Source organism: Oenanthe melanoleuca, chromosome 20 (assembly GCF_029582105.1).
Source record: "Oenanthe melanoleuca isolate GR-GAL-2019-014 chromosome 20, OMel1.0, whole genome shotgun sequence".
Taxonomy (NCBI): Eukaryota; Metazoa; Chordata; class Aves; order Passeriformes; family Muscicapidae; genus Oenanthe; species Oenanthe melanoleuca.
In genome coordinates this window covers 942640-1083969 of record NC_079353.1, presented here as the reverse complement: position 1 = coordinate 1083969, position 141330 = coordinate 942640, and the positions used below count along the sequence as shown (strand labels likewise).

Below are 141330 nucleotides of genomic sequence, written 5' to 3'. Positions count from 1 at the left end.
CAGCCCCTTTAAAACAAACAAAAAGCCCTCCCTGAGCCCTGTGGATGAGCTGGCTTTTCACCAAGCAGCTCTGACTGAAAATGAAAGGCAGATGTGAGGGCAGAGCAGCAGCTCCAGCTCTCCCAGCAGTGCCTGTGCCTGGCAGGCTCCCAAAATCTCCCAGCACATGGCACAGGCAGAGCCCTCCTCAAACACAGCCCCAGGCAGCACTGGGGCACAGGAACTGCTGGCAAAGCTGAGTTTCTCCTCCTGAGGGGTCTGTGTGTGCCTCAGTGGAGCAGCTCAGGTTCATCCTCATCCTTGAGCGTGGGGAGAGTTTTCCTGCAGGGAGCAGAGGGGCTGCAGCAGCCCAGAGTGCAGCCAGCACCAGAGACCTGCACACTGAGCAGATTTAGACCCCTCTGAGCAGCTTTAAACCCCTCTGAGCAGCTTTAGACCCCTCCAGAAGGGAGCTGAAGAAGAGAGTGTGGTGATAAAAGAGGTTTTGTGCTGTGCTGGCAGAGGAGCAGAATGGAAGTGATGAGTCAGTTCCCTCCCAGCATTATACCCCCAACATCCCTCTCCCAACAGCAGCCTCTGTTCGAGGTCCCTGGCTCCAGCACCATCCTTGGGACAAGGATCTGTCTTCTCTCAAACTTTGAGTCAAGTCTCAACCTTGACTCTGATTTTAGAGAAGGACAAAACCACCACAGCCCCCCAAGCAATGGTTCCAGGGCTGGGGGCTGCCTGAGAGCTGCCTGGCCTCTGGGCAGGAGAGAACATTTGGTGTCAAAACACATCCCATGTGAATGATCCTATTTATAATTCCAGCCCATTCCAGCTTGCCCTACCCAGAAATATTTGGAGAGCTGAACTTGAAAATTGAAAATCAGATCTACTTCCACATGCAGAATTGAACTTTGCAGAATTTTCTTTTGTTTTTTTTGGAAGTTCTTCCCACTGGGAACACTCCCCTGCACTCCCAAACACTCCCTGCTGCAGGATGCCTGCAGTGCCCATCCCACACCAATGACACTTTGTCTCTTGGCTAAAGATGTGCAAGATGAGACCTGGCTCAGAGACCTGCTCACCAACAGCAGTAAAAATTCCTCTTGGAGTGTCCCACAAAAGCAGAGTGAGGAGGGAACCCCCTCTCTCAGTTAGTTCTCTCTGGATAGTGAGAACTTGGAATATCTCTGCAATACTGGGCAGCAGTGTGTGAGCCTGGGATTACAGAGAGCCCCAGGAGCATTGCTTTCACTCATTTTGTCCTTTGTGACAAAATAATCTGAGAATGGCAATGCCATTAAAAGAGAGAAGGTGGAAATCAGACTCTTGCTAAGAAACCATTCACCAGCACGGCCACAGATAAAGGATCAGCTCTGCCTCATGACTCATCTGAATCTACAATGATTTAAATACTCCAGAACTTTGCCACAATAAATAGCAACAGGCAGTCGAACTGACATCCTCAGTGTGCAACACCTGCTGAAGGGGAGCTCTCCACTTCAATCTGCTCTCTTCCTCCTTTCTCTCATTCCTGCAGCATCCTGGATTTCTACCTCCTCTTTCTCCCAAGAGAGCACAGAACCCTGGGGCACTCCCAGCACTGCAGAAGCACCTTGGAAGAAATGGGGGACCAGCCCAGGAGTCCTTGCAGGAGCAGCTTTGACACTCCTTGCCCCCTGTCACTGCAGACTGGGGGCACTGGGGCAGGAGCTCAGTGCAGACTCTTCTTCCAGCAAGGAAACACACTGGCTCCACTCAACCACAGCAATAAATAATAACAAATCAATAAATAACGGCAACAACTGGTGTACACTGCACAGTGAGAACAATCCCTGCTGGAAGTGCAGCCCCTGTGTTTGTCCCTCTGCTCTGCACAAGGGCTCCCATTCTGCTCCAGCCCTTCCCTGGACACAGAGCTGGACTGGCTCCAGCCCTCCTGGGAAGCAGCTGCTCATGGGCAGCTGGGCTGGGGATGCCCTTGGACACACAGTTCATTAATGGCAGCTAATTAACCAGCACATCCCAAAACCTGGGCAAGGCAGCTCTCCCAGCCCGGGCTGCTGGCCACTGAAACACGACTGCAGTGGCCAGAACGTGAGCAGAGCTCTGCAGAGCTGGGTTCAGCCTTTCTCCTGCTGCCAGGAAGGGTTTAGTGCTGAGCCCAAACCCTCCCAGCTCCTCTGCTGTGCAGCCCTGTCTGCACTGGGCAGGCTGGGCCCACACCCAGGACTCTGAGTCCCTTTCTCAGCAGCCAGCAGCTCTCACCTGTTTCCTTGAGGTCTCTGAGTGCCCATCCCACCCAGCAGCTCCCCCGTTCCTGCCCCACGTTTAAAGCTGGAAGCACCTGCAGCTCCAGTGCGAGGTCCCTGTGGGAGGATCTGTGGGAATTGGGGTCAGCAGGGGCTGTTTCTGCACCACTGCCAGTCACAGGCACTGGGGGTCCCAGTGGGAGGATGTGTGTGGGAATTGGGGTCAGCAGGGGCTGTTTCTGCACCACTGCCAGTCACAGGCACTGGGCTCCATCCCCACCTCGGACAGGGACACAACGTGCGTCTGCTCCCTGGGCTGTTCTCCGAGGGGTTTGGGACATCTGCACTGCATTACAGCCTGCTCAGAGAAATGCTGTCTACATTAAGTACAAGTATTTAATTAGCACTTCATTTAGAGCATGTGGTACAGCTCACAGCTCCAGTTCGGGCCAGAGATGATTTTCGGGGTGGGTGGAAGCAGGGGGTGATGCCAGGAGAGCAGAGCAGCTCCCAGGAGCTGCCCCGGGTGGAACTGGAGAGCAAGCACAGCTCGAGGAGCCACTGCCACAAGTGTCCTGTGGCACCTGCCATCCCTTCCCTGCTGTCACTGTGGGCACTCCCGGGCCCAGGGCAGGGAGGCTGTTCTGTTCCTGAGCTGTGGGGAGCTGGAAGCTGATCCTGCCCCTCCCTGGACACGCAGCACGGCCCGAGCCCAGCCCTGCCTCGCCCCGGGGAAGCCCCAATGATTCAGAGAGCCCTGTGAGTCACCCTCCCTCCTCCCTCCCTCCTTTCTCCCTCCTCTCTCCATCCTCTCTCCCTCCTCTCTTCATCCTCTCTCCATCCATCCATCCATCATCCATCCATCATCCATCCATCCATCCATCATCCATCCATCCATCATCCATCCATCATCCATCATCCATCCATCCATCATTCATCCATCATCCATCATCCATCCATCCATCATCCATCCATCATCCATCCATCCATCCATCCATCCATCATCCATCCATCCATCCATCATCCATCCATCCATCATCCATCCATCCATCCATCCATCATCCATCCATCATCCATCCATCCATCCATCATCCATCCATCCATCCATCCATCATCCATCCATCCATCCATCCATCCATCATCCATCCATCATCCATCCATCCATCCATCATCCATCCATCCATCCATCCATCCATCCATCATCCATCCATCATCCATCCATCATCCATCCATCCATCCATCCATCATCCATCCATCATCCATCCATCATCCATCCATCATCCATCCATCCATCCATCCATCATCCATCCATCCATCCATCCATCCATCATCCATCCATCCATCCATCCATCATCCATCCATCATCCATCCATCCATCCATCATCCATCCATCCATCCATCATCCATCCATCCATCCATCCATCCATCATCCATCCATCATCCATCCATCCATCCATCATCCATCCATCCATCCATCCATCCATCCATCCATCCATCATCCATCCATCATCCATCCATCCATCCATCCATCATCCATCCATCATCCATCCATCCATCCATCCATCCATCCATCCATCCATCATCCATCCATCCATCCATCATCCATCCATCCATCCATCCATCCATCCATCCATCCATCCATCATCCATCCATCATCCATCCATCATCCATCCATCATCCATCCATCCATCCATCCATCATCCATCCATCATCCATCCATCCATCATCCATCCATCCATCATCCATCCATCATCCATCCATCCATCATCCATCCATCATCCATCCATCCATCCATCCATCCATCCATCCATCCATCCATCATCCATCCATCATCCATCCATCCATCCATCATCCATCCATCATCCATCATCCATCCATCCATCCATCCATCCATCCATCCATCCATCCATCCATCCATCCATCATCCATCCATCCATCCATCCATCCATCATCCATCCATCCCTCCCTCCTCCCTCCCCAGGGAGAGGCAGATGAGCTGCCCAAGCCCAGCACCATTTGGGCTCTGCAGAGTCCCCAGCCCAGCAGGAGCTGTCCCCTCCCCACCCCAAGCCCCACCTGCCCTAAATCATTTCCACAACGACCTCTCCAGTGGCACCCAGTGGAACTTGCCCATGATTCTCTTGGTTCCTCAGGTGTCTGTACTGACCTAAATATTCCCCTCTGGAAGGAAGGAGAGCCAAAGGCTCAAATGTGAGTTTCTTGCCAAGGCTGAGATGGGTGAAAAGGCAGCTCAGGGGCAGAGGAGCAGAATCCCTGCAGGGATCCAGCTCTGAACTCCACACCTCTCAAGCTGAACTCTTGATCTGGCCAAACTCAGATTTTTGCATCTGCTTGAATCCTCAAATCCAGCTACTTTTGTAGCACCTACAAAAAGCACAAACAAATAAAATCCCTTGGAACATGCAGCAAATGCACTGTGATTTTATCAGAATAAATCTCCAGCAGGCAGACCAAGCAGCTGTGGGTTTGTGGGGTTTTATACACAGATGCACACACATCCATCTGCTCATGCACGAGGAGATCTATAAATACAGCTATTTGTGTAAATATGATAGAAATTCTTCATTGACAGCACCTAAAACTGCCATTAAAGTCACCATGACTGTGGGAATACACACATAAAACCCCTGATTGTCACTTCTCTGCTTTATGAGCAGTGTCTCCACACTTTCCATCCTGCAGCCATACCCTGAGCTATCTCTGCAGAGCTCTCCCTGCTGCAAGGGGCACCAGTAATCTATTTCTCACCTTTAATTCTGTTAGAGTATTTCTCTCAAGTGTCACACTCCACCACAATATGGCCATTAGCATCCAGTTATCACTGGGGACAGAAAATGACAATTCAGGGACAAACAGCAGCTGCTGCTTGATGTGAGACACACACAAAATTTAAATGTCAAAGGGATGGAAGGCAGCACATCCCTGGAACAGATTTCTGAGCTCCAAAATACTGTCCTGTCACTCCAGGCCCTTGGAAACAGTCTCTGTCCATCTTTTTTGTGGTCACAACTGGGTCACCCAGATTGTTCTGGAGGCTGAACAATCCCAGTTCTCCAGGACAGCTCTCCCAGGGTTTTGTTGAAAATTCAAAGGTTGGTCCTGGTGTGACAAAGTGCCAAAGCAGCAGGTGCTTGTCCTGCTCTCTGCAGTGACTGTGGCACGTGTCTGCACAGCAAGAGCAGCTGGGAAAGGCTGAATTTGCTTTCAGCATGAGCTAATTCCCACTGTGCCCAGCCCAGGGCTGCAGCTCAGTCAGGGGCTGGGGCTGGGGCTGGGCAGATGCAGCAGCAGCACTGGAGCTCTGAGCTCCTCTGGTGCTCCCCTGCACTCAGGACACGGGGCAGGGGCAGCACCTGGAGCCTCTTTTGGGAAGCAAAGATGAGGAGAGTGAGCAGCAGGACCAGGGATCTCCTGGGGGAGAAACTCTGACTTACATTGTCCAGAGGAACAGGAACAGCACATAAGGAGGAGACAGGAAAGATGCTGGGCTGTGATTCTGCTGGCTCCCCTTCTCCTCTCTGCATATTCCCTGGAAGTTTTCCTTGTGGCACAAACTGCTTCATGTGCATCTTGTTTACTTTTGGCCTGGATCACTTCCTTTGGAGCCAGCCCAGCCCCTGTTGGGAACATCAGATAAATCTGGATTCATTTGAAACTCCCTTTTGGAAGAGGCAGGGCTGTCCTTGTCAACATGTCAGATTAGGAATGCTCCATTTGCTTTAATGGGGCTGGCTTTTGGTGTAATCCAAAAGACTCCATAAACTTCCATTGTAATTTATGCTCCAAAGTTACAGTCTTCAGAACTCAGATCCCCCCCTCCTTTCCTTTCTGTGGTTTTTTGGAGGTAGTGCCTTCCTTTCTCAGTTGTGTTCCATCAGATCAATTGTATCCACCAGAGAGGCTCCCCTTATTCTGTTTTTATCAATCTGAAAATAATGCCATTTTTATGATCTGCAATGTTTAAAAATGCATCAAAGAATGAAAAGAAACTGAGCAACATTACAGAATATCACAGAAGGGTACCTGCAATCACCACAGGGTGGAGTGGGACCAGATTTATTTCTCCTAACAAAGAATTCCCAGCTGTTCACTGAAATCACTGGCAAGTGATTTCAGACACAATGGAACTGCAACTTCTGAAAAGTCTCTGTAGTTGTTATTTTGCTTTTCTCTTACCTCATAGATGGATGAACTCCTCCATTCCTAAAGAAGATGCAAAAAGCATCTTTTACATCAGTAACTTGTAGAGTTCTCTGAGGTATCTCCATGACAGGCAAAATGTTCCAAATACTGAATGATCCAGAAAAGTTCTTGGATTTTTGGGAGGATGGATAGCCACGAACTGAGTGCTGAGCTGGCACTCAGGACATCTGGGTTTCAATCCCTTCTCTGGCATCTGCAGCATCTGGCAGCCACACACCCATTGTGTGATTCTGAATGAAGTGCCTGCCACTGTCAGCCCCTGGGACAGGATAATGACACTTCCTCACGCTCCCCTTTGCTCTGTCTGATCCACTTAGGTGAAGAATTCATCAGCTCAGAGCCTGCCCTTCCCTGGAGCCAGCTTGGGGCTCGGAGGCAGCAGGTTTGGCCAACACAAAATGGTTTTTAGAGATGGTTCAACCCTTTTGAGGAGCTCCAAGGCTGGAAGGGACCTCATTCCCACCCCCTGCCATGCCCAGACCCACCAGATCAGGCTGCTCCAAGCCCTGTCCAGGCTGGCTTGGACACTTCCAGGGGCTGAAGTGATGCTGGCAAAGCTCAGCACCTTGAGCAGAACATTCCCCACAACCCTCAGAGCTGGCACAAATAAAGCTGTCAGACATTTTCAATATTTCTCAGCTATTTAAAATGTGAATATTCATCATTCCTGCAAACCAGAGCCTAATTAGAATCATAAATTATTGCTTCGATGTAGAGCAGAGCAGCAGTTTGTGCTCTGCAGCTCATTTCACCCCGAGCAGCTCCAGTTCCACCTCCTGTGTCCCTGGGCACAGTAATGAGGCACCAGGCACAGGTTTTACCTTTTAAAACCCAAATTTCCAAACTGAACTACTCAAATGCATCTTGTACTCCCAGAAAGGCTTGTGAAGGGGATGCTGAGCAGCAGGAGGGGGTGGGCAGGGTGGCAGCAGGGAAGAACAGCCCTCTCCCACCTCTCCCATCCCAAAGGCTGCTGGGCTCCCCTTCCAGTGAGGACCTGAGTGGTTTCTTAAATAAATAAAGCTCCCAGAATCCCAGAAATCCCAGGAAATGCCCTCCCAGCCCATCCAGTCCCCCATCCCCACCCTGTCCCCAGCTCTGAGTGCCCCTGCCAAGCCCTGAGCACATTTTCCATGGGGAAATTCCTGCTGGAATCCTGGCCAGGTGGCAGGCTGAGCACAGGAGCTCCCCAGCCCTCCGTGGCCCCTCCCTGGGCTGGCTGCAGGAGCCTCTCTGGATGTTTGTGCAGAGAACAAACCCTGCCTGGGCTTGGGGCTGCTCCTGGGAGCCCCAGGGAGCTCAGGATGTGCCCAAGGCCCGTGGAATAAACACAACAAACACATCTGGAGAGATCCCAGCTCCAAAAGCTGCAGATTTTCCTGCTGGGTGAATAAAGAGGAGCACTGCCCTGGGAGGGTCCCTCAGCCCCATAAAAATCAAACTGGTGTTGGTGGGACCAAGTGCAGGACAAGGCCAGGACCCCAGAGCACAGAAAATCCAGATTCTCATCAGCTCTGACACAAGTTTGGGGATTGCTCTGCTCCTGCTCTGTCTCTGAGATAATTCCACCTCCATCCCATTCTCAGCTCTTTTAAATGGATCTGCTCAACATAAGGAAAAATGACAGACAGGGTTTAGTTCCACGAGTAATAATTAAAAATGAACAGTTCTATTGTGTGTGTCAAAGCCTTGGGTCTATTACATCCCATTTTAAATAATAGTAGTAATAGTAATAATAATTACTTTGATGATTTTAATAATTTGAAAATCATACATTTTCCTCAATAGAAAAATCAAAAAGACATTGTTTATATTTGGATTTTCATTAGATAAAATACTTCCCCTTTTTAGTCTGTTTTTAGTATAAAAATAGCACCAAAATTTAAATCTGTTCTATTTGTGTTAACAACGGTTCTAATTTCAGGCTGCCTCTTTCCTGCACTACATTTTTCTGTATTTCCTTTTGAGAGTTGTCCAAGATCATAGCCTTGAATCCAAAACTTTTACAATTCCCTTGTAGGTACAGCATCAAATCCCAAGGATCAAATTATTTCCTGCAATTTAAGTGTCTCTGCAATACATTAAAAATATATTTAAGAAAAAACCCTTCAGATTACTTAATATGTGTGTTTTAAGAAGATGCAAATTTAAAGAGGAAATATGAAATAATAACAGCTTAGACTGAGGCATAAATTAAACATCAGCTATTTTAAATTTTACATAAACTATTTATATATTCTCAAATAGTGCATCACTGCTGTGATATTGTAGAGGAAGTCAAGGGAGTAATTCTGCTGGAAGCTGGACAGTTAAATGAGCTTTACTTGGAGTAGGAACAGGAGGAAATTCAGTGTATTTGAGTTTCAGTGCATCTGTGCTCAATGAGAGCTCCTTCAACACTGAGAAACCAAAAAGGAGCTGAAAAAGCAAGAAAACTTCTTTTCCTCTTGCCATTTCTCCACAGGAATGAGGTGTGAGAGGCTGAGTCCTGTGAGCTCTGACAGGCAGTGATGAGAAACAAGCACTTGGGTTTACTGGCTTTGGGAAACTCCCCTTGCTCCAGAAAAGTCTAATTTTAATTGTAATTCATGGCTTCTCTTCCTGATGCATCCAAAGTATTTCAAGACAGCTTTTAAGAAATCATTTTAAGCTGCTGTTTTTAAAGCTTTTAAATTGAATTTCAGGTTTTATCCAAAAGCAGTTTCACACCAACTGGAAGTGAAACCAGGTGTTCTGTAAATAACAAGATGCTTTTAGCATTTCTAACCCAATAAAAACAGAAAAGCTGCCCGTCTGAGTGATGCCTCCTGATTTCCAGAATGGATTGAACATTTATCCATCAGGTCTCCTCTCCAAGAGCAGACTTTATAGAGCAAAATAAATCCAACACATAAAAGTCAACATTTACTAAGGAAGCTTTTTAAAAGAGCAAATGCAGAACAGCTTTAAATCCCTTCTTCACCTCTAATGCTTCTGACTGTTGATATAGATCATGACTTTTAGTTGTCATTTAAATAACTTCAGTCAACTCCCTTCAAATATTTCCCTTTCCCTGAGGCAAACAGGGCAGAGGCTGCTGCAGCACAGCTCAGTGCTGGGGGGGAGGATGCTACAACAGGAGTTACAATTCTATAACTTATTTATGTGTCTGCACAGCTCAGAGAATAAAAGAAATGCCATTTTCCCTCGCAGCCACGAGAGGGGAGCCTTTTCCTTCTTGGAAACTCGGGGAAAGCCTCAAACTGCCCAGCACATGGGAAGCTCCTTGGGGTCAGCAGGGAAGTTTGGCAGCATTTTCAAAGTCACTAAATACATACATGCAGTCAATTAAAACAACCCAGCCAGCTCATAGCCACAGGGATTATTTATGTGTGTGTGCTGAAGACTCTTTGTTCCAGGGCTTTGACATGAATTGTGGATTTCTATGGGAGCTCCCAGTGCTTCTCCTCCCTCACAGGAGCCCTGGGATGAGTCCCTGGGGAATCCAGGGGACTCTGCTGAAAGGCCACGGGGTCCCGAGTGGGGCTGAGTGACAAAGGACAGGCTCAGCTGGAGGCTGGCAGCTCATTCATTAACTGGGCTCAGGAGCCAGCCTGCTGCTAAAGCTCAGAGTTCATTGGGCACCTTCTCACTCCCACGGCCAGGTTCGTTATTTGGAGGTGGGATTTGCACCTGCAGGATGAGCAGGACGGGGATTTTCTCCTGCTGGGGTTACAGGGTCAGGGACCTGCAGCCCCAGGTGGGACCAAGCCCTGTGGTGGCTCAGGGAGGCTGGAGCAGAGCAGGAGCACTGGGAGAGCCCAGAGCCAAACCCAGCAGCACTGGGAGAGCCCAGAGCAGCCCCAGCAGCACTGGGAGAGCTCAGAGCCAAACCCAGCAGCACTGGGAGAGCTCAGAGCCAAACCCAGCAGCACTGGGAGAGCCCAGAGCCAAACCCAGCAGCACTGGGAGAGCCCAGAGCTAAACCCAGCAGCACTGGTAGAGCTCAGAGCCAAACCCAGCAGCACTGGGAGAGCCCAGAGCTAAACCCAGCAGCACTGGTAGAGCTCAGAGCCAAACCCAGCAGCACTGGGAGAGCCCAGAGCTAAACCCAGCAGCACTGGGAGAGCCCAGAGCCAAACCCAGCAGCACTGGGAGAGCCCAGAGCCAAACCCAGCAGCACTGGGAGAGCTCAGAGCCAAACCCAGCAGCACTGGGAGAGCCCAGAGCCAAACCCAGCAGCACTGGGAGAGCCCAGAGCCAAACCCAGCAGCACTGGGGCTGTTCCTGGGGGCATCCCCAGCAATTCCCTGTCCTGGGGCCAGGAGGGAGCTGGGCTGGTCTCAGGACAGGAGCTGGGGGCAGAGGGGGCTGATGTCCCACCCAAGCAGCAGGCTGGCTCCCTGTGCTCCCCTCCTCCTGAGCTGTGCACCCTGCAGTGCTGTCCCCAGTGTTTGATCAGCTCAGGAATCACAGATCCCACAGTCCCAGAAGGGCAGAGTGGGATGTTCCCCCTGGCTCTGCCCTGTTGCCCCAGATCAGCAGCAGAGTGTCCAGCAGGGTGTCCAGCAGGTGTCCAGCAGAATGTCCAGCAGGTGTCCAGCAGGGTGTCTGTCCAGCAGGTGTCCAGCAGGGTGTCTGTCCAGCAGGTGTCCAGCAGGGTGTCCAGCAGAGTGTCCAGCAGGGTGTCTGTCCAGCAGATGTCCAGCAGGGTGTCCAGCAGAGTGTCCAGCAGGGTGTCTGTCCAGCAGATGTCCAGCAGAGTGTCCAGCAGGGTGTCCAGCAGGGTGTCCAGCAGAGTGTCCAGCAGAGTGTCTGTCCAGCAGGGTGTCCAGCAGAATGTCCAGCAGAGTGTCCAGCAGGGTGTCCAGCAGAATGTCCAGCAGAGTGTCCAGCAGAGTGTCCAGCAGAGTGTCCAGCAAGTGTCCAGCAGGGTGTCCAGCAGGGTGTCCAGCAGGTGTCCAGCAGGGTGTCCAGCAGGGTGTCCAGCAGAGTGTCCAGCAGGGTGTCCAGCAGAGTGTCTGTCCAGCAGGGTGTCCAGCAGAATGTCCAGCAGGGTGTCCAGCAGGTGTCCATCAGGGTGTCTGTCCAGCAGGTGTCCAGCAGGTGTCCAGCAGAGCTCAGGTGATGCTGGCAGGGCTGTCTGACCCCGAGCCCATCCCCTGCTGCAGAGCCCCAGGCTCGGCTGCTGCTGCAGAAACTGCAGAGATTTGGGGTTTTCACTGAGAACTGGGGAGCAGAAATCCTGGGGATGGCTCAGCTGCTCCTCCAGCTGTCCCAGCCCTCGCTAGGACTCGTTATCCCCTCTCCAAACTTCATTTTCATCCTGGCTGCCCCTGCACATGCACAGCCCTCTCTGGGTCCAAGCCCTGGCCGGGTCCTGCCTCCCCAGAATTCAGGGATTAAAGCTCACCCGAGGGAAGGAGCAGCTTCACTCCTCACTGCCAACAGGTTTTGTTTTCAGAGAAGAAACTGCGTGTAATAAAAAAAATCTTCACTTGAAACAGGTCCTTGTAAGAGCAAAATAATTGAGATGATGCTCTTTATTTATCACCAGAAAGGGATGAGGTTTTAAAGCTGTTTTGTTCTTCTTTACAGTTGCTGTCAATTCTGACCTTTCCCTGTAACTTGTCAGCAGTCTCTCATTTCTCCTTCTTTAAATAAAGGGAAAGAAGCAATGAATCCTAACAAAGACTTCTTTTGCCTCAGTGATTCTCAGAAGTCTGAGTTAAAGTAGCACTAAGGAAATCCAAAGAGCTTCAAACTGTTTGAAAGGAGTTCTCACCCTCACCATTGATCAGCCCTGATTTTCACAATATTTCTCACCTCATTACTCACAGGTTCTCCATTTGTCTTGGTAGAAAGGACTCGATATAAAACAGAAAATGAAATAATTCAATAAGTTCAAATGTTTGAGGCTTCTTTAAACAAGTATCATGAAGCACTAATGACATGAAAATGGTCCCACACTTTTCAAAGCTTGCAGAGTTTCTCTCATCAAGAGAAAATTTTTGCTGGGAAGGACTGAACTTCTCTCTGCAGTCCCACCTTTCTCCCTGGGCAGAGCTCAGGCAGGCTGAGGGGGGCTGTGCTGGGATTTATCCCTGTTTCACCTTGGGGAAGGCAGGGAGGGAGGGTTCATGGAGCACAATATATATATTATATATATATTTATTTTTTTTCCAGAATAAGTTAGGTAGATACTGAAAATTTAATGTTTGTCTCTCCTACCAAGCAAAGCAATCTCAGAATTTCACTTTGTATAAAAACCAACAAACAAATCACCTTTTCTCTGGTCACCTCCAGAAAGAAAATCCCCATTCATGCAATTGGTTTGTCACACAGAAATCCCTGTTCCTGACAATATTTCACTGCATTTACCAGTTTCTGCCTGCAGCTCTAACTGGAACCAGGCACAAAATTCACAAAACACTTTGGCACTTGCAGAGATTTGTGGGGTGGGAGAAACTGCCCACCCTGGGAGAGAAACAAAGGAAATCTCATTAATATCCATGTCTGCAGGGAGGCAGAGGGTTTTTTCTTTGGATTTAGCCATTAATCTGTTTTTATTACTTTCATTAGTATTGTCATCCATGCTTCTGCTACTTTATACTTTACCAAGTTAATTAATGCTAAAGATTAAAATGCAGCTGCCTAAAACATCCTACAAGGATTCACGCTGGAAAAAAACCTCAGGAATTCTAGAAATAAACTTTTATGAAAGAACCAGCTCTGAAAATACTGGTTAAGCAACTTTCTTGGCTTTTAAGAGCTGATCTTCAGCAAGGTTTAAGATCTCATTCTGAGGCAGATTAGGAAAAACAAGGAAAAAATGGATTTTTTTTTTTTTTTTTTCCTGTTTAAAAAATCCCCGAAAGTGTTACATCCATACTTGGACATTTTACCAAGGAACATGAAAAAACAAAGGACCTCAGACCACTATGAACCCATGGATTCCCACCTGGGAAGAGCTGGATGAGGATTTCTGAGGCTGCTCTGGAAGAGCTCACCAGGCATTTGAGCTGCTACTGAAACACAACAATCCTGAGCTGCCCAGGGGGATGGGGGAAAGAAGAAGAAGAGAAAAATAAAAAATGCTGGGGGGGGAGAGCTAAATGCATAAATTGGCATATATGTGCCTATTTCCATTCTTTTCATATTGCTGAATTAATTTGGCCTTCATAAAAAATGCAATGGCAGCCTCAGAGGGAGCTGCAGAGCATTTCAGGCCATGGCACAGAGCAGAATCTCTTGGTTTGTGGGGGGCACATTGAGCATCACCCCTGCCATGGCTCTCCACCATCCCCCATGTCCAGCCCTGGGCACTGCCAGGGATCAGGGGCAGCCACAGCTCTCTGGGAATCCCATTCCAGGGTGTCCCCACCCTCCCAGGGAACAATTCCTTCCTCATCTCTGCCCTGGTTGGTGGTTCCAGGCAGGCTGGAGGGGCTGGACTCAGAGCTCTCCAGCAGGAGAGGGATGGCAAACGTCTCAGAGTGCTTAACTCCAATTAACTGATTAGCTGGAGGTAAAACCCGAGCAAACACGAGGCTGTTTGATGTCTGGAAGTCAAAGACTGCCAGCTGTCTGTGTGTGGAGCCCAGAGACCGTCTGGGCTTCCACTGTGGTGCTGGATTTGGGATGGCAGAGAGGAGCTCCAGTGCTCAGCCTGGCCAGGGCAGCTCCTGCAGAGCCCCCCAGATCTGTGCTGAAAATCCTCCCCTGGTGCCCTGGGCCATGAGGGGGCACAGGACAGGACCAGGTGGGGCTGTGGGTGAGAGCTGGAGGAAAGGGATCACTCTGGCAGGAAACTGTTAATGACAAACAGCAGCTCCCTGCTCAGAGATGAGGATTTTCCTCCACAGCTCCAACAGCTCCAACAGCTCCATGCACTGCCCCCAGTTACTGGGGACATTTTCAAGGAGTAGGAACCAGGGACTGTCCCCTCCTCACAGCCAGGGCAGGATGGCAGTGCCAGGCACAGGGACTGTCCCCTCCTTACAGCTCAGGGCAGGATGGCAGTGCCAGGCACAGGGACTGTCCCCTCCTGCTCAGGGCCAGGGCAGGATGGCAGTGCCAGGCACAGGGACTGTCCCCTCCTTACAGCCCAGGGCAGATGGCAGTGCCAGGCACAGAGACTGTCCCCTCCTCACAGCCAGGGCAGGATGGCAGTGCCAGGCACAGGGACTGTCCCCTCCTGCTCAGGGCAGGATGGCAGTGCCAGGCACAGGAGCTGTTCTCACACCTGAGCAATGTTCTGAGCAGACAGAGCACTCAGAGCTCTCCAGGGCTCAGGAGCTGCAGATTTCCCTCCCTCAATGCCTCCTCTCAGACCCTGCTGGGATCTCTGTCCTGCAGCTTTTCAGCTCTTCTGGTGAAATTCTCCAACTCTCCATGTCTGCAGCAGAACCCAGGCCTTGGCTGGGACTGTCAATTCTCATTCCTACATTTTCCTATTAAATTTACAGTCTGGTTTCACTGCTTTACCTCATATGACGTTTGTGCTTTTCCTTCCCACTATTGATTCAAATGGATGCAATAAATCGTTTTCAAGGAACATGTTTCTGTTTAAGATCAAATCAGAACACTCAGCCAAGTTAATTGTCTTAAAAGGTGTGCTTAGGATCAGTGGAGAAAAGTTTCCTTATTGGATCAGATTCTGATCACAGATTTAATGAGTCTTGCATGGACAAATCTGGCCTTTAATATTTACAGTTCTCCAATAAATCTTAGCCATTAGTTTTTAAATAGCAGCAGCAATATGCACACTATTACTTACTGTGAAAGCTTCAAACATTTAGCATAGGATAGTTTTCCTATAAAAATCACTTTTAAACTTTGATTGACAAAGACATTAATAAAATCCTATAGAGAACATAAATGTTATTTATCCCAAACCACACCATGTCCATGTGCTTCAGAGTCAGACATTTCCCATATAGATTTCAAATTTATATACAGGCTGCATTAGATTGCTGGGATAACAGGGATCCAAGATGAGCCTGATGTGGAAAAAAGAGCAGAAGAGAGCCTGTCCTGCCTCCAGCCTGATAATTCCCACCAGGCAGCACCCTCTGCAGCAAACACTGCTGGCAGGGAGAGGGACACAGTCCCAGGGACATAAACAATGTCCAGCACATCCTGCTCAGCTGGGAAGCAAACCCATTCAGAGCTCAGCAGCCTGTGAAACAGGCACTGCAAACTCAGAGTGCTGCAGAGTTCAGTGCAGAGCCCCAGGACAGCTCCTCCTGCTCCCTCCCAGCCCCAGGGGAAAGGCTCTGAACAGGCCACGCCAGGGCTCAGAAAAACTGCTTTTGAGAACATTCCTGCTGCCCATCAAAGCCCCAGACCCTGCCAGGAGGGTCTCTGCCCCACGGCACTCCCTGCAGTGAATCCCTCTCCCAGCACAAACAATTGCTGTGCCACCCCTCTGGGGCCACAGCAGGGGCTGGCTGCAGAACTGCAGAATTGCAGAATTAGGAGCTGAGCTGCTCTCAGCTCTGCACACCTGGCAGGTGTGTCAGGGCTGTGAGGCACATTCTGTGTGTGCTGATGCTGCTGCAGTCCCTCAGCACTGCCAGCACAAGGACACAGAGCTCTGTCTGCCACCTGCCTCCCAAACCACCAGAGCTGGGGAAAGCTCACTCCCAAAAAACTGCTGCTCCTCGAAGATTCCAGAGGCTGCAAGGTGCCCAGGAGGTCAGGAGGAATTTGATTTCCTAACTCAAAGAAAAAGCTCCTTAACAATTTCACTGCAGCAGGGCAGAAGCCACTGCTAACCTGCCCAGGTGGATTCCTTTGGAGTTACCCCTGCAGGGAGCAGAACGTGCTGAGCTAGGGCTGGAAACAGAAACACCTTTCCTCTTTACCTGGGGGAGAGAGGGGGTAAAGGGTGTTCTGAGAAAACCTCCCTGGGGTGGGAGGGGATGCAGGGACAGCATCCTCCCTCCCAGCCTGCTGCACGCCCACCCCAGGGAGGCTGAGTTACCAAACCTCCCATTTGTTATGAATTTCTACCTCCTGCTTCCCCTGTGCCTCTCTGTAGTGCACAGGAGCTTTTTAATGTGTGCAATCCTTAAATGTCAGTGTAATGGGAAGCAGATGAGTCTTTGATGGCAGCAATTTTTCTTTGGTTTTTGCTGCTAAAACTATGCAGCGGGAATGTAAAGAAAAAAAATAAGATTTGGATGGTGAAAAGTGTGGTTTAGATCAGACATGACATAATCCTGCTTTAGCCACATCAGGGCAATGAGGCAGCTCCTTCCAAGGGCTCTGATGCAAACTGAGCCCATGGAGCTGAAGGAGAGCTGAGAACTCCTCGTTAGTGCTGCCCAGCCCTTCTGCTAATCAGGCTTTGTTCTGGACTCAGCTTTGGGCTGCTGGAGCTGCCTCAGCTCTCCTGGGCCCTGAATTAGGGAGCTGATCCCAACTCAGAGCTCCAGAGCTGGGGGACAGTGCCCAGGCTGCAGCAGTGGGGAGCAAAAGCCATTTTTATCCTGCTCCTCCTGCCTCGCTCCCAGAACTTTGCACGTGGCACTTGCAGAGCCTGCAGAAGGAGCCTGGGATTTAATGAGCATGTGAAAGTTAAATAATTTGTAGATGTGACTGTTCTGAAGCCTCTGTTTGCACAGAGCCAAAAAAAGCAAAGTCTCTGTACGCAGAGGAAGTTGAAACTCTCAACACTTCCCAAAAATCTCTTCAGAAAATCCTGGAAACGCCAATTGAGCCAGACAGGCACCAGTTTGGGAAGGCCACAGGCCCAGGACATGTTCTTGTTACAGCTGCTAGAGGATGGAGATATCTGAAACCAGCTGATAGCAGCTCCCTCCTGCACAAGTAGATGAAAGAGATTTTCTTTGCACCCTTTGAAAACAACTTTTCCAACATTTATCACACTGTTATTCAGCTGAATCACAGCAAAGCCCTGAGGTGCTTCTCCTGCCAGGCTGAGGCAGCACAGAGCTCACACTTTAAAGCAAAATTGTAATAGCATTAAAAGGAAAAAACACACACCAGTAGTAGGGGGTAAAAAGGCAACATTTCAGCAGGTTGGATCTGACTTGTGAGATCACCTGGGATATTTTCTTCTGCCTGGACAAGGGATCCACCCCTGTGGTGGACTGGGGAAAGCTCCCTGTGCTGAGGCCCCTTGGGGAGCCCCAGCTGTGCCTTTCCCCTCTGGAAACCTTTCTGCCCCCCCAGCAGAAGGCAGAGCTGGCACCATTTCAGCATCTCAGCTCACACCCCCTTGCAAGAGTTCATGGAATACACCCTGAATAACAACATTCCCTACAGGGAAAGGGGGAATGGCTCCTGGATCCTCAGCAGCCTTTCCAAATTCAGCTCTCAGGCTAAGCCAGGTCTGTGCCCTGCTGGTGCCTCAGTGATTCCCCAGGGTCTGGGCTGGCCCAGAGCACGAGCTCAGGCTGGATCTGAGCCTGGGCTGGGTGAGCATCTGGCAGACCCCAGCTGGCAATGAGCTGCTCAGGCCCTCTGGAGCTCCCCTGGCTCCCAGGATCCCAGACTGTGCAGGGCGGGTCTGACATGAACCAAGTCAGCTCCTTCTGACCAGAGTGAGCCCCCAAATCTGCCAAGGGAGGAGCATGTCCCCAGCACTCCCAGGGACAGCTGGCAGTCCCCAGCCAGGCTGGCCAGCTCTTCTGGCTCAGGCCACATCCACCACTGCTCTCTGGGCAAGAAACCACCCCAAAGGGCTTCTCCTCCAGAATTCACCCCTGCCACACCAACACTGTGCAGACAGACCCACAAACACCTAGGAAATATCATCTTCAGGTTTCCAACAGCAGCTGGGTCAGGATTTGATCCCAAGTGTCCGTCCTGACCTTTCCCCCAGCTCAGCTGAGGTTTTGCCATACAGATCAGTTCTATTTCCAAGGTGATTCTGACCCAGTAATTACCTTTAGCTTCTCCACGTGCCCAGAAAGAAACTTGCCATGAAATGACAACTTTGGGAAGGAGCAGACAGGAGCTGCTCTGCCCATGCCCTGCACGAGGAGCAGCTGCTCCCAGCAGGAACTCACCTGCTCCTCTGCAGTGTCTGCTCAGGAGAGCTCACCAGCCCTTGAGGAGCTTGGGTTAACCCCTCAGGTAATCTCTGTAATTAAAAATCAGCCTGGAACTGAGCAAACCAGCAGAAACCCTTCAGACTCAGGGAGAACAGGATTCCTCTATGGCCTGATAATCTGAGGGCGGCTGATAAAGAAAAGCCATGAGGTTGAATAGCTGATCTGTTCAACACAGAGTATTTTTAATTTCCCCTGCCTTGTTTGTGACTAAGATCTTTACCATGCTGAGCCACCTAACTGCAGCATCATTCACATGCACAATTGGAACAAAGCAGCAAGCTGCTCAAATTAATTCCCTATAAAGGCAGAACAAATTGTCTCATTTGCAATGCAAATGGCATTTCAGGCTTCATTAACATCTTCTTTAGGGCCTGGTGCCTCAGTAGCAGGACAGGGATGCTTCCCCAGCTCCCAGCCCTGTGCCAAGCACCCCTGAGCTCTTCTGCCAGGGAAGGAGGCAGGAACACAACAAGCAACAAAAGCCACCAGCAAAAGCAGAAACAAAACTTGCTTTGCTCCAGTTTGAAAGTTTAACTTTAGTTTTAGTGGAGTGAATTCCTGGTGCACCCAAACATTGTCATTTCTTCTGCCTTTGCTTAAATAACTTCAGATCAGGGCAGTGAATGGGGATGAAAATGGGAATTAATTTCCTCAAAAACAACCCCTGTGAGCTTCCTTTTACTCTCAGGACTGAAAATTAAATCAGATTGTGAGATAAAACCTCTGTACAAATGGAGATGTGAGATAAGAGCTGCAGGATTTGTTGCTCTGGTTCCTCCTGGTGTTTCCAGCAGAACCCAAACCCTGCTCCACCCTGGGGAGCAGCAGTGAGCAGGGGGGTGTGGAACACCCAATTTGAGGGCAGGAGCAGCTGTGCCCATGGCAGGGTCACCAGGACAGCTCCAGCCCTCCCAGAGCTCTCATGGGAGGACCCTGCTGGCTGTGGAATGTTTAATAGCAAGGAATTTAAAAAATTAAATTAATTAAAATTAAATGTAATAATTAATTAAGTTAATTAATTTTAAAATTTAATGGAAGATGGGGGAACAAACACTAATGGACAGTTTGGAAGGACAGCATTAGAGGGAACTCTTGCAGAGGAAACTCTACTGGTTGAGTTGGTTTGTGCATTGCTGATGCAATTACACCAGAGCAGCATCTCCTGAGGGTAACTGAGGTATGAACTGTGTCATTGGGATATTTTCATGCACTTTTAAAACTTGGTTGGCATAACTGGAGAAGTCTTCCCTTGCAAGCAAACCCCAAGGGAGGCTGAGTGGGTTTGGGATGCCAGGTTTGATGGAGTGGCCACGAGGGGTCCTGCTCACCCCAACATGTTCTGCACCTCCCTCAGCTACATGTGACAAAATGCAAATGGGAACATGCACACAGAGCTGCACAGGCTAAATTTAGGGAATGCAAATATTCCTCTGATTCATCTGCCCAAGTGCCAGTGCAGGGAGAAATCAGTGAGCTGGCTCAGGCCACAGCAGCTCCGGGGTAGCCCAAACAGTGAGTGAGCCCAGCCACAGCAGCTGTGAGCAGCCTGCAGCAGGCACTGACACCTGCATGGGGACACCTGCACTGACACCTGCACTGACACCTGCATGGGGACACCTGAACTGACACCTGAACTGACACCTGCATGGGGACACCTGAACTGGGGACACCTGAACTGAGGACACCTGCATTGACACCTGCATGGGGACACCTGTACTGGGGACACCTGCACTGACACCTGAACTGACACCTGCATGGGGACACCTGCACTGACACCTGAACTGACACCTGCATGGGGACACCTGAACTGGGGACACCTGCATTGACACCTGCATGGGGACACCTGCACTGACACCTGAACTGGGTACCTGCATGGGGACACCTGCATTGACACCTGCATGGGGACACCTGAACTGACACCTGAACTGGGGTACCTGCACTGACACCTGCATGGGGACACCTGAACTGACACCTGCATGGGGACACCTGAACTGGGGACACCTGCACTGACACCTGCATGGGGACACCTGAACTGACACCTGCACTGACACCTGCATGGGGACACCTGAACTGACACCTGCATGGGGACACCTGAACTGGGGACACCTGCACTGACACCTGCATGGGGACACCTGAACTGACACCTGCACTGACACCTGCATGGGGACACCTGAACTGACACCTGCACTGACACCTGCATGGGGACACCTGAACTGGGGACACCTGCACTGACACCTGCATGGGGACACCTGCACTGACACCTGAACTGACACCTGCATGGGGACACCTGCACTGACACCTGAACTGGGTACCTGCATGGGGACACCTGCACTGACACCTGAACTGACACCTGCATGGGGACACCTGCACTGACACCTGTATTCATACCTGCACTGACACACCTGCACTGACACCTGCATGGGGACAACAAAACTGGGGTACTTGCACTGACACCTGCACTGACACCTGCACTGACACCTGCACTGGGGACACCTGTATTGACACCTGTATTGACACCTGCACTGGGAACACCTGCACTGACACACCTGACTGACACACCTGACTGACACACCTGACTGACACACCTGACTGACACACCTGCACTGACACCTGGAGCTCTTCTGGTGGAACAAAATTGTGACTGGGGAGATAAAAGCCAGCTTACATGCACAGATAAACATTTGTTTTTTCCTGTGTGGGACCTGCAGCAGCATGGTTGGGGTCCAGCACCTTGGGAGCTGATGTGCTCCTTAAACCCCCGCTGTCCAAACAGTGCCCCGTGGCTGTTTTCTCGTGGAGGAAGCTGGAAAGCCGAGCAGTTCTGGTGTGAGCAGCAGGCACTCAGGGCTCTGGCAGGTACAGCTCAGCAGCCTCACCCAGCTCCTGCTCGCACCAAGAGTCACCTCTCCTTATCTTCCTGACAAAAGCAGATTTTCACCTTCTCAGCACTGCAGAACCAGCCTGGGGAGCAGATTCCCAGGATTTCGGGGCTGAAATTCCCAGAATTGTGGGGCTGAAATTCCCATATTTAAGGGCTGAAATTCCCAAGATTTCGGGGCTGAAATTCCCATGATTTAGGACCTGAAATTCCCATGATTTAGGGGCTGAAATTCCCATATTTAGGGGCTGAAATTCCCAAGATTTCGGGCTTGAAATTCCCATATTCTGGGGCTGAAATTCCCAAGATTTCATGGCTGAAATTCTCATATTCTGGGGCTGAAATTCCCAAGATTTCGGGGCTGAAATTCCCAGGATTTTGGGGCTGCCTCTCCCCAGGGGGCGGAGCCTCCTCCCCTGGGGGACGGGGCTGCTGATTATGGTCCCTATATAGAATATAAACTGAGGGATTTTGGAGCCAGAATTCCTGGGGTTTGAGTCATAAAATTCCCAGGATTTGGGGGCTGAAATTCCCAGGATTTTGGGGCTGAAATTCCCAAGATTTTGGGGCTGAAATTCCCGGGGTTTAGGGCTGGGTATTCCAGGATTTTGAGGCCAAATTTTCCAGGTTTTTGGGCCCAGAATTCCCAGAGTTTTGGGACTGAGATTCCTTTGATCTTGGGACAGAAATTCCTAGAGTTTTCAGGCTGAAATTCTGAGAGTTCTAAGCTTGGAATTCTCAGGTTTTTGGGGCAAGACTTCCAATGGTTCAGGCCATAAAATTCCCAGGATTTTGGGGCTGAAATTCCCAGAATTTTGGGGTTGGAATTCTAAGACTTCAATCTTGAAAGATCCCCTGCATGCAACACAGCATCACTGCCAGCAGCTCCTTCTGAAGAATGGCAGATGCAGCCAAATAAAAAAAAAACCAAGTCCTCATGTCTCATCTCGATCTCTACCTTCTCCCTTTAAATCTACACAAGCCCTTCCCAAATACAGACATGCCATTGCTCTAAAAACTTCTATAATCACATCTTGTGAACAAAACATGAGTCATGAACAAAATTCTGAAAGCAAAGAAGGCTTCAAAATTAATCTATGTAATCATCACATTACCCTCAGCGCTGTCTAAAACCTTCCTGCAGCTCACTTTGGCATTTTACTGGTGGAGATAAGGCACACCAAGAGTCCAAGTGGCCAAGCTGCCTCAGGCTGTGGGGAGATTCTGGAAGGAGAAAAACAAACCTTTACTGAGGGTCAGCTGAAAATGATCCAGTGACCTGCAGGCAGGGAGAGGTGGAGAAAGCAGGAAAGCTGAATCTCTTTTTTTCCCCCCAAAAATAATGTTTGAAGCTGAAGCATCCAGACAGGGGATGCAGGAGGTGAGGCTGTGAGGAACCCAAATTCTGCCCCTGCATTTTCCTGCCATTTGTCTGTCTAAGCAAAGCCCAGGGTGTGCAGGGAGGGATGGGGAGGTGCCAGTGCTGGAACCACAGCCCCAGAGCTGCAGGGAAAAAGGGAGAAATCTGAATTCAGGAGCTGCTGCTGCAGCACAGACACCTTGCAGTGCTGCTGTGGTGGAGAACACAGCCCCTCATCCATCACTCCTGACTTCCAGAAAGTGTCAATGTGAGCACTCTCCCATCTCTACCAGGTCCCATGGAAACAGGTCACCACTTTTTTGTCTGATCATGCCTAAAAGGCATTATACATATATTTATTTCCATCTGTTTTATAGCCTTCATCACCATAGTAACTTATCCTCCTGTCAGTGCTGCACCCAGGAGAGGTAAAATCCACTTTCCCTTAGCAGCACTCAAGGTGACTGCACCATTTCCACAGGTGACTCAGGAGCACGTCCTGCCCTGCCAAATTCTGTGCTGCTGCTGCTCACCTGGGCTGGGGCAGGGAGAGGAAACTCCCCCAGCAGGGACCAGAAATGAGGCTGCACTGGAGCACAGAAAAGAGCATTATTAATCCTTGCATTCAGTCCCATCTCATGCCAAATCAACTGCTCTGAATATTGGACTCTTTTCTGATGCTTAAACTTAAATAAAATAAAACAAAAAAAAAAAAGGCAAGATATAGAATATGAGTCCAAAAAGAGGCTGCAGGCACCAGTTGCTGCATATAATCACTGAAAGCTGTAGCACTGTGAATATATTTCTGATTGTGTCTCAGTTTTTCATTATTAAAAATGGGCTGCAGTTGATTCATAGTTTTGCTGCAATCAGCTGAAACCCAATTACCATCACAGCACAAACCACTTCTGAGGCAGCCTGAGAGGCTGCCAGGGAGAAGCAGCCCTGAATTCCCAGAGCACTCCTCCTCCCCAGGGCAAGCAGCTCATCTGGGAATTTTCTACACAACTTTGTGCAGAGGAGATCCTGCATTGCCTGGCTGCTGCAGGCAGCTGGGTTTGTCCTTGCTGCCTGAGCATGGCCCTGCACCCCAGCACCAGCACTGACCCTCCCAGCAGGAGCAGCTTCTGCTGGGCCCCTGCAGAGCCACCCACACCCCCAGGGCCAAACCTCCCCTCCTGCTTTCCTCTCCTCTCCCAGGCAAACCTGCTCTCAAAGCTCCCCAATTTCCATTAGAAACACCACGGGGTAGCAGCAGGGTGGGGAGCAGGGTTTGTATTTTTGCCAGACGTGCAGCAGGAGCAGCAGGAGCAATAATGACTTGTCACTCTGCCCATCCCTCTTCCCTCCCCTCCCTCCGGCCTCTCACTTTGCTTTGGGATTGCCCACGCAAAGAGCCAGGAAATTACTGCCATTTCCCTGAGTATTAGACAATTCATCCCTGCTTGTACCTTTGGTGGATTCTTCCTACACAATTACAGCCCAAAGGGTGTTGGTAAAGTTGTAAAAAGAGTGTGGCAAGAATCCACAGATCATTACACCAGTCCTGTGTTCTACCTCTAATTAGAGGCAATTTGCATCTGCTACATGCACATATTGATGCCAAAACACAGCTCAGCTGAGAAAGAAGATAGATGTGAGCATCACTTCAGGTTCAAGATGCAGCAGGGGGAAGAGGGAAGAGAAGGGGAGAGCAGGGATGGGGCAGGAGAGAAGCAGAGCCCCACTTGATGGTCCTGTCCTTCTTGGGAGCTTGTCAGTGAAGTCACATCTCCATTGGCAACATCACAATCGTCTCCACAGCAACAAATGTGATGCTGCAGATCGCTGAGATATCTATTTTTGAAAAGGTAGGAGGAAAACACAAATGTGGAGCATGTAGGGGTTGAACAGCCACACAAGCCTAATGACTATAATGGGAGGTGCACAAAAATACTGAGAGAGGAGCTGAGCAAAATCACCCTCTGAAAATTTCTTCCTGGAGCCCTCTAAAAGGGCAAGGATGGCAAAGGTGTCCCAGAGGCAGCCAAATTCCCTGTGAGCCCACAGTATCCCAGAGTCTCTGCTGGATGCTGCCAGTGCCACAAAGCCAGAGGCAGGAGAGGAGTGGGAATGGGATCCCTGTGACCCCCTGGGACAGGGACCAGCTGAGCAAAGGACAGCCAGGGCTCTGCACCAGGTTAAAGAGCAATTACTGCTGAAAAAGGGACTAAAAGGGATTTGCACTCATGAACCATAAAGGGATTAAAGTGGAGGGAATTTTGTTTTCCAAGTCTAATCTAGATGTAGCCAAAGGCTGTGAGCAGCACTGCCCTCAGGCTCCTTCAGCTGCTGCTAAAACTTCTAGGAAGTTTCTGCTGTGATTTGTGCCATCCAAGGTTAAAAAACGCCTTCAGGTGAACAGTTCTTGGAAATGTTTCTGACATTTTGGACAGAATTTTGAAGAGCTCCTCAAATGCAAGGGGGTGTGAATGCAGAATCTCTTTGACAGGCCTTGTGCCAAAGCTTCCTGCTCAGGGCAGGGCTCTGAGATCCCATCAGCTGCTCAGCAGGGACAGCATGGCAGGGACAGGAGCCCCTCTGCCCAGCCTGGGGGAAAGGCCCAGCTTGGGAGAGAATTAACTCTTCATTGCTGAGCCAGCTTCCTGAAAAGCCATTTCCCCCCAGCTGCAGGAGGGGGAGGTGGGTGCAGCCTCTGCTGCCCTCTGCCATCCCTGGGCTCGGAATTCTGCAGCTCCAGGAGGGTTTGGACAACACCCCAGGGACAGGGGGGATTGCTGGGGTCTGGATCAACGACCCTGTGGGTCCCGTGCAGCCAGGAGATTCTGTGAGTCTGGGTAATTACCAAAGTGTGGGGTAAGAACAGACAAATGAACAGAGCAGTGATGCCTCCAGCCCCTTCCTGCACATTCCAGCCATCACTGCTGTTCCCTGCCTTTGGGAACTGCAAACTGCAATCAAATCTATGCAAAACAGAGCCCTGAGAAGATGAAAAAGCTGGGTTTAGACTTCCTATAGGAAGTACAGAGCAGTAAATATTTTTAATTGGTGCTGTGAGTTATGGTTTATGCTGCTTTGGCTGTGCCCTGCTATGGTTTGAGATCCACAGTTTATCACTGGAGCTGCCTGATGGTTTCCACTGAATGCACACTAACAAGGAGCAGGATATGAGAGCACCATAAATAGTGGAGAATAAATGGGAATACTCTTCTCTCCACAAATAATATATCTTTCTTCAAAATGAGTCTCTCTGCTCTGGCATGACAACAGAATTTGATTGCCTTTGGTCTATTTGGGGAAAAAACCCCAACCCTTAGAAAATGCCAATTTCTCCAAAAACAGAGTAATGGATCAGTTTGTGAAAAGGGATCACCTGGAAACATTTTAGAGCCCAGGAGGACTCTCAGAGAGCTCAGGGATTGTCCATGTCTGCTCTGGGGTGTCTGGACACACACCCAGACCCTTTTCTCCCTGGATCACCCCACACCTGGGAAGGTTCCTTTGCACAGCAGCTGCTTCTCCCCCAAAGCTTTGCCAGGCTCCAGCCTCACCTCCAGCACAGCTCAAACATTTTTTATGCCATGACAAAAATATTTTTTTGGGGATGGGAAATCAATTTCCTTCCCAGCTCCATTTTTAAACAGCAAGTCAGAACAAACCCACCTACTGTTTCCTTCGTGCTCTTAAGGGCTTCTCTTCCTCTGCACCTTGGAAAGGCTGCAATTCAGAGATGAACAAAATGAGATGCAGCAAGGACTGCTCTGCTCTCTCAGCTGTGCCTGCATGGGGAGAGCAGAACCGGCCCTGTGCCCATCCCAGAGCCCCCAGCAGCTTTTACCCCTCCAGGGGTGCCTGGCACTGCCCATGAGCCCTGCAGGGCTGATCTCTGCCCCCAGAGCTGGGCAGCACACCTTGGAAAACCTGCAAACACAAAGGTGGGGTCACCCCCTCAGTCAGCCCAGGGTGCAAAGGGATTCTCCCTTCCTGACAACAGATTTTCAGAGATCTCCATCCCTGCTGGAGCCATTATTTTATCTCTGATTTTTATATTGATCACAGAACATTAGCATGCACAAGTGCAGTTAATATTTTATTATTCTCCTATCTCATAAAATATAGAAACTTAAATCACCAAGGAATTAAGGAGTGAAAGAAGCATTATGTTTAAGCAGCTACATAATGTGGTTTGCATCATGTAATGTAGTGTTTAATGCAGTTTTACACAGCAGCCTTTCATCATTTACATTTGCCTCTGGCTTAACAAACTGTGCCATTCTCTTTAGGTTTGTTCCAGTTGGATGTGAACATTTCCCAATCACACCTGGAAGATGGAAATTGGCAATCTGCATTTTCATACATCACTTCCACCCTTCTGCCTCTCAGCCTTCATGTTTAGGATTTGATTTAGGAGTGCCAAGGGCTTCAGTGAGAATGCCAGGCAGGACAGCAGAGTGGGACTGCTGGGAGGGTCCAGCCTGGCTCTGGGGCCAGGAGTCATCGTGCTGGGGATGCCCCAGGGGCTCTGACACCCTTCTGCTGTCACTAAAACACCCAAATGCTCTTCTCCAAAACAAGGAGGTGAAAGGCTGCAGCAGAGCTGGGGCAGGGCAGAGCAGAGCTGCTGGAGATGCAGAGCTGGAGATCACAGTCCCAGGGAACCCTTCCCTCTGGCAGGACCTGCAGGGCTGAGCAAACCCCAGAGAGCCCCTCTGGGATGTCCAGCAGAGCAGCAGAGCTCACCCACGCTCAGCTCTGCTGACTCAATGTGTATTTTTAAGCCTCCAACCACGGGGAGATTGCACAGGACAGGAATTAGGGAATTGGGATGGCAGCAGTGCCAGGGCTGGGAGCAGGGAAGGGGGAAACGCTGGGTATGGCCCCTTCCTGCCCATTCCTGACCTTTCCCAACCATGCCAGGGCCTGGCTCTGCCCAGCAGTGAGGAACAGGGACAGGGACAGGGACAGGGACAGGGACAGGGACAGCCAGGAAAGGGGCAGGAGCCTGGAGCTCCCCGGCCTCCAGACCTGGAAGGGAGTGTCAGGAAAATTAACCCACAAACATCAGAGGTTTGTGTCCAAAAGGAGACAGAGGAGTCCTTTTTGCTTTATTGGAATAAAAGGAGAGGCCATGGGGCATTCCCCTGGGATCTCTCGAATTATTGGAGGACACAGCCTCCTTTTATCCCATTTTCCCATCTGCTTTTCCCTCTCTCTTTCCCCATTGCTGAGGTACTTTAAGAGGCACAGACTGCCCAAACACCTGATACCTGAGATTCCCCTCTAATGTACAACCCTCCCTTTTAATTTTTAATCCTTATAGAATTCATAGTTTTCCCCATCGCTTCTTTCATCTTCCAATATCCGATTTCATTTACCAGCAAACCTACAGTTTGTTTGTAAAGCCAAATCTCTTTCCCATTCACCAATCAGTTGAATCAATCCCATTGTTTCTTTTATCTCTCAGTGCTGGTTTTATCTACCAGCAGATCCCCAGCTCGTTTGTAAAGACAAATCCCACATTCCTGTCGGGAGGTGTTGGGATGATCCCTGAGGAACAGGCAGGGCAGAGCTCTCCCAGGAGCATCACTAAACACCACTGAAGGGGCAGAGAGGACAAACACACACAGCTCCTCCCATCCTCCAAGTGAGGAAAATTTACCTGTACACATTTCTCTGCTGCTCCAGACCCCGAGGGGTTTAAAGGAACAGCTTTGGGACACCTGGAGCCTGGGCAGCCCCTGAGTGCTCAGACCCAAATCCCAGCAGGGAGCAGGACACTGACAGGCAGTGCCACCAGAAATGTGACACACCCTTGGAACACTCTGCTCTGCAGTGGAAACAAGAAGCCAAGAGCATACAGGGAGTATTAGGTTTAGCATCCAATAAAACACGAATAAACTTTATGGGGATTTCTTTAAGAATCACCTTTCACAGGCATTTTTATGCAGGCAGAGTTTCTGATGTACAGAGGTTCCCTTTAGGAGATTGCAAGTACAGAGATCTCTGATCTCTTTCATCTTTTTTCATTAAAAATCTGCGGTTCTGCAGGGTTAAAAGTTCTCCAAGACTTTATTAAATTGGGCAATGCCAGAGGAGAAATAACAAATAATGTGCACAAGGATAAAGTTGTGCTCTCATTATAAACTTCACACTCCCCTCTCAATGCTGGGTTCTCATTCTGCCCCTCTGGCACTTTCTGGCTCCTGTTCAATTTGATGTTCTTAATTTAAATCTAGATGCAGTGTAATCTTTGTTTTGCCATATCACATACAAATCTTGTTTGGGAGTTGCTTTTTTTTTTTTTTTAATAGGCATTCTAGGGCATGGCTTTCATAAAATTCTACCTAAAATGTTCTTCATACTTAAATAACAGAGCTACAAAGTCAGATTAACAGTGGGGAAAGAGGGTGGGGGGGGGGAAGAAAAAAAAGGAAATTAAACAGGTAATAAAAGAGATTTTCAGATGAGATTTGGAATCAAAAGCTGTGCCAGGAAGGCATTTCCATGGAAGGGAGCTGCCCCCTGTGCTAGACACTGCAGAGGAGAGGCTCTGGTATAAATCTGGTATAACAAAGAGTTGATGAAATCAAGAAATATTGCCTAAATAACTCTTGAGCAACTCACAGGCTTGGAGATTTTTGCAGTGCTATTAAAAATTATATGCAAATCCTGATCAGCTTCTAATAATATCAGGTGTAATGACCCCACATGGTTTTAGCCCTGACAAAAGACAACTTTTCAGCACTTGTAGGATTAAATATTTCCTACAATGGAAGAAGAAAATGGGTGCTGGCCCTACACAGAGCAGAATTCTCCTGGGAACAAACTTTCTTACAGGGTTTTGTGGATTTTCTGCTCCCAGATGTATTGGTTACAAAGGTTTTACTATGGCAAGAGAATCTCCACTTCCAGCCTGGGTAGGAATCAGGACTTACAAAGAAATGTGGAAATAATTAAAGTAGGGGGGAAAGCTACTCATGTTTTAATTTCATGCTTAGGTTCATTCAGAGTTGAAGATGAAGGGATGAGTCACCAGTTCTTATTTTATTCAAACCCAACCCCTGGAGAGTGTTTGATTTCAGAGTTACAGCCTGTGCTCTGGCAGGAACCACTCTGAGACCTTGGCTGCCATTTTTCTGATCCCTTTTCTTGGAGATTTAGCCCAAAATGCAGCAGCCCCAAGCAGAGGTTGTGCCACACTCAGCCCCTGCCAGTCCCAGAAAGGGGCTCCAGAGGCTCCCAGCTCTTTTTGGGACACACAGGGCTGCTCACACAGCTCAGCCTTCAGGGTTTTTGGTTGTGACACCCTGCAGGAAGCACTTCAGCAGCACCTGATGGGAGAAGAAAGAGCTGCTGGTGAGCTCAGTGCCCCAGGGGAAAGAGAAAACTGCTTGGAACAGGATTAAGCACAACTCCTGAAGCTCAGCAGTGACCTTTGCTGAAATCCATGATTTTCTGACAAAAGCACATGTAAATGAGTCAGGCTTGGCTGTGTTTGGAGGGTTTGGTCAGGGGCATTTTTCCCTCAGCTGCATCAGAGACAGTTCCAGTGCTGGGCACAGCACTTCCCCTTCACTGAGAGCCTTTAAGTTGTTTAATTCTCCAGTGCTGGGCACAGCTTTACCCTTAAACAGCAGAGTATTTTCTGCTCAGCTTGAAAGGAGAGTTTGAACTGATTAACTCAGACATGCTCCAGAAAGAAGGTTTTTTAATTCAATTTTTACATGAACATTGTGTTCACATTAGAAGCATCAATAACAGGGGGGAAAGGATGATTTCTCAATAATTTTTAAAAAGACCAGAATTTCAATTAAATTCATGGCCAGTAACAGGAAGGGTAAGAGAATCCAATTACAGCAACTCTTGCTTCCATCAGATGCTCCATGGGGATAAAAATGACCTCGTGTGTGAGTAGAAATTGCAATCTGAGATCCCACGTTAGGATGTTGGCTCTGAATGCAGATTTGATTTCCTGCACCTTTGCAAGGTGCTCCCCCCTGATTCACACAAAATCAGAATTTACCAACAAGGAATCTTTTGGGTTAAGAGTTACCAAGAACCCATTACAAGCATTTTGTTCTCCCTCCTCTCAGCTTGCTTTCCAGACCTGTGAATTTGCCATCAGCTCAGCTAGATCGTGAGAAGTGGCAGCAGAATTGTGCCAGCCACTCTATAAATGGAATATTCAAGACAGGAGGAAAAAAAAAATGACATTAAATGAGCCAAACCCAAACAACAACTAAATCTGTGCTGTTTAATAGGATGAGAGAGGGGGAAATTCTCAATTGTCAGAACAACTCTTGTCATTGTGGGGAGAAAAAGGATGGCTGTGCCCAGTGCCCCTTGGGCCCAAAACAAAGAAGGAAATAAATATTTCCCTTTTGTATCCATCTCATTGCAGGGAAACCATCTCAGTGGCACAATTTGGGAGTGACATCTGAGCTGGGAGCTGAGGGGAGCACACACAGCAATCCTGGCTGGGCAGTGATATTTTCTTTAATACCTCAGCCAGGCAAGCAGGAAAGGCCAAACTCAGAGAACTCCTGCAGAAGGAAAGGGGTGGAGCTGGGGAGGTTGCACTTGAGGATCAGCTGCACTCTGAGTTTCTGAGGCCAGTTTTCTGCAGTGTGCACCTTCGTGCTGGCACCTGTGCTCCTCTGCCTTGGGAGGGACACTGCAACCCTGAAAACACAACAGCACCTGGAAAAACCCTTCAGGGCTCAAATACCTGAGCTGGGACCCAGCACCACCCAGCTGGGACCCAGCATCACCCGGATGGGACCCAGCACCACCCAACTGGGACCCAGCATCACCCAACTGGGACCCAGCATCACCCACCTGGGGCCCAGCATCACCAGGATGGGACCCAGCATCACCCAGATGGGACCCAGCATCACCAGGATGGGACCCAGCACCACCCGGATGGGGCCCAGCATCACCCGGATGGGGCCCAGCATCACCCGGATGGGGCCCAGCATCACCCGGATGGGGCCCAGCATCACCCGGATGGGACCCAGCACCACCCGGATGGGACCCAGCATCACCCGGATGGGACCCAGCATCACCCGGATGGGACCCAGCATCACCCAGATGGGACCCAGCATCACTCACCTGGGACCCAGCATCACCCAGATGGGACCCAGCATCACCAGGATGGGACCCAGCACCACCCAGATGGGACCCAGCACCACCCAGATGGGACCCAGCATCACCAGGATGGGACCCAGCATCACCCGGATGGGACCCAGCACCACCCAGCAGGGACCCAGCATCACCAGGATGGGACCCAGCATCACCAGGATGGGACCCAGCATCACCCACCTGGGACCCAGCATCACTCACCTGGGACCCAGCATCACCCGGATGGGACCCAGCATCACCCGGATGGGACCCAGCACCACCCAGCTGGGACCCAGCATCACCAGGATGGGACCCAGCACCACCCAGATGGGACCCAGCACCACCCAGATGGGCTACTGGACTTCCTCTGCTGGTGGTCCCCACACCAAGACCTGGAGGAGAAGGGTGGCTTGGACTGGAGATGCTGCCATGAGCAGCTCAGGGCAGTTTGTCCCAGGTCCCGTCCTCTGTGAGGTCCAGGTGACCCAGATTTCAGCCCAGACCTCACTCCAGGGCAGCTGGAGCCCCCAGCACCCCAAACATCAGCCAGGGACAGAGAGAAGCAGGGCTGGTGCTGCTGCTCTGCAGGATCTGGGAGGTGCCACATGAGGTGGCAGCCAGGACTGATCCCATTTTCTGAGGTATTTCAAGTCCCACTGTTCCATTCCCAGGTGCTAAAATAGCATCACTATTAAAGTCTAAATGCTGGAACACCGAGAATATCCTTTTTCTGCAGGGAAACATAGAGGAATATTAACTAGACAGAATTGGTTCACTCTGGAATTTTCCCACGAGCAGATTGATGCCCTGAGCACAAACAGCCACCCCTCCCCTGGCAGAGGTTTCACCTGGATTCCCTCTGCAGAGATAATGGACACACTCTTGGAGTGGCACCTTCTGAATGTTGCATTTCCAGTAGGACAAAAACTTTAATTCACCCTTTATTCACAAATCCAGAACTTTCTGAGAATGCAGCTGCAATCATGGTGCCATTATGCTCATATTTAATTGATGGTGAAAGCCAAAAAAGCCACTTTTACTCCTTGAATTCCCTTCTGTGACTTGCTCAGAGCCAGGTCACAGTGACAGGGATTGTTTTTCTCTGTTTCAGAAGGTGACATGACCCACCAACTCAGCTCCAGGATGGAATCTCAGCCAGCCTGTGGCAGCAGCCACACATCTCAGCACTGACTGGACAAGAAAAGCCACTGACCACAAAATACAAAGGACAGGGTTGGTTTGTGGGGGTTTTTAGCTTTTTTTTGGGTTTTTTTGTTTGTTTGTTTTGGTTTTTTGGGTTTTTTTGGGTTTTTTTATGAGTTATTTGTTTCTTAATATAAAAGAATTTTATATAAAAGAATAGGAGAAAATTATTAATTTGGTTTGACCCCAAATGACCCCATGCAGCTGCAACAAGACCCCAGTGGGATTTAAAGCATCAGGCAGAGCCTTTTACCTCCAGCCCAGTGGAAGTAACTGAGCATAAGCAACACAAATAGAGATGCTCAGATGTCCCTGTCCTCACTTTAACTCAGCACATGCTGGCAGAGGGAGAAAATGCTTTTGGAAATGTTGGGGGTTTCCCAAGGACAAACACACTTCAAAGGAAAATATCTAGTGCCACTTTTTTCTGAAAGTATTAAAATGGATTTTTACACAAATAATGGCACTACACAATCACTGTCCTCATTCTCTCCTAGAGGTTCTCCCACTGATGCTGGGGCTCAGAAAATAAATAGCTGGAGAAGCGAGTCACAAATCGGCAGTGGAAGGAAATGGAGATAGCAGAAAACGATTACCTGACAGCAGATAGCCACAGAGCTCAGCATTTTTATCAGTGTTCGAGAAATGGAACTTCCAAAGGGAGGGAAGCAGGTCAAGGCCAAGCTGTGACACTGAAAAGGATTCTGTGACAAACCACAGAGCTGCCAGACCCCCCTGGGGGCCCCCAGAAATCCTGGCTGAGCTCTGCTGCTCTCAGTGGCACACTGCACCCAGGGCCTGGCCAAAACCCCCAGGAACCAAACCAAACCTCACACTGTGCTTTGGTGTACAAAACACAGCCCCAGGTTTAACCTCTCCTCCAAAATCCACTGCTGGTTATTCAGTGTCTGCTTGGTTTTGTGCAGCACCTCCACCCTGGCCAGGGCTGGCAGAGATGGGCCAGCTCCCCAGGAGCCTGGCTACCACAGCTTTGGGCCAGGAGGGCAAGTCTGGCATGTGAGAAACAGCATTTTCTATTCTTGAACCAGATCAATGCAAGTGCTGGGCTAACACTGCTAAATAACCTCTTACCCAGCACTGATCCCCTCCTGGGATCTCCATCCCTAAATTGGTACAGCTGGGGAGTTTAGGATGCTTCTGAAATGCTTTGATTGTCTTTAGTTTTCCATTTTCTTCCCTCATGCAGCTCTTCTCTCTTACTGAGTCAATAGAATAATGAGGATGCTGTTCTTAGGTTTAAAGCTGAGTAAGTGACATTTCTATCCATTATTTATTTGCCTGGAAAGTCTCATGAATACCACCAGTGATAATCACCTAATTCCTACCAATTTATTTCTAGATCACCATCACACACAAAGTGTGCTGCAGGTAGCAGCTCAATCCAATATTTATGAAGTGATTTTTCTGTCAATGAATGCAGAGAGCCTCAGCGTGGTTACAGCCACAGCTGTTCTTTGAAATTCCAGGCTGGGGACGCAGTGAATAGAAACATCTCAGTTTGCTGGTACCAGCAATGCTGGGAGACAGCAGAGTCCTGCAGGAGAGCTGCAGTGCAGGAACTCACTGTGTGCTGCAGGGAGAGCACAGTTACACAGGTTATTCTACAGAGGTTACTCACATTGTGTTACACAGGGTTAACTCTATAGAGAGGTTGTGTTACACAGGGTTAGCACAGAGTTACACAGGGTTACTCTACAGAGATGTTACTCACATTGTGTTACACAGGGTTAGCACAGTTACACAGGGTTACACTACAGAGAGGTTACTCATGTTACACAGGGTTAGCACAGTTACACAGGGTTACACTACAGAGAGGTTACTCATGTTACACAGGGTTAGCACAGTTACACAGGGTTACACTACAGAGAGGTTACTCATGTTGTGTTACACAGGGTTACACTACAGAGAGGTTACTCACTTGTGTTACACAGGGTTAGCTCTACAGAGAGGTTGTGTTACACAGGGTTAGTACAGAGTTACTCTACAGAGAAGTTACTCACTTGTGTTACACAGGGTTACTCTACAGAGAGGTTATTCACATTGTATTACACAGGGTTAGCACAGTTACACAGGGTTAACTCTATAGAGAGGTTGTGTTACACAGGGTTAGCACAGAGTTACACAGGTTACTCTACAGAGGTTACTCACACTGTGTTACACAGGGTTAGCACAGAGTTACACAGGGTTACACTACAGAGAGGTTACTCATGTTGTGTTACACAGGGTTACACTACAGAGAGGTTACTCACTTGTGTTACACAGGGTTAGCTCTACAGAGAGGTTGTGTTACACAGGGTTAGTACAGAGTTACTCTACAGAGAAGTTACACACATTGTGTTACACAGGGTTACTCTACAGAGAGGTTATTCACATTGTATTACACAGGGTTAGCACAGTTACACAGGGTTAGCTCTACAGAGTTTACTCATGTTGTATTACACAGAGTTACTCTACAGAAAGGTTACTCATGCTGTGCTACTCCAAGTTGGCACAGTTGCACAGAATTACTCTACAGAAATGTTACTCATGTCCTGTTACACACAGTTAGCTCTACAGAGAGGTTACTCACGTTATGTCACACAGAGTTATTCTACAGAGAGATTACTCACGTTGTATTACACAGAGTCAGCTCTACAGAGAGGTGGCAGAGTTAGGTTGTGCTACTCAGAGTTAGCACAAAGTTACACAGAGTTACTCTACAGAAATGTTACCTTGTGTTATACTGAGTTACTCTACAGAAATGTTTCTCATGTCCTGTTACACAGTTATCTCTACACAAAGGTTACTCATGTTGTCTTAAACAGTTACTCTACAGAAAGGTTACTCATGCTGTGTTACTCAGAGTTAGTTTCTCTACACAAAGGTTACTCATGCTGTGCTGCTCAGAGTTAGTTTCTCTGCACAAAGGTTACTCATGCTGTGTTACTCAGTTTCCCTACACAAAGGTTACTCATGCTGTGTTACTCAGAGTTAGTTTCTCTACACAAAGGTTACTCATGCTGTGCTGCTCAGAGTTAGTTTCTCTGCACAAAGGCTACTCATGCTGTGTTACTCAGTTTCCCTACACAAAGGCTACTCATGCTGTGTTACTCAGTTTCCCTACACAAAGGTTACTCATGCTGTGTTACTCAGAGTTAGTTTCCCTACACAAAGGTTACTCCCCCTCTGAGCAGCCCCAGGCCTTGCTGGGGGCTCTGTGCCCTCCCTGACAGCCCCAGGGATATTTTGGGGGTGACCAGGTGCTGGAGCAGCCTCTGGTGGGTCAGACCTGCCCTGGGCACCATGGGGCACCTCCCCTGCTGCTCCCAAAACTCCCAAAACTCCCAAAAGTGCAGGCACAGGGGCTCATGCACAGCACTCTCAACTGAAGCCTGAGCACCTCCTGCAATTCAGGGCTTTAAAGCTTCCAGGAAAAATTAAGAAGACAGGGCTGGATTTTGCTAGGTATCCTGGATAACTCCATCACATTCAGCAAGTTTTAACAATAGAACTTCATGGCTTTTGTGCTGTGTTCTTTTACAGCACTTTGTTATAGGTCACTGAACAGCCACACATAATTTGGGATGTCTTGGTATAATAAAGGGCAGTAACCACAACTGACATTTTAGACTGCAGTTACTGATAAAGAATGATAATGAATGAATAAAATACAACTCTGGGGAAAAAATGGGGCAAAGCCAAAAGACAAGCAGCATTTAATGACTGCCATGACAAGCTATACATTTTGCTCAAATCAAAGACAAGCAATTGCATGTGAGTGCAGATTGAAAACTAAATTATATTTCTCACTACAGCCTCTGCCAATTCCATGGGTCTGCACAAGCCACAATTATTTTCATATTTTAAGAACCATCACAGATCTCCTGTAGAAGGTTGGAGGTCACTTCCCCATCCTGGCTCCTGTAGGACAGAAACCTCAAAGCCTTGCAGTTCCAAAGGGGCCAGAGCCAAGCCCTTCACAATCTGCCACATTTCTCAGGATGTTTTGACTTGCAGCCTCTGATACCAACATCACTCACGATCTAACACCACCATCCCTCCAAACCCCACGACTTTCATCTTCTCAATCTGCACAGCCAAAAGAATCTGGTTCAGACAGGTGGCTGAGAGATTCCAGGGCAGCTCATGCTGAAATTGTGGGAGAGGCTTTAGGAGGTCTCAGTGCCATCTGGTTTGAACTCAGAGGTGAAGCAAAGGCTGATGTACACCTGAGTGCCAGCAGCTCTCCCTCCCAAATATCTGCTCTGCCCCATCCCAGCCCTTCCCTGAGCCAGCAGCAGCCCAGGCAGTTGTGAGTTATTTTCCTCACAATCTGACAAACTTCACTCTGACTCAGCCTGATCTCCATTCCAAAATAGGGAAGAGGAAAGCAGCCAAGCTGAGGAGAGGAGGAGTAGGAAAGGGAGGAGCAGGCAGCTGATCTGTTTTTAGAAAGAGGAGCAAAAGGAAGCTCGGATGTCCCTGAATCCCAAGCACAAGCAGCATTCCATTGTGGATCTTTTCTTCCCCATCCAATTCAAGACTCACAGGGGCCTTGGGATCAGGTGAAGCAGAAAGAATGGGCACAGCATTCCATTGGCACATGCAGAAGTAGTGGGTAATTACACTAAAGATGTTTTTGGCACACACAGCCACCACCCATGAAGGGGAGGATGAGAAATCCTGGCAAATGGCACAGGAAAAGATCAAAAGGGGAAAATTTCACACTAAGGATGCCCCAGCCTGTGTCAGGATCAAATGCAAGAAACTTTCAGTCCTTATTTGATCATTTGCTCTTTTCTCTCCCCCTCTGAGCACATCACAAGAGTAAATCCTCCCTCCCTCAGAGTCATTTGTGGAAGAAAATCTCCGTGCCCAGCTCTGAGCCCCTCAGCATCAAAACCTGGGACTGCTGTGAGCTGGCTCTCAGACTGGAACCTGGGGAACTATCAGCAGGACAAATGAACTGGAAAATATCTGTAATAAGCACATGACCAAAAATAACACCTAAAACTGAGACTGCATCAGTGCATCCCCACAGGATGGGCAAACCCCCAGCAGGACAGGGCCAGTCCTGGAGTTCTGCAGGGAGGGGATGTCAGGAGAGCACAGCAGGGCCTTGGGGCTTGGCCCTCGTGGGCTAAACTTCAAAATAACACTCTGCATTTCCTACCAGCATTAAATGTAATTAATAGCTGCAATTAGTCAGCCAAAGATTAAATCCTCTGGCAGAAAGTCCATAGCAATGTAAATTTTAGTCTGTTTTTCTGGAAGTATTTTATTTACTTGGCACCTTTGGCTTTGTTTTTCATTCATCATAATCCTTTTATCCCCTGAAATCTATACTGATTCCATTTCAAACTCTGCTCTTAATCTCATTTAATACATGTAGATGTTAGACATTTCACATTCTAGTTGCTTGGGAAGTTGACAAAACCAGCTTTTCATAATCTCATTTTTCACTTACATTTTTTTCAAATTCTGTTTTCAGCACCATCACTCATCTGATTTTCTTTATTCTGAGCCTAAATAAACCTGTATCATGACAAACATCACAGGGCAGTGAATACCCAAATTCCACCTGCAAAGAGCAGATTCCCAGATTTGTGTGTCTGATTTGGGACCTCTCAGGCCTCCACATGAGGGGACAATATTGTCCCATGATGAGGCTCCTCATTTGTGTGCCCTGCATGCTGCAAATTCTTTTTATGTTTTACCCACAGCAACACCACTTGTGCATTCAGTGCCATTAACTCCTGCTGTCCATTAGGCAGGGAATTATGTGAGTGTTTTACTGAAAAATGGCAGGGAAAAATCAGAGTGCAGGCAAGTGAGCAAGGAAGATCTAAAAAAGATCTAAAAAACCTGAACCCTCATTTCTCCAGCAGCTGCAACTTTCATTCATGCTTGAAGCCAACTGAAGTCAAGCATGTGAAGCAACAGCAAAATCATTTCTCTATATATTCAAGAGATTTTCATCCCAAGGGTTGCTGAAGAGCTTTTCCAAGATACATAATGAGATAAATCAATGGATCTCAAAAGAGAGAATATTTCTGGGCTGGAATTTGATACATTTCTGAGAGAGAAACTTAGAATGGATGGGCAGAAAATGTTGTGCATTAAAATTGAAATGAAATACAGTGCTGGGACATAGGGCTGATACCACAGGACTTTGAAAAGACTCTTGCATTGCCACAGGATCCTGGGAAGGTCTGGATAAAATAAAATAAGGGCTTTAAACAGCTAAAGGAGTTCATTAGCAGAGACCCACATTCTCTGGGCACAGCCTCCACCCCTGCTCACCTCACTACAGAAATTCTCACCTGGGGCATGGGGGAGGGAAAAACCTGAGCTGGAACTCCTGGGTGGGAAATTGGTAAATAATGGGCAGCAGCATCATCCTCACCCCTCTCTGGCAGTGACATTTTTGGTACTGGATGATCCTCCCACTCTTCAAAATGGAATTTGGCCCTTGGGGCTGAAGCAGCTCCCCTGGGACACCCTCTGAGCACACCAGGACCTCTTTGGCCACATGAACTTCCCCCCATCCTCTCATAAGGAATAAGGAGATTTGTGAAGAGCTCCTCAAAACTCACAGTCCAAACTTGCAGTTGCTGTGCTGCCACAAAGCTCTCCTCCCACACTGCAGGAATGAGCTGCAGCATCAATCCTCCTCCTCCTCCTCCTCCTCCCCAGGCTCACCTGAGAGCTCCCACCTGGGTCCATGGCAATCCATGGGGAGGAAAAGCAAAATTCAACCAGCTACTCAAGGCTATTATACACACCAAGTGTTTCAAACAATGTATTTATCAGCAAACATTCATGTAGAGAAAGGCAAAAATCATGGTCCAATGTTGTTGTAATTGTGGGCTACGTTTTCCCTGAATAATAATAATTATAGATTGGTGCACTGAATGTGGTGTGGAGCAGAAAGAGCTCAGAAACTTCCCCAGATCAATATCAGCAACCACTAAAACCCATGTCAGGTTTTGATTTTGCAAAGCCACTGGTAACCAGACCTAGAGTTCTTCTCATCTCACACCTCAAAGTTCAAAGGAATATTCTAATATTGATTTGGCTCTAAACATTTCCCTTGTAATAGAAAACCCACAGAAGAAAGCCAGGCACATGAAATCATGAAAATAAAGGGAAATCTTCCAAGAGAAAGTTTTCATTCTTACTAAAAAGAGAGAAATCCAACCAACCAACGAAATAAACCCAAAAATCCTCAACAAACCAACTCAACCCAACTCAGCTTTTACATCCCTTTCCAAATTCTCTCTGCATCTCTACTTTGAATATATTTTTGCCTTGAAAGAAATAATTTTAATGTAAAATTATTCCATAGCATTTGCAGTGGAAATCTGCCTCTGCAAGGACTACTCCACAGATCATCTTGAGAGAGAGAATAAAATGCAAAGGAAATGTTTATTTCTGTAACATCAAAAGTCAGCTGTAATTTAATTAGCAGCTATGGCAGATTACAAGATTTGTGATTCCTCCAATAAAGACAGATATTTTTTATTTTTTTTTTTTAGGGGCAATTAACACAAGACCAGATGTGAAGCCTTGAAATTCAGAGAGAAAAAAAGTGGGAGGTGGAGTTGACAATAAAAACGCAGGAAGTGGAAACAAATAAGTTGTTTTCTAATTTTTATCACAGTTGTCCTTGCCTGGGGGAGACAGGTTACTGTTACAGGCAGACCCAGTAACTAAAATTGGTGCAGAGCTTCCTCATGTGCAGAATGAAATTGCTGCTCTCCATGCCCCTCCATTCACAGCAAAGTTATTTATTCATGAAAAAAAAATAAATTACTTGTAGTGGTATTTTGGGGGTTCATGAACTTTTATTATTTGTTGCATTTAATAAGCACAGGGAAAGAAAAAGGTCATGTCTTGACTGGAATAGCTTGTAAGTGAATTTATCAGCAAAACACAGAAGTTTTATCAGCAAAACACTTGAACTGAAGTGAAAGACAATCCACCTTTAGTTGCTGTATTTGATTGTTTTCCTTGTGGTTTAATAGTGTAAATTAAAAGAGAGCTTAAATGTTAGCACCACTGACAAGATGGCACATCCAAAATTACAAGGAAGCAAATAAAATGATTCATGTGGAATTTTGAAATATCTCAAAATATGTCAGCCACCAGATGTCACAAAACCTGCAGGGGATGATGCACTGCACCAAGAGAAGGGCAAGGCTCTGGCAAAGCACAGCCTGGCAGGAAATTATCTCCCAGTCCCCAGAAATCTGAGACCTGAGGGAAGGAATAAAACACACCAAAGACAAAACAAACTGAGATTTTCTCTGCCACCATCTACCTCAAAGGAATGAAGTGTTTGAGACCAGCATCTTGAGCCTGGCAGAAAATGAGACTGCTATAAAATAAAAAGGAGCATCCAGAAATCTCTAGGGGCTGAGTGTGCCAAGGTCAGTGTGCTCAGCATCACCTACAGACAGGCAGCTCCTTGGACTGCCAACAGAGCAAATTCCCAAATATTGCTTTTTATTCACACACAAAATGCAACAAATCCCTTGTGAAAGGCACCATTCAGAACAACTGGGAAGTACTTTCCCCACTGGCCCTGAAAATGCATTTCCATGTACTTATGGAAACACAGGAAATGTGTATGAATTCATTTCATCCAGCTTGATGCTGACAGCAGAACCCTCAGCCTAAGAAGTGATGCTCAGGAAAGAACTGGGCAAAACCTGACCCAGTCTGGCAGAACTAAGGCAGCAAAGGGTGCAAACAACATTTATCCTGTGCAGGGAAGAGCCCCAGCAAATAATCTGTGTTAAAACCCTTGAACATTCTAGAGGCCCTGCAAGAGCATTATTGCTCCTGATTCTAGGTTTATTCACCTGGATCAGTGAGCAGAGCTCTGGGAAAAGCATCACCACAACCCAGGGCACCAGGTAGGGATGCAGAGCCTTTGGGGTGCAGCAGAGGGACTGCAGAATGAGACCCCAGGGGAGGGGTTGTGTGCTCAAATTAATTAATCCAATTAAATAGCAGCAGTAAGAAAGGTTAACAAAGACATTTCCAACCTCTTTGGGCTGGAGTTGTTAATGCAGTGCAAACCCTCCCTAGAGCTGTGGTTGCTGGTGGGAGCAGGACAGTGTGCAGGAGAGCCTGCAGAGCTGCACAGCATCCTGTTCATCCCCTGTGCCCAGGGGCTCCGTGCTGAGGCAGCCTGTGACATGCAGAAAGGAAACAGAAGTGGTTTATCAGTCAGAGCACCCACTACATCCAAAATAACAATCCACCCTATCCACTCTGACAAAATAACACATAATAGAACTAAAACTGTGCTGACAAAAATAGGCTGTTAGCTTGCCATTCCTCTGAGGCCTGCAGTCTATTTTTGCTGCTGGAGCTGAAGTTACACACGCCCCACCAAAGCTGCCTCAGCCACTTGAAAGCAGCAGCCTGCAAAGCATTAATAATTCATCTGGTTGGGTTTAGCTGGCACATGCAGCAACCAAACTGCACCAAACTCTGCTGAGGGAGAGAGGAGCTGCTGCAGGAGGAGATCTGTTTACAGCACACTCCTTTTTTCTCCTCTCTGTGTTTATTGGTGATGAAAAGCTGCCCAAGAGAAAAAGATGCTCGTGGAGCACCAGGTGGAAAAAGAGGAGACATCAGGAGGGTGAGATTTTCCATGCCAACCATGACCCACCAGTCCAATTTACTCCTGGTAACTCTGTCTTTGGCAGTCCTTTTGAGAAGTTATCCCTGGCACAGGAAGAGCAGCCAAGACCTCTGGTGCCATCCCTCCTTTTTACACTCAGCCTTAAAATAAAACAATCAAAGCTGAGATGCAGCTCACACCTGGAACATCCCATCACTTCTGTGCTGATACAAGGCACAGACAGCCCCAACAGGAGAGTCCCTGCTGCCACACCAGCACATCATTAACTTTGCCCCACATTCAGGTCCATTCATGCCACTTTCAAAATATTTTCTAGAAAATGGGACTGAATTAAACCTCTGGCAGCCTCCAGGTTTATTCACTCTATCGATTGCTCTGGAGATGAGTGGGAGTAATTATTTTGAAAAGGTTCATTCTCCAGAGTGAAGATGGAGAATGTTAAATGCATTCAGACTGGGGAATAACAGGCAGCTGAAAGTGAGGGAGGATGGAGCTGTGAATGGCTGAAACAGAAATGCACAAAGGACTGGGTTCTGCAGTTCTGGATGGGCACCATGGCAAAGGGGATGCTGAGTATGCCCCAAAACAGGGATTCCTTCTGAGGTGGAAAGCTTCATTCCATGACAGACCTGTTCCCTGACATGTGGGACTGGAGGAGCTGCAGTTTTTATTTTCACCAAGTGCCCTGGACACCAAACCTTGCCTGTTTGAGCAGAGCTGGCGCTACAGCAGGCAGCACAGCCAGGGCAGCCTCCCACAGGAGAGGGGCAGCAGCTTCAGGGCCCCTGTGCTGAGGCAGGAAAATGAGTTGTTAGCTAAAAGGATTTGTCCCAGTTTAGTTACAATATTGGGTTTCAGTGTTTTCAGGTCCTGTGAGGCCCACCATTACCTTTGATATTACAGTTAAAAGTGCAGGTGTCAGGATCTGAGAAAGGGGATAATCCCTGGGCATTAATCATCCCATACCCAGGGACACAAAGTCTGGCAAAACACATCCAAGAGAAAATCCATGAGCTGAGGTTTCATCAAGATGAACTGCACCTCACAAATAACTTTTTGCTTCCAGCTCTCTGCTTATGTATAATCATAGATATATTTATATAGATATATATAAACTATATCTTAACAGATGGGGAAAATCCATAAATTAGGCCTCTCTGGCATTAATTTGTTGGTGATTTTTCATTTGCATGAAACCAACCTTAATTAATTTGTATTTAGGAGGGAAAAAAGCAAGACCTTTCCCCATATTGAACTTTACCATCTCATGGAACAGGTCGTTCATTGAATCATTATTGGATTATCTTCCAGTGATTAAGTCTCTCCAGTATAGCAGTTATTCATCTGAGTAGGTCTTAAAATACCACAGCAAGAGAGCATTAGCAACCACTTTTAGAAAAGTAATTCAGTCTAAAGAAGATGGAATATCATTTGTCCTTCCCAGGGTGTTATTCTGGCCCCCAAAGCCTCAGGTCCTGCTGGACCAGCCAGAATGGCTCAGAAACACTTGCTCAGCACACAGGAGATCTTCTCTTCTCCCAAAAAAATTCAGGATTTGAGCAGGGTGCTCATTTTCCTGGTTTTTACAACTGTTTGTGCCATGCCATTAGAAAATGAGCAGCCAGATCTGTCCCACCCAGGCTGGTCACTGCTTTGATATCTCATGAGAAAATAAAGCACACAATTGAATTTTCCAAAGTTTTCTTCCAGAACGTGTGGAACAAGCCATTTTTCTTGAGGCATCCAATACATTTTGACAGATTTACTCTCTTTCAACTGAAAAATGTGTCCATGCAGGAAGAGAGGAATCTGATAGTTTGTCTGAGGATTTCCAGGCCTCCAATGCTGCAAATCCCAGGGCTGCAACCATCAGACAAATTGCCACTGAGTTTGCTGCTCATTTTATCCAGCAGCACAGGATGTACTTGGTAAGATAAAGACAAAACCCAGTAAAGCCATGAGCAGAGCCCCACCAGCACTCCTGTTTTCTGTCCCTGTGGCCACATCCAGCCTCTGCTCCTGGCTGCAGCAGCCCCCAGAGCCCAGCACTGGGGTGCCCATGGCCACTCTGGGGGTTTGGTGACACAGGGGAGGGAGCAGCTCATTGTTCAACAGCAGATGAGGAAACTGCTCTTGTATGCAAACCAAGGATTCCAGCCCAGAAAACAAAATTCTGCAGCCAGAGCAGAAATTCCACCCGTGGAAAGAAGAATGTCAGAAAGGCTGGGAGCTGCTGTGGGCTGAGCTCTGGGCAGCCTGAATGGGCTGGGGCTTCCTGCAGAGGTACAGCCAGTCCTCAGCAGGCTCTGACTGACTGGGAGGAGAAGCCAAATAAAGAAGTAAAAATTGCCCACTGACCCCCACAGAATCCCTGAGATAAGCACAGGAACAAACAAGGTTCTGATGGATCTGTGTGCTCCTGCCCTCCTGGCTCTCAGCAGACACTGATGTGTTCCACACTGGTGCCAGGGAACTCTCATGCCTGGGCAGAAGGTGTTTATGAGGAGGAGAAAGTCACAGTTCACACTCAGGGACTTCTTTTGCTTTGCTCTTTGTAATGCAGGCTGCCTGGTTCTGCAATTCCACATCTCTATGGGCTTGTATTAAGGAGTTGCCTGGCACACAGCCAGCATCATTTGCCTCCTCTCTGATGCCAAATGCTCTTGCTTTTTACATCTTGCAGGATCTCAGGCACAGCCATCTGCAGAGCTCTCCCCTCCTCCCCCCCAATTTCAATTATTTTGCCATCTAAGCAGCATTTCTCAATTCCCAGGGGACTGCAGCTCTCCTGCAATCTGACTGGAGTTCTGGCCAACTTCTTTCCCATTTTCTGGTGTTATTCTAATCAGGTGGACACTGGTGCCATGTACCCTCACAATTCCTGGACAAAGCTGTTTGGAGTCCTGCAGCTTCTTTCCTTCATGACTTACAAATAAATTATAGCTCTGAGCACCAAAAGAACTGATTAAACTGATAAACACCCAAACAATTGGAGTATTTTCAACAGCTCTTTCCATCCCAAGAGAGAGGGACTGCACTGGGAGCTGGCAGAGCTCTCCAGGGTGGCCTCCCCTGTCCTTTATTTTCCTTCTAATTTATCCTCCAGTTTTGATGTCTCCAGTCTCCTGCTCACACCTGCCCAGCAGAAGGGGTGGTGTGGAGGTGTGGAGAGCAAAACCAACCTCATTATTGTGATAAGCAAAAAGTATTTTTGAGGACGAGGAATTCTGCATTTCTGTGCTTATTTCAGTTATGTTTGTTTTCTGGTCTGGCAGCAGCTGAAGTTAAAACCTGAAGTTCTGACCTATCAACACTGCAGAAAGTCATTACTACAGAAATCAATCACCAGTTCAACATTGTGCCCACCCACATGGAGCTGTGCAGGCATGGACAGATTTTTGGGAACATTTTAATCACCTTAACAAGGAAAAAAAAGTTGCCAACCTCTGCTGCACCTTGGCTGGTGATGGCACAGGCACTCAGCTGTGACCCTGCCAGCTCTGTGTGCAGAAATGCCAAAGCTTCAGCCACAAAAAAGCCAAGCTTGTGAAAATAGAGCAGCCAAAGCAGTGCCACTAAAAACCCAATCCAAAACTAAACCAAGTTTCTCATGATTCTCTGGGGACTTAAATTTTAAGTGCCCAATAAAGTGGGCAGCTGACCATGGAAGAGCAGATCTCTTCAGGGCTTTAATTAAATGTGACTCAGATGAGTCACAGCTGTCTCAGAAACTTCAGGTTCTCTTCTCAAGGGGAAGAGTCCAGGTTATACAAGAGGAACAAAGCTGGAAGTTCACACTTTGGAGGTCAAATGTGCAGAGAAAGGATGACAAGGAGCAGACAGAAGCTGCAGGCTGTGCCATGCAGTGGGCATCTGCTTTTCCTGCCTAGGGGAGGGTTACAGGAAAAAGCAGTTTTTCAAGGGAATTGGAAATTACAATGTACACAAATGTACCCTGAACTCCAGCCCCCTCAGGAAAGAGCAATCTATTCCCCATTCCAGAGGAGCAGGAGTTTTTTAATTTACAGAAACTGGGGGTGGATCTCTCAGCCTCAGCAGATGTTCTTTACTGAGCTCTCACTTGCAGGTGGGCAGAGAAATGTCCTGGCTCCTGCCCTCTGCAAACCAGAGGGTTTGGGGGGATGGTCCAGATGTGACAGTGCTTTCATAGGAAATCAGGACATTTTGGAGCACCAAGTTTGCTGCTTATGCAGAGTTGTTTATTGCAGGTTATATTCTAATCCCTCCAGGGCTGTCTGTAGCAGAGGCAAGGGGCTGAACACTGGATTTACCAACCCCAGGACAAACAACAGTGATAATCAAATAGCTGCAGTTTTAAGCAGGAATTTAGGTGTGAACTCAAGCTTTTAATGACAGCTAAACTGTCCCCAGGCTGGTGAAGGTGAGTCCTCAAACAGCACAGAAGTGATGCAATAACCAACCTGCAATCTCAACATCTCCAAACTGCCCACTTCTCTTGGATCCTGTTTTCAACCACCCATCCACGTTCTGCACAGCTCCCTTTCCCTGCCAGAGCCTTTATGGGATTTTAGACAAGGTAGGCAGCAACACTAAACAGGATTTGTGCCCTGACACAGCCCAGGGGTCGTTCTGCCCCTGACTGAAGCACAGACTGTTCTTGCTGCAGGGTAAATCTGCACAGAACAGTCCCTGAGCAGCTGGGGCTGCAGGAAAAGATCCATTTCACTCTGGGACATTAAACCACACTTGAACTTTCAAAAACCTAATTTTCTTGGGGATCAATATAGCCAATACAGGCATTAAGGGGAAAACAGTAACATTTGCTGCACTTGTGCACCCCCAGAGCAGCTCTGCTCTTTCCTGGATCCAGAGGAGATTCTGGTGATGCACAGCTAGAGGGAAAAACCTCTGCCAGTGGGCACAGCCTCACAGGTGTCACAAGCTGTAATTATTCCCTCCAGTGACTTCAGTCACACTGCTCTCACCTTGAGATTCAGAGTCAGGTGCTCTCCCCTCCCCACCTCTGCCTGTATTTAACAATTAATTTTCTGGCATATTAAACCAATGATTATTAATGGTGCCACAGCTGTCCATGTCAGTGATTGTGATCAGCTCGAGTTCTCTTCAGCAGATAAATATTTTTCTATGAACCTAGCAACACTGGATTTATGGAGAAAACTGTCAGCTTCTCAGTGAAGAAACTATATCTTCTCAAACATTTGTGCAGTGTGTAGTAAAACACAACCTTGATCCAAATATAAAAAGTGTTTAGGTAGGAGATGAAAGGGGTGGTTTCTTGAATTAGAAATAATATCCTAGCCAGGAGTTATTCGTGGAAGTGGAGTCTTAATATTTACTTGGGCTTTCAGCAGCACTGATTTGCACTAAAATTTATTAACTTTTCAAATATTGCCCAATGTACCTGGGCACTGAAATGTTCCCCACTAGAGGCTCAGCAGAAGCAGGGTCTGGCAGAACAGTGTCTATTTTAAGCATTCAGCTGGTCTTGATCCTGCTTCACCTGGAATCAAGGTTTCAAATGCTCCTTTCCAGGATAAAAGGTTTGGTTTGCTCACAGACAAGAGGTGCAGGAGAGGCTCTCACAGAACCCCCTGCCTGCTGTGGGTGCCTGTGGCAGGGACAGACCCAGCAGCAGCTCAGGGGTCCCAGGGGTTTTCTGCAGTGCCAGGACCCCCCCAAAAATCCCAGGAACCCAAAACTGCCAAACCCAGGAGCTGAGAAACCCTCAGTGAGCCAAGGCCAGGTGCAGCTTCACACACACACAAACCACACCAGAAATCACCTGCTGGCACTTTCCTGCATGTCCAGCAGCTGTGTGGATAGCACCCAATTCCAGCTGTTCAGAACCCAGAACTCCTCCCTGCCTTGCACTATGTGCACACACTCTACTTTACATCACAGTGACTGAAGCCCTGACAGGACAAAACTCAAACTCATGGCACAGCACTAAGAACTTTGCTACAATCCTTCTCTCTGCTCAGTTGGTGTGCAGAATGTCTGTTTTAATAAATTTGGTTCTGAAAACATGTATCTAGCTGAAAATTTCCTTAAAAATAAATCAGATGTTATTTACACAACAGAAGCTGCCCATTTTTTAGTGGCATCTCAAACACACTTGGAGAATTTGCAGTTGAAGGGTGAAAGGGCAAAAAGCACCAGAGAAGTGGAACTCTGTCAGATGGGAGCAGGTGTTCCAGAAACACCAAGTTCTGCCTCAGAGCCACCAAGCTCATCAATAATGGATTCCTCAGAACTGCTTTTCTCCCCCATTTAAGGTTTGATACAGCTTGTTCATTTTCAGGAGGTATTTTTTTCCCCCGAGGAGCCCCAACACTTTGTTGTCACAGTTCCTAGAACTTCTCTGCTGGCATTTGGCCCAGACAAGTTGTTACTGAGCACACGCCTTTGTTACTGCTGAAAGACAGGAGATGTGACAATTCTGATCATCAGCAAGGGCTGGGTGCCCCAAGGGACACTGACTGCTCCCAGGGCTCCAAGTGCTTCACATGATGCCTTGAACACCCACTGACCTCCAAGCTGAACTTGCCACGATGAGAAGGTCAAGGCAGGAAGTTCTCCCTCATCTTTGGCAGGGTCTGTGACACTCTCAGACTCACTCTGAGTGTGGCAGGGCTGCAGAAAGGCCAGGAATTCATGGGAAATGGTCACTGCTGAGGCACTGGGGTTAGTCTGGGGTGACAGGGGCTAATCCCAGGCTTGGGCTCGTGCCTGGCCCCTGTCACAGCCCTGAGCTGCTTTCAGAGCTGTTGTTAAGTTGTGCTGTGAATTTCTGCAGCTTTTCCCCACTCAGAGTCCCACAGAGCCTCTCTCTGCTGTCACTTGGCTCAGTCCCACTGAGGTGTAACACCCCAGGATGACAGATCTCATTGCAAGCTTCCAGATAGCCCAAATCCTCCTCATTGGACTCGTCTGTGCCAGAGGATTTTGCCAACCTAAAACCATATGGTTGTGCCTCTCATGCCTGCAGACCCCACTCTTTCCCTGTCAGAGCACTGCAAACAGCAGATGGGGCTGCAATGGATCCCCTGCCCACAGGTCACAGCATCCAGCCTTGCCAGATGCCCCCAGAACCTCCTGCCACTGCTGGCAGCTCAGGCTCTGGGGCACCATCACCAAAGTCTTGCAAGCAGCCACCTGCAGTGGCACTGATCAAACTCAGCCAGGTTCAGACACGAGCCCAAACACAACACCCAGATCTTTGCAGGTCAGGTGGGAGCTGCTGATGCAAAAGGAAAATGGGAATTTAAATTTGCTGTGTCTTTATGTCCACCTTGAAAACTGCAGGCCAGCACTGTGAGCTCCCAGGCAGATCCCACCTGAGGTTCATTAATTCTGGTTTACAGCCAGGAGAACATTGAGAGTCAGAGGGGTTCAGCACAGAGCTGCACCCCAAATCCACATCTGCTCCATGCTGGAGATGCCAGAGAAATCCTCCTCTGCCAGAGGCACTGGCAGCACGTTGAGCTGCATGTCTGTAACACCTGAGAGGTTTCATGTCCAGGTTCAGCTTGTAGGAAGGGCTCAAGGACCCTGAAAGGATGGGAGGCTCTGACACAGTGACAGAACCTTCAGCAGATGGATTGGGATTTGTATTTCCAATACAAATGCTGCTGGAAGAGCTGGTGGTGCCCTGGAACACAGCATTTATTCTGTGCTTGCAAATACACTCTGTGCTGAGGACAAACTTTTACTCATGTTATTGGTTTTGAGGTTTGTAAGTGGTTTTCAGCCAGAATTCTCTGTGGGAATGGTTTGATCTCTTCAGTGCTACTGAATTCCCAGAATCAAGTCAGATGCAATGACACAGTGCAGCTTGAAAACAGAATATTTGTTTCTAACCCATTTCTGAATGATTTTCATTATTACTATTGAAGATGTGAGGATCAGACAGTCATTGTACCAAGGACTTCAGGGGAGCTCTGTAAAGCTTACACAGAGAACAAGAACTTCACACTGCCAGTCTGAGCTCAGATCTGGAGTGTGTAACATGCAATAATATCAGCTTTTGCAGGGGGTGGAAGGCAGAACTGAGTGCTGGGCAGGCTCACAAACTCAGTGTTCTGTAGGCAGAGGTGCTGGGGGAGTTAATGAGCAGCTCCACAAGTGCCAAGCCAGCCCCTTATAACCAAGGCAGCCATTGAACCTGTCAGAGGTGAGGAACATTCATTTGTGCCCAAAACCCCCACAGCAATGTGTGAGAGCCTCTCCTCAGAGCCCCTTGTGCCAGGCTCTGCCCTTTCCATCCTCCTGCAGGCCCAGGGTGGGAGCAGAGCTGGAGTTTCTCCTGCCTGGCAGCTCCCTGCAGGTTTGGCTGCCCTGTAGAACATTTCCCTGGAGCAGCTCCTGCCCAGGGCACAGCCCCAGGTCCCAGGGCTGTGACAGCTCAGGAACCAGAGCCCAGCCAGGATCTCCTGAGCTCAGCCTTGCTGGCAGGGGACAGGAGGAAGGAAAACATCCCTGGAGGTGCAAGGAGCACAGGAAGCCTCTGACACATAATTCTGATTTAAAGCCACCTGCAGAACACAAAACTAAGCCTGTGCTTTGGACCAGCCTCACCCACAGCTGATCCTGCCCTAACAGGAACTACATGGGAAGTTAAATTAACCTGAGAGCGAGGTGTGGTAAAGCCAGGCCAAAAGCTCCAACATCAGTCTTTAACTCTTAGCCCAGAGGAATGAGCTCTGGACCATCTTCACCCAAACTGAAGCTCAGCATCTGCTTCATCAGAGGTTATTAAATGATAATTTGGTACAAATTGAAAAGGTGCTCTTGAGAATGCTCAAGTGGCCTCCCAACTTTAATAAAGCATTTGAGGATGGAAGTTCTTAATTGTCATGAAATCCATCTTCTAATACAACCAAGCTCTTGTCTAGACAGATCAAAATGAATAATTTTATAGCCAGTGCTGACAAACTGGTTTTCCTCTGCCATGACAGATGTGTGGTTAGCAGATGTTTTCCAAACACCTTCATGTAAACATTATTTTAAAAAAATCATGTGGTACAGTCACCTCCTCCTACCAGAGGGAAAAAAGCTCAGAACCTCTTCATCATCAGGGAAATTATTTCCCTGTGCCCCACATGCACCAGACCTTATCCTTTCCACAGTTAACTTCCCAATCAAGGAATCACAAACAGCATTAATGATTGCCATGGCTTATTAATTAGTGGTAAGTACAGGTGAATCAGTCAGACCAGCCAACTCAGTGCAACTTCTGGTGCTCACAGCATGTTAATACATTGCTAATTAAGACCATCAGCATTCCCTTTAATTAATATATTGGCTTTCTTAAGATTTAATTGAAATGTTACCATCTCTCATTTTTCCAATTAAGAACGTGCACCAGGCACAGACTAAACAAAAGGAAAATGGATCTGTTCCCTTCCTGTTTGTGGAGATAATTCTGTATTTCAGCTCCCAGCTCATTCCCTCCAGGCTGAGATGGGAATGAGATACCCAAAGGGAACATTTGTGAGTGTGTGCAGACATTCAGCACAGAGCTCTCCTGGGACAGGGCAGGAGCTGCTGCTGCCTCTGGGGGGACACCTGGACCCCAGAACCAGCAGAACAAAGATTGCTGGTCACTGGTGCCTCTGAACCCAGAGCCTGAGATTCACCAACATCCACAGGGCTTTGTGTCCAGAATCACAGATTAGGAGAACAAATCCCTTCAGCCTCTGTCCCATGAAGTGGAAAATCCCAGACTGAACCAGTGAATCACTGGCTGAAATATCTGTCTCCAAAGGCAAAAGGAGAACTATTTCTACTATACCACTGCATTTTTAAAAAACAAAAAGCACTCAGTGTATCCTCCCATCTGCTTTCTGTGCTTGAATCACTTCAAGCCTAACAGAGCTTCTGAACAAGTTGTGTGTTTAACACAAATACCCTGAAGAGCTGTTGAATTGAGATTCAGAAAGTGTCAGATAGAACCTCCAGAGAATTTACCTGCAGGCAGAAGAGGGAGATGAGAAACAAAACTATTTCCATTTTCCCTTGCTAGAAACATTTCAAAACATTGGAAAGAGATCTAAGTGGTTGGCATATATTAAAACTGAACAGGGAAATGCCTTTAAATTGCAGAGAAACTTCAGTTTCACAAAGTTACAGAGCAGTTTAGCAATCCTTAAATGATATTTCCATTCCCACTTTAATTCCCTCTCCACAACCCTGGTTTCCCTTGGGGCTGAGCATTTCCAGGAAACAGGAGATTTCCAGGGAGCAGAGGAGAGCTGCATCTGAGAACTTCTGCCAGGAGTTTGCAGTGAGTCCTTCCCATGGCCCAAATGGAAACACAAAATCCCCAATTCCCTGGGATCAGCCCAGGGCCTCTGTCTGTCCCAAAAAGTGCTGGAGGCTGAGCCACTCCACACAAATAAATACACAAATAAATACACAAATAAATCATCTACTGCCTTTTCTTCCACTGAGGATGGAGCTCAGCACAACCCACAGCAGCCCAGCTGCTCTTTGCCATTTGCTCAGGAACATCTTAGAACTGCATTAAATTGTCTCAAAACCAGCACACAGAGTTCATTTCCCCCAGCAGTGAGGATGGGAGGGAATTGCTCTGGGTGGCTGCTCAAGGGCTCTGGGGTTTGTACCAGAGCTGCACCCACACAGATCCATCCCAGGACCCCTTCCCAAAACAATTCTCCTCCTGCCACATTCCCAGAGAAAGAGAAATTCTCCCCAAAGAGCAAAGGCTCTCTAGAATCTGTCCCACTTAATCTTCTAGAAAGAAAACTGTAAAAACTCTCCAGCAGTGACTTTTTTCCCAGGGGAATTCTGCAGTGATGGAGACACCCCAGGCCTGCAATCCCTCCCAGTGTGGTGTTCCTTGAAGGGCTGAAATCCAAGTAAGTGTGCCTGGGAGGGAGAATGGAGGGGGAAGATAGAAATAGAGGCTTTCAGAAGGACAAATATTCTGTTGGTAGGCAGGCTCATGATGGAAGGGGGATTATGATTAAAGAAACCTCCAGAAGGGAACTTTAAAACAAAGAGAAGAACTGCCCAAGCTACAAGACCCAAACCCAAACAGAGCTGTCCTGGCAGAGGAGGCTGCATCTGCAGGGGCCCCTTACATGGCAAATCCCTGAGGAATCCCAGCCTGTGTTTGGATTTCGTGTTGCCTGTCAGGGCAGCACAAGTGCTCTGTGCATCTTTGCTCACATCCCCCGTTTATCTTGGAGCTCCATGTTGATTTTTAAGGCCTTTTTTGGGGCAGGAGGCACAGCCTGGCTCATGTCCCCGTGGCTTTGCCAGGCACTGGCAGCACCAGCAGAGCCCCAGGGATCCCTGTGGAGCAGCAGGTCCAGGTGGGCACTGAACAGAAACATCATTTGGGGTAAAACCTCTGCCCTGCTGTCAGTGTGGTGCTGCTGCCTCAGCCCAGCTTTGCTGTCCCACCTTCAGCAGGGCACTGTGGGATTGTGCAAACAGCACCACAAAACCATCTGAGCTGTGACACCTCAAATTGTGCTGATAAATCAGATTGCTGCTGTTAACACTGCTTGGAACAGAAATGTTTTGCTTCACCCTCTGATGGGCACCTCTCAAGGCAGCCTCTGCTCTCCTCCATCACAATTCCAGCACCAGCACAATGTTTGGCATGGAATTACTGGGCAGCAGTCAAAAAGCATCACTCCCAGGTCCCCATCTGCAGATCAGCTATTTAACCAGTCACCTATTTTCAGCTCTGCCAGGAAATCAGGATGCTGCTCACAAAACACTTCACCTCAAAATAAAATTGCTTTCCTCAAATGACATTGTCAGGTTCTGTTCTTTGCACATTTAATGTGAAACTTCAAATAAAAGATAGGTAGCTTACTGAGAAAGGAAAGACTTGTTAATGGGAGAGAAAAGTGAATGTGTAACAGGCTAAATTTCAGTGATTATGGCTGGGAAAAGATGTTGAGATATCTTGGACATGGGAGTGAGGGAAGGAGCAGCACTGCCTGTCACAGGAACAGGATCAGGTCTCTCTGAAGGAACCTTTCCATGGGCACAGCCTCAAACCCTGAGAGCCCTGAGGGGTTTAGAGGGGATTTCTTCAGAGCCTGCACAGCTCCCAAGGGTTCTGCTGCCCTCCAAGGACTGCCCACAGCCTGCAGAGTCTCACACCCAGCCCCAGCCTCAACCTCCAACACCAAAAACCACGTGTCTCCTCTGCCAGCTTCTCACCTTTCCCTTCTCTCTCCTCTCCTGACCCCTCAGATCCCACACACAAATGCACTCTCACTTTTCCACGCTCTAAAAGCCTTTTCCAAAACACAAGTTTTTCTCCAGTTGTTCACTCTCTCTAATCCCCACAAGTCCTGGCACTCTCATCTTCTCAGGCTGAAGATGAATGAGACAATCTGAGGTTTCAGGAGATTTGCAGCCAAGTCCTGCTCTGGTCTCTGGGTGTTTATGTGAGTCCAGAGAAATGTCCTTTACAGCAGAGTCATGGGTGCTACAGAGCATCCCCAGGATGCCAGAGAGAGCCAGAATCAGAGAGCAGAGCAGGACAGACCCCACACAGCTGGATCCTGGGTGATCAGTGTCTCAGACACCAGTGAAGAATGGAGCCACATTTGTGCTACCAAAGCCCAGAATGGGCACAATTAACCTTGCAAAGTGACAAGAGGATTCTTTGCTGTATCACAAATCACCTTCATGCTCAGCAGTTTTTGACTTTCCCACAGTCCCATTTGCAGGAGGGATTCATCTTTATCTGAAGCTGTAATTGAATGCCAGTAGTTACCTTGGTGACATTTAAAAATCTATCCCTGTGCTTTGCTGTCAACACTTTATAACACAATAAAGTGCCTCATGGAAAAAGTCAGAATGCAGCTGAGGGAATAGTTCCTATGACAACTCCATGAATCAAGGGGATGGCAGAGATCCCCAAATGCCAAATGGACAGCAGCACACAGGTAGAGAGTGCCCAGGCTGAAGTCAGTGCAGCTCCCAGCCCAGCTCCAGCCACTTCTCTAATTAAACAAAGCCTCCAAATCTCCAGGTACTCCCATTTTCACCGAATGCCAAGAGCCCTGAAATGTATTGTGCAGTCAGCCCAGCTGATTTCAGCAGGCCTCTGCTGGGATGATCATTTCCAGGGAGGGAGGAAGAACCACACTGCTGTGACTGCTGTTTGCTGCACTCCAGGTGTTAAATGCAAGTGGGGAATTGAATTATTGGTCAAAATACAAGATTCCCATTCTGCTTGTGGCACCACATCATTTGAGCTGCTGGGACAGAGGACACTGGGCTCCCATTGCCCCTGGCATTCCCAGGTTTGTTTTCCACCAGAGGCAGATTTGTGTCACTGCCCCACAGCTCCAGCTCTCCACGAGGAGCTGGGAGAGGAGCTTGGCTGAGGAAAGGCCCCACTGCCCAACTCCACCTCTTCCTCCTGTGTTCTTGCCTTTCCCTTGCTCTTCCTTCAAGTTTTCCTGCCTTTCCAGACTCATCCAGGCTCTCCTGCTCCCTCCCAAGCAGGGGTGTCCTCCCCAGTGCCCTGGGCATCCCATCACTGCCCCTCCAGGTCACAGCACAGAAACATCTGGAGCACAGAATTAATTCCATTTTATTGTAAAGCTAAACCTGAGCACCAGTTTTTGGAAAAGGCTCCAAACCCAGCTGTGCATGGCCTCTCTATCACAGCAAAGCTGTGCAAGGTTTCTGCAGCTGCCCCATATCTACACTCCAAATCCCCAATCCATTTCCAGGAGACAAAATCCAGCCTGGCATGGCCTGGAGATAAGGCTGAGCTTTTCAGCTGCCTTTGCACTCTCAGCAGAAGGGTGCATCAGAAACCCAGGTTATTCATTTTATTCAAGAGAGTTTTCTACTCACACAAAATTGATGGGCCCTGCTAAACACACTGGGGCAGATAGCTGAAAAGTGAAAAGGGCACATCTCAGTCAGCAAATGCAACAAAAACTCCCTAAAGATGGGAGAAGTTTTGCCATTTTCATTGGAATTTCAAACAGAGGGAACAAAACATGAGCAGACCGATAACAGTCTGGGAAAGACAAACCAGGTAAATGAAGAGATTATAATCTTGCCCTTCAGTAAAGTTCTTTTCACCTTAAATCCACTCAGTGTGGAGATAATCTTGCCACTGGAGACCACAAAAGAAAAAGTTATTTGCATACAGAATAGGCTCACAGAAAATTAAACTGCTGTGCAAAACTAGAGCTTATTATGCAAGAAATGTGATAAGCTAAAACATACAAAAAAATCCTCCTCAAGATCTGAGCAACATGAGCTAAAAATACCTCTATTGCATGTCATTTACAAATTCAAAGAGTTGTTTAGGCTGTGTTTAGATTGTGATCAAACAACACTCGATACATTTTTTTTTTCCACTTATGATTAAAGATAGTGCTGGATTTTAGGTGTTCTGATTGCTTTCCTCACTTCATTTTTGTTGCTGTTTTTAATTTGTGCTTGACGTTCCCTGCACCTTTCCTGAGAGCAGGCAGCAGTGCTGGGAGAGCACCAGAGTGCTGCTCAGGTTCTTCCTGGCAGGACAGCAGGGATGGGCTGGGAGCTGCCCTGAGTCACACAGCAGGGCTGGAGAGTCAGGAATGGAGCTGCCAGCCCTGCCCAGGCTCTCACAGCTGCCCTGCAGGGCCTGGCACACACACAGGATGTGCCCAGCAGTGTGGATTTATCACCATCTTTAAACCAGCTGGGCAATCATCTTTATCTTCCCACAGCCCATCCTCCCTCCAGGAGATATCTCCTGTTCATGGCCAGTGAGTCCCAGGGCATGACTGATAAAATTCCATCATCCCACTGGGAGATGCTCCAGCCAGGGGAGGAGCCAAGCCTTTCCTACCCAGAGAAAAACTGAGATTTGGGACACCAAGGGACCTTCTTTCCACTGGATTCCAGAGGAAAGCCAGACCTTTCCACATCATCCCTGGAGCTTCAGAGGAAACTGCACCTTCTCCAGGAGCACTGCTCCAGCTGAACCACATCTGCCCCTGCAGGAGGATGCAGCCACCATTGAATGGGACTGTGCCAACACCCTGACTGACTGACGGGTGTCAGCTTGGATTCTGACTCTGGCAGGGCTGGGATTGTTCTGTGTAATACTGCATTGCTATTTGAATTTTCCTAGTAAAGAACTGTTATTCCTAATTCCCATCTCTTTGCCTGAGAGCTCCTTAATTTCAAAATTATAATAATTTGGAGGGAGGAGGTTTACATTCTCCATTTCAAGAGAGGCTCCCGCCTTCCTTAGCAGACACCTGCCCTTCAAACCAAGGCAGTCACATCTTGCAGTGCTCCCACCTCTGTGAAATGTCACAGATCTCTTGTCCCAAAGGTCTCTCCATCCCAAACTCCCCAAGGCTCCAGGTGTTCAGAGCTGCCCTGGTGTCACACCTCGGGTGGCATCATCCCCTGCATGGCCCAGCACAGGGCAGGAATCCTGGATCAGAAATGCTGTGCAGGTGAATTAAGAGTCTCAGCACAACTCCTCAAACTTTTCATTCTTTCCAACTGCAAGGAACAGAGCTCAGCTGTGTGATGAAAAATTCTTGAACATAAATTACCATCATTTTTCTGTTACATAACATGATTTATCCAAAGCATGCACTGCACTCATTCCACTTTCCACTGAAGTCAATAGAATTATAAGTGTTCAGCACCTCTGAAAAACCAGGACATGCCTATTCATGGGTATAATTTATGGCACCCAAATTAGAATATTCTGCCCTTAAGTTCCCAGTGCAGAACTCCTTCCCCTTCTGAGTGGACATTAATGGAGAAACACTGAAATTTACCCCCAGATCTTCAGTGGGATGCCCAGGACTGCTCACACTCTAAACAAGCACCACAAAGACCTGAACTCCTGACTCTGGAGATCTCTGCTGCCCACCCACAAGGCCAAACTGGCTCCAAGCAATCTCTTTACATGAGCCTTGCATCCAAGAGGTGCCAAAAAGCAGCAACTGCCAGAGATGCTCAAGTCCAGCTCAGGTCATGCATGAAGAGCAGCCATCATCTGGAAGGACATGAGCAAAGACAAAGCAAAGGAGTGGGAAACCTGCTGTACTGCTCATCCTCATGGCCACTTTCTCAAGGCAGAAATTCACCAGTCCCTCTTTACGTGTCCTGTCCCTTCCCAGCTCTGTCACCCCAAGTACAATGATCTGTTTATTGAGCCCAACACACACGTGGGCAGTCCCAGTTAAAAAAAACTAATATTAGGCATCATGTGTTACAAAGCAAACTTTTCACAGGGAAGATGTTTCTATAGTAACTAATGTTTTTCTAGCAACACATTTCACATCAGGGTTGCCATGGAAACAGAACTATAGAGATGTGTTCAGCAATAAGTTGTCAATAGCTCTTCCCCCAGCCCCTGCACTCTGCCCTGCTTGGCCTCAGGTGAGCACAGCACCCTGTGGCTGCCTTGGCAGTCCCCAGAATTTTTCTGGGAGCCTGGAACCCTCCCTGCCCATGGGAGCATCATTTCCCCCACACACCCCCATGGCCACACTCTTCAGAGCAAGTGAAATCCTGTTATGGGCCAGGTTAGAAATTCAGACAGCTCAATACCATTGAAAGGAGAATATCAGTGAAACACCTTCATGAAATCACCCTGCTGGAAACCCTGAGCACTGAAACCTCAGAGGGACTCAGGGTGCTGCTGGGACAGCAGCTCATGGCAGGGAGAAGTCTGAACCTCCCTGGCTTTGAGCATATATTTAGGCTGAAGCATTCCCAAGGGTGACATACAGACTCCCACTCACCTCCAAGGAAAGTCTGCAAAAAGATCACAGCTCTAATCTGGCATTTACATAGTAGCTGGGATTTTAATTACTATTTGTTCAGCACCTCACCATTCATTCAGCACTGGCACTGCTCCTGACCTTTGCTTTCCCTTCTTTCCCACTCCTCTTGCCTGGTTTTCCCTCACAGCTCTCTCCACCCTGGACCCCCCACCCAGCAGCAGATGTGAATATTCATGGCAGCAGCAGCCCTTGCCTTCCCTTTGGGAGAGCCTCTGCTCCTCCAGGCAGCTTTGGGCTCAAACAGGAGAAACCCAAACCCCCACCCAGAGATGCCACCTGGAGGGGCAGAAGCTGTGACTGCCTCCTCAATCAGCTCCAAATTTATCAGCACAGTGTTTCACAGCTCTGTCCCCTCCCAGGGCTGCAGACAGAACCTGGTGAGACAGCTTGGAGCAGTTCACATGGGACAAAAAGGAACAATTTGCTCAAGTGCCATTATGTTTGGGTTCCAAGTCAAAACCAGCTTCAAGCAAAGACAGAACCCCCCTGATGCTGAAATTTCCTCAGCAAGGCCCTGCCAGTGGTGGCCCCAATGCCTTTAATGGGGCCAGGCTCAGAGGGCATCCCTGCACAATTCCTGTTCCTAAACAACTTCCAGTGCTGGTTTCCATCCCCAGCACCTTCCCTGTGCTCAGAGCTGCCACTTAATCCAGGGAAAAAGAGTCAGTGCATTACAGGGGTCCAGTGCTGTCCCCAGTGGAAGGGTCATTTCTGCTCCATTCTTCAGAGACATCTACCTGAAAATATCACATGGGCTGTGTGACACAATCTGGTTATTCAAGCTCATCCTCCAATGGTTTGAGTATTTTAAATTCTCATATTTCTGTAACTATGCAGTGGGATAACACTGAATATGACACCCTCCCTATTTCACACTCTGCCCCCTCCTACCTGCTACCAACAGAAGGAGCAGCAGCACAATCCTGGTGCTCCATTCTGAGGTGTTACAACAAGACAGTCCAGATTCAAATGTCTTTAAGGAATAATTTTCAGAAGCAAAGTGACAGTGTCCTTGTTCCCACTTAGGACTCAACAGAATAATCTAAAATAAATTAATAAAATTTACCAGGGATAGCTCATAATTGGAATTTTGAAGGAGCCATGTACCAGGCATGATGGTAAGGAAATATCTGAGCTTTGAAAAACATCAGAATTTCAAAATAGCATTATATGGGCCTGGGCAACAATTGGAGAGTGACCTTAAAACTCCTCTGGTGACAGATTGTGAGTTCCAGTGAATTTTACTAATTCATATATACAGGTCCTGCTCACCCTGGCCTCTGTCTGCTTGCAAAGCCTTAGGCTGGAATCTGCTCAAGCCTGGAGTTGCTTGCACATGCCCAGGAAATGCTAAATATAAACTAGACAATATGCAGACAAATCATTTTAATGAACTTTTCAGGTCAAGGTCCAAGTCTTTGTTTGTACCTAAAAAGCACCAAGGGGACAGTGAACACTGTCCCAGGTACAGGTCCTGGAGCCCTGCTACAGCTCAAACGGGAAATCTCAATCCAAAACATCCTAAATCTATAGCACCAAATAATCAATTAATATCCTCACTAATAAAGACAGAAAATAAATCTCACTAGAATTAATTACACCTTGCATCATCATATTGCCCATAGTTCTAACTCTCTCCTTTTATCACTGTTTTAAAGCAGATTTTCAAGGGCAGTGGCCTTGATGAAGACCATTTCCTACATGTCCTTCAAACACCTCAGATTATGTAATTAATAGAGGAACAGTCTGTAAATCAGGAATTGCAATGGGATCATTTCACAGTCTATTCATTGAGTGGACAGACTGTGCTGCCACTCACGTCTCTGGGTTTGGTCAGGAGGAGCAGAGCCCTGCAGACAAACCCTTCTCCTTCCCTGGAAACACAGAGCACAGCTCCTGACCCCCCAGACTCACCCTGTGCACTCACAGCAGGTCCCAGATCCTTCCCAACCAGTCACCTGCTCAGTCACCTCTCCCATCCTCAGCTCCCTGGGGTAACATCAGTGTTTGAGCTGGTGGAGGGTTTGGTGCTGAATTGTGTTCCAGGAGTTGGCAGGGCCTGAGCTGCCCCTGCTGTGCTCTGCTCATTAAATCAGGGAGATGAGAAGGGGTCATTGGAGCTCTCCTTAACTAGGAACAACCAAGGCCTTGCAGAACTCCTTTAAAACACAGAAGGTGCCCTTAGGAAAAGGGTGGAGGTTGGTACTGGGTAGGATCATTTCCCTAAGCAAAGAGAAGCAGTAATGAACAGAGAAGGAAAAAAAAAAAAAAAAAACAAACAAAAAAAAAAAAACCACAAAAAAACAAAACAAAAAAATCACCAAGTCCAGTCTCTCAAAGGCATAGGAATGCTTCAGAAGGGGCTCCTTGACTGCACTTCACCAGTGGCCAGAAGCAATTCCCATTACATAATTAGTTTTTCCAAATGGCAAAACCAGAAGGTGGCAAGCTGTGACCTATTCCCAGGCTCATACAATAACAAAACCTCCTGTAAGCATTTTTTTAAAGTTATTATTAGAAAAACTTCAAGCACACAGGCTGGAAAATAGTTACACTCTTGATATGGATGAATAACAGCCTGAAGTCCAATCACACAAACAAATGGAATAATAAAGCAGGTGACATTTCCTATTAGCAATCTCCACTGGTTATTTTTTGCAACTCTTGAGAAGCAAGCTAGTAAAAAATATCAAGCCTGTTTTGTGAAGATGGTGAATAAATTGGATGCTTGTTAAGCCCTGATTAATTCTTAAATATTTGGCTACAAGTGAATTTATTGAGAGAAGAGGTTTAAGGCCTTTTCAAGCCCATCCTGTAAAATACCCTCCTGCTTTGTGAGGTTTAACAGAATCAGCTTCATTACTGAAACTGGCTGAGCTCCCTGTGCCCCTGGGCTCAGAACCCAAACATGAAATGTTCCTTCAGGGCTGGGCTTCTCAGGTGCTCTGGACACTTCCCCCCACATTTTGATTTTTGTAGTTCCAGTAAATTCCATGGCCTTGTTCCCTGCACCTGGGTGATCCAGGTGTGGGAGCACATTCATGCCCTGCACAGGTTTTATTCTGGGAAAATGGATTGTCCCAAGCTCTGCCTTTTTCCAAGGTCATTCTGCCCCAGCAGGCAGAGGAAAATCCTTTGGAAAACCCTTGGGATGGTTGATGTTCAGGATGTGAACAAGAGGGGGAAACAAAGCACTAATAAAAGACAATTTTACTCTCTTGCCAAGAGAAAAGCCAGACAAAAGCTCTTCACAGACTCCAGCAGGCCACCCCCCATCCCAGGAGCTGATCTGGCACCAGCAATGTCCCTACACCTTCCCCATTTCCCCCTGGGAGTGCCTGCAGCTCAGGGATGGCTGTTTCTGCAGCCCAGAGAGGCTCCAGAGGGTCTCAAACCCTAAACCCAGCTACAAGTGTGCTGTTGTCATCACAGGAGCTATAAATACACCTCAAATCACCAAAACTCTCCTGTCTGCTTCCAAGCAAGCTTGGACAGAGGAGCTCAGCCTCTCTGGGTTGTGTGCTTGGTTCTAATGGCATTGACTGCCTGGTAACAAGATGAAGAGCTCTTCTAAAAAGAGACAAGCAGCAAGAAATTGTATTATGCACTAATACCCCCTAACTGACAGCACTTATCTGCAGGAGAAAGGGAGTTAAAAGCTCTGTTATCATCAACAGGGCTCTGCCTTCTGCACCAGGGGGATTCATGGAGGGTTCCTGCCTCCCCTGGAGCCCAGAACAACAAGAACAGCATTAACTGCACAGAATTGTTATGCAGAATTAAATGCAGAATTGCTGTTGCACCTGTCCCACATGGGATAAACAGCACAGGGACAAACACAGAGCTCTGTAAATGCAGTTTGCTGCAGTGGAGCCCAGCAGTCCCCCAGCCCAGCAGCCCTGCAAAGCCTCTCTCTCCTCAGGGAGAGTTTGGCAGCACAAGAAAAAGCAGCAGCTCAGACCTGAATTCCAGCCCCTTACCTGCCCTGGGATGTCCTTCCCACTCCTTCTCCAGACTCAGCAGCAGTTTATGATTCTGTCCTTTCTTATGTGAGGAATTGAAAATTGATGGCTGGATGTGCTCTGTTCCAGAGTTCCAGGCTTGGCCTGAATTTTAAATGCTACAGGAGCTTAAAAAAACCCAGTGATGAGGGTTAAATACCCCTAAACAGCTACAGGTGGGAGCAAAAAGTGCAGAAGTAAAGTGCTGATTTTTAAAGAGAAATCAACATATTCTTCCAAAAAACAAAACAACTTTAAGCCCTTTTTTAACGGGAATATCTTTAAATAATCTGAGGAGTGTGAAGCCAGCACAGCCCTGCTGCTGGGAGTTCATGGAGCAACATCCTGCCCTCTTCCAGAATTTGGTTTTTAAGGTTGTCTTAAAGGTCTAAAAAAAAATCTAAGAGGCTGCAATTACAAAATACCTTTTCAAATTCCTGCTTAAATCAGCTGCATATGCTTTGGGTTTGGATTTGGATTGTCCTGGATCCTCTCTCTGGCACTCTGCCACATCCCTGCCATGGGACAGAGCTGCACCTCTGGATCCAGGGGCATGGCTGGCAGCCCATCAGAGCAGAAATACAAAATTTTTGGTCCTTTTTCTCCCACAAATCCCCATCTGAGGAGGAGTTAAAGTGTGACTCCCACCACTAACCCATTTAAGTTCCTTAAACAAGAAGAATATGTAGTAAACAAGGAAGAGAGAAGAAAGAAACCAGTGAAGTTTTACTGTTTAGAAAGGATAATTAAAATAAAGCAACCCCTTTGGGAGAAACACTAGATACACATGCAGCCCTTTTGTATAATCTGTTGTTTGACAGCATTCTTAAACTAAGTAAGATCACTAAAAGCAACACTAAAATTAAAGAGCAAATATATGGGACTGAAGTAGATTTCATGACAACACCAGGGAAGAAAAACTAAAGATGTTGGTCAGGATGACAGGGGTTTGTTTAAGAACACATGTACTGCTTTGGAGCTGGGAGAAGAAAAATTGATTTTCCAGACAGTGCTATAAAACATGCCAAGAACCAGAGCAAACCAAAGAAAACACAAGCTGCAAATGGATCATAAAACATCCCAAATTTTCCACATGTGCCCATGTATGGAGGAAGGAATTACCTGAACTTAACTTTGCTCCCTCTGTCACAGGTTAAGGGACAAGAAACATGAATAGAAAGCAGAATTCAGTCTCAGAGGCTCTGGGCACAGGGAATTATCATCAGGGACGAGCTGGGAGCAGCCTGGGACCAGCACCCTGTGCTGGGCACAGCCACAGGCAGTGACTGTGAGCCCAGCAGGGATGGGATGGATCTGAAAAAGAGGAGACAGAAAACTTCTGGATGGAAACCCCACTGAGGCTGACCCATAACTGGTGACAGAAAATATATTTCAAAGCCTTAATTTCACAAATATAAAAGAAAATGGCAAGAAAACACAATTAACTGCTTTTGTTTAATAAGATTGAATAATTGCTTTATCCTTTCTTGGCTGTTTTTCATAAGTTTAAAATCTGCAAAGAGAGAAAGGTTGAAAAGAACTGGGAAAACTGCAACTCACCTCAGTATGGCTCAAACATTGAGGTATTTCCCAGCCTGGGGGCTGTTTTTGTCTGGATTTTCCAACCCTGGTATGACACCATGCCTTGAAGAGGTAAAAGAGCTGGGGATGAAGAATGTCCTGTGCTCTCAGTGTAAACCAGCCAGTCACCTGTGAGCTGAGGATTTCCAGCACACCTAATTAATGCAGGAGTATAAATTCCAGTTCAGAAGTGACTTTGTTACACACACTGAGTGTTGTGGAGGTGTCAGACCCTGGAAGATGCAGACAGGCACATACTGGAATTTTCTAAGGTATCTACAACTCCATCACATACCAAATTACATCAAGTAATTACCCTAATGGTGAGGGGAAAGCTGATTGGAGCTGCTGTTGTTCTATTCTCAACTCTGCCTTTCAGAATGGCTGATAAAGTATCCTCAGTTCTGGTGCTGGCCAAAAATCTGCCACATAATTTAACATTGATTTCATCATCGTTATTAAAGCACACATGTTTCAGGAAAAGCTGGGAAAACCAAAGTATTATGGAAAGGACTTGGTGAAGACCTGCAGCCCTCAGCAGAGCTGAAGGCCCAGTGAGAGCTGCAGGGTGCAGGGAGGTGCAGCAGGAATTTGCAGATGGACATGGGTGAGTTTGGCTCCACTCTCAGTGTCCCCTCAGACTGTCACTCATGGCAATGTGCACTCACAGATCACAGCTCCTGACCTCAGCCTGCAGCAATAATTCAGCTGACATCATGGCAGTATTAGCTCCATTAATAATTCACAGGTGCCTATAAAAATATTCAGAACATTCTCATCAGAACCTCTGGCATGCAGAGCTCTCCCATGGGTGACACTCCAACCAGATTCCCAGCATGGAAATCCCCCCTGCCTCCAGGATCCCAGAATTAAACATGGAGCAGGTTCTCTTCCCTGGGGAACATCAGTGCCTCCCGATATTCCAATTAATCCTTTCCAGACCATTTCTCAAGCTAACATCTCCCAAATTCCACACAGCCTCAGTGACTCCTGGGAGCTGGTGCAGGAAATCCTGGCCACATCCATTTTCCTTCAGTGGCCCAGCCACTGGGCTCCTTCCTTTTTATACAAGGGATCTCAAGCAGAAAGCAAAGAAAGAGGAGGAGGATTTGGCTTCTGACACAGGATACAGAAATGCCTGCAGCTGGGGCTTCCCCTGAGTGCTCTGGAGTGCTGCCTGGACAAGGGCCACCAGGAGTACACTCTATTTTCATCTCAGGTGAAATGTGGGTGTAGCACACCAAACCACTTCTGGCTGGATTATGTAGCAGCAATGTCAAATAGGAGCTGTTAAATGAAGTGTCTCACTGAGAACACTGATGTGTGATGGCTAAAAAGAGACCAAATCTGGGAACATCAGATCCAGAAATGCTGCTGGATTTGGGTTCTCCCATCAGGTTTTACAGTGGCTGCCAGTCCCAGCTCCATTCCTCAACCTGGCAGAAAGGAGGGGTGGATCCCAAAGGATGGATCCCAAAGGATGGATCCCAAGGGATGGATCCCAAGGGGTGGATCACAAAGGATGGATCACAAAGGATGGATCACAAGGGGTGGATCACAAGGGGTGGATCAGAAGGGGTGGATCACAAAGGATGGATCACAAAGGGTTGATCACAAAGGATGGATCACAAGGGATGGATCACAAGGGGTGGATCACGAAGGATCACAAAGGATGGATCACAAGGGGTGGATCACAAAGGAGTGGATCACAAGGGGTGGATCACAAGGGGTGGATCACAAAGGATGGATCACAAGGGGTGGATCACAAGGGGTGGATCACAAGGGGTGGATCCCAAAGGATGGATCACAAAGGATGGATCACAAGGGGTGGATCACAAGGGATGGATCACAAGGGGTGGATCACAAGGATTGATCCCAAAGGAAGGATCACAAGGGGTGGATCACAAGGGGTGGATCCCAAAGGAAGGATCCCAGGTGCACAAAACACTCCCAATCCCATTGCTTCTGGTGCTGTCAGAGGTCAGGGAGATCCCAGGAGAGCAGCAGAGCCCCTGCAGCGTGGCCAGGGCTGGTTTTGGGCCAGCCCAGGTGAGCAGAGCACTGGAGGGACCTTCCCAGGTGTGGAACCTCAGCTGTGCTTTGCTCACCCTTCACATGAGCACAGAGGGGCAGTGCAATGCAGGTTTGCTGTTCCACACCTACTGATGCTGACAGGCTGCAAATAGGAAAAAAACAGAACTGGCTGAAAGATTTCTGGAAACCACTTAAAAATCTGCACCACGTGTGTTTTACTTTCACTTTGCATCCCTAAATAAACAAAGGTTCACAGAATGTGCATAATCTGCAGCAGTGCCTAAATCAACCTTCTTCATTTGCATCTTTTCCTTTCAACTTCTGAGGTACATTTTTATCCAGAGGAAAAAAATCAATGTTACTTTATTCTTCTTAAGCCCATTTCTGTACTTTTCTGTGACAAATTATTCTTTTAATTTGGAGTCTGGGAAAGAGACTGAAAAGCTTTTTTTCTAAAAGCTGAAACCTCATTGTCAAAGTAAAATAAAATCATCCAGTTCCACAAATCTGGAGTTTTTTGTAAGTATAAACCTCTAAAGAAATAGTGGTGGAGCTGTTCAGAGCCAGTGCACAGGCAGGGATGGTAACAAGCAGAACCAAGCAGAGATAATTTAGCACACATCTCTTTATTCTTGCTGTTTGAAATGGCCTGGTCTCTATAGCAGCACCCCTGTGGATAAATACTGCCTTTCTTTCCTTTCCTTCTGTCAGTAAATTTACTTTTTCCTCTTCAGATAGCAGCTCTCCTCCTAGACTCTGCCTCTCATGTGGGCCAAATTCACCCTGGAGTGAATCTCACAGGAAGTTTAGACAGGAAAGTATTAGATAAAGAAAAATGAAAGCAAACCTAAATCTGTTGTTGTTATTATTGTCTTTAAACAGAAAGTGTTACAGGCATAAGATAAACAAAATCTGTGGGCCAGAATCAGCCCCAGCTGTTCTGAACTTGGGCAGAATCTGGTCCAGCACTCATCCCTCAGGTGTGTTTGTAACTCACCTGCCTTAGCCCTGAGCTGGAAGGCAACACTTTGCAGAATTTGGGCCTTTTGATGTTTTCCAGCACAGCTGGATCTCCTCCTGCCCAGAAATGGCTTTTCCAGAGCAGCTCCTGTGGTCAGGGGATGATGGGACGAGTCTGGAACCCCAAGAAGTTCCTGAGAGGACCCAAAATCCAGGGCCTTGGCTCAGGAGCAGCAGCTCTGCCCATGGGAGCCCTGAGTGCTGCCCAGGTCCCTGGAATTGTCCCTGCCCCTCCCCTGGGGCAGCAGGAGCAGGGACACCCCTGGCTCAGCTCAGACTCCAGGGCTGCCTCCTGTCTCCTCCCTGCTCCGTGGATCATCCCTCTGGCATCCTGCCACCTTTGTCATCATGATTATCATTTCAGCTTGATGAAAAACTTGTTCTGAGTCATGGCAGGGAGGAACTGTATCATTCTAGAGGTTTCATTTATACCTGCCAACCTCCAGGCTCAGGGTGCAGGCAGAGACAGAGACAAACAAATCTCCCCTGCTGGAAACTTCAGGTGTGCCAGGATGTCTTCATTCTATTATGTAAAAAATGTAAACAGTAAGAAGATCCCACATTCAGGAGGAGTGCAGGTAACTCTGGGATGGCTCTGTTGAAATAAGCTTTATTTACTGGAAGAGATTTTCAGGAGGGATTAGGAATTGGTTAAAAAAGCAATAAACTCTGCTCAGGGCAGCAGACTGGGAAGCTGGGCTAGAGGAGAGCAGTAAGAAATCTGCTACAGGAGCACTCACAGGGAGTACAACACAACTTCCTCTGGAATATCAGCAGGAGCTGGAATTATCCAGGCAGCACAGAAAAAATTGGGAAGCTTTTCCTGCCCAAAATATCAAGAATTAACATTTGTGGTAGGATGCTGCAAGATTTTCACATCACTGGAGGGTTCATCTCAAAACCTGGGAGCCACAGAGCAGCTGGGAATGGGCTGTGGGATGGGCAGGTGGGAATCCTGTGGGATGGACAAGGAAGGAATTCTGCTCTTCCAGAGAGCCAGTGCAGCCCAAGCCATTGCATCAGTTCTTCAGGAATAACTGTGGCTCACAGCAGGACACAGAAGCATTTTCCAGGAATTAGAAAAGTTATTCATTGACTCAGAACGAAGTCATAGTCTTGAGTGCAGCAAATAATTACTGCTGCCCACAATGCAGCATCAGGGAAGTTTTTAACAACTCATTATGTGGTGGCTTTCAGAGGGAGCTAATTGGATGTCTCCAGGTCGGTGCCAAGTGCTGCTGTTCCCAGCTAGAGAGGCAAAGCCCGGCTGTAATTCCTGTAATTAAAACGGAATCGGGGTGTGCTCAGCCCCTGCTGCCAGAGCCCAGCCCAGCCCAGGCAGCTGTGCCTCTGCACCACTGCAGCCAAGCCAAAGCCAAAGCCAAAGCAAAGCCAAAGCCAAAGCAAAGCCAAAGCCAGGCAGGGTGGCAGTGCCTCCCTGCAGCTCTGCAGAATGGCTCTGTCCCTGTCCCTGTCCCTGTCCCTGTCCCTGTCCCTGTCCCTGTCTGTGTCCATGTCCCTGTATCCCCATGTCCCTGTGTCTCTCCTTGTCCCTGTCTCTCTCTCTTTCCCTCTTCCTCTCTCTCTTCCTGTCTCTCTCCTTGTCCCTGTCCCTGTCCTGTCTGTGTCCCTGTCCCTGTCCCTGTCCCTGTCCCTGTCTCTGTCCCTGTTCCTGTCCTGTGTCCCCTGTGTCCCTGTCTCTCTCCCTGTCCCTGTCCCTGTCCCTGTCTCTCCCTGTCCCTGTCCCTGTCCCTGTCCCTGTCTCTCTCCCTGTCCCTGTCCCTGTCCCTGTTCTCCCTGTCCCACTGAGCTCCCATCACAGACTCCCCCCAGCCCACCCAGACCTGGCCCAGCCAAGCCCTGCTCTGGCCCAGGGCAGAAGGGGATCTTTGCTGGACAAAGGGAACGTCTCAGGATGTCAGGGCAGCTCCAGCCCCTCTGGAGCACTGATGATTTATTAATTAATAAATTAATAAAAATTAATAAAATTAGATCTTGTTAGCCAGAGCAGCCCCCAGTGAACCTGGGGCTGCAAACACCCCTGGCTGCTCTTGGCCTCTGAGCACAGCTCTGCCCCACAAAGGCTCAGAACAAACCAGAGCCCTGATGCTGCCCAGTCTGCCCATAGACACAGGAACAGCATTTCCACCTGAGCCTGGGAGAGAGCTGAACCCGAGACTCCACCAGCTCTGGGTGTCCAGAGAGCCATGGGCACCCTGGAACTTTGTTCTTGTGCTTTCCTTGGCAGGTGGGTTTAACAAAATGAGAAATAACAAACCTAAGCTTCCCTTTGCTGGAGACAACCAGCTCCAGTCTCACTCCACTACATTTCAAAAGCAAGCAGCCCTAGGAGTGACTCCTCACATGCTGCTTGCCTTGCCAGAGCTGTGCTAGCCCATGGGATTCCTACAGAAATGCCAGTGCAGCCTGAGCTGACTTATTCCAGTTCCTCTTGGTTCTGTCTGGAGAGGTTGGACAATGCTAACACTGCTCCAATGCTCCAGAGTACCAGTGGCTGTAAAACCATAGACCAGGAGGAATAAGACCGAAAAACAGAGGCAGACAGAAATCAGTGCAAAACACCCCAAAGCATATCCATAAAAACAACTGCCTGAATTAATTATTAAAGTAATTTTATACACTCTACACTACAAATTGCAAAACTACCTAAGTGACTCTCAAACATCCCCCACGAAGCACTTCTGAGAATCCCACCCTGCAATTATGTTCTGTTCTGATCTCCTGGACATGAAACACTCCACGAGAGCACAGTTTAGTCACTTACTGACAGGCAGGAGATGGGATCTCTCCCCCACACTCTGCTGCTGCTCCAGTGCCCATTTTCCAATTAAACTGGTCCAGTTTATCTTCCTGTCTGACAGAAAAAGAGTAGCAGCCAAGAACTCATTAATATCTTTTTATCAGAGCACTGCTAAGCTAAGATTTGATCAGCAAAGCAATCAGACCTTGTTATAGCTATGACATGGCATTGCAGAGATTATTTAAAGACTGAAAATATGGAGATTTTTTTCTTATATTTGTATAAAATAATACAAATCTTTACCTTTTGTTGTCCTAGAATGCCTGCAGAGCACAGTGACCTTAGAGTGTGTTTGTTCCTGCAGAGGAACCATCCACTTGTGAGTTATTTCAACAGATTTGTCAAGACAGTGCTGGTTTCTCTATTTTGTGAGAGAAACAACAAATGCTGACATTGTTCTTCAACTCCCAGCAGCCATTAAATCCAACAGAAAACTCAGTTGTTCAGTGCACCCCCCTCCAGCTCCCCTCCTTTGCCAGATTAAACACAGAAGTGGCAAAAATCACAGATTTATTGGGGTCATGCTGGAAAATAATTCTTTATTTGTTTTGTGGCAGCTTCAGGAGCCACAGCAGCAGAGCCCATCCCTGCTGCACGAGGACAAACAGAATTCACAGCACTAATTAATCCTCAATTTGCTCAGAACCTGAGCCAAAAAGAGACACCAAGTCAAAGGAACTGTGATCATCTGTGAACTTCCCTTCTGTCCACACTGTGCCAGCAGAGCAGCAAAAGCTCTGGATGCCCCAAGAGCAGCAGAGCAAGAGGGAGAAAAGAGCCTCAGATCTGCCTGAGCCTTGCCCAGGATGGAGCTGGGAGCCCACACCAGCTCCCACTGGCACCTCTGACTGGAATTTCAATGGCAAAACAAGCAAAAAGTTGCCATGCCCGAGTTCCAAAGGTCTGCAGCTGCTCAGTCAAACAGGAAATGCCAAAAAACACTGTTTATTTTTAGATAAATCCATCACCTTCAGAAGTTCAGTTAATGTGAATGGCTGGCCCACAGTAAGCTGCAAGTGAAGAACCCAATCTTGTGATTTCTACAAGAATTATTCTCAGAGCAATATTTCATAAACTTAATAAGAAGGGAAAGAATCATATTAAGCAGAAAACTGGTCTACATTTTGTGGTAATTTTGCTGTAAGCAAGTCATAGAGCTAAGCAGTAATTAGGTATAAAAACTGCATTATGCAAGTCTTGCTTCTTGTATGTGTGGTTCCTTTTCTGAATTATAAGAATCACACTTAGGTTTAACTTTGAATTTATTTTTATTGATTTTATCACCTACTAGGAAAAGCTAAACCTCTCCATGAGATCACTTACCTGGCCTCTACTGCATTTTCTTTTATCAAGTGTTAATAGTCTCAGCAGTAATAGTGTCAATCAAGTAAATAGTCTCAGTCATAATGAGATGAAATTAATGGTCTGGATTTATAAAAGAGATGTTCAGGTTCACCTGAACATGGAAGATTTATTTACTATTTTAGAAAGAAAACAGTATTTTGGAGCTACATACTTTTTATAAAAACAGGAGTAAAATTGGGAAGTTTTAGAAGCAGGATCAAAAGCATTTCTCTAAAAATTAATGAGTTCCTTTATTATTTGCACTCCCAGGTTTGTCTGAGACAAGCACATTGCAAGTTCATGTATGTGGGAGTTTCACAGAGCTGCACCTCCTTCACAGAGAGAGAATCAGAGACCAGAAGGAAACTCCACCCAAGCCCCTGAGCCAAGCAAGGGGCACGTTGCTGTAATTACACATTACTGTAATTACCAATGACTGAATTCTGCCAGCTCCCACCGAGCCTGAGAGCTCCCAGGGCCATCCCAGCTCCTCTCAGATCATTCCCATCCCAAAGGAGCCTCTCCAGCACTGAACATGTGCAGCTCCTGCTGTTGAAATTCTGCTTTGCTGGCACAACAAATGACAGAGGGAAGGAGAATCAGCCCAGGCTGAGCAGGAATTTCCCTGTGCCCAGACAAACTCAGATCTCCCTGTCCCATGTTCTTTATTTGCAGAAATACTGAGATATAAATCATCTCAATCCTACTGCATCCCCCCAGCTTTCAGTAACAGCAATTACAGGAGTCATGCATGATGGCTTTTGCCTAATACAATTGTTCCTTTATACTGTCAAAATCGTTTTAAAAGCTGCAACACAAAATATATTTTTGTATGAATCAAAAGTATTATGACTAAGATAATTATTTCCCATCCACTGAACGATCACCAGTATTAAAAATTGACTGGGCTAGAAAAAGAGAGGTAATGGAAGTTGATCTCCTCTTACCTGTATTTCTGAACAGAAATAAATGACTGAAAATGGTGTGTCAGGTGACACTTGACAGAGTGAGTGATCTGTCGTCAGGGAACCAGCAGATTTCGTTGGGAATTAAGGACCCAGTTGCCCTTGAAGTGTTTCAGGTTCTGCTCAGGTTCTAGCCTGAGGCAGATGCAGCAATGAAGTATTTAGGAGCATTATCCATTCTCACTCACAAAGCTGAGCAGCACATGCTTGGGAAGGCGTTTTTCAGATCCTTGCAAGGCTCTTCCAGCTCAGTAATCTGAAAAAAAATGTGATATGTTTTTGGAAGCCTGCCAGAGCCATGATAAATAATCCACTGGTCCTGATAGTTTCAATACAGCAGTTCCCTGAAACTCATTTCAGCCCAAGAACCTCCCTCTCCTGTAAACACTTTCCACTGCTCTTGTTGATACACGATATAAATCAGTTATTTAAACACACTTGAAGTTCTGCATTTTACCAAACAGTTTGGAATATAAATATTTTTAAAGCTGGTTCCTGGTTATGTGCCACAGTTACAATCACATTCCTGCAAAAGAATCCAAAGGGACAAGAATCACCTGGAGACAGAAATTCTCCTGTTTATCCTTTGCTGGGGAGCTAATCACACATTCAGATTAGGCAGGAGTTATGCTAAGCACACAATATCTGCATGCAGAGGTTCCTCTCCTCACTCAGGCAATCCCAGGATTTTCCAGGGCTGGCTGCACAGCCAAGCACTTGAGATATCCCTGAGGGGGAAAAGCTGCACAGCTGAAAGCAGCCCCTGTGAGGCTGTGTGAGCACATCCACACCTCTCTACTTCTCCAAATTAAAGAGTTTTCTGCCCAGTTGTACACCTGACTTCTTTTTATTTTCCAGTTTGTTTTCTGCCCAGTTGTACACCTGAGTTCTTTCTGTTTTCCAGTTTGTTTCCTGATCATTTCCCAGTTTCTGGGCTGACTCTGGTGTCACATCCAGCCTCTTCTGCTCAGACACTTTCCAGCAGCCCCCAGGTGCCAGCACACACCATCCAGAACACTTCCCATGGAGCTGCAGAGGGAATATGGGGGAGGTTGGCAGCACGAGGCACTGGAGTAAAATCTCAGGGGTTTGTAAATTAATTTTAGTCGCATTGGGCACCTTGCAAACACAAACACCACATCCCAGAGCTGCAGATGGAGGAGGGATGTGTTACTCCTCGCTCCTCCAGTGCCACTAACACGACACAGACAGCAGGAGCTCCTCAGGAGCTCTCCTGGGTGATCTGCAGCAAGGACAGAAGCAGAATGGGAGAAGAGCCTAGTGCTGCCCGTGCACAAACACAAAACTCCCAAAAACTGCTCAAGGAGTAAGGCTGAAGGAAAGCTTTTCTGCAAATACAAACTCCTGAGGAGTTGATTAATGATTAAAGGTGAGAGATCTAAATGTAATCCCCTCTGCTGCAGACCTTCTGTGATCCAGTGCAGGGATTGCAGGTGGGATCCTGCTGACCAGGAGTGAACATCAGTGAACTACAGAATTCTGTAAAATATCCTTACAGGGAGTGAGCCCTGAGTCACCCATTGAGGCAGACACAGGTTACTCCTGGTGGGCAGCCAGATCTGCTCCAAAGCACCTCAGCTGGCAATGAAGGGACCATAAGGGGATTAAATTCATGTTTATCTCCAGCAGAGCAGGTGAGGAAATCTTTGTTAAAATGCACCAAATGCAAACACAGCAGTACTGCTCCATGTGCTCGAGGGGAGCACTGAGAGCTTTGAGACCACTTGGAGCAGCAGCTCTGAGGCTTTTGGGCAGCTCCCTGTGGCTGCAGAGCCCTCCCTTCCCTGGGCACTGCAGTGCCAGAGCCCAGCAGTGGCTGCAGGGATGGTTCCCAGCAGGGCTGGCAGAGCTCCTTGGGTCAGGGTCTGAGGCATGGAGGGCTCTGCTGGGGGCTCATCCCAGAGCAGGAGGGAATGCAGGTGAGGGGAGCATGGAAATGTGGATTGCTGAGTGCCCCTGCTATTGCAGCCCTGTGGGATAATCCCTTTGGACCCAAGCATCTCTGAGCTGCAGCATGTGATAAATTGCTGGTTTAACTGGGTTATTTGTTACAGAACTCAGGGACAGCTTTGGAAGCTCCATCCATAGGAAGGTGCACTCCAGAGGCACTGCACTAAGAGTAATGGAGCTGTTCATGGGAAAAGACAAGAGAAGCAAGCAACAAAAATGCCTGCATAGGCCATCAATCAGCAAAGAAATGTGTCACCATGCAGTGACAGGACAATTGGGTGCACTTGAGGAAATCTGCTCACCTTGAGGGGCCAGAGCTGCCCTCAGTGCAGTCTCCTTGTTCTCAGGGGAGCTGGGATGGCAGCAACATTGCAAACAGCAATTACCACCCAGCCCAAATCGTCCAGGCTGGCCCAGCCCTCAGCAGGGCAGGCTTGGCTGGGAGAGCAGCCCTGGCTGCTCAGAGCTCGACCCAACGGGTTTGTGAAAGCCTTCTGTCTCTCTGAAAAGCTTTTTGTGGATCCTGGCAGCCATCAGGAGCCCCCAGAACCATCTCCTCTCCAGGCTGCACAGGTCCAATCCCCAGTGTCCCAGCAGAACAGCTACTCCTGCACTGACCATCCTGGTGGCCCTCTTTGAACACACTCCAGCCTGGGGATGTTTTCCTGCCCTGAGTGTCCAAAATAAATGCAGATCTTTAGAAGAAAGGAATTTAGCCTCCTGATTTGTATGGGAGGTGAGAGGTGAAAAGTGCTATGAAGTTGAAATTCCTTGTTTTGCACTGCTCCTGAGTGCAGAGCGATGCTGGAATTACCTTAAAAAGCCAGGGAAACTGAAAGAGCAGGATTTCAATGTCAGCAACCAAAGGAACAGAAGGAAAAGCAGCCACAGGCTATAAAAGTAATGAAAGTGGGATTAAAATTTTTCTTTGCAGCACTGCCAGTTCCTCAAGGAGCACAAAGTAGTTGATTGACTCTGGGAATCCTTGGCCAGTCCTCCACGCAAAGCTGATCACTGCAGAAAAATTCCTGGAGCACTCCTGGTCACCCTGAGGGGCAGGGACCACCTCTGGTTCCTGGGGGAACCTGAAGAGGAAAGACCCCTGTTTGCCAGGGCAGATTTAATATTGGCCAGTGATCTCACAGTGATGACCACAAAGTCCTTGGTCTCACCTGAACCTGCCAAGCCAGAGCCCAAATGAGGGGGGAGTCCTACAGTACCAAGCAATTTGCAGGGTGTTGATGTTAACACTGACCATGAGAATAACCATCTTCAGTCATTATTGCTCAAAACTGGGATTGCAAACTGCCTGTTTGCAATGGAGAGCTCTACTCCTGTCTGTCTCCACATGGAAACGGGATCCTGATCCAAACAGCACATCATGGGATGATTTATTAAATAGAAAAACTCTGCATTAATCATGTGGGGTGGTAGTGAGTTGTCCTTTTGTGATCCTCTAGAATTGCTGTAACTCCATGGGCAAGCAGAACTCACAGGAGTAAGGGCTGGCAAGGGAAGGTTGCTGGGAATCTCCCCCCCAGGCATGGTCACAGCCAGTCCTGAGAGCTCTTTACCCAATCTTTTCTTCAAATCTCACTCAACAGATTTACAGCCTTCTGAGATTCCAGCTACTCGCAGGGTAATAGTTTTGTCTGGTTTGTTTGTTTGTTCCCTGATATCTAAAGTAATCTCCCTAATTGCACTTCAGCAAATTGTTTTTTGTCCCATCATTTGTGGTCACAGGACAAGTGTTTACTGTCATCTTTGCAAATGTGTTTATACATTTGAAGACAGTTCTGAGTCCTTACATTGTGTTTTCTTTTCCAGCTCAAATAATGAATTCCAGCCTTCCACACAGCTTACATTTCCAAGCCTCTTGCACTTGTGGTTGCTGTTCTGCTCCCAGCTTTGCCTCCATCCCTCTGAAGGGTGGGTGCAGTGCCTGAGCCTGGGCAGAGGCTGCAGCCCAGCCTGGCCAGCGCTGAACGGAACAGAAATGCCGCCCTCTGATGCTCGGAGCAGTGCGGTGTGTGCAGCGCTGCCGGGCTGGGAGCACCGGTCTGACAGTGTCTGTCCTTCTGCGCTGTTTGTCCCTCACAGTGCTCACTGCACACGGGATCGTCCCCTCTGTGGCACACCACATCGCTTCTTCTCCTCCGGCTTCAATGTGTTGAGTTCAGACAGGCTCTGCGGGATCTCAGTGTCTGAAATCCGTGCTGGAATCACTGCACGTGCTGTAAAAATGCCTCCATTGTGTCACCCAAGTTATTACAGCAAACACTGACCAGAACTGTTCCCTGATTACTCCCTGGGAGACCCTACTTCGTATGTCCTTCCTCTTTGACAGCAAAGACTTTTAAAATACAGGCTTTTGTTAGCAAGTTCGTCACAGACTATTGTACAAAAACCAAAACTCTCGTACCTGTCACTGTGGCCAGTAAAACCAATCATCTCCCTGCGAGAGACAAAGGCTGAGAGCCTGCCCAGAAACCTTTCCAAAGTCAAATAAAAATCCTGTGCAGCACCAGGAAAAAGCAGCCCCAGTCGCTGCCAGCCCTCTACACAAGTGCTGTTCAACAGCTCCGGCTGAGGAATATCAGCACGACTATTTCTGTGTGCCCACACAATCCCGAGCCACAGTCCGATTTAGTTCAGGGGGAAAAAAGAGGTGTTTTGCTAAAATTACCATAGTATAGATTTTTAATTTGTATTACCATAGCAACAAAGGACTTGGCTTGAAGTGAGACCCCGCAGCGCTCCGGGCGAAGGGCACAGCGCCCACAGGACAGAGAGCCCTTGTCCCTTTGAGAGGACTGTCCCCATCCCGCAGAAGATGCAGGAAATTCCCTCCAAGAGCAGCGGCAGGAGGAAGGAAAGGGGAATCAGAGGGCAGAGTGCAGTGATCTCTGCACCCACGGGGACAGCGGCACACGGGATGGGAGCGGCTCGCTCAGGGGCTGTGACAGGGCTTGAGCTGCGGGGACTCCGAAACCGCGGCACCGAGACTCTGCCCGCTGCTTTCGAACGGGGATTACATCCACAGGGTGACTTCCAGCCACATGTCAAACAAGTGTCATTAAAAAGTAGAACTAGGCAATATTCTGCGAGCGTGTGACAATAACCCCGCGTGCTGATCGCTGCAAGGGAACAAAGCACGGGCTTGGCAGAGCTGGAGCCTCTGCGCAGAGCGGGCTCAGAGCAGGGACGGCATTGCTGCTTTCCCGGACACTTGTCCCACCAAAGAGCGCAGCAGCCGCGGCTCCCCGGGGCAGCCCGGGATGCCACCGGTGACGGGGCAGGGCTGCGGGCAGCTCCGCTCCTCCTCGGCTCCGGGAGCTCCTCCTCCTCCTCCTCCCGCCGCTGCCGCCGCTGCTCCCGGTCCCGGCGGGCTCAGCCGCGGTGCCGGTGGCGGTGCCGGTGGCGGTGCCGGTGGCGGCGCTCACCATGCCCGGGGCCGGGGCTCGGCCGCAGCGCTCCCGTTCCGCTGCCGGCGCTCGGCGCGGCGGAGGCGCCGCTCGGTAACCGAGCCCCGCGGGGCTCCGCGCTCCCCGCCCGCCGCCGCCGCCGCGGGCAACTCGCAGGCAAGTTGGGGCAACTTTCCCGGCTCCGAGAGAGCCGCGGGGCAACCGCGGGGGCAGCGCCCGAGCCCCCGAGCGGGCGGGGCCCCCCGGCTGCAGCAACAGGTTGTGTCCCTCCGCAGGGATGGAAGAGAGGGAGCGGCCGTCCCTCCGTGCCGGAGCCGGGCTGGCCGCAGCGGGAGGGGCTCGGCTGCTCCCCGGGAGCGCTCGGCTCGTTGCTGCCCTGCCGCTGGCCCGGCCCCGCCGCCGGGGAGGCTGAGGCGCTCCGGGCTCATCCGCCGGGCTCGCTCCGTGCTGCTCGGGCTCGCCCTGGCCGGCTCTGCACAGCGCAGGATGGACGCTCGCCTTTCCAGTTTCTTCCGCCTTGCCTAAGCTGAAGGTCCTTTATGGCTTTTGTTTTTAAATAATTAAGGGATGTGTTTTGTGTTGGTGTATTTGGTGACTTCTGCTCGTTGTTGACTGACTGACAAACGCATCAAGTGAACTGTTCTTGATAGGCAATGTCTTTCCGGTAGATTTTTTTTCATTGGAAAAGACTTGGGGAGGGGGTGAGGACAGGACGAGCATGAAAGAACTCTTCCATGACTACGTATCTTCGTTTCGGTAGCAAAATATTTATCAGTACAAGTAAATGTCAAATCCTTTACTTTTTAAAATTATGTTTAAGGTTTTGCTATGAATGTGACTTGCTAAAATTTGTTGACATAAATATGTTTCACAGCAGCAGAGTAACTGCAGTTGTTAATCCTGATGTGTTTCAGAACATTCTCCTGGGGATATAAGTTATCTACAAAGTTATTCCACTTCTGATTGTTATCAGTAGAATAAGGCTCAGCTTTATAAAACCAAACAGTGAGTAACATATTTGACATAATTCTGTTTGTAGGTTGTCATAAGATGCCACAACTGTCCAGCTCAGGGAGATCAAGATAGAGACAGAGCATATTTTTTTTCAGCTTATCTTCTTTTCAGAAGAGTTTTATTTCATGTTATACATTGACCTTTCTAAGCTTTACTCTGATTTGGCTGGAAGTGCACTTTTGCAAGCAGAGTTGAAGTCTGAGATCTGTTCTTAGGCTGTAAAGAGCTGCAGGAGTAGGGCTTGAAGTGTGGCTGGAGGTACCTGGCAGTGAGGCACAGCAGGGAAATCCTGTGCCAGGGGAGAGCTGAGTGTGGCACTGCTTGGAAATGCTGCCTGCTTAACTAAGGAAAGACTAAAGGAGGAGGGATCATTAAATTGTTCTTTTTGGAATTCTTTCCAAAAAATCACTTTATTGATACTTAACTGCACTGAAATCTGAAACTTTTTTTTAATGTTTTGGGGCTTTTTTGTTTTTTTACTTAATTTACAAATGGTAAAAAGTGACAGAGATGAGTTGCAGGCACTGGAATTGTTAGAAGAGACTAGGGGGGAGTTCTGCATCTTCTTTGCAGGCTTGTTATCATCCAGGCACAACTTTGAATTGTCTGCACCGTGGAGCAGGAGCAGGACTCCTTGCAGGAGCTCTGATTACATCAGAGATGCACTGCAGAATTCAAAATACTGCAGAGGACACTGGGGGGGGAACGACACTTGCAGTGGAATTTTATCGTGTTTCTCATGAGTTCTATTCCTTCTCCTCAGAAGGACATCTTTAATAATTCTTTTCCCATTGCCTCCGAGTCTGGCATCCTTCCTGACTTCTGGCTGCAAGTAAGGGCAGCACGGATTTCTAATTTGATTTCTTCACCAGACATAATGGATATCATCTTGTGCAGGACAGATTTTTGAAAATATGTCCTCTCTTACTTCCCATGCACACTCCACCCCTTGGAGTCACCCAGAGCCTTGCCCCAGGCCAGTTATTCCATGTTGCTGCAGTTCCAAAGGCCAGAGCAATTCCCAGGGTGGATAAAGGAGGAAGAGGCAGTTGTTGCCCCACAAGTTCACAGAGATGCTCAGAGAGGAGGGATTTGCCCAGGGGGAGAGCAGGGGAGCCAGAGGCTGCAGTGGGCTTCAGTGAGTCCCAGGCATTCCAAGGGCAGAATCCTGCTCAGGAGTTTTACATTGTACCATTGGGCCTGACTTGGCCAGAGCAGAGAGAGGATTTTACTGCTACAGCAGATCCTTAAAGTTCATCTTGTTTGATTGCTGGGAAGGTTGGGGCTCTAGGCTGATGTGTTTGTCTGACCTTGCATTGCAGTGTGTTGTCTTTACTCCTGAAGGAATTTCTTATCAGCTGTCCCCAGTGCCATCAGGCTGCAATGGAGAATGAAGCAGCTTGCTTGGGCTTTAAGCTCTACAGCAAGAAGTCCTTCCATTAATTAGATCTCTCCCATCCTAAAGCAATACTGACCATCATTCTGTCCAGGCACCCTCAGAAGGAAAAGAAGAACCACCCAGAGAAATGCACTGGTTTATTTTTCTCCCTTCTCCCTTCTTCCTTCAAGTCAGGCCACGTTTATTATTGTCCCTTATCTCCTCCTACTCTTCCCCTGTAGATATGATGCTGCGTGTATCTGAGGCAGAGAACATGAAAATAACCCATGTGGAGCATCAGATCCTACGTGGGATTTGTAAGCTTGCCAGCTCTGCTTATGGCAACCCAAGGAGCAACCTTTTCTATGTGCAGGCACTCAGTGTGGCACACAGGGGATTCATTTGTCCCATTTCTGGTTTCACACAGGTCAGGGAGCTGGCAGTGAAGAAAAATGCCTTTCTCTTTGCTCTGCTCTTTCACAGTTGCTGCCTCAAGGTTGCAGAGTGTGTCTGACACACGCAGAACATTTACATTTCCCTCTCTCCATTTCTTCCCATTGTGTCAACAGTGGATGTGCTGGGAGATCAAACCAGTGACAGAGATGAGCTGCCTCCTCATTTTTCTTGGCTGAGATTCAGAGGATAAGTTGTTGCTAACCAACATCATCTGGTATTACAGAAGGGAAAATGGTTAACAGCTCCCACTTATCCATATCTTATATCAGTCATAATCCTCATTCTGTTTGGACCAGCCCTGCCTTAGACATGGCTGAGGCAGAAGGGAAAAGGCATTTTTAAACCAAACAGCAGTTGGTCTGAGGGATGAAGCCCTACATAAACATCCACCAGGCAGCCCTGGTTTCCATATCAAACCTCTAGCTTGTTCTCCATTTCTTCTGCTGATCCATGGCAGGGCGTGGGACAAGATGAGCTTTAAGGTCCCTCCCAACCCAAACCATTCTGTGATTCTGTATGAGGGAGGAACAACACTCCATCCAAAGCTGACTTGGGGCCACCTGTTTGTAAGTGCACAGAGCTGCTCTGCTCAGCCCAAACCCTCCAGGAAGTTTAGGAGCAGGACTGAGAGAGATTTTAATTAAAGCATTGAAACTGCCCTTGCAGCAAGGAGAGCTTTAAAAGTGAGGAGCAGCTGTGGTTTGAGACCTTTGCTGTTGTGTAATTATGAAGTTTTTCTTCTCTAATAGGTATGTACCACTCCTGGTGTGGTTTATAAACCCAGCTTCTGAAAAGGAGGGTCCTGTGGCTCAGCAAGTGGCCCTAGCAGGGGGGGTATCCCTGGGGTGCACATCCAAGGGAGGTAAGTGCAGCCAGGAGAAGAACAAAACTCTACTGCCACTGAAGCCAATCAACTGGAATATTCATTCCTTTCCTGTGAACCCGAGGCTAGAAAGCCAAAATACTGGTACATATTTAATGTCTCTATATTGTACAATCTGCTTAATAAATAAATACTCTCATCAAGTGAAACTCAGGGGCTCCATGCTCTAAGCTGAGGCCAAGTGTGCAGATAAGAGGTGATGGAGCAGGGCTGCACAGCCTCCTGCAGATTCCAGGCTGACTCTTAATGTGCAGTGAATTAGGGAGGCCAGAAGTTTGAACATTTCCAGCTCCTGTGTTTGGTACCCAGCTGATACCCACTTCACTCCCTGGACTTTACACCAGTGTTGCATGAGCTGAATTTGAATGGGATTTTCCAGGTTGTCATTGGAAATGTTTGGGTTCTTACAATCAGAGGTAAAGGCAGCTGGGCTCAGCAAGGACAAAGCCCTATTATTACATGTAGGGTGGCAGTGAGAAACAGCATTCCAAGGTTTGCATGGAAATCCTGTATTTCTTTGCAACCTTTTGTAAAAGAGGCCATATAAAGGGAGTTGCCATCTCATTAATTGTGTATAAAATCTATACAAATGTTTTTGTGATCACCAATATAAGTGAGCTTTTTCCCCCCAAATTGTTTCCAGATGACCTTGTAGAAATTAGTCTTGTACTAACTGGTTTTCAGAAGTGTGTATTTACTGAATTACAACATAATTGACTTTTGATTCTTTCTATATATTTCATGGGTACTAAAATACTCCAAAGTTTTATGAGTAATACTTAAAAAAATTATGCAGTTTCATTTTCTACAGAACACACTTGAATTCTGTGTCCTAATGTGATACCATCATCATTTTTATAACTCCACTCTGAACCAGAAACATGGAGGAATTATTCCATATTCCCTGCTGGGAACTGAGACCTCTGTGTCTGAGACAGGAGAAGCCTCCATGTGATAGATGTGCCAGGGAGAGCTCCTGAACAGGCACAGCCCTTGGTGTGGGGTCAGTGCTGGACAAACCCAGCCTGCCCAGAAAGGTTCTCTGACTACACTCAGCCACTGCTGTTTTCTTTCCAACTGCTCTTATCATCCATAAATGCTTTTGAGCTCCCACCAGTACATTTGTTGAAAACCTGAGAGCAGCCTGCCATTTCCTCATCCCCTGTGTGTTCTCTGTTCTAGAAGACACTTGCAGAGGCAGCGAAGGGATGCAAAGTTGTCTTCCAAGATGACTCTTATGCCTGGAGAAAATTCCGACTATGACTATAGCGCCCTGAGCTGTACCTCAGATGCTTCCTTCAACCACACGTTCTTTCCAGAATCTGAAACCCTCAAGGGAGTGTTTTACCAAAGAGCCAGGCTCATCCACCCTCAGGAGGATCTCCTCAAAGGCTTCCAGCCCGACGACCGCAAGCGCCACATCATCATCAACGTGGGGGGCATCAAGTACCTGCTGCCCTGGACCACGCTGGACGAGTTCCCCCTGACACGCCTGGGGCAGCTCAAGTTCTGCACCAACTTTGACGACATTCTGAACATCTGTGACGATTATGACGTGACCTGCAATGAATTCTTCTTCGACCGCAACCCGGGGGCGTTCAGGACAATCCTGACCTTCCTGAGGGTCGGCAAACTGCGGCTCCTGCGGGAGATGTGCGCCCTGTCCTTCCAGGAGGAGCTGCTCTACTGGGGCATTGAGGAAGACAACTTGGACTGGTGTTGTAAAAGGAGATACCTGCAAAAAATGGAGGAGCTCACAGAGATTAATGAGCGGGAGGATGACCTCCTAGAAAATGAAACAACAGGTGAAACAGTAGAGGAGACAAAAATTGGTTTGTGCATGAAAAAGTTGCAAGACATGGTGGAAAGGCCCCAGTCTGGCCTTCCTGGAAAGGTGTTTGCGTGTTTGTCTGTTTTGTTTGTAACTATTACAGCAGTGAACTTATCCATCAGCACCATGCCTGACCTGAGGGAGGAGGAGGAAAAGGTAAGTTTGCTTTTAGGATGGCAAGTGGGATGTGCTGGGAAGAGCAGAGCAAGTACAAGGTCTGAGGCTATTGACTTCAATGGGGATTTTGCAGCTGTCCTTAGAGGGGGGCAAAGAGTAATTGAAATGTTACATGATTGTTCAATTACTTGTAAGAGAATTAATCCCATCCAGTTTATGTCCAAAGAAAATTCTGTTAGATGCACTCTTCTGTATATTACCTTGTTAGATTTTGAATTTGCTGTTTTGAAAGCTGAAATTCCCGAGCAGTATCTGCTGTGGAATAAGCAGTGCCTTTCTAAGGTTTGCATTTAGCATGTTCCAAACTGCCAACGTGTTTCCCCATAGCAACAGCTTCAATTCCTTTAATATTTTGGGTTTAAAAAAACGAACACAGAAGCCTCTCCTCCTGTCACCGCACCAAGTAAAATAGTTATTATCCAGGGCCGATTCCAAACTCCTCCTCTTTCCCGCAGGGTGAGTGTTCCCAGATGTGCTACAATATTTTCATTGTGGAGTCCGTGTGCGTGGCCTGGTTCTCCCTGGAGTTCCTGCTCAGGTTCATCCAGGCCAAGAGCAAGTTCTCGTTCCTGCGGCGGCCGCTGACGCTGATCGACATGGTCGCCATCCTGCCCTACTACATCACGCTGCTGGTGGACACGGGCTCCGAGGGCTCCAGGAAGCCCAGCTCGGGCAACATCTACCTGGACAAGGTGGGGCTGGTGCTGCGGATCCTGCGGGCGCTGCGCATCCTGTACGTGATGCGGCTGGCGCGGCACTCGCTGGGGCTGCAGACGCTGGGGCTGACGGCGCGGCGCTGCACGCGCGAGTTCGGCCTGCTGCTGCTCTTCCTCTGCGTGGCCATCGCGCTCTTCGCGCCCCTGCTCTACGTGGTGGAGAACGAGATGGCCGACTCGCAGGAGTTCACCAGCATCCCCGCCTGCTACTGGTGGGCCGTCATCACCATGACCACCGTGGGCTACGGGGACATGGTGCCCAGGAGCATCCCCGGGCAGGTGGTGGCCCTGAGCAGCATCCTGAGCGGAATCCTCCTCATGGCCTTCCCGGTCACCTCCATCTTCCACACCTTCTCCCGCTCCTACCTGGAGCTGAAGCAGGAGCAGGAGAGGATCATGTACAGGAGAGCGCAGTTCCTGCTGAAAGCCAAGTCTCAGATGAGCAACGAGTCACAGGGCAGCGAGGTTTTGTTCACCACTCTCTCTTCCGAGGCTAGGGACAATGAATGAAGTTTATGTTGCTGTTTCTCTTGCTGTCATTGGATCAGATTCCATCTTTTAATTTACCTAACGAAGGTAAATCCTTATATTAAAACCAAGAGAAGGAGCCCTAGGCAGGATATGGTTTAAGAAGTCTGTTATTATGCTGTTCCTTCCTCCCCCCATATAACATATAGGTCAGAACTTTCACTGAGATCATGCAGTGGATTTAAGGAATTAAAACTTCTCTGGCAAGAACAAAAAAAAAAAGAGAAACATATAATTATGTACTTGACAGGCTGTTTTGCCATTTGTAATACACATTTTTCCAACCGAATCACAATGTACATAATCATTAAACAGGCCACCATTTTTCTTGTTCTTCTTGTATATAAATAATGTAAATACATCAGAATTAACGGCTAAACTCCCTCCCAGTAATACGTCTTAGAGCGTAATGGAAATAACCACAGATGTTTGTCCCATTGTGCTTTTAAAAAACGTCAAGTAAGATTCTCCACTCGCCACAGAACCAGCTCCTTCTTTGCAAGCCAGCCCTAACCACAGCAGAGCAGAAGAATCGAGCTGTTTATGGCATAACCTTGCTAAAATGTTAATACTCAGAGCTCACCAGCTTCAAAATTGAATTGATGTTATAGCATTGATCCGATGCCATCGAATGCAACATTCCAAGGAACAAAGCCTTGGAGTTTTGTAGCACTTAATGTTATTACCAAGAGGTGACTAGCTGCAAATCCAGTGAAATATGCATGAGGAGATGCCAGCCTTCCCCACCATCTGTTCCCACTTCACTGTCCCTCAGCTCTGCAAGGGAACTGGGCAAACTGGGGCCACCCCTTCCCACGGAGCTCTCGGCTCTGTGGCACGAGCAGGAAATCTGTGCCCGTGGGAAGCTGCCAGGAGGGAAAAAGAAAATGTGATTTGAGTGATGGAGGGGTGCCCTGAGAGCTTTGTGCTTCACTGTCCATCAGGAGGGACTCAGGACAGGGTTAACTTCACTCTGTGGTGGTAATGGGGAAGGTTTGGAATAGGACAGGAAAAAGCAATGAACCTAAAGCACAACCAGGCATTGTTCATCTTGGGCCAGCTCTGTGCTGAGGTCAGGGGGAGCACAGGGGATATTTGGGTTTGGCACAGGTTTCTCTGCAGGTTCAGGACAGACCCTGTTTATTTTAGAGGGAGTCACCCTGACTTGCAGAACAGCTCAGGAGAAAAACTCCAGAACTTAAAAAATAATTAAATCCACTTGTTTGATTTCATGTGTGCTTAGAGGTAAAGAAAAGCTGATTTAAAGAGTTTCACCTATTTTCCACTCTTTTTTACTTAAATTACTTACTAGCAGTTAAGAGCTTGGGAAATTTAGAAGTCCCCGTCACACTGACCAATGATTCTTTTGTTTTAATTTTCAGAAGTACTATTTCTTATTGGCATTTCTAGAGCAGGTTGTGAGAAATGTCAGAATGCACAATGGTTTTATGGTTTAAATGAAGGCCAAGGACACAACATTGTCCTTCCAAAAAAAGTAAAATCAGTTTCTCAGTCTGTGCTGTTTGGCCAAGCCCACAGCATGCTGATTTTCTGTTCAAATGTCTTTAAAATACAATTTGAAGCTGTTCTAATGTGCTTGTTCCTGAAGGAAAATTCCAAAACTTTTTAAAATGCACTTTGCAAATAATTAGGGCTCTAGCATTCTCCAGCCTGTGGTAGGGAAATATGCCTATGGAACATTACTGCAAAGTGCTAAAATATCCAGTCTAAACTCTTGGCAATTAATCCTGTGCAAAGCTGCAAACGAACCAGCTTCTCACTCTTGTTCTTCATCTTTAATTAGAGTTGGACAAAAAACAGGAACATCGTGACAAAAAATTCTTCTCCCCATTTTTTTTTAAATTTCAAAACTGTTTGATCATCTGGAGCATTGGCTCCAGAACAAGTGCTATGCATCTTCTACCTTTGTGTCAGCGTTCGTTATAAAAAGAACTGGTAATTAGATTAGTCCTGTGAGCAACAGTTGCTTATCTAAGAATGTGTTTGACAGGCTGAGCCATAAATGAGGAGCTGTATGTGAATATAAGGAGAAATCAAGATTACCAAATAAAACCTAAGCTCATTTCCATGTTCTGCTAGCTAATAAATGCTGTGGGGCCATCCATTTTCTCATTGTCTTTACATTAATGCTCATTTATCTCATGTGTCAATTTTTTTTTAATCCCACAACTAGAGCTTGATTCTAAAGCCCTTGTCCAATGAAAATAAAATAAAAATATCACCCTGGAGTTGGGTGTTGGTTGAGCAAAACTGTGAAAGCATCTTGCCTGCTGTGAGTTGTGCCAGGGCAGGGACAGGGAAGGTGCTGGGGATGTCCCCAGCCTGTGTCACACTGAACTTGGCAGCAGAGCTTGTACCCAGCTCAGCACCTGGGACTGCATGGCAGGAGCCCACCTGCTGTGCTGCACAGGGCAAGGCTTGCTGTAGTCCTTGTGCTAAATAAATCCAGCTCAGAGGCTCCAGAGTGAAGCCCACCTGCTGTGTCCCAGCTCTCAGGTGATCACTCTATTATTTGGATTTTTAGTCAAATCCATGGGGATTATGGCTTGGCTCAAAAGCTGGCTGTTTCCTGTGACACAGCTGAGAGCTGTCACTCCTTGTTGGCTCTTCCAGCAAGTGCAGTCACCAGGACAGCTCCAACCCAAGCACTGGGAGCTCTGCTGCAGCCAGCAGGGCAGGGAGCTGCCCCAAGCAGAGTGTCTGGCACTGCTCTGACTCCTGCCCTGGCTGCTCTGGAGCCCCACAGCAGGAGCTCTGTTCCTTGGATTCACACCGTGATGGGTTCTCCTGCGTGTGCCTGTGCTCCTCCAGGAGCAGAAGGGTGAGGGTGGCACAGGGAGGGGGGCTCAGCTCTGAGCAGGGCCAGGCTGTGCCAGAAAGCACCAGCAAAGGAAATTATCCCCCTGCAGGAAAATCCAGGTAAAGGATTGTGTAGGGACACCTCTTCCTTGAAGGTTGTCTCAAGAATCACAATCACAGCTCCTTGGGACAGAACTTTAAAATATTTTAACAAAGATTCTGTCCAATTCAGAGGAGAACAGGAAGGATCCATAAAACCTGAGGAAGAAAAGTCCCTGTTGAAAGCAGAATTTCCAGGTAAGATGGTACATGAAATTCCTTTCTCCAAAATCCTTCCCTTTCCAGCCTCCTCCTCCCTCAAAGCCCTTGGTGGGTGCAACACAGAAATGAAGGCAGAGCCATGTGGCTTCTCTAACAGCACATCAGAGAAGGTGAGCTGAAACCATTCATATTTTTTAATTTGGTCAAGGTCTTAAGAAATTCTCTGTAGGGAATATTTAGAGCTTGTCTCCTTTTGACCCTTTACAATGTTCCTACTGTAATTGAGCACCCCAGATCTCCACACTCAGAGGCTTTAACAATGTCTAATTAAACAAAAAGCTCATGCAGGGCTGAATCACAGATTCCCACATTGTCAGAAGCACGTCTGGGAAGGAAACCTGGTGTGCTCCACACACTCCTGACTCGTGTGGGCAGAGATTCAGCCTGATGCAAAGCAGCATTGTTTGCTGCAGTTTCACACCTCTCTTTTGGGTTTGCAACAGGCTGGAAATGGAGTAGATAATTCTAAACTACATAGAGTGAATTGGCTAATTGAATAAGAAATTAAAGAATAAAAGAAGAGTCAAATCTGACTTTGAAGACCATGACATCAATCCCTGCTCACATGAACCCCTGCCCTGAGCAGCTGGCTCTGGCTGGGGTGTCAGAGATTTCATTTTCACAGTCATTACTCACCATTTACTACCAGGAGTAGGTACAATACTGCATGGCCCATTTCTTCTGTGTTAATAGTTCTGTTGGCTACCTCATGCAAGATTTGATTTAATATCTATTTATCCAGAGTATCTATTTAGTGGATTTAGTATCTATTTATCCAGAATATCTATTTAGTGGATTTAGTATCTATTTATCCAGAAAATGACAGTGGTACCAAAATACAGGGAGGAAAAGATTCCAAGTCTGATGAGCTGGTGGATCTGGAGTATCCCAGACATAGAGAGTGCAGCCTACAGAATCCCAAAAGATCTGAAGGAACTGGAGTCATTCATCTGACAGCAGACAAAAAATACAACAAAAAAGTTCTATTGCTACAGCAGAAATTGCAAACCACTAGATTTACCCACTCTCTCCTTTGCCTGTGGCACCTAAACCATCCTGTTCCTAATGATCTCAGCATTCCTGGCACAGGAATGAGCAGGGCCAAAGCAGGAGGTGAAGGCCAGGTTGGATGGTAAATGGGTTCCCTGAATGGCAGCAGCTCTGTGTGAGTGCTCAGGACAGAGCTCCTTCTCTGGCTGTCAGTCACTCTGCAAAACCATCCACCACAAATAAAGATACATCTCTACACAGAAAATAAAGATACATCTCTACACCACAAATAAAGTCAAGGAGAATTTTGTGTGCTGCCACTCTGAAAATGTTCAGAGTTTGGCCTATTAATTACTAACAATAAAACTAGCCCTCCCTCCCTTTTTGCTCACTGTTTTTCTTTGTCATTTCCCAGTGTCTGACATTCTCTGAAACACTCCCTAGAAATCCCTAACGAGATGGGGAATGTTATTAGCCAGGAGCATGGTGAGGAACTGCAGGATCAGGAATACCAGGGGATCTTCTGCCCTCTTCAGCAGGACTTCTACTTTTTCTTTGCCTGCAGGAACAAATCCAGAAGCAAATGTCACTTGAACAGAAATAAAGTTCTGCCATAACTGGAACCACAGCAGGCCAATTAGGGTAATTAGAGCATATTTGCTACACTTTATAAATATTCATTCATTATCCCTGTAGCCCTTGTGACAGGAGCTGGAGCCTTGAGCAGCAGCAGAGGCAGGCAGGGCACAGAAACCTGTGTAACTCTGTCAGGCTGAGGTCTCAGCTCCTCCTTTGTCAGGTCCCCTCGTTAATGACAGCAGCTTTGTAGCCATCCTTAATTATGGTCATAATTTAACTCCTACATTCAGTGTGGGTCCAGAAAAACTGAGCTGTAAACCACAATAATTAGCTGCTCGAGGGACTGACCTGGAATATAAGAAATTCCCAGCCATCATCTGGAGATTGGGATTTCTAAAAAAACTTTACAGCTCATTTGGCAGCTTCAGTCATGCAAGTGAAGTGGCCAGCAAGATAATAATGTTTATTTTTCTGTTAAAGATGACAATGTAATTTAAATGGTGCCCACCTCAGGAACAAAGTAGGCACCAGCATAAATTTCTATAGTTAATTCTATAGAGTAATGAAGTTTTGACACAGAATTGCTGAATGATAGATTGAAATGCTGCTCTCATTCTCATTAGTGATGCACCTCATGTCACAAAGCAGCTGAGAGAAATCATCCATAACACTCACAGGGCTGGCAGCTCCCAGGTCAGCCAAGGAAAAGATGACTCCATTTCTCTCACTCATAAAGAAAAGCACATTCTGGGGAATCCATAAATGTTATCCTCATGCAAACCAAACCCAACAGTGCAATTGCAGGTGACTTTAATTTTGGAGAGGAATATTTCTGGGGACATCTGTGGGCAAAGTTAAGGCTGCAAAGCATCACATGGCAGAGCAAGGGGAGGTTTCCAGCAGCCCTGAAACTGGTTTGGGAAAACTTTCCTTTGAGAGGGACCTGGGGAAAGCTGCAGGTGCATTTTGTCCACTGGCAGGAGCTCCAGCACACAGCTGAAGTGCTGCAAGCACCACGAGAATTGCAGAGGAATTTCCCCATGGAAAGGGTGGCCAGGCACTGGCAGGGGCTGCCCAGGAAGGTTTGGATCCCCATCCCTGGGGGTGTCCCAGGAAGGGCTGAGGTGGCACTCAGTGCCCTGGGGACAAGGTGGGGACCAGGCACAGCATGGACTGGATGTTCCTTGAGGGTCTTTTCCAACCTCAGTGATTCTGGGGTTCTGGGATGCTGGAATTCTGGAATTCTGGGATGCTGGGACTCTGGGGTTCTGGGATTCTGGGGTTCCTGGGGTTCTGGGGTTCTGGGATTCTGGGATTCTGGGGTTCCTGGGGTTCCTGGGCATTCTGGGGTTCTGGGATTCTGGGGTTCTGGGATTCTGGATTCTTGGGTTCTGGGATTCTTGGGTTCTGGGGTTCTGGGATTCTGGGGTTCTGGGATTTTGGGATGCTGGGATGAGGTACAGTTACATTTTTGCACATTCCTGACAGGCAAAGCCAAAGGACGAGTGTTCCCTATAAACACAGCTCTGGCTGTTTTCTGTACTGTGTATAATTATATTTATCACTAGGAGAGGGGCAGTGCCCCAGATGCCCACCTGGCCCCAGGGGTGGCTCCGTGCTGCTGGAAGAGCCCAGAATCGCTGGGAAACCCCAAAGGTCCGGGGTGTGAGGGGGTGTTTGGGGAAGGGAAGGCTCTACCCACGCAGAGCAGGAATAAACCCGATCCAAGGATCTTACATTGCCACCTACAGGCTGCTCCCGAAAAATCCCCGTCCTAAGGCACCCACCTGCACCAGCCGACTTTGAAAGGGTGGATAAAATATTTAACATCCAGAGGGAAATATTCAATCCCTTGCACTGCAGCCGTGGCCTCTCGTGGATCTGCAAGGAAATGAGGAGAAGATACCATCACTAACATCTCTGGGAAGTGTGAAACTCCTAAAAATATTTACTCAGCATTTATTTATAATTATAATATTGATAAGTGATACTTTTCAAAAGGCTAATGCAACTTTATCTGACTAAAATTAACATTTTCACGGTCACATGGGCAATGTAAACACCTCCATCACTTGTAAAAGAGCAGCCTGGTAATGGTTTTATTATAAAAGAAATCACAGAACCTACCTCAAATACTAAGAAAAGAAGATAGTAATCTAATTGAGGATGAGAAGGCAGCTATAGAGTGTTTTAATGAGCTCAAATCACTGTCACACCTGCTACCTCCCACTACTCCAGTAGTAAAGAGAAACTGAGAGCAGAGGTTCAGAAGCGTGTTTGAAATGACAACATGCAAGTCCTGGAAATGACTTCTATAAATTCTGCCTAAAACATTCACCTCACCTGGAACACAGCCCTGGGTGTGCACATACATATGTATCCAATAAATACATATATGAAAGGGCAAGTTGAAACACTTCAATGATTTTTGAGGATTCAAACCCTTACACAGTGAAAATAGAAGTGTGTTTCACAAAACTTTTCAGCAGGGCCTGTGGCAATAGGACAAGGGGAATTGGTTTAGACTAAAAAGGGTAGATTCAGACTAATGGTAAGGGAGATTTTTATTAATGTGAGGGTGCTGGGGGCCTGGCACAGGTGCCCAGAGAAGCTGCCCTGGATCCCTGGGAGTGTCCAAGGCCAGGCTGAACGGGCTGGGAGCAGCTGGGATGGAGAAGGTGGGCTAGGATGAGATCAGCTTTAAGGTCCCATCCCAGCCAAACCATCCTGTGATTCCATGATTCCTTGCACTGCTCCTGGGCAGGTAAATGCCCATTTGCCTGAGAGACTTCATTCCCCAGCCAAATTGCTCAGGAGCCATTTTAAATTTGGAGATAACCTCTCTTCACCAGCAGGGATTTGGTCTCTTAGCAACAGCACGAACACCCTGTGGACCAAACCACAGCATCCCCTCCCAGCAGGGCCCTGGGAACATCCCACTGCTGCTCCTTCCCCAGTGAGCCCAGCCAAGGGCCAGCACAGCACGTGTGACAGGCAGCTGAGGTCCCAGGGAGAGCAGAGCAGCTGGAGCTGTGCCCAGTGTGGTGCCACAGGCTGCTCCCTCCCTGCCCACGTGCTGCTTCCACACACTCCTGACTCTGCATCTCAGTGGACACCATCAGTTTAATTATCCCCAATGCACACTAGGAAGAGTTTCTTCTCCAGCTGGAGAACTTGTACCACAGCAGGACCAGACTGAATTTGTAGCAGCTTGCTTTTCTGGTAAGGGTCACATGACAAGCATCGTTTTGGAGGACAGCTATTTTTTGTTCTTAGCAGGAGTGTGAAATACCAGAATTGCAGGTACTTCACAATGAAGAGAACAAGAGAGCAAAGCAGCACCATCACACATTCCAGTTGGCTCTGAATCAACCACTTGAAATTTATTGTAAAGACAAGATCAAGAGAGCACAGTCAGTGGTAAAAGCCTGGAGAATGAGCAAACAGAGGTGATTTTCTTTTCCTGTGGTGAGAGCAGTGTCCCAGCTGCTGCCAGGGAGCACAGAGGTGCAGCTTTGTCAGTGCTCCCATCAGAGCAGGTGCAATGTCACACTGCCCTGTCCAAGTCCCACAGTCTGTGAATTTCAGCTATTACAACTATTCTAGAATATCCTTATTAAATGGGTTCCTTGGAACCTGCTCACTGGAGTGAGATTTCAAGACAACACAGAGCAGAGACTGGAGGAAAAGTCCACCAGAGGAGTGCAGAATAAAACTTTGTAAACTCTGCATTTCTTCTCTGTCTTTTGCTATATTCTGCTTTTCTCTGCTGCTTTTCCTGCCCTGCACATATTTCCCCACCAAGATGCTGAAGCTGCAGAGGGAGGTAAAGCAGCAGGGCTGGTATATTTAACCAAGCAACACAAACCACAAAAGGTTAATGCCACAAACCAATTTGTGTGTGCGTTTTCCTGTTGTTTACATTGCTCCAAATTTTGTTACCCTATTCATCTCCTTTTTATTTTATTTCCCCGGGTTTTTTTTTCAAAAGACCTGCACAATGATAGATTTGTATAAGGGACCTCAGCTCTTGCTAAGCTTGAATTGCACCTCTCAGGCTCGGGAGTGCTGTGGTTTATGAACTTGCAGTGCCACCTAGCACACAGCCCTCACATTATTCCCTCTGTAGTTTCACAAATGAGAGCCCCAAACTTTTGCATTAAAAAAATAAAAAAATAAAAAAATAAAAAAATAAAGAAATAAAAAAATAAAAAAATAAAAAAATTACAAACTTATGCTTGGAGTATTTTAAGAACCTAATGCAAAGTTTTGTTTTTATTAGAAAATGCAACCTCATGACCTGGAGGGTGAAGGACAAGACCTTGTCCTGACCTTATCCCTCCTGATAACACAGCCCAGCCACACTCAGAGCTCCTTGGCCAAAGCAGCTTCTCCTCATTCACAGTGTCAGCACACCCCAACATTTCAGCAGGGCTTTGGCAGCAATACAAATCATAAAGTGTTAGTGCTTCTCCTAGAATTTCTAAGTAGAGTTTCTCCAGTGAACAAAGAAACCACTACATGTTTGGAATTCAAGAATTAAAGCAAGTCAAAACAAAAGACAAGCCTGCAATAATAAGAATGGTTTGGGCTTAGTTCTGATTTTATGATACTTGATTGTTCAGCCTATCTCCAAAGAGCCCAGCCCTGCCAAGCACTGCATTTACAGAACACACAGGCAGAGCACTCTTGGAACAAGGGAGAAGACTTCTCACACATTTTCTACACACTCAGATTTAGAATCCAAGAGTTTTTCCCTTCTCCCCAAATCCTTGGGTTCACCTTGCCTGGAATGACTGAAGGAATCCCTTTGTCAGGTGAGGGATGTGACACAGCACCCACAGTGGGTGTTACAGAATTACTGCCACTGCTGCCTTCTGCACTTCAGTCTCTTCTTGGCATCACAGCGAAGAGAAATCAGTGAAGACATAAAAATTTAAACCCAGGTCAAACAAGCCCCCCTGGTCTCTAATTGCCAGGAGAGGACAGCCCCAGAATCCAGACACTGTGACCCTTGGGCACACACCACCAACACTGAAGATTAATTAAATCCTGGCTTTCACATTTTCATTGTCCTCTAAACTGCAAGATCTGACTCTGTTTACAAATTCACTGCTCCTTCATGAGACTGCCATTGCTTGAACCATGCCTTGTTATAATACAGCTGGGACTGTGGCTGTTCTCAAATCTATTTTACCAAAATACACCTTTTCAGCTACTAATTATAATGGCATTATTCTTTTTTTCCCCAGTACAATGTGAAGATTAGTCATGACAGGTGTTTTTTTCCTCCTCAGGAAGTAAAGAAATCCATACCTTAATTAATATAAGGAGATAATTACTATGCTGAGGTGATAAAGCCTCAGGCAGCTCTGCTGAAAAGCTATTTATTTCTCTTTTTTTTTCATTCAGTTAAGTACAGACACTCCCCAGATGTTCAGAGCTCTTCATGCCAGCAAATCCAACTGGGGAGGTGCAAGTGCCACAGCAACAGGGAGAAAACTCAGGAAACAGATCTTTATCCTTGCAAGAGGAAAGATAAATATCATTTTTTTCCCTTTCTCACCTCCTCATTATCTCTCAATCTCTGAAATCTTCCAAGCACTGATAAAAGCATTTTCTGTCTGTTTTACAAACCTTCCAGGGTCAAACTTATGTCTCATTACCAGTTAACCTCAGTTTGTGTATTCAAGCTGGGGAATCCACTGCTTTGCCATCCCACAAACGAGGATGGATGCCAGCTGAAAGGTGCTCACCACCATGGTCTCACTAATGCTGTCCTGGCCATTCCCTGGCACAGATTAATGGTGTACAGAACAGCCAGAGATTAACAGGAATTATTTTTATTCATTTCATGCACTGCTTCAATTTGTAAAGCAGTTTAGAGAGAGTAAAACCATGATTCCTGTGTTTTGTCGTTTTCCAGGTTACACTTGCTAATTAGGATATTCTCAATCATCACATGCACAAGTCAGTAGTTATGCCAAGTTTTTACTATTAAATCATAACCAAGGAACACATCTCTTTCTACTTTCATGGACAGATTTACATTTTTATAAAAATAATCAGCTAAGAAAATACGCATTTTTCTTGGGAAAGAAAGGTAAAATAAAAAGGCAGTATGGTATTTCTGTCTGGTTTTTACACGTGATATAGCCATTACAGAGAGGAGATGGAACCCTACAGAACTTTGAAAATGTGTGGTTTTCTCACCACTTTAAATCCTAGTACTGAGGAAACGATGAGTCAATTTTAGTGGCCCAAGCCATGAGCCCCCCTTTAATATCCTTAGCTAACACAGAACCAAATTCTTCGGCAGGCAACTCCTGCAGAATTTTTACAGCCTTCTGGGAATCATTTCCTAACTTGCAAACAACATACACGGGGAGAGCGCTTTGGCCGTCAGTTCTCCGCTTTTCCTGGCAGATGCTGTTCTGCAGAAGCTGCAGGGACGGCGGGTCTCTGTCCTGCAGCTTGCGGAGCGGGATGTGCAGGGCGTGCTGCAGGCGGCAGATGTCCGCCTCCACCTGCGGCCGCACGTCCAGCAGCAGGTGCGGGACGCGCCCGTCCAGCAGCTCCTTGTACTGCTGCACCGAGATCCTGTCGGCGGCGGGCAGCAGCCGCACGGCCCGGCACTTGTCCGTGGCGGAGGAGCCGCAGAACGCCTCGTAATCCTGCAGGCAGGTGATGCTGGGCTGCTCCCCGCACACCGCGCAGTCCGCTTTCCGCGGGCGCAGCTTGATGTTGCGGAACCTGCCCTCCAGCGCATCGAACACCAGCATGTAGCGGTGGAAGGAGGAGCCCATCCCCGAGGCGATCTTCAGCACCTCCAGCGCCTGCAGGCAGCCGATGATGCCGGTGACGACGCCCAGCACGCCGCCGTCGGCACAGTTGGTGACGGTGTCGGGCGGGGGCGGCTCGGGGAACAGGCAGCGGTAGCAGGGCCCGCCGCCGTGGTTGTACACCACCAGCTGCCCCTCGAGGCGCAGCGCGCTGCCGGACACCAGCGGCTTGCCGGCCAGCACGCAGGCATCGCTCACCAGGTAGCGGGTGGGGACGTTGTCGGAGCAGTCGGCCACGATGTCGTACTGTCGCACGAGGCGCAGCGCGGAGCGCGGCCGCAGCGCCCCGCGGTACGGCACGTACTGCACGGCCGAGTTGAGCCGCCGCAGCGCCGCGGCCGCCGAGCGCGCCTTGGGCCGCCCGCAGCGCGCCTCGCCGTGCAGCACCTGCCGCTGCAGGTTGCTGGTCTCCACCACGTCGTGATCCACCAGCCCCAGGCGGCCCACGCCGGCCGCCGCCAGGTACTGCGCCAGCGGGCAGCCCAGCCCGCCGCAGCCCACCACCAGCACGGAGCTCCGCGCCAGGCGCAGCTGCCCCCGCACGCCCAGCTCGGGCAGCACCAGCTGCCGGCTGTAGCGCAGGATCTCGGCCGCGCTCAGCGCCGCCCGCGCCGGCAGCGGCGGCAGCTCCGCGGGGAAGCCCAGGGCTCCCTCCTGCTCCTCCTCGTCACCGTCCTCATCCTCCTCGTCCGCATCCCCCGAGTCCCCCCGCGCCAGCTCGGCCGCCGGCCGCTCCCGCAGCCCGCGCGCTCCGCGCTCATCCTCGGCGTGCCCCGCGTCCCCCCGCGCCAGCTCGGCCGCCGGGGGCTGCCGCAGCCCGCACGCTCCCTCCTCCTGCTCCTGCTCTCCGTCCTCCTCCAGCTCGGCCGTGTCCCCCCGCGCCAGCTCGGCCGCCAGCCGCTCCCGCAGCCCGCGCAGCTCCCGCTCCCGCCGGCGGATCTCGGCCCGGAGCCGCGCCGCCGCCGCGCCCGCCATGGCCGCCGTCCCCGCGCCCGCCCCGCCGCTTCCGCCGCGTCACTGCCGCCATGGCGCCGCGGGGCCCCGGCCGCGTCTCCGTGCTGCTGCCCACCTACAACGAGCGCGACAACCTGCCCCTGGTCGTGTGGCTGCTGGTGCGCACCTTCAGCGACAGGTACGGCGACACAGCCGGCGCCGAGCGGGACGGGCGCGCCCGGTGCGGGGTTCGGACGGGATGGGCAGGGACAGATGGGTCTGTAGGGCTGGGGAATGCCGGAAAGGGACCCAGAGACGGCACAGGGGGAAGGCAGTGACACCATCCGAGCGCAGAGAGGTGTTCCCACCCCGCAGCGAGGAACAGAATCGCTGAGGCTGGAAAAACCTCACCAGCACATCCAGTCCCCCCTGTGCCCCATCGCCACCCTGTCCTCAACCTGCAGTGAGGAACAGAATCACTGAGATTGGAAAAGCCCTCCCAGCACATCGAATCTCCCCTGTGCCCCATCCCCACCGTGTCCTCAACCTGCAGTGAGGAACAGAATCACTGAGGCTGGAAAAACCTTACCAGCACATCGAGTCCCCCCTGTGCTCTGTCCCAGCCCGATGTGAGGCACAGAATCGCTGAGATTGGAAAAGCCGTCCCAGGACATCGAGTCCCCCCGTGCCCCATGCCCCTGTCCCCAGCTCTGAGTGCCACCGCCAGCAATTCCTTGGACACCTCCAGGGATGGGATCCAAACCTCCCTGAGCAGCCCCTGCCCGTTCATTGGGAAATCATTCTCGTTTCAGTGGCATCGATTTTGAAATTATCATCATAGATGATGGAAGCCCGGATGGGACACAGGAAGTTGCTCAGCAATTGGAAAAAATATATGGCTCAGATAAAATAGTGAGTTGTGTATTCGGTAATTCTTTTTGGTTTGTTTTTTTGTTGTTGTTTGTTTGGTTGGTTGGTTGGTTGGTTGGTTTTTTTTTGGTATTGGAAAGTACTATAAGTGCTTTCTTATAGAACTGGGATGGATTCCCTGGATTCTGCACTTTCTTCACACCCTTGAACAAGTTGTTGTACACAATTTTAGACACATGTAAGCTCATGATAGTTTATAATGCTGCATTCTGACCAAATATGTAAAATCATGAATTGTTTGTAAAATGCTGTCGATCCTTGGTGCATTGCTGTGTGCTCCTGAGCAATGACTGGGGTTTGGATAAGATTTAATTTAATTTTATTTGACTGCAGGAGTAAGGAAATCGGAAAGATGAAAGCTGGGCTGGGCTTATGATTTATTTTTAATCTGTCTCATTGCATTCCAAGAACAGGAATTTTTGATTTATTATTTTTATCTTTGTAATATAACAGCATAACCCTCAGTTATATACAAGATGCTGTCATTTCCTTAGTGGCAGTCAGATACTTTTCCAATCTGTTACTGTGTAAATGCCAAGTTTTTTAAAGTATTTCTGGATTAAGTTGCATTTATGAAGATTGTTTTAAGAAAAAAATACATAGCAAGTTTTAGAGTCTTTTTAAAAACTGTGTGTCAAGTAATTTATGTGTTTTCCCTGTCTCCTGTAGCTTCTGAGACCCAGAGCAAGGAAGCTGGGCCTGGGTAAGTCCTTATTAACTCTGACTAGTAAAAACAGATAAAAGAATCTGCTGGATACTTTGACTGATCTAATGTATAAAAGTTCAGAAAAAAATCACAGTAAAGCCCAGTAAACCACAGTAAAGCAGAAACACACTTTCATCAAGTTGTGTGTAAACAAACAAGCTTAAAAGACGCACATAAAAGTGCAGTGTGTTGGTAAAACATTTCCCAGAGCTGATCCTCCCTCCTGCCCTGCAGCCACTGAGCACAGACTGGGCTGGAATTATTGGTGATCCTTTGGAGCCCTGGGGCTCCTGAGTGCACCTGGGGCTTTTAAATGACATTTCAGGTAGTGACCCAACCTCAGGTGAAGTTCCTCTGTGCAGTTGTGTGAAAACAGTTCTTTCTGTTTCCATCAGGCACTGCTTACATTCATGGAATGAAGTATGCCACTGGGAATTTCATTGTGATTATGGATGCTGACCTCTCCCACCATGTAAGGCTGCATTTTGTGTACTGTCCCTGCAGTCTCTTACCATCCAGGTTTCAGTGGTTGCTGTATTTTACCCCTGCCCTGTTTTCTGATCTGTCTTCCTTTCATTGCAGCCAAAATTTATTCCAGAGTTTATCAGGTAGGTGCTGATTATAGTATGATAGTTGATCTTTATAAATTATTTATGAGTCTATAAAATTCTATGCCATAGTGGGTAAAAGGCAATTATAAGATTTCCTGAAGTAGCTTTTTATAAGAGAACAATTAACAGGTATTTGAATAATGCTCACAGCCACCCTAACTATTGCTTTCCTCTCTTCTTATTTGTTCAGAAGTCTGTAAAATACACAGTACTGAAAGAATGATTGTTCTTATTTTGGAATTTGTACTTTGAAACATTCCTCCAGTTTTTCTGATAAAACCAATTGTTTACAGAAAGCAGCAAGAAGGCAATTTTGATATTGTATCTGGAACGAGATATAAAGGAAATGGAGGAGTGTATGGCTGGGATTTGAAAAGAAAGTTAATCAGGTTAGTACTTTCCAGCTCTTCACACAGAAATTTGTTATTTGTAAATAAGAATTCCAAGTACTCCATCCTGTAAGATGAACTCTTCAATCCCCAGAAGTGCTGGGCACTGCAGAATCCCACTAAATACCAGGAGCACCCACCAGTGGCCAATTCTTTGGTTAAAATCCAACAAGAAGGACTGGAATGACATGGGTGGGCTTGGCAAGTGGGTTGGAACAGTGGTCTCAGGTTGGGACAGACATCCATTCCATCATGCAGGGAACAAGCAGACCTGGCAGCTGCAGGGACACCTCAGCCTGCACAGCTGGAATGCTCCTGTCCCTGCCAGAGAGCAGGCAGGAGTTAATGTTGATTTATTTATCCTGCAAGGAATCTGGAGCACAAGCTGTGTTAGAGTCACAGGAAGTGGATTTGGATTTGGATTTGGATTTGGATTTGGATTGTTCCTGGTTTTACTGGCTAGAGTAAGTGCCCATCTTTTTGTACTAACCAACTCTGACACTGATGTTTTCTTTCACAGTCGTGGAGCCAATTTTCTGACTCAGGTCTTGCTGAGACCAGGAGCATCAGATCTAACAGGGAGTTTCAGGTAGGGGTCTGGTTTGCAATTCCTAAAGTTTATTGGAATAAGGAACTTAAAAGCATAAAGTTTATGCTGAATAAGGAACTGGAGTAAGAACAGACCTTCATTACTGTGGAGTGTGAAATCTGTGTGGAAAGGGTGGAAGAAACAGTGGATTAGATGGCAAGAGCTGCTGCTCCCATGACCTCCTTAGAGTTTTATAAATAGTAATGAGCTGAGTGATTGCAGTTCAGGTTCCTACACACTATCTGGATTTCTAAATTCCAGAAACTGGGCTTCAGGTTATATTTCCTTTGGCATTGTTCACAGGTTGTACAGGAAAGAAGTCTTGCAGAAGCTGATGGAGAAGTGTGTTTCTAAGGGCTATGTCTTCCAGATGGAGATGATTGTCCGGGCCAGGCAGTTGGGATTCACCATTGGAGAGGTATGGGGCAGGCTGGGAGAAGTGCACTGTGCTTCCCTTCCAAGGGACACACAGGCTGCTGACTTCTGGGGACTTCCAAGATGCAGCCAAGATTTTCAAATTAATACAGAGAGATTCCATGTGTAGAGTTCTATTTTTCCAGCCAGACCTGAACTTGCAGTTATTTATTCCTCTGGCTTCTCAAATCCTTCCCCTCTTCCTGCTGCCATTCCTTCAGCAGCACACAATTTCACAAGGTTCTTCAAAGGAGGGAAAGAAGTCAAAATACACCACCCTGCTTCCTATTGTACAGGCATCTCTACTCAAGTCTTTACAAATCATTTCATTTTCTCCAGCAGCCTGATTCTATTTCAGATTCCTTCTCTGTCAGTTATTGCCTTGTTATTTTCCAACTTTCCAGCTCTCACAACTCTGCTTCTAAACTATTTGTGCTGTCTACAGTCAATGAAAAAACTCCATGAAATTGTTAGATTCTCTATCTCCAGCAGCCTTTTTTATTTCATTGAATTGCTCTTGCTGATCTCTTTAAAGATGCTTCACTGGAATCTCTCTGCAGGAGAATCTCAGAGCCAGTTCTTCATCCTCATTTCCAGGACTGTGAATTGTCAGAGAATTCTCTCTCTAAACTTCATGTGTGCCATTTCTCCATCAACACAGGGTAGACCATTTCCTCACAACAAAGCAGCTCTTTTCTTCCACCTTTTTTACTTGGGGAGCAGCATCCCAGGGAAAAATATTTCTTCAGCAAAGTTGAGAATTGAGATTGAGCTGTGCCAGTTTAAAAGGAATAAATGGCTGATGAGAACTGACAGAGGCTGTACCTGAAGAGCTGCATGTACATCTCTCCGGTTCTGTGCTTCACCAGTGTCCAGCACATGGAACAGAGCCTTGGAAAATGCTGCCTGTGAGACCAATGATAGAATTTCTTGTCCAGGGAAGGCAGAAGTGCAGAAACAACTCAGTGCTTAATTCCTGTGCTAAAGGGTAACACTGGAGCCCCCTCATTAGATGAGATATTAACTATTCTTCATGCTGGTCAGGAAATGCCCCTTGGCTCCATACTCAGTGATTTCTGCCCATTTCCTGTAGACCAGCTGTGTGGATTTGCCAGGATTGTCACTGGGACCATCAAGGTGACACTGCTAAGACAGCAGAGTCATTGCTGAGTCTCTGCCTGCCTTTCTGGGCATCTTCTTGTCCTGGGCTCTCTTCTGCTGGAATTGTGAGACACCTTCTGGCACATGTGCAGGGGCTGGGGATTTGTGTGTTCCTTTTGCCAGATGATTTCTGCCAGCAAAACACCAAGCCAATGTTTTAGTGCCTTTTGCAACTGCAATTCTTTATTTCAGTTCCTGAAGTGTTTCAGTTTTGCAGACAAACATGATGGAAGTTGTTGAATATTCTAACACAGGGTTGGCAGAATGTCCTGTCACATGTCCCAAATAATCTATAAAATGGCCAAAGACTGGTAAAAGCAGGTCCTGTACAACAGGCACTGTCATGTTCTGAAGGCATCTCCCAGGCAGGCTGAGGCTGAGCTGTTCTTGGGGGCAGATTTGTGCTTCCTGAGGCACTGACTCCAAGGCTCTGAGTTTGGCTGACAAGGAAATGCTGGAGGCTTTGGGAGCTGTTAGTTTGCTGTGCCTGGGTGGATCAGCCAGCCATGAGTAATGTCTTTGGATCAGCTTTAAAGGTGCTAAAGCAAGGAAATCCACACTCCCCAGCTCTGGGGCACCATTAAAGGCCCTGGTGAGAACTGGCACAGAGGAGGCAGCCTGCTGCTTCTCCTCCCTGTGCCTGAACAAAGCTCAAAGGCCCTTCTTTTGCACCAAGAATTTCTGATGGTTTTGGTTTTGAACCTCACAAACAATTTTGCTTGTTCCAACAGGTTCCCATCTCGTTTGTGGATCGTGTGTATGGAGAATCCAAACTGGGAGGCAATGAAATTGTCTCCTTCCTAAAGGGGCTCCTGACCTTGTTTGCTACAACCTGAGAGTTCATCCTGAAGTAATTTTTCTAGACAAACATTTTCTGATGTCTGTGTAGATTTAATCCTGTAATAGCAAAAGTTTGATCATTTGTGTGGTGGCCAGAAGACCTGCTATGACCTAACAATTAAACAACCATCAACAATAAACATTCTGCAGCCCAGGATGCTCCTTCCTACAGAAATGGACTGTATGTTAAACCAAAAATTAATAAAGGCTAATGTTTTTCTATTTTTGTAAAAATAATTAAGTCTTAATGAAGAACACAAAGCTAAATGATCTTTTGCATTTGGAAATGAATCATTATTCAGCAGAAGCTAAGGATAATTTTGAAATAAAGACAAGCAAGGACAACAAAACCCCTGGAATGTGTCCTGTGGTTTGTAGATATTAATTTAAAGAGATACTAATTAGTGTCCTTTCTTTCCCTCAGCACATGTGCACATTGTCATGAAGCAGCTCCAAAGAACTGCTCATGGCTGGGGCAGTTCAAGAGGAAATCAGAGTTCAGTGGTTTGTGCCTAGACTGGAAAGAAGGAATATTCTTTGGATAGGAAAGGGAACCATATGTGTGGAATAATTTTGTATTCTGTGTTTGTCCAGAAGCAGATGAGTCCCTTTCCTTCCCTTCCTTGGAAACTAAACATATTCAGAGTCTGTGAAACGGGACCTCACCAGGTTTGGGGGAACAGAAAACCCCATCCACCTCAGGGAAATATTGCAGATTTTTTCTTCATGTCAAGTACCAGTTTGCAAAGTCAAGTCTGTCTTCAGTAAAGATCCAGATCCTGAGGAAGGAAGTACAGACAGAGCAATGCAAATTTTTTTTCACAGCCTGATAGAGCCAGAACTCAGAAATGATGAAGCTCTTGCAATCAAATGTTCATTTGGGAAGAGGATGAGATTATTCTGATAATGGCTTTATAAATCTATATTAAAAATATGTCCTTTTATTGTGGATACCTGTGGAGTTTGTGGACACCTGGATCAGAAAATTAATGGTGTGACAGGAGAAGCAACAAGTGTCTTTAAAATGCTGCCTATTTGGCTCATGTTTGCATTCCTTTAGCACACTAGATGCAGTTGATGATGTTAGAAAAAAAATTTAGGAAATCTGTAGATAAATGATAAATTTGTATTTCAGAATTAAATAATTCAATAAAAGTTGCAGTAAAGGTTATTTAGAGCTAGTGCTCTGTTCTCCAGTGGGTTTGTACAGATTCTGATGGTTTCTCCTTTGCTGACTGTCCAAAGTAAATGCTAAAGAGAATTTGCTGTAAAATAATAAAAGATGCAGCTGCAGGTTTTGAATCCACATGTAACTAGATCACATTTTGTGACATTTGCCTGTACTTTTTCAGAAGATTACATATAATTTCATTTGCTGCAGACTAATCAGAGTAATAATATACACAGAGATGCATCTCTGGATTTAAGGGCCAGTGAAATCTGCAGCAAATGGGTTTTATCTGTTTGTCTCATTTGGAGGTTTCATAGCAAAAAGCATTCTTTTAAGTTAAAAATAGTTATGAAGTTTATAATGACCAAATAAGGAGGGTTTGGATGTTTATTTAAATTTACATAATGCTGATCATTTGCTGGAATGCAAATTAAGCCTCATGAAGTTCATCTTTTCCTCATTTTTATGTAGGAATATATAACTGAAGTCCAGTGTATGAATTATTCATCATCTGACTGCTGGGAATTAGGGTTCAGCTTTTAGAAGGTTCATAGTTACTTTTTTAATTATGAAAATTACCTAGTAAAATTCCTTCATTTATTGATGAGATCATGTTTGGAGGAAGGTGCTTCCACATTTCAATTAGGATCATAACACAGGAGTATTCTGTGTGCTGCAGTGTGTGAAAGTTTGGAATGTGGCAGGGCAACAGGTTTTAGGTAAATAGGTGAAATTTGTCACTTAAAGGTGATCAGGAAAAAAAAGTGCTATCAAGGAACAAACCCAAGAGCTCCATGGCATCAGGAGATGAGCAGACACCACAGCAGTGCTTGAAAGAAGGAGAACTGATCAGAGTTTCCACCTCTGAATCCATGGATGCCATGGACAGGGGAAGCAGTAGGAGCAGCCAGGCTTTCCTGCCTTGGTGGATATACAAACACACATTTCACCACACAGCCTGGAAACCATTTGGCTTTTCCCAGCAAAAAAAAGTCTTGTGATCTTGCTGTTCTCAAAATGTTAGTAACAGACTATAGTGGAACAGCACTTCTAATACTTGGAGATCAGGTGCTTGGAACTCCATATAATATCTTAAATATTCATGTACTAGGGATTTATATAGTGGCATTTTAATTCTCAGTTCCTTAATACCATTGCAATACTCTCCTTGCCTTGTTTTGGCCACCACAAAACACTGACTTGACATTTACTGAGAATTTTTCATTTCATGTCCTTGGCTTTACAGTTCCACATAAATCAGCTTTTCTTAATTACATCCATATTCATTTCCTATGAAGGCACAAATACTCTGCTAATGCACTTTCTCTATTATACTTTCTTAGGAATCTGTGTCTGCAAGCACTCAATCATCTGGCAGGAGCAGGAGCTGTAATTGCTTCCTGGCTCCCTCAGTTCAGAGCAGGGCTGGAGCTGCTCAATGCAGGGGTGAAGGGAGCTCACCTTGGCACCAGTGACTTCCCAGGCCCTGAGCAGATTTAGGGTGTCAGGCAGAAGGCCCAGCAGTTCAGCCCCTCTGACCCAGGAGGATGCTGAAGCTGGGACAACACTCACACCCCATTTATTTATGTTCTGGAGTGTGAATCCAGAGTCAGCCCCAGATCTCTAACTGTTCTCTTTGCTGAGGATTTGTCTGCTCTGAGGCTTGGGAGGTCAGTTTCACCCTTGCTTTGGATTTTTGACAAAATCTGAGCCTTTTACCTCAGCCTGCAATAAAGATGAACCTCATTGCCAATATAAACACCACAATCAAACAGATTTTCCAGTGGACTGTGTAGAAATCCAACTGCAAGGCTCCACAACCTTCTGCATATCAACAGTAAAAAATAATGATGCCTAACCAATAATATTTATTTGAGAGTCTATCAGGATCCCAAGTACAAGGCTGGATTGAAATCTTGGCAGAAATGAATTCAGTGACAGATTGCCTGCTGAGCTCAGTGCAGGGATGACTGCAGTGACAGATTTCAGTGGCTGGCATTCCAGAGCTGAGGCAAATCCTAATCCAGGACCAGCAGGAGCAGGGGGTGTGCAGGGACAGGAGTGCTCATCAAACTCTCCCTTGGTTTAGAACATACTGATGACCTCCCCTGTGCCATGATGTAGGTGACATGGGCAAAGAAAGGAACTAGTGCCAAGCACAGCAACTCTGAGCATCATTTCCTCCTCTGTTCATGCCACATTTTACCCTCCCTCTCCAGGCACTGTGACAATTAAAAACTTTCTTATAGACTGGCTGATATTGTTCAGGGGGAAATACATTGGAACTAGAGAGAGAAAACCAAATTGCACCTTTTAATCCAAAACTAGATCTGAAAACTCAGCTGTTGAGAGGGATTTCAAGAAAACAGAGAGCATAAAATGGGAAGTTGTCCCTGCAAGGTGGTGGCACCAACTGTTGAACAGAAACTGGCACCAATGCTGGCAGGTGTCTGCTCAGCACAGGAGCTGGGGCTTTAAAGATCATTGTGAGACCAGTGGTCTTAATGCTGATTAACTTACTTGTATTTGTTATATAATTAATTATGTTGTGTGTGAAGCCATCAATAGTTGTCTCAATTATTTGGTACTTGAATAAAACCCAAGCATGACATTGCTCCTGGAGCAGCACTAGGATGAATGTGGGCACAGCTTTGACCTGAAGCAGCAGCACAATGCTTGTGCAATTAAACCTATTCGGTTTGGGAGTGCTAATTGTCTCCCCTCTGGAGTGAAGTGTTTAGTCTCTTACAATGCAGTGATTTTACTGATTTTTCCAGTGGCTGTATTGTCAGAAACAAAACCCACTTCTGTAATAGAAAAAGTAGATTAAGACTATTAGCATCAACTTCTGCTTCATTTTCTCTGTACACGGGAGAAAAACGATGTCAAGACTGCTTTTCTCTTTCTTCCTCACTGCTTGAATTTTAGCTTTACCATCAATCTTTTCACACAAACTTTGTAAATTCTCATCTTTCTTCCCCAGCTCTCTGTTGACAGCTGTCACTGTGTAAACCACCACGAGAGCCCTCCTGAGCTGAACGAGGACCAGCTCTTGTCCATCATTCAGGACTGCTTTCACACCCCCTCTCATCCTTCCCCCATGTTCTCAGCCCTGTCATTGCAGATTTTACCCCGAGGCAGGCAGTGGCTCCCTTCTGCTCCAGCTTCTGCTGCCACAGCACCTCTCCCTCCTGTTCCCTACCCTAAAAACCTCTGCCTGCACCACCCCTCCTGTGCACTGAGTGTTTCTGCCTCCTGACACTCCTCTTCCTATCTGGCTCGTATTTCATCCCCTCCCATGCCCAATTCCAGTTTCTAAACTCTTCTGAAATGGTTTTCCATACTGTAATTATGGACTGAGTACCCCATCATGGCTGGGAGTGTTCCCAGCTGGAATTCCTTGATATTTCTGCTCTTGGGGAACTCTAGGCACCTCTATCTCCATCCCAGCCTTATCTTATCTTGTAAATATATACAGCAAGATATAAACTTACTCAGGTACTTTCACTTGCTCCCAGAATTCAGGACAGGGAATGATGCCCAGCAGCCTGTTCAGGTCTCCTGTCTGGATTCCAGGTCTCTGTGTTTGAGCTGTTGTGTCCTTTGCACAGATCTTTGTGTTGTGTTCATTCCCTTAAATACCTATCAAATATCATTTCTATCTCCAGCTGCATTATCATGTCCCACTACACTCAGTTCCTCCAATCTTCAGACACTTCTGCTTATTCAAATCCAGCCCTTAGAGTAGGTTTGTGGGTTGTTCTTCTGGAGCTGTTGTATTTTTGTGTTAAGTGAAGGTGGTCAGTGGTAAGGCACAAATAAAGTGTTGAAATAGGAAGGTGCTCAGGTCTGGGGCTGTGTATTTTAGGCAGGAGCAAACTGGCTCAAGCAGCCATGAAGTTAATTGAGAATTTCTGAATATGGTCCTGACTTAGCAACGTTTCAGAATGTTTCCCAACATACTTCAGTGATTGTGCTATCAGAGAAAAAATATCTGCTCTTGGAAGGCAAAATGACGTTGTTATAGGAAAACCAAACCAGCTCTCTTTGCTTTCCTTCCTTGAGACAGATTCCACAATGTCTCAGAGAAATCTCAAAGCACCTCAGTTCTAGTGGCTCTTTAACGCCAAGCACGAGCTATGGATTCAAAGTTCTGTGTATTTTCCGTTTTTTTAATTTACATTTCCATGGAAAAAAAAAAGACTCTGTGTCTTCCTGACTCATGACCAATGATGTGAAGATGCCATGGAAGCACCCAGTGAAACCCAGGTGTGACTTGCAGTGACAAGCAGGGCATTTCTAGGAGCCACCGAGCCAGAAAGTCTCAAAGCAGCCTCTAAAATCTTCACAAACGCTATTTCAGTGAATTGTGATAATCTGCACGTGCAGATTATCAGGACACCAGTCACTTGAAAATGCACAAGATCCTTGAGTTACATGAAGTCTAAAGAATTGACACCTAATTGACACTCTAAAGAGGTGACACCTCTGCTTTGCTTCTGTCTTTAGGGGAGGAATCAACTGGACTTTCCTTTCTAGCACTGGGAGGCTGAACCCCAGCGTGTCATGAACCAGAAAGGGTGTGAATGCTGAGGACAAAGGGAATTACACTTTACTTCATCCTCCAAGCGCTTGTGTCTTTCTGAAGTAAAAAAAGCCACCCATGCCTTTCACTCCTAGAGGGTTTTTTTACTGAGCTATAGAATTCATTCTCGTTTGTTGAAGAGATCTTGAGCAGTGTCATGATCCACAAGGAAGAATCATATGTGGGGTCTTGTCCCGATCCAAAGCTCCTGCTGCAAAGTGGAATGTCCAGTGTCTGTGCCCCGGTGTGTGTGAACACAAGTGCCATGGCACACCACAAAGGTCACAGCCCTGTCTTTGGGCGCTGGCCCGTTTGCAGGCTGTTAACCCAAAATGGGAGCGCACATGGGAAGGATTCTTGGGGCTGTCCCGTGCAGGGCTGGGAGCTGGACTCGACGGTGCTGGTGGTGCCTTCCAGCTCAGCATATTCTGTGGCTCTGTGGTGAATCTGGATTTCAGAGCGTGGCAGTGCATCACTCCACAGCTCCAGTGTCCCCTCACAGAATCCCCTGAGCAGTGCCACTGTCCCAGTCCATGGCAGGCTCGGCAGAGGGGGTCCCAGCGAGGATCCCACACGGCATCGCCCCACACGAGCCTCCCTCACTGCCTGGGCTCGGCCAGGCTGCGCTGGGCAGTCCCGGAGCCACACAATGGCTCAGCCGGTGCCACCGGCACACAGGAGTGTGTCCTGACGGGTGTGAAACGAGACTCCACAGCCGCTCTGGGCTCTGTTCAGAGCTGGGCAGAAGTTGTGTCTCCTGTGCAGGGACAATCGCTGGGCTCAGTCCCTGCCCGTGGCTCTGGTGCCATCGCTGGGCCCCGGAGCAGAGCCTGGGCCCTGCTCTGCTCTGCACACAGGGACAGCCAGGGCTGAGGATCCCTCTCCAGGCCGAACAGCTCCAGCTCCTTCAGCCTTTCCTGGGCACCGAGATGCTCCAGGCCCTTCAGCATCCTCACAACCTCTGCCGGCCGGGCACGGTAAGCCCGGGTGGAAGGCAGGCCGTGCCGTGCCGTGCCGTGATGTACCGTATGGAAGGCAGGCTGTGCCGTGCCGTGATGTACCGTATGGAAGGCAGGCTGTGCCGTGCCGTGCCGTGCCGTGCCGTGCCGGGCGGTCCCGGGCCGCGGGGGCGGGGCGGGCGCGGCCCTGAGGCGCCGCCGCCGCCGCACGAGCCCCGCGCGCGCTCCCGGGGCCGCCCCGCGGTCACGTGCGCGCCCCCCGCGGTCACGTGCCCCGCGCCGCTCGCGCCCCCGCCCCGGCGGCGGCGGCCCCTCAGGACGGGATGTAGTCCCGGCCGGGGGCGCGGCGGAGGGATTCCCGCGCCGGACCCAGCCGCAGGGCGCGGCGCCTCCTAGCGGAGCCGGGGTAGATCCCGCCGCCGCGCCGCCGCCGCCGCCATGGCCGCGGCCGCCCCGCTGCGTCCCGCGGGGGCCCCCCCGCGGCGGGGCCGTGTCAGCGGCCGGAGCCGCGGGCGAGGCGGGGCCGGTGCCGCCGGGACCCCCGGGGCTCCCCCGCCCCCCCGGGGCGCGGCCCCCTCCCCTCCCGCCGGACAATGAGTCCCGTATGCTAATGAGGGTCTGGCGTCACTTCCGCTCTTTCTCGGCCGCCATCTTGGCCCGGGCAGGCTCTGGGCAGCGGGACCCGGCTGTATTGTCTGAGGGGCCCGGGCGCTGCCCCCGCCCGCGCCCCCGCCCCGGGCACCCGGCCCAGTGACCGCCGCCCCCGCCCCCGGGGCCGCTCCGCACCGCCCGCCCCGCACACTGCACCCCCACCCCCGTCATTTCCCCCTTTGTCTCCCCCGCGCCGCCGGCGGCTCCGCTCCGCCCGCCCGCCCCGGGACCGGGCGGCGCCGGGGAGGGTCCGGCGCCCCCCCCCCGCCCCAGCCCGCCCTCGCAGCGAGGAGAGCCCGGTCAGGTAGGTGCGAGCGCGGGTCCGCGGTGCGACCCGGGCGGGGACAGCGCCCGACCGCCCCCTCCCTCCCTCCCCCGGGCATCCCGCGCCGTGCCCGCCGCCCTGCCCGCCGCACCGGGCGTGCGGAGCTGGCAGCGGCCCCTCCCCGCCCGCACACATGTTGAGGAGCCCCGGCGGCTGCGGGGAACGCGGCGCTGCTCCCTCCCCGCCGCCGGCCCCGGCCGCCTCCCTTCCCTACACGGACGTGTCCCGGCAGCCCGGGGGAGCGGGACCGCCAGCTGCCGGCTCCGGCATCCCGGAGTGCGGCTGCAGCGGGCCCCGCCGGCGGAGTTGGTGCTGGAGCGGCGCCGGGGATGCGATGAATGGGAGCAGCCGAGGGGTCCCTGCCCGCGGGAAAAGGCGGGATCCGCCGCTGCCATCCCGATTCGCGGCTGCGGGATGGAGCGCCGTTACCTCAGCCATCCCTGCCGCGGGCTGCGGTTACCGACACCGTTCCTCAGACAAAGGCGGGGGACACCGACCCCGGAGCCTCGCAGCAGCACCGGACAGATACCCCCGTGCCACGCACCCCTTTCCCCGGGCGGCTGCGGCCCGGGCGGGGGTTCCAGAGCAAGTGGCAGTGCTTGCGCGGTGCCGGGGTGTCCGGGCACCCCCGGTTCCTCCCGGCAGCGGCCGCGGGTGTGACACCCCGGCCCCCCCGAAATGCACCGCAGCCCGGCCGGGGCGCTGCGCGGCGGCAGCCGGCAGGGGGCGCCCTGCGCGCCGGGCACCGCTGCGGCGGGAGCGGGGGGGACACCGGGGGCACCGGGGGCTCGGAGCGGGGCCGGGAATGGCCCAGCTCGGGACACCTGGCTGCAGCCCCCGCCCTGGGGCGAGCCTCGAGGGGCTTTGTCTGGGACCCCAAAACCGGGCACTCCAGGTGTTGGTGGTCGCTGTTTGTTGGGTGTATTTAAGCCGTTTGGTAGGTGTCAAAGATATTTGCATTCCTTATAAAGAAATGTCCCTTTTTCTGAAGTTGTGTTTCTATTTATTTGTGCTGCTATTTTCTATTTCTGTTTGGAGGTGTGAGGGAACGGAGGCAGAGGATTCCCGCCTGTCAGGGTAGCATGGACAGACCTTAGCTGGCTGCTGTGCAGCTCAGCCCCCTGTGCCCCAGCACTGCTCCCTCCTGCAGGGTCTCCTGCTCGGGAAAACTTTCACTTCAGGACTCTGCAAACTCACAATCACAACTTGTCATCCATCTAGGTGAGAAGGATGGATCAGTCTGCTTAATAAACAGAAAGGCCTTTTTTTTTTTCCTGCTTCTAATAACAAACCAAACCAAGGTTTGGTTCCTTTGCAGATGTTGGGCAGTAATGTGATATCAGTAGATGGACATGTACCATGATATGTGCTGAATTCTTAGAAGAGACAACAGAAGAGAATAATAACACTGTGTTGTTAAGAGAATTGCACCAGATGCTGATGTGCTGTAACATAGTGGTTACCTTTTCTGAAGATCATTGCAGCAAATGCTTCCAACTTCAGTCTAAATAGATATGTCCTTTTGACACAGAAGAAATAATTTGTCTCCAAAAGTGATACTAAGCTAGATGGTTTTGCACTGGTTTTGGTGGTTAGCTGCCCTTTGCTCAACTTAGTGTTATTTCTTAGTTAGCATTCAAGAGTGACTTTTTGGTATCAAACAGACAGGAGATGCTCCCAGGGGACATCTCTGAGATCATTGAAAACTGATATAGTTTTAGTGGCCCATTACTAAATAGAATTGTTTTGTTTTGAATTGAAGTGCTGGTCCATCAGACAGGTTTGTTGTAGAAGGCATCTCTTTAGGGTAGCACTACTTATGCTTCAGGGTGTATTGTCATGAGGAGCCTGTAATTCACTGTTAGGCTGTTGGATGTGCAGGGGCTGAGGAAGGTGAAAGGTGAGACAGACAGGTGTCAAGCTGGGAATGAAAAGTCTGCACAGGAGAGGAACTTCCTGCCTGTTTTGGAAAGTTCATGCCCTGCAGTGTTCAGCATCAGCTGCACAAACACAGCACCCAGGAAGGCGTGTTGCTCCTCAGGCTGAGAAGAGGAACCTGAAGTGTTGGTGTGTGTGTAGGGCAGAAGTGCTGCTGGCACTGCCACTGGTCCCTGGCACTGCCACAGCGTGTGGCTCGGTGGGAGCTCTCGTTGGTTGGTGCTGCCCTGAGCTCTGTGAGCTGCAGGGAAAGGCAGGACACGTGTTGTGAGCCAGGTGAGGTGTGCTGCTCGCACGCTGCAGGGTGAATAATGGGTGATTATTCCCAGCTCAGCTTTACCACTCTGTAATAACATAAACACTGAAAGTAAACACTGAAGTTTACCGTGGAATTCCTGGAACACAGAAGCATATCAGAATCTTATCAGTAGTCACAGGTCATACAGTCCAAATGTATATTTTATAGCTTATTATTAAGATGGCAGCTGATTTGATTGATGCAAAGAAAGAAATTGAAGCAAGTGATTTTGTGGAAGCTCCTGGGTTCATGTGTTTCTTTTGAGGCGGCTGCAATTAAGATTTAGCAGCTCAATAGGAAGTGTAGTGGGGTGGTTTTTGTGGGGTTTTGTTTTTAGAAAGTGGAAGTTATCTTTGCTCCACTACTTGAGATGTTTAAGGGAGACAAAATTCCACTGGGAATGAACAAAGCAGTATCAGATCTAAGGAGGACCAGTTTAAAGACTGTAGGAGAGGTGCCAGGAGAGGCAGGGAACAGCTCTGGGGCTGCAGCTGCTCCGTGTGTTCTTGATTCACAGGTGACATTGGAGCTGCTCCACCTGCATGGGCAAGATTGAGGCATTTTTAAAAGTCATTGGTTCAGCTGAGTTTGTGTGTTAATAATGCTACATTTAGTGGGATTATTTTCTTTAAGATGCATGCAACATGCTTGTTTAAAAAGGCAACAGCAGACTATGCTGGCCTGTATCTAAACAAGCATCACACGGTTGGTTTTTTGCATATTGAGTCAAGAGCTGCTCTGTGTCCGGATTTATGTATGTATATACAGGGTCTGGTTCCTATAAACGTAATAGTAACAGCACAGTTTTAATAAGTGTTGTTAGAGGTGTTTCCTGATAGTGTAAGAGATGGAGATGACAATGAAAGGTGCTGCTCTGAGTCTCTTTGCATTGCAAGAAAAAGAACCCTTGTTGATGTTAATTTAGTTTTCTTAAAAATAAATCCCATACCTTCAGTATATGTGGGAGGTTTATTTTACCTCACCTGACACATTAGGGAAGAATGCCCTTCTTGGCAGGATGGCCAAATCGGCCTGTTCCTTTTGAGCTTTCAGGAGGAACTTGGGTCTGGTTTAAGAATCAGATGGGTGTTCCAGATTTGAACAAACGTTTCTTGGAAAGGGTGTAACTTCTGTTTATCTACCTGAGGGCCGTGTGCCTCAAGGCAAGAACTGCATTGTGCAGAGCTTCACTGCAGCTCTGGTGTCAAAAGGCAAAGGAGCTTGTAATTTAGTGTCTCTGATTTCTCTGTAGTGCTCTTGAATTTGAATGAGGGTTGATGGTTTGGAGTAAGAATGGAGTAAATGCCATTTTTTTCTGCAGTGAGTCACTTTGTTACCACCATTTATATCCTTACTGTAGGTTTTTTTGTTTTGTTTTGTTTTGTTTTGTTTTTAAGGTGGCATTAGAGATTATTTAGATGAAAAGTGACAGTGGCTGTTGAGTCCAAGGCCTGTGTAGTTGACCCTGTGAACACATCACACCTGCAGCTGTATGCAGATCACATGGCAAAAATTTCTCATTTAATATCTACTTCTCAAGTAGATAAATTAAAACAATTTACAAAAAACAAAAATAAAGCAACTGTGTGAGCAGCTGTTGCCTGAGGGAGCACTCAGACTCCTCCAGTCCTGCAGGTGGAGGGAAGGGCCTGCTCTCAAGCCTGCCTTCCCTACCCCAGCTCCTCTCCCAGGTCCCAGCCAATGCTTTCTTTCAGCCTGTTCTCCCTCTGTGTGCAGATTCCTGATGGGACTCTGGGTCTCACAGTTTGTGTTTGTGCTGCAGCTGGGCCAAGGAAGCTGCTGGTGGTGCAGCTTCATAGCAGCAACAGTAAGGGACAAAATGGCTCTGGAAATCTAAATGGGCAGGATAGTGGTCTTAAAATGCTTTTTTTTTTTTTTCACCTAAGTAGTCAAACTGAAGTTTGTGAACTTCTTTTTTGTTTTGTTTCCCCATTGCTGCTGCTCTGAAGCCCTTTGCCTGTGGAAGGTTCCTGAGGCAGCTGGAAGACAGCAGTAGCTGAGGTGGCCTAACGCTGGGATGTAGGCAGGGACTGGAGCCCTGGAGCTGTGCTTAGACAGGAGGGGAGAGAGGTAAGAAATGTGCAGAGTGAGACTGATCTGAGGCTCTTGTTTACAGCCTTTCCCGGTGGTGGAATGGCAGCGTTTGCCTCGTGTGTGTGAAGTGTAAGGCAAGGGAAAACAAGCAGCAGCAGCAGCCTCCTTCAGTGCCTATTTTTACCCTTGGAAAACTCAGATGCAGCCAGTTGGCGAGATCCCTCCAGTGTGTGATGGATCTGCTGTCTGAGGCAGCGTGGATTGGCAGCCTTGGGATGAGCTGGGAAAGTGTTCCTGTGCTCTTCTGTGTGTGGTTTGTGCTGCCCTCACCAGCCGTGCCTGGGGCTGCTGGGGGCACAGCAGGGCTGGCCTGCTCTGGGTGGGGATACCTGAGTGTCTGTGTGTGTGTGTGTGTGTGTGTGTGTGTGTGTGTTTATCTGTCTGTTCTGTGTATGTGGTGTGTGCTTATCTGTGTGTTGTGTGTGTGTCTGTGGTCTGTTTCAGTGTGTCTGTGTTGTGAGTGTGTGTGTTTATCTGTGTGTGTGTGTGTCTGTTCTGTGTGAGTGTATGTTGTGTGTGCTTATCTGTGTGTGAGTGTGTCTGTGTGTGTGTCAGTGGTCTGTCAGTGTGTCTGTGTGTTTGTGTTATGTGTTTATCTCTGTGTGTCTGTGGTCTGTGTGTGTGTCTGTCAGTGTGTGTGTGTGTGTGTGTTTGTGTGTCTGTGTCAGACCGTGTGTGTCTGTCTGTCTGTCAGTGTCTCTGTCAGACTGTGTCTCTGTGTGTGTTTGTGTGTCTGTCAGTGTGTCTGTGTTGGACTGTGTCAGAGACACAGTGTGTTTGTGTGTCTGTCAGTGTGTGTATGTCAGACTGTGTGTGTGTGTCTGTCAGACTGTGTGTGTGTTTGTGTGTCTGTGTCAGATCGTGTGTGTCTGTCTGTCTGTCAGTGTCTCTGTCAGACTGTGTCTCTGTGTGTGTTTGTGTGTCTGTCAGTGTGTCTGTGTGTTTGTGTGTCTGTCAGTGTGTGTATTTGTCTGTGTCAGACTGTGTGTGTCTGTCAGTCAGTGTGTCTGTGTCACTGTGTCTGTCAGACTGTGTCTCTGTGTGTGTGTCTGTCAGTGTCTTTGTGTCAGACTGTCTCTGTGTGTTTGTGTGTCTGTGTCAGACTGTGTGTGTTCATGTGTGTGTCTGTCGGACTGTGTGTCTGTGTGTGTCTGTGTGTCTGTCTGTCAGTGTGTATTTGTGTCAGACTGTGTCTGTGTCTGTCAGTGTGTGTGTGTCAGTGTGTATGTGTCAGACTGTCTCTGTGTGTCTGTCAGACTGTGTCTCTGTGTGTTTGTGTCTTGTGTCTGTCAGTGTCTCTGTCAGATTGTGCGTGTGTCTGTGTGTATGTCTGTGCATGTGTCTGTCAGGCTGTGTCTCTGTGTGTGGTTGTGTGTGTCTGTGTCAGTGTGTGTGTGTATTTGTCAGTGTCAGACTGTGTCTGTCAGACTGTCTGTCAGTGTGTCTGTGTCAGGCTGTCTCTGTGTGTGTGTGTCTGTCAGTGTGTCTGCGTCAGACTGTGTGTGAGTCTGTCAGTGTCTCTGTGTCAGACTGTCTCTGTGTGTGTCTGTCTGTCAGTGTGTCTGTGTCAAGCTGTCTCTGTGTGTGTGTCTGTGTGTGTGTCAGTGTCTCTGTGTCAGACTGTCTCTGTGTGTCTGTCAGTGTTTGTGTCAGACTGTGTGTGTGTCAGTGTGTCTGTGTCAGACTGTCTCTGTGTGTGTCTGTGTGTCAGACTGTTTGTCAGTGTGTCTGTGTGTCACTGTGTGTTTTTGTCAGTGTCAGACTGTGTGTGTCTGTCTGTGTCTCTGTGTTAGACTGTGTCTGTCTGTGTGTCTGTGTCAGACTGTGTGTGTGTGTCTGTCAGTGTGTCTGTGTCAGACTGTGTGTGTGTCTGTCAGTGTGTCTGTCTATGTCAGACTGTCTCTGTGTGTGTCTGTGTGTCTGTCAGTGTGTCTGTGTCAGACTGCCTGTGTGTGTGTCTGTGTGTCTGTGTCAGACTGTCTCTGTGTCAGACTGTGTGTGTGTCAGTGTGTCTGTGTGTGTGTGTCTGTCTATGTCAGACTGCCTGTGTGTGTGTCTGTCAATGTCTCTGTGTCAGACTGTGTGTGTGTCAGTGTGTCTGTGTGTGTGTGTCTGTGTCAGACTGCCTGTGTGTGTGTCTGTGTGTCTGTCTGTCTGTCAATGTCTCTGTGTCAGACTGTGTGTCAGTGTGTCTGTGTGTGTGTCTGTGTCAGACTGCCTGTGTGTGTGTCTGTGTGTCTGTGTGTGTCTGTCTGTGTCAGACTGCCTGTGTGTGTGTCAGTGTGTCTGTGTGTGTCTGTCTGTGTCAGACTGCCTGTGTGTGTGTCAGTGTGTCTGTGTGTGTGTGTCTGTGTCAGACTGTGTGTGTGTCTCTGTGTCAGACTGTGTGTGTGTCAGTGTGTCTGTGTGTGTGTCTGTCTGTCTATGTCAGACTGTCTGTGTGTGTGTCAGTGTGTCTGTCAGTGTGTGTGTCTGTGTCAGACTGCCTGTGTGTGTGTGTGCAGAGCTGCCAGGGCAGGGCTGGAGCTGTTTCCTGCTGCCCCAGGGCTTGGCCCAGGCCCAGCAGCGCTATTTGGGTGAGGGAAGGGAAGGAGCTGCTCTGCCCCAAACACTCCTGTGGCTGTGACACGGTGCTGATGGCAGGAAACATGGCACACAGGGCAGGGAACCATTCTCACTTGCAGTCCCCCAGTCACTGTAGTCCAGTCATAAATTACGTGTACATTGATTATTTGCTTTGTTCTTGCACATTTTACAGCAACTACTGTGCTGTATTGTTTAATTGCACAAATGTTCTTGTGAGCTTTTGAAAACTGACTGAAAATTTTAAGATGATTCTTGATTTAATTTTAATGGTAACTGCTCATTTATTAATCATGCTTCTATTTCCAAAATTATTTTTATTCTTGATTGTTCATGCTTAGCTACAATCTAGATGAGGATTATTTTGGAATTGTAGTGCATATTCATGCAGCCTTTTTTCCTGATCACTGAAGTGTAAATATCATGGTGTAAGCAAATAATATCCTTTGTGCTTCAATGATCTCCAGTCTGGATTTCAAATTTCTGCAAGATGTGCAGGCTTTATTGCATTTCACACCAAAATCTTTTAGAAATAGCACTGAACAAGCCTGGCTCTCACACTGAGGATGTGTATTGAATATTGATTTAACTGCCCATGCTATGTGCATATAAACATTTATCTGTGGAGGTCTTGAACAGTCACCAAAGATATTCTCTAAGATGGCAGGAGGTGTGCAAGCCTAATTCTGGAGCTGAGAGTGCCTCTAATTCAGGATTTCCTGTGCCCTAGAGAATGGACACGATTTCAAAGTGCTTTTCAGAATGCAGTAGAGGTTGCCAGAGTTGATGTGGCCTTAAAGATCCCTCAGAAAACATTCCACTACAGCTACCAGCATTCTTTAACATACCTCAGCCTACACCATCAAAATCAGAAAACCCACCAGGAGTTCCCAGCAGAGCCTGGGGAAGCAGATTGTTCATCAGAACAGAAATGAGGAGCTGTGGTTCCCAGAGCAATCAAAATGTGACCGTTTTGTATTTCACATGGGGACACAGAGATGCCACAGTGCCTGGACTCCTGCTGAAGAGAAGTTGATGAGGAAACAGTTAATTCCTGCTCAGTTTTGCAGTGAGTGTCCACACCCACCAGATGGAGCTTCTGGCTCCAGTGGAAAATTCCAGAAATTGAGCAAGAATGAGAAGTGTGTGAATGACTTAGGAGATCTCTGTCTGCTGGCCTGCAGAAGGTGGGTTTTAGCTTAAATAAAGAATGAATGGAGACTGAGGTGTATCAGCCTTACTGATTCCTTTCACTCCAGCTGCCTCCCATAGTTTTTCCTCAGATGAGAAGTTAGGAGTTCCTAATGCAAGAGTCAAGCTAAGGCTAGGCAGCAAGCCCAAACAAAAAGGTATAAACCAGAGTTTCATAAACCTTTGCTGAAAATTGCCTGTAACCACTGAAACAAGATGTTAAATTTTGTAGTCTCAGAATTTCCTCCCAAAAATAAGGTGGTTTTTTTTTTTTAGATGGATTTCTGTCCTGAGGCCATGTTTGTGCAGGATGCCCTGAGAGGTGATGTGAGATGGTCCTTTTGTTTTGACACAGGACTTGAAACTGGTTTTGGAAGCTGCTGATCTAATCTCTGAAGTGGTTTTTCATATTTTTAAATCCTTGGCTTTTTGACAAAGGGGCTGTTAACAAATTGCCTGTTTGCCTGTGGAGTGTGCCCTGTGCACAGTGTGGCTCAGGTCTTACAGTGCTTTGTCCAGGTAGCAGCTCACAGCTGGGGATTTCTGTCAGTTTGATAATCTCAGTTTTGAAGCTGAGGTTTTCAGAGGGTGTAATTTAGGGTTTGTGTTGGTTCCTCTTTCAGGTGCCCAGCCTGTTTTGGGTACAGACCCGAGCAGGAGGGCTGGGGCTGGCTCTGCACCCCAAATCCCTGCTGCAGGTGGCCCAGGGCAGGCTGAGGAGGTGCTCTCCATGGAAATGTGGCTGTTACAAAACTGCCTCCCTCCAGGATTAGAGGGATTGCAAAAGGAGCCCTCAGTGTCTGGCATTTCAGATGTGCTGCTGAACTGCAAATCTCATTACCTTCACAGGAGTGTGGGTGCACAGCCCTCACAAAACTAGGCCAGAAATGCTTAAATAAGGAGGAGAGGGAAGAGTCCAAAGGAAGAAAGTGACAATGTTCAATGTCAGCCAGTGAAAGGTATGCTGGAATAGACTCTTCAGTCACTCACTACAGGGAGGAGACAGAGTTAATTGCAACTCTTACTTTCAAGGAAGCTCTCAGTAGTTTCTGTTCTCCCAAATTCTCTCTTCTCTCTTTTCTCTGATACTTCTACTCCTTTTTTGTCTCACTTGCTCACTCTTCCCTGAAATAACCCTTGTGCTTCCTGGCTGTCACTGTTCCTTGCTCAGCTCTCCTGGAATTGCCAGGTGCCAGAGTCCCAGGGACAGGCCATCACTGTCCTCATGTGGGTATAGAATATTCTACACCATCACACCACAGACCAAAATTTAACCTGCATACACAGAGAGGCAGCTTTGCTTGTTGCTGTGGGAACCACAGGTTCATTTTCTTGCATATTTTCCCTGTATTTAAGAGATTTCCCTCAGTGTTCCACTACCAGCCTTCTCTGCAAGTGTTTCATGGCTGGCTTTTAGAGCATGCCATGAAAGGCAGTTTGCTGGGCAAATTGTTAAAAGTTACCTTCTTCCAAAAGCAGAGTAGGGAAATAAAAAGCACAGTATTAAGTCTTGTTTCATCTTGCCCAGGAGCACAGAGCTGCTGCCAGCTCTGATGTATGATTCTGTGTTGGGCTCTTAGGTATAAACCAGTAACTACTTCAGCTTGAAATACTGGCAAAATACTGGCTAAAATCAAAGGAATTGGGATGACATAAAGTATGTCATCCAGTACTGCCAGATCCTGGTCAGCAGCACAGCACAGGGCAATGATCCTCAGTGCTTGGAGACCCAGCATGGGCTGAAGGACTTCCCTGACTCAGTATCATCAGCCTGATGCAGTGATTGCCACTGATCTGCTCTCCAGGCTGATGGCTCCTCACCCAGAAGTGTTTGCTGCAGGGGGACTCCCTGGGAGAGAGCTCCTTTGGACTTGCTGTACACACAGGGGTACAAAGTCTGCCTTCTAGTCAGAAAATGATAGTGTGAAACAAAATAAGCCATCATCCATTCTTGCTTGGCTCAAGGGATGGGCGATGCTCTTGCTGAAGCACATGCAATAATCCAGTATTCTGTTTTGCTGCCATGTGAAGTATTTTAAAAATGTTGTCCATTTTAATTTCTTAAAATGTTGTAGTGCCTAGTATTAGAAGTGTTCTTGCCAAGGAAAAGCACTCTGTACTTCAGGTTGTTCTGTCTGAATAATCAAGAGATTAAAATCTAACAATTTATATTGCCTTATTCCATGACAGAGTAATTATTAATGACTCAACAAGTTTTGCTTTTATAAACTTTAGATTTGGTAGTTTCAGATTTCGTGGTTCTAATGTTAGGTGTTGTGTTTCCAGTGTGTGCAAGACTGACTTTGTATCCGTGGGTGATGTCAGTTGAAGAGAGATCAGTCTTCCAAAAAAGTGTGATCACTTACCTGCCATTCCCCCAAACTTCCCTTCCTCTGCCAGTTATAATCAGAGTGCTTCCCAGAGGAATGTGTGTCCCCAGAGCTGAGGGGCACGTTTGATGTGCCACTGCTGTGAGGCGGGACCTGTTTGTATGGGAAGCTGCCAGGACGGTGCCAGTGTCCCTGAGGTGCCCAGGGCAGCTCAGGTGAGGTGCACGTGGGGGTGAGCACACCAGAGGATGGGTGGCTGTGAGGAGCAGCATTCCCAGCCTCTGCACTGCTGGCTTTCACAGCTGGGTACCAGGGCTGGAGTCAGCAATCCTCGGGCAGTGTCCCCCAGCAGAACCAGAATGGATTTTGGAGCACAGAGCTGCTCAGCCCTGCTGCAGCACAGCTGCCCTGCTGTCACTGTGAGACTGCCCCTGTCACTGCTCTTATCTCTTGTCTCTGCTCTGTTTTGTCCAGCAGGATATGAGCCTTCCTGTGTGCCCTGGGCTCCCCCAGGGGCTGTGACAGAGCCCTGAGGGGGTGTTCTGCAAGGAGAATTGCCTGTGGAGGATTGTGCTTGAAACTTGTCCAATGAGTCTGAGACGGCCAAGCACCATTCATTTTGGAGGTAAATGCCTCATCAGAAGTACTGCAGAATGGGGAGGAGTAAAGATTTTCATTTGGCTAAGTATGGGCAAAAAGTAGTTTAAAGATAGTTTTGACTGTTCACTTCTGAGGTTTGGACATTTGGAACTTACAGGAACACCAGCTTGGAGTCTAGAAAAATGGAGAGGGTGGGGGGCTTTGGGTTCAATCACTCTGGCAGCCTCAGTGCAGATTAACTGGTTTCCTGGTTTAACATTTTCCCTCCTCTGCCGGTTTATAACCATCAGAAGTGAAAGTGAAAGCTGGTTTAGACTGCAGAAGAGATGCCTCTGGAATGGGGAATGTTTCTGGGGGAAACATTCTGGCTTGGGATAGGGAAGTTCAGAGATCTTCAATTTAAGTTGGATGTCCCTTTAAGTTATTCCGTGGATTATGACATTACTTATTTAGGTTTTAAGTGAAATGTTTAATTTTGGAAATTCAACTGAAATGTTTTTTATTAAGGTATTTTCTATCATTTGTCTGTAAACTGATCAGTATAAGTGGGCTGTATAAAGGGAGGGGAGAGAAGAATCCTGTGAAAAGATAAAACCGAAGGAGGAAAAACCTCCAACAACAAACCAAAAACAAATGAAAGAAAATATAACAATGACAGATTGAAATGTTGGTACTTGCCTTGGGTGGAAGAGGGAAAGTCATTTGCATGATGTGTTTCACTTGCAATTTACTTCACGTTATTGTTATTGAAATTGAACCAGGTTACTGATAAAACTGTAATGATAATGTCCATTTACAAAGCTAATGAGTTAAGTTTGCTCTAGTAAACAGCAGTAATGTGCTGGCACCCAGCCCACAGAGAACTGCAGCTATGGTACAGATTTGCAGTGTCTGGGTTGCACCGAGGATGCTGATCCTGGGTTCCCGTTGCTTTTTGATTTTAGTGCCAACTGTTACTGAGAAATATTTAATACCCAAACCCAGGCTGTCTGGTAGAGAGCTACCCTTTTAATGAAGTAATTTTTAGCATAATCTGAATTTTATGTACTAATGTGTTACCACACTGCATGAATTTTTTTGATTATGGTGTTTGACTCTGCTGCAGCCCTTCCCTTTTCGCGTTATTATGGATATTAAGAAATTTGGGGTTGAATTATTGGAATGAAAGCCATGGGTTCATGATAGACCTAACAAAGGCAATGGACCAGAGTAGAGGTTTAAATGTGTGGGGTGGGGTGTATTGTAGGGGAAAGGAACAGCTCTTAGAATAAGGGTTTGAAACATTGCTTTTTCTGTAGGAAAAAGATGGAGTATTGCATGCTGGGAACAAGTGCTTTCCATAAGGTAGCTAAATTTTAAAAGTACATTTGTTTCATTTTGTTTTAGGTTTTGCTTAAGTATTGTAATCTAGTAATTTTGTCCTTTCTGCAGTTTTCATTTTGATTAGACCTCTGCAAATCTTTCTTCAAAGCTTAACACAAACCCAACCAAAAAACTCAGACCTGGCCTACAATTGCAGTTTGCCATTTCTGAAACATTGCTCATTGTGTCCAGAAAAATATTTAAAGGTTATCAATAATGGTATAAATTCTTCCATGATTTCAAAATTGCAGGTACTAACACTGTTACATTTGAAAATGTGAATGTGTTGGGTGACTAGAGAGAAACGACCAGAAGTAAAAACAATTTGTTCAATGTAGTCTCCATTGACACCTCTTTAGGAACAAAAAGCCCCAAGCCTCAAAACACCAACCCCAAGAAGCCACACCCATCAGGAATGCTCCAAGTAAATAGTTTCGTTTTTTTCCCTTTGTTCCTGTGAATAGCAAGACATAACACACTTGGAGGAAGTCTGGGTAGATGAGTCAGGACTTATTTCACTAACTGCAGTTAAATGTTTTGGCCAGGTTTCCCCAGGAAACAAAGCTTACACAATTTTTCAGACTGTGGCTTGTCTCCTAATCCCTCCTGCCAGCCAAGAGAGCCATTTTCACCCAAATTGAGTGGAGTTGGAGGTCTGGAAAGAAAAATGAGCACCTTTAAGTTGGATTAAATGTATGTCTCCAGGAAGAGAGGAGACAATTTGAAGGTCCCCAGGTTCCCCTCACACCTCTGTAAACACACAGCAGGAGCAGCAATGCCAAGGGGCTGCCAGAGGCTCTGGGGGAGGAGGAGCTGCAGGGAGGGGACAGGGATGGGCTGGGGTCACTGCAGGGCTCAGGAGGGGAGAGCAGGAGCAGGGCATTGCCTGGACTGAAGTGAGTGTGTGCAGCCCCAGGTGAGCTGTTGTGCCTGCCTGAGTGATGTACAGAGTGCATGATTCCATGGATCCCATATTATTGCAGGTCCAGCAGCAGCTCATGATGCCCCGTAAAGCTTTTCTTTCCCAGAAAGAAAAGCAGGCTCGTGCCAGGGAAAGGGATATGTTAAAAAAGAGGAGGAGGCGACAAGACTATCTCAAAAGAAGCGTGGAGCCACAGAAAAATACAGAAACAATCAAATGGCACAGGGATGATGAGAAGAGGAGAGAAAATGAGCAAGTTAAGGACAAGGATATCAAGAAGCGGTGGAGACAGGATGAGAGAGAGCGACGGAGGAGTGTGGACGCTATGAACTGGCACAGGGAAGAGGAGAAGAGGGAAAATGAGCGAGGTAAGGACCAAGAAGGCCAAGAACCAGCAGAGCAAGGAGAGGGGGAAAGAGCACGGAGAGCATGGACCTTGTGAAGCAGCAGAGGATGGTGAGGGGGAGAGGGGAAACAGAGGAAGAGCAGTTGTGGTTTATAAGCATGTACAGAAATAACAGCAAATAATACCTGTTTTAAAATCGATTAAAAATCTGCTTTGATGAACTGGACTTCTTAACACTGCTGATTATTTTAGTAAGAAAGATGGAGCTGAGTGTGTCTGAATGGGACACAATGGGACAGAGCAGGCTGGGTTTGCACCTTGCTGATACAAATGTCTGTTTTACACACTTGTTCACACCTAATGCTTTGTTCAACACTGTGGTTGGTAATTCTGGTTGTCAGATCACCAAAAAGCTCAGGTTTTCTCAGTCTTCAGAATAAGAATAAATGAGAACATTAGGAAGAGAAGGGTCAATCTCATGTGCTCCTAAGAGAAGGTAAAACTGATGCTTTATTTCATTCTTTTTAATGATGTTCCTAAGAGGGTTGTAGTCACATCTGCAGTTTTATTCTGAGGTCAGTTATTTAGCAAAAGTTGAATGGAAGTGTAAGTTTCATGGAATGCTTTTAAGAAACATTCAGCTCAAGAGATAAAAAGAAGAAATGAGAAGACATTAAGAAGAAATCCTTCCCTAGGAGCCCTGGCAGAGGTATCCCAGAGCAGCTGTGGCTGCCCCATCCCTGGCAGTGTCCAGGCCAGGTTGGGCACTGGGACAGTGGAAGGTGTCCCTGCCCATGGCAGGGAATGGATGAGCTTTAATGGCCCTTCCCAGCCAGGCCATTCCAGGATGATCCCATGAAGAAATGACCTTAGTGCAGGAGGGGTGGGCTCTGAGAGGAGCCCTGGCCAAGTCATCGTGTCTGGGGTGCCTGAACAAGATAAAGGCCTGGGCACTCAGAGATTTGTTTACACTTTTGGGGATCTCATAGTTGGTTTTCACTTGCCATTTCCCAGTGCTGCTGTCCCCAGACGTTGCAGAGTGCAGACCCTGCAGAGTGCAGTACTCAGGGTCCCCCACATTCTGTGCCTGCTGCTCGTGGGAGGCTTCCCTGGCAGTGGGCTGGACATGGTGGCATTTCCAGTTAAGCATAAAGAGAATAAAACCTAGAGTAGGTTTGCTAGAAAACTAGAGTGGTGCTGTCATGGTTCCTTTGCACAGCAGCAGCTTCATCCAGATGATTTCTTTAGGTCTTTATTTCTGCTTGAAAACCATTGTTTTACTCTTCAGAAATCCATTGTGCTTGGTTGTTCTGTACCAGAGCTGAGCCACCAGCCAGGCACTGGATAATGTCCAGGCATGGAAGGAACAGAGTGGGGCACATCTGGAATATTGGCTGAGGATTCCAGTGGAGAAAAGAAGGCTGTGTTGGTGTGAGGCTGGTGCACCTTTCCCAGAGTCACAACAGCCTTGTTCCCTGTGGATGCTGTGAAGCTGCACATGGGAGGATCCCCCATTTCCTGGGCTGGAGCAGGAGCAGCCCCACACCTCTTACCTGGGGCATCGGAGGGGTTCCTGGCCAGGGCCAAAGTACAAGAGGCACTGGAGAATAAAGACTTCAGTTACACTAAAATAGAGGCAGCTTTTGCAGTGTAGGGACAGATGCAGGCTTTCTGTCCTTTATCCCTCTGATGATTTCTGCTGTGGGGTTTGGTGTTTCTCTTCTGTCTGAGGGCACCACGTGTGGGTCACAGTGCAGTGCTGGGGCTGAGATCAGAGGGAGGGCTCTGCACTGGCACAGGAGTGCACTGAAGAAAGCATTCTGCAAATGTACAGAATGTGACATGAGAACTTTGAGTACAGTGCTTCAGTTAGTCATGTTCTGCTCTTCATAGCTTGTCTGCTCTGCTTCCATTTGGCTCCTGAATTGTTCCAGGAGTCAATACCTGTGGAGAGACCTTTATGGTGGGAACTGCACAGACAGAGTGAAGGAAGGTTCCAGGTACTGCTCACAGTCGCTGTGCTTCCTTTGCCATTCCCTTGTGCAGTCAGACAGTTTGTGTACACACACACACTCTGGACATGAGGGAGAGCCTCAGGATCTGCCTTCTGAGGCACCTGGAGGTCCTGCCTGGGTGTTTCTAGTCAGGGTGTTGTTGGAGTTGTTTTGAAGCATTTGTTCATTCCACCCAGCACATCCACCCATTGTATTGATGTGGTCAGAGATGCTCCAGGTGACTTCCCTTAAACATCAGCTCTTGGTCAGGTAAAGGATGCCTCATTCCCAGAGCAGCATTAATGTCTAGTTGATTGTTTGAGAGGCTGCTTAATCCCAGCTGCTTTTAATGTCTCCATCCAAGGAGGTGCCAGCAGAGTGATGTTTACATTGCAATTGGAGTTCCTTGCTGTAAATAGAAGTGGATGGAGATGCTAAAAGCTTTTGTTGTAGTCACAGCCTGTAATAATACCAGACTGTATCTGGCTCTCCACTCACTATGCTCAGATAGTCAGACATTACCTAAATAAAATGAACTGTATTTGCCTAAGGATGAGGGGTTTTGTTACAATTAGGTGAGTTGGATTCACCTGTCCAGCACAACTTGCAAAGTAAGGTTGGTGTTAAAACCTGACATTTAAAAGTTCAGGTTTCAGGTGTGAAGACCTAACTCTATCCTCTGTTATGATGAGTGGTGATAGAAGATCCAGGGAATTTCATACCATGTCTTTAAAATTTGGCTGAGGCAGGCAAAGAGCAGAGGCAAGAAGATGCTGCACAGAGATCAGAGATGTTTTCAGGCAGTTGTAAATAATTGGCTTTCTTTGAGTTTCTGTGCATCATGGTACCTGTGCATGTTCAGCTGTATTGGACACAGGAATTGAGAGGAAGCATTTGGTGCCTTTGGAGAAGTCCAGTGGCATTTTGAAATCAGCTCTTTGATAGCAAGCAGTATTTTGAGACTTGTGGCTGCCTCAGGTACAAGTGATCAGTGTCTAAAGCCAAGCTCTGCACTGACTCTGCCTGTGTCAGGAGACCAGAAATGCTTTCCTTTGCAAGCACAGGGCTTCATTCTCAAAGTGGGGACTTGGGTTTTGAGGAAAGCAGCCTGGCTTGTCAGGAGCTTTAACATGCACTGTGTTCATGCACTGCTCTTTCTGCAGTTTGTATTAATCACCAGGAATAATACTGCTGGTGATCTCCTTGGATTTGAAATTCTCTTGAAAATATTAATTCAAATCCTGACCATCATACTTGATTGAGCTGCTTCACTGAATTTTTTTTTCTGACAAATGGGATCATGCAGCGACTGGAGGTGTTTCTGAAGCACTGAAATCACTCTTCATGTCTTTAAAAGGGACCTGGCTTGCTCTGGGTTGTATTAGACACTGTTTTTACAGTAGAGATGAGGATAGATAGAGCATAGGAAAAGAGCAGTTCATGAGTTGGGTTCCCTTCAGCTGGGCAGCCCCAGCCAGGCCCAGTGGAGCTGTGGGTGACACTTCCCAGGGACACAGAGAGGTTTTAGCCATCTCTTGGGCTTTTCCCAGTGGTTGCTCTCTCTGGAGGGATCTGACCAAGCTTTTAGGTCCCCTCTTCCCAGGAGAACATGTGCTAAACAGCTGCAGCCAGATAAAGCTCTGAGTACAGTAGAGGGAGGAAACAGCATTAATTTCTTACCCTACCTACAGCAGAATACAAGAAGCATCTTAATCACTGAAGAGACACTGAAATCTCTTGCAGGGCTGACACAAACCTTGAGGCTCAGCTCTCCAGTTCTCAGATCAGTGAGTTAGGATTCATTGCACAGGAGAGAATTGGGTTCTGAAGTACTTCAGTGAAGGGATTGGTAAAGACAGACCCTGTAGAGAAATGGAAGTTATTTCCAGAGGCAGCCTAGTGCTCCTGCAATAGCTGTTCCAGCAGTTTGTTGCCTTTGTAGAAGTGCCCTCTGCAGCCTCATGGGCAGCCTCAGCAGGGAGCAAGCCAGAGAATAACACTGTTAGGGAATGGTACCACTTCTGTGGGGAATGGCCAGACAATTACTGATAATTAAAAGTCCAGCACTATCAGACTTTTGACTTAAACCTTTTCTCTTACTCTTCTTTTCCAATAGAAACTATGTTCCAACTTCCTGTCAACAACCTTGGCAGTTTAAGAAAGGCCCGGAAAACTGTGAAAAAAATACTTAGTGACATTGGTTTGGAATACTGTAAAGAACATATAGAAGTAAGTATGGCACCTCCAAGGGGCAGAGCTGAAATGCTGCAGAGTGAGGGAGGTATTTGTGTATGCCATGGTTTATTTTTTCACAGAAACATGAAATTCAATGTGCCTGTAAACACTTAAAAACATTAGTGGCTACTGAAATCCAATAATTCCCAGTAATAACCAGGGATGGTGTGGGATGTTGGGGCAGAAATGGGTCTGAGGTTTTCAGGAAGTGTTTGTGCTGCAGCAGATCCTGGAGTTACAGAATCACCTCTGCCCAGGTCAGTTCCTGCAGGGAAGGTGTTTGTGCTGCTCTTCCGGACAAACTCCACTGCTGTGGCTCTGCTGTGGTTCTTTCAGTGTCTCTTTAAAGAGCATTTAAGTGAGATGTGCAAGAAAGAAATGCCAGTCCTTCCTGCTTGCAGAATTTGTGGAGCAAGTCTCATATTTAAGGGGAGAATTGTGAAGTGGGACAGTGTAACTTGCAGTATTCATTTCAGTAGAAGTGTTATTTTTGAGTCCTTACATGCTGCTGACTTCATGCCAAAGGTGAAATGCCAAAGAAATGCTTCATTTTTTTAGTAAGAATTGGGTGTCTTGGACATCAAACATGTCCAATTTTAAAAGCTTCCTGTGTGAAATTAATTAAAAGCTAAACAAAGCCAAACAAAATAAATACCACACCACCACCCCCAGAGGAAGCAGCCAAAAAGCCCCAAACCTACACATCAGCTTGGGAACACTTTTCTCCAGGATTGCTTTTGGAATGAGTTTGTAACTGCAGTGTTGGGTTGGTCAGGAGGATGAGTGTGAAGATGTTCTGTAGGTGTTTGGTGATCTGGAGAATATTCAGAGCTCTCCCCCTCCCAGGAGGTGCCCCCAGACTCCCCCACTGTGTGATGGTCTCTGCCTTGGCCAGCAGCCCTGGGAGGGTGCAGGGGTGCTCAGGGATTGCTTAAGGGAGCCCTTGGGCCTTGCTTCTGACTCTGTCCTCTCTTCCCATCTTCCCTTCTCCAGGATTTTAAGCAGTTTGAACCTAATGACTTTTATTTGAAAAACACTACATGGGAGGATGTGGGACTGTGGGACCCATCGCTTACAAAAAACCAGGTTGGTAAGAGTTCCAGTGGGCACTGAGGCTGAGGGGCATTTCCCAGGCATGCCAAGAGCTTTTCCTGCAGTTTTCCTCACGGATTTTCAGGTGCTGGCAGCTAAGGGACAGCAAAAAGCTGTGTGCTTTTTTTCTTAGTTGTGTTAAGTTGTTCCTGGTGTGTGTCTCAGGAGCCTGGGTGGTCAGTGCTGCAGAGCTGATGGCTCCTTGCTCAAGTTCCCAAGGCTGGCACAACTTCACCAACCCTCTGGCCAAGGGATCATCAGCTCTATACAACTGGCAGTGAGGCTTTTACCTTTCCTTAAATGATTTATTCCTGGTTTCCATCCCTTCCAAACTGTTTCACTGGACACTCTGCTGCTCGGTGCAGGGTCACTGTCAGTGCAGCCCTGGCTCCCACATCTGCTCTGGGCATTTCTGGTTCTGCACAGCAGCTCAGTGGCGCTGGATGTCCTGCTGCTGAGATGTATCTGAGCCAGTAATAAAGGAATTTCGAATATAGGCAGTAGGAGGAGTAAATGATGCTGTTGGTACAAATGAGTGGTATGGGCTGCAGCAGCCTCTGCTGGGGCTGCAGGACAGAGTCACCCCAGCAGTGACAGGGCAGAAACCTCTGCCAAGGAATCCCTGTGTGAGCCACTCACAGCTCAGGTGCTGCTCTCAGAGGAAACTGGGGCCCATCCTGTCATGGATTCCTACTGTTAATCTGAAAATGACCATTTAGTACTACCTTGCATAAAATACACTGAGGTCCCTTTTTCTGGGTAGCCCAGAATAAAAACTGTAATACAAAAGGAGCCAACTTTTGGTTGGTTTGTTGGGACCTGTCTCCAGCAGGTGTGTGAGGCTTCAGCAGGTGGCCAGAGCAGAAATTCCAGCTTGGTTCTGCAGAGGGAGAGTGCAGCTCCCTCCCTACAGACCTGTGTGTAGTTCAGTGCACAGGACTTGTTCTGACACTCAGCAGGAATCTCTGTGACTCTGAATTCCCTGTGTTACTGCCCCTGAAGTGCCAGGCTGGTTGTGGCTGTCCCTAAGGCCAGTGGCACTTCAGATTGTGCTATAGTAGCTGACAAGAGCTGCACTGGCACCGTGTTAAATGGGACAAAAGCTGCAGGCAAACTGCAGGGGTGGAATTCCCAAATTCCTTTTTGTTCCTCATTCGAGATTGATTTAAAAATCAGGTTTGTGCTTTGATCACAAGGAAGAGGCTTGGTGGCTTTAAGGGCTTGTATAGCCTTTGTCTTGGTAAGCTTAAATCCTTTTGTTCAGCAAAAAAAAGTTTGAAATTCCATCTTTGCTATTAAAGTGTGTAATGGATAAAGACACTGGAATAGCTCAAGTTCTAGATCCATATTAATCTATCAAGTTTGGCAGATTCAGGGGGGCAGTATCTCATCTGAGCACAGTCTCATTTCCTCAAACAGTCCTGCTTGGCTTTCCCCGAGAAGGCTGCAGGGAGGAGGCTTTTTTTGCCTGATATGGAAAGACACTTCTGAGCCTCACCTGCCCAGGTCATGGTTAAACCTTGAGGGACTCTTGGCACTCACCACATTGTGTGTGTGTTCGTGTGATCAGCTTTTCAGGGCCTGATCTGCAGGGCAGGAGTGGGAGAGGAGCAAACTGAAGGTTTGAGGCAGTTGCAGGGGGCTCTGAGTATTGTTTAGAAAGATTGTGTAGAGAGTATCATGGGTGTTACCTTGCTGAGAAGTGCTGGTGAATGTTTAGTCTGTGCTCTGTTCTCTGTTGAAGGACTATCGGACAAAGCCCTTCTGCTGCAGTGCGTGTCCCTTCTCCTCGAAGTTCTTTTCAGCCTACAAAAGCCACTTCCGGAATGTTCACAGCGAAGACTTTGAGAACAGGATCCTGCTCAACTGCCCCTACTGTACCTTCAACGCCGACAAAAAGACTTTGGAAACGCACATTAAAATATTCCATGCTCCCAATGCCAGTACACCCAGTGGAGGCATCAGCACTTTCAAAGATAAAAACAAACACGAGAGCCTTAAACCCAAGCAGGCTGACAGTGTGGAACAAGCTGTTTATTACTGTAAGAAGTGCACTTACCGCGACCCGCTCTACGAAATCGTTCGAAAGCACATTTACAGGGAACATTTTCAGCACGTTGCTGCTCCTTACGTAGCCAAGGGAGGCGAAAAGTCCCTCAATGGTGCAGTTCCATTGAGCTCCAGTGCCCGAGAGGAGGGGGGTATCCACTGCAAACGATGCCTTTTCATGCCGAAATCCTACGAAGCTTTAGTGCAGCACGTGATCGAAGACCATGAGCGGATCGGATACCAGGTCACGGCCATGATCGGTCACACCAACGTCGTGGTGCCCAGGTCGAAACCTTTGATGCTCATAGCTCCCAAGCCCCAGGATAAAAAGCCCATGGGACTCCCTCAGAGGATGGGTGCCCTCTCCGCCGGCAGCGTCCGCTCGCTCTCGTCCCAGCAGATGATGAACAGACTCACGATACCAAAGCCCACGTTAAACTCTGCAGGAGTCAATATGATGTCAAACGTTCACCTACAGCAGAACAATTACGGGGTTAAATCGGTGCCCCCCAGTTACGTTGGTCAGCCAGGGGGGAGGCTCAGCCTCAGTGGCAATGCACCTGTTTCTCTTTCCCAACAATCACAGAGCATGAAACAGTTTTCAGCAAGCGGCAATGGCAGGCCTTACACTCTGGGAGGGGAGCAGAGGTCCCAGGCCTCAGGCAGGTACTCTCTGCAGTCTGCCAACTCCTCGCTGTCGGCGGCGCAGCTCAAGCAGACGTCGCTGTCGCAGTCCCAAGCAGCGTCCAGAGCTCTGGGTCAGTCTGGCTCCAAATCCCCCGTGGCTGCTACAGGGCCTTCTGCTGTCAACACCTCGTCCACGCAGAAGTGGAAAATCTGTACAATCTGCAATGAGCTGTTCCCCGAAAACGTGTACAGCGTTCACTTTGAGAAGGAGCACAAGGCCGAGAAGGTGCCCGCGGTGGCCAACTACATCATGAAAATCCACAACTTCACGAGCAAATGTCTCTACTGTAACCGCTACCTGCCCACGGACACGCTGCTCAATCACATGCTGATCCACGGGCTCTCCTGCCCCTACTGCCGCTCCACCTTCAACGATGTGGAGAAGATGGCTGCCCACATGCGCATGGTGCACGTGGACGAGGAGATGGGACCTAAGACTGACTCCACGCTGACCTTTGATTTGACATTGCAGCAGGGCAGCCACACCAACATCCACCTCCTCGTCACCACCTACAACCTGCGGGATGCTCCTGCCGAGTCCGTCGCTTACCACGCTCAGAACACGCCCCCGGTCCCACCCAAACCGCAGCCCAAAATCCAGGAGAAATCGGATGTACCCGTCAAAAGCTCTCCACAGGCAGCAGTGCCCTACAAAAAAGATGTGGGGAAAACTCTGTGTCCTCTGTGCTTTTCAATCCTGAAAGGGCCCATCTCTGACGCGCTGGCGCATCACCTCCGGGAGAGGCACCAGGTGATTCAGACGGTTCACCCCGTGGAGAAGAAGCTGACCTACAAGTGCATCCACTGCCTGGGCGTGTACACCAGCAACATGACGGCCTCCACCATCACACTGCACCTGGTGCACTGCAGGGGCGTGGGCAAGACCCAGAACGGGCAGGACAAAGGGACGTCGTCCCGGCTGGGCCAGTCCCCGGCGGCCGCGCCCGTCAAACGCGCCTACGAGCACATGGACTTCCCCCTGATGAAGAAGAGGAAGATCGACGACGATGACTCCCCCTCTGCCTTTGAGGAGAAGCCCGAAGAACCTGTAGTTCTAGCACTGGACCCCAAGGGTCACGAAGATGATTCGTACGAAGCCAGGAAAACATTTCTTACAAAGTATTTCAATAAGCAGCCCTACCCCACTCGGAGGGAGATCGAAAAGCTGGCAGCCAGTTTGTGGCTCTGGAAATCTGATATCGCATCTCACTTCAGCAACAAAAGGAAGAAGTGTGTTAGGGATTGTGAGAAATACAAACCCGGGGTGCTGCTGGGCTTCAACATGAAGGAGCTGAACAAAGTCAAACACGAGATGGATTTTGATGCTGAATGGTTGTTTGAAAACCACGACGAGAAGAATTCCAGAGTCAATGTCAGTAAGACTGTTGATAAAAAGATCAACTTAGAAAAAGACAATGACAGTTCCTCAGACAGCTACGAAAACCTGGAGGAGGAATACACCGAGAGCCGCAGTCCCTTTGGCCAGCACGTCTCTGACATGGGTGGGAAAGCCTCGTCCAACAGCTCCGTGCAGAACCCCCAGGACAGCATAGCCAAGGAAATCATGGAGGAGAACACCTTACAGGCTCCAGAGAAGGCTGAGCAAAAGCCAGAGGAAAGCTCTAAATATGAAGAGATGATTGCTGCTGAAGAGCCAGGAAAACTGGTAGGTGACGTTTCAGATAGTGAAGGGGATCAGGATGAGCAGGATGATGCAGTGGAATGGAAGGATGGAGCTTCCCAGTCTGAGAGCGGGCCTGGCTCCCAGCAGGTGTCGGATTTTGAAGATAACGCATTGGAGGTAAAACCAGAAGTGTGGACAGATGAATCTTCCCAAAGCGAAGATGCTGGGAGCAGTAAACCCACTGTGGAGGCCAAGGGGGGTGGATCTGAAAGTGATGAAGAGCAGTCAAAGTGGAAGAATCGTTCCTATGGAAAAGTAGAAGGGTTTTGGTCCAAGGACCAGTCGCAATGGAAGAACAGCTCCGAGCTGGAGGAGAGCCTGGCCAGCGAGCAGATGGAGTGGCAGAGCAGCACAATGGACAGCGAGGACGGCGACGGCTTCGGGGCCGTGGGGGCAGAGCCCATGCACGGCAGCCTGCCCGGGGTGGAGCTCAGCAGCCAGCAGGCGTGAGCAGGGGGCACTGCCCCAGGGGGCACTGCCCTGAGGGTGGCACTGCCCCAGGGGTGGCACTGCTCCAGGGGGGCACTGCCCTGAGGATGGCACTGCCCCGAGGGTGGCACTGCCCTAGGGGTGGCACTGCCCCAAGGGTGGCACTGCCCCAGGGTGGCACTGCCCTGAGGATGGCACTGCCCCAGGGAGACACTACCCCAGGGGTAGCACTGCCCTAAGGGTGGCACTGCCCCAGGGGTAGCACTGCCCCAGGGGTGGCACTGCCCAGGGTGGCACTGCCCAGGGTGGCACTGCCCTAGGGGTGGCACTGCCCCAGGGGTAGCACTGCCCTGAGGATGGCACTGCCCTGAGGATGGCACTGCCCCAGGGAGACACCACCCCAGGGGTAGCACTGCCCAGGGTGGCACTGCCCTAAGGGTGGCACTGCCCTGAGGGTGGCACTACCCCAGGGAGACACCACCCCAGGGGTAGCACTGCTCAGGGGTAGCACTGCCCAGGGTGGCACTGCCCTGAGGGTGGCACCGCCCCATGGTGGCACTGCCCCACGGTGGCACTGCCCCCTGCCAGCTGCCTCCTGGGATCCCCTGCAGTTGAGGGCTGGCAGTGCTGCTGCCTGGGCACAGTTCCTGAATGTGAAATGGCTGCACTGCTGCTCCAGGCTGCACAGGAGAGCAGCAGAGATTCCTGGATCTGCATTTCCACCCTCCCACCTGCCCATGTTGAGTTGTGTCTCTCCAGGCCCCTCTCCCTGTATAGCAGACTCTGGGGACACGAGTTTTCATGTATCATTCTGAATAGTTGAAATGTATATTTGTACAGTCTTTTAGACCTATTCAAGTGAAGCTTATGGAACTGTTCTTGTGTACCCATCATAGATCTGTTTCTCTTTTTTAGTGTTGCCCTGCTGTGTAATAAATGCTGTATCTAGTTTCCCTAGCAAAGCTTGAGACTGCTCTAGTATCAATTTTGACAGACTTAGTTTTTGCACATAACCTTGTACAATCTCCAACCAGAGGCCAGCAACATAAAAATATATCTGGACTCTGTTGTATTATAGAATTTTCTTGTTCTGAATATCCTTGACATGACAACTGATGAAAAACATATTTCAGAGCCATTTTCTGAAATCTTTTAAGCTAAAAAAGAAAAATCACATGCAAGAAACAAGTTTGCAGCTACTAATTTTGACACCTTTTAGATCTGTATAAAAGTGTATTGTGTTGAAGCAGCACACAGACAAAGTGCTGGGTTTGGATATTTAGTTTTATCTTTAGTTAACACCAACAAGGTGTTGTATTCATTTATACCATCTAATATATGACACACTGTTGTAGTATGTATAATTTTGTGATCTTTATTTCCCTTTGTATTCTTCATTTAAGCATCTAAATAAATTGCTGTATTGTGCTTAATGTAAATATTTGCTTTATTACATGCAAGTGCTCCATTCCTGGCTGGTAAATCCCACCTCACTATATTCATTCCTTCTTTTTTCCTCTGTTTTTCCAGGTGCTCCCCAGCCCTGCTGGGCCTCTCTGTTTAGTACTTACTGAATGCTTATCTCCTTCAAGGTTATTGAGAATCTGCAGAGTAACTTGGGCTGAAATGTCTTGTTCCTGTTCAGTGCTGTAGAACAGTTGTAAGTAGCATTGTACTGGTTTGCTTGTTCTGCATCCTGGGAAAGGAGCTCTGTCAGTTCCTCAATGAGCAGAGATTTGCTTCCCCCTGGAAAATCCCTCCCTGAGGCAGGAGGGCAGAGCTTTGGAACACTGACCCTTCCCACGGGGAGAAGCCTGGGCCAGCCTGGCAGGTAAAGTAAACTGAACAGCAGAAAAACTGAAACTGAGCTTGTCCAAAGCTGTGCTTGGTTTGGCCAGGCCAGGCCAGGCCTGCAGTGTGGCCCTGAGGAGGGGATTCACTGGGGAACTCTGCTGTGATGAGATTTCCTCAGTGCAGTGGGGAAGTGCAGCAGTTTTTATCTGTTTAGCAATGACATAAAGAATGTGGTATCCTTTTATCAATGTGCATCACGTTTGTCTCAGTACCTGGCAAGGTAACCTTAGTATCAGCAAACTCTAATGAAAAATCAGATTTCAGTGCTCTGAACTGGGTGTAGTCAGTGAAGAGTAAGACTGAAATATGAACTCTTTAGGAGTGTTTCATTTGCCAGAAAATTCCAGGAAATTCCATTTTATACAGTGATTAAATTAAAGGTTCTGCACGCAACCATTCTCTTACCAGGATCTCAAGGATGCAGGGTGGTTATTTTAAGTCTTGGCACAAACTTTCTAGTATTTCAAACCAGCTACTCTTCAAATCTGGCTTTGAGGCTGGTCACGAGTTCCTCTCCAGGTTTGAGGCTAACCACACTTTTGAGGAAGTCAGAAAGGGGAAGAAAATAACTCAGTAAAACTGAAGAGCCTTAACCCAATGTGTGTAATTTAGGATATTGTTCTGTGAGCTGGGTGGGCTGGAAGTTCCCCACAGTTCACAGCCCTTCCCACGGGGCTGGGCTGGCTCCTGGGGCTGCCCTGTGCCCTGCAGGGACACCCTGGGGTCGCTGCTGTGGCTGCAGGGCTCAGGCAGAGCTGGGATGCTGAAGCCCTGTTCATGCACAGGCTGCACTGAGGGGCCCTGGCCCAGCTCAGGCTCTCCCCTGGCTTTTCCTGCTGCTCCCAGTGTGCTCCTCTGGCTCCCTGAACTCAGCTCCAGTGCCCTCTGCTGCTGCTGTCCCTGCCCCACTGTGGCAGCTCTGACAGCTCCTCACCAGTCAGTACTTGACCCTTTGACACGGATTTTCATGGCAAACCTGAATATTCACCCAGTATTTTAATAGAAAATTCTGTTGTTCTTGCCATGAGAAATGAGCAGCTTTCAAATACTCACAGGAAAGTTTCCCATTGTGTAAAACACACATTTCACAGCTATTTAGGAAAACAAATTAATTTCATTTTAGTAAGAACCAGAAGATTTCAGGAATATGTCATGTGCTTTGTCTCTCCAGTTTTGTTAATAAAGAAGCTGATATTTGCATAAGCAGGTTGGTATAACCAGGAGTATTTATAAGTGATTTGCCTCTGTAACCCCAGCTCATTTGTGATGATCCATTACAAGAACCTGCATTGCAGGGGCAGAGGCAGCCACTCACTCTTGCCTCTATTGCTTTATATTTTAATTTGACTTTATCTTTCATCATCAGTCCCACTAATAAATATGAAAAGGTTGTGTTCATTTATTTCTGCATCAGAAGAGCTTTGGTCTCCATGGTTACAGCCATGCAGCTTTACTTTCACCATAAGCTTAGCTTTTTTTTTTTTCCCTTTACAGACTTTGCAGTGTGTTCTCCATCTTGAGCTTCTCCACAGGCATTTGTAAAACAAGCATTTTTTTCCATTTCTCCATAGTTGATGCAAAGCCAATCATCCAAAAGGTACCTCCCCTCCTCTGTTCCCTGTTCAGAGAACTTGGGGGGTTCAGTGTTGCTGGGCCTCTTTTGGAGTTCAAACCTCAGAGATGCTGCAGGTGCAGGGATGGGCTGTGCTGCTGAATCACACCTACTCTGCAAACTGGCACATCCAGAGGTCAGAACAGCTGCACAGAAAGTTTCCTTCTGTCATTCTGTTCTGTTCTATCACACAACAGCTTGTAGAACTCTGCTCCTGGTGCAAAGTGTGCTGGAAGCTTCAGCCACGTGTTGTTCATGGCATTTTAAAATTCTGCCATTGACTTCAATATTCTCTTGCTAAATCTGAGTGTTTGTGGAGCTGGCAGTGCTGGCACAGGACTGGCAGATTTGACAGGCACAGATTTGACTAGAGCACTCCTCAACCCCCTGATCATTTCAAATATAAAACATGAAGGTAAACAAAGTCAGCTTTTGGACACTGTCTTTACTGATTTTGGAAGCTCAACCAAGTACAGACTCCTGGGATCAAATCTTGGAATAAATCTTCCCTTTCCACAGAGCTACAACAGGGTCAGAAATCTGTGCTTCCCCCTCGAGCTGCCAGCCAAACAGATGTAACAGTCAGGATGTCCTGAAGTAATGAACTGAGAATAAACTCAGGCATCTTTCCTAGAAACCTCTTGGTTATCAATAATTACTTACCTTGATTTTTGGTTCACAGTTCCCAGGGAGAAAGTCTTCAGCTGGGGAGGGCTCTGAGGTCAGAGAGGTGAGGTGCTGCCAGGGGGTGTCTCTGAAACTGAAACAGGACAGAAATTCAGCTTCTTGCTCAAGAATAGGAAATAATACTCGAGGGAATTGTCTGCTGAAAGAGACAAGGGGGTGGAATCATCTCAGAACTGAAGTTGCTCTCCAATAATAATAACTGACTTTGTAAGCAGTGCTGAAAATGTGAAGTTGTTTACTCTCACACCTGATTCTACAGACTTTGAAATGATCTTAGCTGGGTTAATATTGAACAGACAAAAATAGAGTAGAACACGGGGGAAATTAGTTTTAAAGCACAGGGAAATGCAAATGGATTAATAACACTGGAAAATACTGACTACAGAAGAAATACAGAGAGGGATTTGGGCTTGCTTCTGGGGTTTTTAAGAATTCAAATAATTGATTGAGCCCAAATTGAGGAGATAAAATCATTCCTTTCTGTAGTGCAGCAATCCAAACCTCTAGTTAAAATCCCAGTCTTGATGGAAAAGAAGGAGCCTGTTTTACCCCTGAGGCTGGTGCTCTCCAGGCTCTAAACTTCACCTGTTTCCAGAGGCCAGTTTGCTGTTTTGATAAACCCTCCCATGTATCTGTGTGCAATTCTCCTCCCCGTGTTTCATCCCCTCCTTCCCATGGGCACAACTTCTAAAGTAACACAAACCCAAGTTTTTCTTCCCTGACTCTCAGCCTTCACAAGCACTGGGTCAGACAAGCTGAAGAACCTGAACTGATCATGGAAGTGCTGCTGGTGATGACCTGCACCCCTGGGAGACAGAAAGGACAAAAAGCCTGAAACAAAGAGGCTGTGAGAATATCCAGCTGTAATAATTCATGGTGGAATAGGAACACTGTCACTGTCTTCCCCAAAACAAAAGGAGAGAGAAGGAAAAGTTACAGACCTCTCAGCTTTCCAAGTAAAATAATCTGTCCCTCATTTCTAGGGCAGCACTGGCAGTGGCCACACCGGGAGCCAAGGGCAGAAGGGGGCTGTGACATTTCTGTGAATGACAGTAATTGGGCTTAACGAGCTGGGTGCCAGTCTCTGCAGAAAGCCCTGGCCAGAGCAGCTCTGCCTTTCCCACAGCTCATGAACCCACTGTGGTTTGTAACCACTTACTTGGGAGTTAGTGAGAGCACTCACTATCCAAAATTGCTCCAGAAAGATGATCCACAGTTGCAATGAGAATTTACTAATTTTTTTCGACCCCTGTGATAGTAAATCTGATGCTCTGATGTCTAACACCTTACTATTTCTGTAATATTACAGTTATTTGGGCTCACACCTTCCCCTCTGACCTGCAGGTACCTCGTGCTTTCTCTGTACCCCCTTGCCATGGGGCATTTTTGGGGGTGACTTCCCACAGCTGTGCCATAACCACTTCCAAAACCACTCCTCCTTTGGCTGCACCCACCAAACCCATGGAGGAACTCTTGTTACCAGCCTGGGTCAAAGGAGCTGCTTCACTCTTACCTGAGCTTCAGCTGCTGAATCACTGGGAAATGAGAGGCAAAGCTCCCAGTCCACACAAGGTTTTCCAAAGAGGGCCCAAGCAAAGCTTGCCCCAGGGCAGGAGGAGTCTCTGCTGTGCACAGCTCCCAGGCTGAGATGAAATCACTCCTTTGTGGTCAGGCTGCTGGGAAACTCAAAGGAGAAGTGAGGTGGTTTCCTGCTGAGCAGGAGGGGGATGTGGGGAAGAGGGAGAAGATGTCTTGAAATTCCAAAGGCTCTTGAAGTGATCAAAGGAGAAAGGTTT

The 141330-nt window shown here is 47.9% G+C and overlaps 5 protein-coding genes across 11 annotated transcripts; 3 read left to right on the top strand and 2 right to left on the bottom strand.

Moving 5' to 3' along the window:
• The first annotated feature begins 79014 nt into the window (after positions 1 to 79014).
• Positions 79015 to 89618, top strand: KCNG1 (potassium voltage-gated channel modifier subfamily G member 1). Of its 3 annotated transcripts, XM_056507041.1 has the most exons (4): positions 79021 to 79259; positions 82325 to 82437; positions 83641 to 84445; positions 84922 to 89618. In XM_056507041.1, the coding sequence occupies exons 3-4, from the start codon at positions 83687 to 83689 to the stop codon at positions 85690 to 85692; spliced, it is 1530 nt and encodes a 509-aa protein (XP_056363016.1). In that variant the 5' UTR covers positions 79021 to 79259; positions 82325 to 82437; positions 83641 to 83686; the 3' UTR covers positions 85693 to 89618. The 3 variants fall into 3 exon arrangements, with proteins under 3 accessions (XP_056363017.1, XP_056363016.1, XP_056363018.1); XM_056507042.1 differs by lacking the exon at positions 82325 to 82437 and having other exon boundaries at positions 79015 to 79259; XM_056507043.1 differs by lacking the exon at positions 79021 to 79259 and having other exon boundaries at positions 82264 to 82437.
• Positions 89619 to 96247: 6629 nt separating this feature from the next.
• On the bottom strand, positions 96248 to 98267 carry LOC130261137 (adenylyltransferase and sulfurtransferase MOCS3-like). Its single transcript, XM_056507040.1, has one exon. It carries the CDS (start codon positions 98235 to 98237, stop codon positions 96645 to 96647), a length of 1593 nt encoding a protein of 530 aa, XP_056363015.1. The 5' UTR covers positions 98238 to 98267; the 3' UTR covers positions 96248 to 96644.
• On the bottom strand, positions 96645 to 98237 carry LOC130261504 (adenylyltransferase and sulfurtransferase MOCS3-like). The gene has a single exon (XM_056507813.1). The coding sequence runs from the start codon at positions 98235 to 98237 to the stop codon at positions 96645 to 96647; it is 1593 nt and encodes a 530-aa protein (XP_056363788.1).
• Positions 98268 to 98285: 18 nt separating the features above from the next.
• Positions 98286 to 104189, top strand: DPM1 (dolichyl-phosphate mannosyltransferase subunit 1, catalytic). The gene is made up of 9 exons (XM_056507044.1): positions 98286 to 98394; positions 99008 to 99107; positions 99795 to 99828; positions 100227 to 100303; positions 100414 to 100439; positions 100736 to 100831; positions 101352 to 101420; positions 101724 to 101838; positions 103727 to 104189. Exons 1-9 carry the CDS (start codon positions 98288 to 98290, stop codon positions 103829 to 103831), a joined length of 729 nt encoding a protein of 242 aa, XP_056363019.1. The 5' UTR covers positions 98286 to 98287; the 3' UTR covers positions 103832 to 104189.
• A 6989-nt stretch (positions 104190 to 111178) lies between these two features.
• On the top strand, positions 111179 to 136820 carry ADNP (activity dependent neuroprotector homeobox). Of its 5 annotated transcripts, XM_056507037.1 has the most exons (9): positions 111179 to 111505; positions 112565 to 112747; positions 115733 to 115853; positions 122456 to 122606; positions 123880 to 123925; positions 124927 to 125233; positions 129322 to 129434; positions 130434 to 130526; positions 132277 to 136820. In XM_056507037.1, the coding sequence occupies exons 5-9, from the start codon at positions 123887 to 123889 to the stop codon at positions 135400 to 135402; spliced, it is 3678 nt and encodes a 1225-aa protein (XP_056363012.1). In that variant the 5' UTR covers positions 111179 to 111505; positions 112565 to 112747; positions 115733 to 115853; positions 122456 to 122606; positions 123880 to 123886; the 3' UTR covers positions 135403 to 136820. The 5 variants fall into 5 exon arrangements, 4 of the variants coding, with proteins under 4 accessions (XP_056363012.1, XP_056363013.1, XP_056363011.1 ...); XR_008841925.1 differs by lacking the exons at positions 112565 to 112747; positions 115733 to 115853 and having other exon boundaries at positions 122459 to 122606; positions 132277 to 135539; positions 135604 to 136820; XM_056507038.1 differs by lacking the exon at positions 112565 to 112747.
• Positions 136821 to 141330: the final 4510 nt, after the last annotated feature.

Bases quoted from the DNA above. Each gene is read 5' to 3' on its own strand.
- KCNG1 (XM_056507042.1), top strand. From the start codon at position 83,687: ATGACTCTTATGCCTGGAGAAAATTCCGACTATGACTATAGCGCCCTG. The intron at 84,446-84,921 runs GTAAGTTTGCTT...TCTTTCCCGCAG, and splicing joins TGAGGGAGGAGGAGGAAAAG to GGTGAGTGTTCCCAGATGTG.
- LOC130261137 (XM_056507040.1), bottom strand. From the start codon at position 98,237: ATGGCGGGCGCGGCGGCGGCGCGGCTCCGGGCCGAGATCCGCCGGCGG.
- LOC130261504 (XM_056507813.1), bottom strand. From the start codon at position 98,237: ATGGCGGGCGCGGCGGCGGCGCGGCTCCGGGCCGAGATCCGCCGGCGG.
- DPM1 (XM_056507044.1), top strand. From the start codon at position 98,288: ATGGCGCCGCGGGGCCCCGGCCGCGTCTCCGTGCTGCTGCCCACCTAC. The intron at 100,440-100,735 runs GTAGGTGCTGAT...AATTGTTTACAG, and splicing joins TTTATTCCAGAGTTTATCAG to AAAGCAGCAAGAAGGCAATT. The intron at 101,421-101,723 runs GTAGGGGTCTGG...CATTGTTCACAG, and splicing joins GATCTAACAGGGAGTTTCAG to GTTGTACAGGAAAGAAGTCT.
- ADNP (XM_056507036.1), top strand. From the start codon at position 123,887: ATGGAGTATTGCATGCTGGGAACAAGTGCTTTCCATAAG. The intron at 129,435-130,433 runs GTAAGTATGGCA...TCCCTTCTCCAG, and splicing joins ACTGTAAAGAACATATAGAA to GATTTTAAGCAGTTTGAACC. The intron at 130,527-132,276 runs GTTGGTAAGAGT...TCTCTGTTGAAG, and splicing joins CATCGCTTACAAAAAACCAG to GACTATCGGACAAAGCCCTT.